This window comes from Staurois parvus, unplaced genomic scaffold (genome assembly GCF_062004578.1).
Source record: "Staurois parvus isolate SC_StPar_1 unplaced genomic scaffold, SC_StPar_1.0 ptg000578l, whole genome shotgun sequence".
Classification (NCBI taxonomy): Eukaryota; Metazoa; Chordata; class Amphibia; order Anura; family Ranidae; genus Staurois; species Staurois parvus.
In genome coordinates this window covers 2,799,922-2,944,100 of record NW_028318374.1, presented here as the reverse complement: position 1 = coordinate 2,944,100, position 144,179 = coordinate 2,799,922, and positions in this window count along the sequence as shown.

The window sequence follows — 144,179 nt, the reverse complement described above, 5'->3', positions numbered from 1 at the left end:
CCATCTTGAGTAAGGGCAGATGATTCACGTAGCATTTATTTCCTGAAATCCATTGGCTCTTAGCTCAGGCATGCAGGCAGGAGGATGTGCTTAGCTAAGAAAACCCCTTCAACTGCTCCCCCATTCAACCGTATCTCCATGCTTTATTTTGATGAGAAATCACTTTGAAAATCAGCCGCTTAGCATTGGCTGTGGCCATCTTGAGTAAGGGCAGATGATTCACGTAACATTTACTTCCTGAAATCCATTGGCACTTAGCTCAGGCATGCAGGCAGGAGGGTGTGCTTAGCTAAGAAAACCCCTCTTCCCCTCCTGAAGACTCCTGGGATGTATGACATCATTTGCCTAGGCTAGAAACTAGGAAGTAACTGAAGAAATGTAAAAAAAAATTGTCAAAACAAATAAATATAATATAAATTCCTATCTATTTACTAATGCTTGCAGCATAAGGATTAAAAATAGTCAACGTTGAGGAAGTGAAGTTCCACTTTTAAGACAAACTGTGGGTGTAGGGCATCATGGACTCATGCCCTGAATGGTACCACCACGGTGCTCTACAGTTATATCAGGAGAAGATCTGTAGGATCTCCAGGGTAACAGGACCCAGCACACAACGTGACTGGATTGAGATTTCCTGAAAAGGTAAGTATAAAACAAAGCATAAATACAGTCAAAGTTCTCAGGAGATGGAGGGGGGAACCCAGGGTTGGACTTCAGATGTTTATTTGTAAAAGTTTGGTTTGCAAAATAACTTGTTTAATGTTATTAGTATACAGTACACATTGGTGTTGGAATGTAATTTGAAAAAGTGCAGTTTGTTTTAAAGTGAACTTGTCCAAACGATGGCGGACAATACTGCTAAAGCACAGACACCGTGTGGTACCTGCAAGTACCTGTCATAGGCTTCAAAAAAGCCCTGTGGTGGCCCCGGATATTGGACTTAATGCTTCAACTTTTGTCCAACTCAACCTTCTTCATTCTTTAAACCTGCTCATTCAACAGCCTGGTGGCGGAACATGGTGTTTAGTAGAGGCTTTGGCTTTGGACTGTTGAGTGGCAGCAGTGGGACTTAGCAACAGGAGGTAGTGGGGCTTAGAGTTGACTTTGTGTGTCCTTCAAGTCCTGTGTACAACTTTGATCTTGTATCTATAGCCTCCAAAGGACATAAGGCCTAGCTCTGAACCTTCTTTTTTTTTTTTTATAGTATAAAGTATAAATCACAATCATTTTCTCCTTTATCAAAAGGATAAAAATAAACCTTCTAAGATGGGACAGTGGGACACCTATTTGTAGAGAACCCTAAAGTGACCCTCTCACCAACTTACAAATGGCAGATATAAGCAAAGGAAAATCAGGATAAAAATGGGACTCAGCAAGCGCTTAGACACAGCAGCTAATGCACTAAAAGGAAGCCACAAACCTTCTAAGTAAACGATAAAATGAATAGTGCAGCGCTAAAAGCAATAAAATATATTGCCAATATATAAATATTACCAATGAAGGTTATAAAATGCACACCTGCACCTGGGAAAAACGCAGTATGAGAAAAATAATAAAGACGTATACAATGATACTACCAATAAATAATGATGTAGTGGTAAAAGGTGACAACCTAGAGCTACATAAAATGATTCAAGCAATTATAATGGTTTTATAACTAAAGAGTCTGCGTAAGAGAAAATGTCCAAATATAGTGCAAAGATGTAGTAAATCCCAAAATAAGGACCGAGCATAATAGATGATTATGATAATAATAGTTCAAAATAGATGTAGATAAGTAATCCAGATAAGTGACTCTACAATCCCAGTGTGAGATAATACTCCGGTGACATGCAGTAAATAGTAAGATTGCACACTCACCAGAAGCGCAATCTTAATGCGCATTTGTTATATAAATCAGCCAGAGGTCCCCTCTGTGGTAGGACAGGATACAGCCTGGTATGGAAAAACCTTCTCTGTGGGTCTGGGAGATTAGATGTCAATCGGAGGTCCCCTTTAAGGGTTAGCTGAGGTGGGGTCTGGTAATGGATCTCACTTCTCTGGTCTGGGATGATCACCTGGGGTCAGAAGAACTCGGACACGATCTCCACGCTGCCTTTCAGAGTTATTCCTTCACATGTCAGCTGCCCCACCATCTCTCTCCTGGCCTGGTGGCCGTCACCCGATCTACTGTGGACCAAACCACGTTTACTGCATGTCACCGGAGTATTATTTCACACTGGGATTGTAGAGTCACTTATCTGGATTACTTATCTACATCTATTTTAAACTATTATTATCATTATCATCTATTATGCACGGTACTTATTTTGGGATTTACTACATCTTTGCACTTTATTTGGACATTTTCTCTTACGCAGACTCTTTATTGGTAAAACCATTATAATTGCTTGAATCATTTTATGTAGCTCTAGGATGTCACCTTTTACCACTACATCATTATTTATTGGTAGTATCATTGTATACATATTTATTATTTTTCTCATACTGCGTTTTACTCAGGTGCAGGTGTGCATTTTATAACCTTCATTTGTAATATTTATATATTGGACTTTTATTGCTTTTAGCGCTGCACTATTTATTTTATCGTAAAGGAAAATCAGGTATTGCCAATTCTTACATCGTTTTTCCTTTTTATAAACTATTTGTATTCACTTGCAATGTACCTTTCAGCTTGCTAGGGAATTTGACCACTCCATAGTCGACTCCCTAGCACAGCCACAAATCGTTCCTCTTCCCATGTCATAACCCTCTTCTCTACTGTTTGTGCTAACCCTGCTCCTCTCCCCCTCCCTCCACTTCCCTACATAAACTTTTAGTCAAAGTCTATCGTGTGGACGTGGTGACTTGGATGTGATGTCATGCTCAGGGGCGGACTGACCATCTGGAAACTCGGGCACTGCCCGAGGGCCCGGGGTCAGTAGGGGGCCCCATGAGATGCCCCTGGTACCTTTTTCATAGGCTTTTTTGAGTTTGGGCAAGGACACAGGGGCCCCATGATCCCCTATTGCCCGGGGGCCCCATGAGTTGTCAGTCCGCCCCTGGTCATGCTGACATCATTTTTAAGCTGGTGGCACCCAGCAGCAGTCTCAGGCTTATTGAATGCCTACAACAGTATTTCTCCACCAGGGCTCATGGCCGTCTGAGTTTTCCCTGAATCAGCATCCTGAGTTCCAGAAAACAAAGAGCACTGTGAGTATTACCTCCACATTCCATTTAGATGGAAAGACTCTGCACTGGTGGTTGATATACCCAGCCTCCATGTAAGCCATGTACCGGGTGGGCTCCACAGGATACAGTGAAGTCACAGACGAGGAAAGCAACCCCAACACCAGCTTTTGCAACAACAGATCTTTACTTAGATGTGGCAAATAAACACAACCACAAATGCTGGAATATACAATAAATGTACATACACCCAGCCCAAAGGCTGAGACCCTTGTGCTGCACAGCATGGCGCCTTTTGATGGATGAAGGTAGAAAGTGTAGTAATTTACCTCCTGGGGGGCACAACTAAGCTGCCACACCTTACCTGTTATTACCCTAAAAGAGCAGGAATCAGTGTATGGGTGTACGGTATGGGCTAGCCTGCGGTGCAGCACAACAGCTTACAATCTTATACAAATTCAGTATTCCCCCTCCCATAACTGCTCCTGTAGCACGTGCCTGAGTATTCCTTCTGAGCAAAACACCAGTCTGGCTTGAGTTTGTGGGATTTTATCAGCTTTCCAATGTGAAATGTCACTTTAACCACTTCCAGACCGGACACTTTTACCCCCTTCCTGACCAGGGCAATTTTCAGCTTTCAGCACTATCACACTTTGAATGACAATTGCGCGGTCATGCAACACTGTACCCAAATGAATTTTTCCCCTTTTTTTTAGACAGATAAAGCTTTATTTTTGTGGTATTTATTCACCGCTGGGATTTTTTATTTTTTTTGCTATGTAAATGAAAAAGTCCAAAAACTTAGAAAAAAAGTGCTTTTTTAATAAAATTTGCAAATAAATAATATTTCATCATAAATTTTGGCCAAAATGTATTCTGTTATCTTTTTAGTAAAAAAAAAATCCAAATTAGTTTATAACCAAAAATTATATTTTTTAAACATTTTTTTTTACATTTTTATTTAATTTTTTTATATTATTATGTTTTATTTATTTATTTTTTTACATACTGTCACCCTAGCAGTACAGTGTCACCATGGTGACACTGTACTACTTGTGGGGGGTGATGAAGATTTTTTTTTTTTTACACTGATTGCTTTTACACCCATATAGGATGTAAAAGCAATCATTTCTCTTTCTCTCTGTGTGCATTCTTGCACTCATTGAGAAGTACTGAGTGAGCTGTGATTGGTCACAGCTTGTCACATGGTACAAGGCTGTTGTGAATAGCCTTGTACCATGTGACCTCTGTGATCATTCACAGATTTCACACGTAGTAAGCAATGATGTCACAAGTGACATCTTGCCTACTACTTTGCATGTGATCACTGATTGGCCAATCAGTGATCACATGATTGGGACCTCGTACAGAGGTCCCGTCCGACGATCGGTGTTTCACTGTGTCCGGAGGACACAGCGGGCACCGGATCGCGGTGCAGCGTGCTCCCAGGGAGCGCGCACAAGCAGGGTGCGGGGAGGCCGTTTATAAATGGCCACCTGACCCTGTAGTGCCACCATCCGGCCGTTTATATGCAACGGCCGGTCGGGAACTGGTTAAGTTGTGGAGTCCTTCCAATGATCAGTAACAACACTTGTGGCCTGACAAAAACAGAGACACTAACTATAGGCCTGTCTCAGTCTCAAGGTGCCAACACTGAAATGAGGTGCGTGCATGATCTTACCGACCCAGGTCTGCTTTGCATCCGCTGGTGACTCTGAACAGAACAAATGTCTTTCCAACAAGCAGCAATCTCATCAACATTCCTGGCATCTTCCTTTCTCTGAACAGGAACAGCGTCTTGAACACCATCAGCTTCACTTAGCTGCATTTCTGATTACGGAGGGATGTTCTCACACCTGGATGGCATCGAACTCTCAGCTCACACACAGCCCCATTCTCCAAAGCATGGCTGCTGTCTCCTCTTCCTGTTCACTCAACTCCTGTGTGAAAACCCCACCTCTTCATGAATATAGAAGTATCTATGCAGTCTGAGGCTGTGTTAGAAAAACAGTGACATCTTGTGGCTAAACTTCAGAATGTTAGTCAAAACATTTGATTTACTCCAAACAGTGTTCAAACAATGAGAGCTGTTTCCCCATCTTACATCCATGTGTTGTTTGTATTAGAAATTACATGAAATGTGAACAGCAATTCACTGACTTTAGAGCTTGAAGGTCTATTTTTTGAAACATATACAGGTATAATTTCCAGTGTACACAGAGCTTACACATTTCAGCTGACAGGGGTCTTAGTCATAGCTGACTTTCCCGTTTCAGCGTGGGTTGCCAGCTGACATATGAAATCATTCATTGCTATAGTGATGGCAACCAGCTCACCTGCACTACGGCAAGGCATAACTCTTGTCCAGGGGAGGTGGAATGTAGGGTCGCCCCCAGCATTCAGGAGAACATGGAAATCTGCCTCCTTCAGACCTCCTCCACCTCCCACCCTCTGTCATGGTGCTGGAACCAAAAGGTAGGGTTTTGATTGGAGAGGGGACTGTGTGATTGGGGGGCTCTGTGATGGGGGGGGCTCTGTGATTGGGGAGATTCTGATGTGATGGGTGAACTCTGTGGTGAAGAGGGAACTCTGATGTGATGGGCAACTTGTGTATCAGGGGGCTCTGATGTATAAAGGGACATCTGATTTGATGGACGCCTCTGATGTGAAGAGGGGACTCTAATATGAAGAGGGGACTTCTGATATGATGGGGTAACCTCTGACGTCAAGATGGGCTTCACCAAGGTAGTCATGTGCATCGTCCTAGGTTCAGGTTTCTTTTGTTTCTTATATTTCAGATTGGAGGGCCAAGAAATGTTGCATACCTTTTAAAGGTATGAAAAAAAGATTGAGGAAAGGTTGGGAAATGCTTATCTACACAAGGAAGGCTTTTACAGGGAAATAATATTGAATATATAGAATGCAAATATAATTTAATGGGGAGATTGTTGTTACAATGAATAGTCCACCAACAGGGTCTATTTAAACCCGTATTCATACCCTTGCCCAGGGGCGGACTGACAACTCATGGGGCCCCGGGCAATAGCGGATCATGGGGCCCCTGTGTCCTTGCCCAAACTCAAAAAAGCCAATGAAAAAGGTACCAGGGGCATCTCATGGGGCCCCCTACTGACCCCGGGCCCTCGGGCTGTGCCCGAGTTTCCAAATGGTCAGTCCGCCCCTGCCCTTGCCATATCTCCCAACCATGACAAATGAATCTGCCTCTCTTATTTCTCTATTATTTGCAACTGCGAAATCTGAAACCACTCTATTGTCTTAAATGTATAATAACTGAAAACTTTTTATTTGACATACATACAAGTAAAAGTACTTTAATAACAAGTGACAACTCTAAAACTGTATCATTTAAATTTGTTTTTCAGCTAAAATAATAAAGCAAAATTGTCTATGACCCACGGAAGAGATCTCATAGTTCTACACATCTCATTATGTGAAGACCCAATTATTTTTCCTAGTAATTGTAATTATTGTTATTCATTGTTGTTGAAAGACTGTGTTTTAACCCAATGTGCTTTTTTCCTACGTAACTCATTGTATTAATATTTCCATTCTGCGATATGTCAGATCTACTTTGTTTGTACCATTAAAAAGGTAGGTAATACAACAACATATTCCGAAATGAATAGCAAGCAATTAAAAAAAAAAAAAAGCTGTACTCTGAACCTTGAATAAAGAACAAAGCTTGTAAAAGTAGACACAATAATAATTTATCTTGTCTGCAAAAGGAGACCTCAATTTCCAACAAAAGGCAGAGGATTGGAGGATGGGGGCTGGTTAAAAGGTAAGTCTGAGCAAAAAAAAAAAAAAACACCTACATGTTCAGTACATCTCTGTGATACATACACATTTCCCTTGATTATATTCATAATGCATGTCTCACAAATCAGTGCATCATTTGTTAGACATGCATTTCTTTGGAATTTTTTGTTGCTATTCTGTCTCTCAGTGTTACAATACACCGAACATTCGATTTTTAGACCGATCATTTCTTTGTGAGTGGGCAAACATTCAAAATCAGCAGGGGGTCAAATATGTAGTTCCTTCACTATATATATATATATATATATATATATATATATATATATATATATAAATTTGAATTTAGAGTCACTTTAAGGAGTAACATGATCACAATGTACAAGATGAATGTATTCACATTAGTAAACTGTTGATTCTAAGATCTTGGTAAAAGAAACATGATCACAAAGTGGATGACAAGAATTTTAATCTTAAACTACATAAGGGGGTCTTTTCTGTAAGAGCGAAAATATGGAACTCCCTTCCCCAGGTGGTGGTGTCAGCTGACAGTATGGATAAGTTAGCTATTCTCAGGCTCAAGCATAGATTCATAGGGATTCATAGATCTTTTCCTCTTCTTCTATACAAAACAGCTGCAACATAAATTTTTTTTTGCAACCCAGCAGCTATAAATGATTTTAGGAAGCTATGGTTGAAGACAGGGCTCATTCACTACTAGCACAAACAAAAAAAAGAGAGCTATTACATAGGGGTAGTGATAGCATGAAAACCTAAATCCTGCCATAATTGGCACTTTTCAGCATTGATTATTGTGAAGTTCTATACACGGTTTAATAAACCTGAAACAAATCTTCTTTCCTTATTTTAATACTTTGACAATCATCTCCATATTGTATAGAGAAGCTTCAAAATACAAAAGCAGAGCCGTATAATGATGGCGCGTATCAAAGGTACGGTATCGGTGAGGATGTCAGTGAGGATGGATGCAATGAGAGAGATTAGATTAATTAAATAGATAAATCCTCAGCCTTGGATTAAAAAAATATCGAACACTTTGAGAGTCATTAAACGGAGAGTATAAATGGCCGCCAGATGTTTTAATGCCATCAACACTGTCGTCTAATTGGCAGATTTACAGCTTTATACAGTTATTAATGAAGAGGCCACAGTTAATGGGAAACCATTTCCAGCCACTTACATAGTGGTTATAGCAGAATGGCTTCTTCCAACATATGTACTCTCTTTTAAAGTAATTGGTTGCATTTTCAGACAAATAATATGTTACTGCAGGGGATAGCGGGGAATCCATACTTAGGAGATAACTGCACTTTTAGTTGTATCAGTGGAGCTTCATCAGAAAATCTCCCACCTCCCATCTAAAAGGCCTTCTGTGCAGAGGCTGGAGTAAAGATCTCCAAAGAACATGGACAGGTAAAACCTAGTTTACAATTGGGGGTTGTAAAAACAGGTGGTTGAGCTACAATTTTACGGAGAGAAGAAGAAGCGCCTCTAAGTGCAGCAGACCACTTTAATATATAATAAAAAGTAGGAACACTCACATGGTAGTAGAGTAATAAAAGCATGTAGGGTATTGTGGTGTAGAAACACCATGTGGAACGGCTGTCGCTGGTACCTGTATCGTCCGCGTCTCAATGGTAGGGAGCGTGGTTCAGGAGGGAGACAGATGTGGATCCGACCGGAATGCACATACTCCTAAAGATGGCGGCTGGAACGCACTCTGAACCACAACGTCGGCGTAGGCATGATGTCGTCAGTGACCAAGATGCAATACGACGCGTTATGGAGCATGTGCTGGCTTCTAATGGCGGAAGCGTGCTCCTTTCTCAAGCAGGGGCTACAATTTTACAGCTCTCCAGCCTCTTCCCCTAAGCTGCAAAGGCGGCTGTACACGGGTATACAGATGTCACACATCTTCACCAATTAGGGTGAGTAACCACTTGTGATAGGTAGTAGGGTGTATGATATGTAGGTAGTATGATAGGTAGTAGGGTGTATGATATGTAGGTAGTATGATAGGTAGTAGGGTGTGAGATATGTAGGTAGTAGGGTGTATGATATGTAGGTAGTATGATAGGTAGTAGGGTGTATGATATGTAGGTAGTAGGGTGTATGATACGTAGGTAGTATGATAGGTAGTATGGTGTATGATATGTAGGTAGTATGGTGTATAATATGTAGGTAGTATGATAGGTAGTAGGGTGTATGATATGTAGGTAGTATGAAAGATAGTAGGGTGTATGATATGTAGGTAGTATGACAGGTAGTAGGGTGTATGATATGTAGGTAGTATGATAGGTATTAGGGTGTATGATATTTAGGCAGTATGACAGGTAGTAGGGTGTATGATATGTAGGTAGTATGACAGGTAGTAGGGTGTATGATATGTAGGTAGTATGACAGGTAGTAGGCTGTATGATATGTAGGTAGTAGGGTGTATGATATGTAGGTAGTATGACAGGTAGTAGGGTGTATGATATGTAGGTAGTATGATAGGTAGTAGGCTGTATGATATGTAGGTAGTATGACAGGTTGTAGGGTGTATGATATGTAGGTAGTCTGATAGGTAGTAGGGTGTATGATATGTAGGTAGTATGACAGGTAGTAGGGTGTATGATATGTAGGTAGTATGACAGGTTGTAGGGTGTATGATATGTAGGTAGTCTGATAGGTAGTAGGGTGTATGATATGTAGGTAGTATGACAGGTAGTAGGGTGTATGATATGTAGGTAGTATGATAGGTAGTAGGGTGTATGATATGTAGGTAGTATGACAGGTAGTAGGCTGTATGATATGTAGGTAGTATGACAGGTAGTAGGGTGTATGATAGGTAGTAGGGTGTATGATATATAGGTAGTATGATAGGTAGTAGGGTGTATGATATGTAGGTAGTATGATAGGTAGTAGGGTGTATGATATGTACAGTTGCAAGAAAAAGTATGTGAACCCCTTGGGATTACGTGGAGTTTTGCATGAATTGGGCATAAAATGTGCTCTGAACGTCATCTAAGTCACAACAATAGAAGAACACAGTCTGCTGAACATAATACTACACAAACATTAGATGTTGCCATGGTTTAATTGCACATAACATGTAAACATTCACAGTGCAGGGAGGAAAAAGTATGTGAACCTTTGGACTTAATAACTGGTTGACCCTCCTTTGGCAGCAATAACCTCAACCAAACGTTTCCTGTAGTTGCAGATCAGACCTGCACAACGATCTGGAGTAATTTTGGACCACTCCTCTTCACAAAACTGTTTCAGTGTAGCAATATTCTTGGGATGTCTGGTGTGAATCGCTCTCTTAAGGTCATGCCACAGCATTTCAATCGGGTTGAGGTCAGGACTCTGACTGGGCCACTCCAGAAGGTGTATTCTGTGCTGTTGCAGCCATTGTTTTGTTGAATTACCTGTATGCTTTGGGTCATTGTCCTGTTGCATCACCCATCCTCTGCGGAGCTTCAGTTGGCGGACAGATGGTCATACGTTTTCCTGCAAAATGTCTTGATAAACTCTGGAATTCATTTTCCCATCAATGACAACAATCCGTCCAGGCCCTGAGGCAGCAAAGCAGCCCCAAACCATGATGCTCCCTCCACCATGTTTTACAGTGGGGATGAGGTTTTGATGTTGGTGTGCTGTGCCTTTTTTCCTCCACACATAGTGTTGTGTGTTCACCCAAACAACTCAATCTTGGTTTCATCTGTCCACAGTATATTTTGCCAGTAGTGCTGTGGAACATCCAGGTGCTCTTTTGCAAACTTCAAACGTGCTGCAATATTCTTTTTGGACAGCAATGGCTTCCTCCGTGGTGTCCTCCCATGTACTCCATTCTTGTTTAATGTTTTCCTTATTGTAGATGTGTCAAAAAAAATGTTAGCATGTGCCAGAGATTTCTGTAGGTCTTTAGCTGACACTCTGGGATTCTTCTTTACCTCATGCAGCATTCTGCGCTGTGCTCTTGCAGTCATTTTTATAGGACGACCACGCCTAGGGAGAGTAGCAACAGTGCTAAACTTTCTCCATTTGTAGACAGTCTGTCTTACCGTGGACACATGAACATCAAGGCTTTTGGAGATACCTTTGTAACCCTTTCCAGCTTCATGCAAGTCAACAATTCTTGATGGTAGGTCTTCTGAGAGCTCTTTTCTGCGAGGCATGGTTCACATCAGACAGTGCTTCTTGAAACCAGTAAACCCAAAACAGGTGTGTGTTTTTTAAGGGCAGGACAGCTGTCAGCAATACATCCAATATCATCACACTGATTGGAGTCAAGGTTGGCTCACTCCTGGCTCCAATTAGCTCTGGGAGAAGTCATTAAGCTAGGGCCTCACATACTTTTTCCTCCCTGCACTGTGAATGTTTACATGTTATGTGCAATTAAACCATGGCAACATCTAATGTTTGTGTAGTATTATGTTCAGCAGACTGTGTTCTTCTATTGTTGTGACTTAGATGACGTTCAGAGCACATTTTATGCCCAATTCATGCAAAACTCCACGTAATCCCAAGGGGTTCACATACTTTTTCTTGCAACTGTATATTGCAATCTGTTTCCATTTCGAACCCCAATTAATTTTCGTATTTGAAAGCATTTTCAAATTCAAATTAATTTTCTAATTCAGATAATTCATGTTGTTAAAATTTATTTCAGATTCATTGTTATTGTGATTTGAACATTGGATACATTTGAATCTCCAAATAAAGGAAATGTAGTCCTGAATTCAATTTGTAACCAAATGAATCGTACACGACTGCTTTTGTTTGCTCACTTTTTTTTAATGCACCTGGTGTTAATTTCAATTGTGCTCACTGCACCACACTGCAGAGTTTAAGATTAACCTCTTCATGCTGGTCGCACACAAATGTGCGGCCTCCCCGTGTCTGGGCCTAGATGCTGAGCGGCTTCACATTTGCGTTCAATTAAAAAAAAACATATGTGCTGAGAACGTGCACCCTGAGCGCTCCCACCACACATGTCCGGTACTCACGGAAAAGTCCTGGTCTCCTCTTTCGATTGGGACCTTTCCTGATCATGTGACCGCCGTGACGACTCGTCACGGCGGTCACATGATCCCTATACCCCGTCCCAACTCCCGGCTTCTGAAACTGTTAAAGGGCCGGGAGGCCCCGGCGTGAAGGGGTTAAAAAAAAAAATTAATGGCTCATTTACACTTCTGGTATGGGTGGTAAAATCACCTGTGTTACATTTGTTAGGGAATACCTCCACCAAACCTGACCTATTCAACTGACTGAGGCAGAGCCACAACTGCCTTGCAATCACATGCAATGCATGGTGGTGCAGGTTTTTAAGGCTTGAAACAGGCAGCGAGAAACCAACATAATACCTTCTCAGCGCCTGTCAGGCACCCTTTGAAAAGTGATTCGCCATGGATCGTTCTTCAGTGGGTCTTGTTGAAGCCTAGGTGACAACCATGGGTTTCTCAATGGAAGGAGTAGTTGTCAACCTTAGGCAGGAACTGTGTTATTTGCGGCACCACCAGGTGAAAATAAAGAAAAAAGCCTAAAAATCTAAACAAAAGCAGCCATCACATCTAACGACTGATAATAAGTGCAGCGCTAAAACATAAAATAATGACACTTAAAAAGGTAAATAAATAATGTGATAGTTCGTGGTAAAGTGCTTGGTAAAGGGGCTGATAGTGACTTCAAACTTCAGTGGCGTGTCAGAAGTGTGGTAAAAATACGCACTCACCAGATGCGTATTTTAAATACGCATGTAAATAATATAGCCAGAGGTCCCCCTCTCAGGATGGGATGGATGGGATATGCCTTTTACGGATTCTCCTCCCTCTGGGTGGTATATAGCCTTAAAGGTGTCTTCCTTGATGGGTGCAGATTGGGTCCAGCCAGAGGCCTCTTTAATGGATGGATGGATGCTTTTCAACCAATACAGTATTAATGAAACAGCTCCCTCCTCTGGATAAATGGAATACTGCCACTCGAACCTCTGCCACTGTATCATCTGGAATGAGCTCTATAAATGAATATTAGCTCGCATGATCACACTCCAGTCCGGACCTTTATTCCGGTCCACATAGCATAGGACTAGTAAGCTGCAATACAGTGAGGAACAGAAGTATTTGAACACCCTGCGATTTTGCAAGTTCTCCCACTTAGAAATCATGGAGGGGTCTGAAATTCACATTGTAGGTGCATTCCCACTCTGAGAGACAGAATTAAAAAAAAATTATTCAGGAGATCACATTGTATGATTTGTAAAGAATGTATTTGTCTTGCACTGCTGAACAGAAGTATTTGAACACCTGAGAAGATCCGTGTTAATATTTGGTACAGAAGCCTTTGTCTGCAATTACAGAGGTCAGACGTTTCCTGTAGTTCTTGACCAGGTTTGCACTGCAACAGGGATTTTGACCCACTCCTCCACACAGATCTCCTCTAGATCTGTCATGTTTCGGGGCTGTTGCTGAGCAACACGGAGTTTCAGCTCCCTCCAAAGATGTTCTATTGGATTTAGGTCTGGAGACTGGCTAGGCCACTCCAGAACCTTGATATGCTTCTTACGGAGCCACTCCTTGGTTCTCCTGGCTGTGTGCTTCGGGTCATTGTCATGTTGGAAGACCCAGCCATGACCCATCTTCAATGCTCTGACTGAGGGAAGGAGGTTGTAGCTGAAAATCTCACAATAAATGGCCCCATTCATCCTCTCCTTAATACAGTGCAGTCGTCCTGTCCCCTTCGCAGAAAAGCACTCCCAAAGCATGATGTTACCACCCCCATGCTTCACAGTAGGGATGGTGTTCTTGGGAAGTAATGCCCGTAGCGTAAATGGCAGGAGAAACGTAGCGCAGGGCAGGCATGACTAGGCCTAGAGTGGGTAAGGAAGGCTTGAAAGGGTTAAGTCAGTGCAGGGGGTTTGAAAATGTATAGGTGGGAGCTGGTTGGTAGAGGGAGAACGTGGGTGGTCTCCTTGGCACCTTTGGGTGGGGTGGTCTGGGTGGGGGGCGGTCATTCGGAAGCTGGACGTTGGTGAGTGAGCTTCAGTGAGCTTCCCTCACACCCTACCCACGCCAGCATCATTAGGGCCTTTTCCCTGGGACAGTGGGCTGTCATGGATGGTCTGGTGGCCCAGCTGCATGAGGCGGCAGCCTCTCGAGGAATAGACTGGTTGCAGAGCCTGGTCTCTGCCTTTTTGCAGGACCCAGGCTTGTCCCTTGACCCGGGCTTATCGCAGGGCCCGGGCTTACTGCCGGAGGAAGAGGGGTGGGAGCGCCCACGTGCTCGGAGGTCTCGGCCTCCGGAGCAATTCAGCCCGGACTCCCCACCCCCCAGAGCTCAGCGCCGCATCAGGAGCCCCACACGGGACCCTCCGGCCCCGCAGGCAAGGCACTCTCTGGCCTCTGCTCGCGGGGGAGCCGGGAGGAATCCTCAGCTTCGGCGGAGCTCGGTGGGCGGGGTTTCGCACGGAGGAAGCCCCTCCCCCCCGCCCGCACGGCAACGGAGACGGGAAGTTAACGGCTCCTCCACTGGCAAGGTGCATGCCAGGGAGGGAGCCCAACGTGGGAGACGGAGTGCTGCGGCTGCCGGGCTGTCCCCTGCTGCAGTCGGCGGGCCTCCTGTACTGCATGGAGCGGCGGCTCTGAAGAGGATCCAGCAGAAGGGCAGCTCTGGGCAGAGCGCTGAGGAGATCGTGACAGGACGGAGACCAGGGACATCGAGGGGCGTGGCTGGTGCCAGGAGGCGGAGTCGGCTGCGGCCCGGAGGGACCCGTGGCTCCTGGGACGGGGAGGCCATGCAGCCGTCAAGAGGAGGTCGACAGATCGGAGGGCGAGCTGTCTGAACCCGATGCGGGGGTGACAGCGGCCGCTCTGCAGCGATGGAGTCGGGAAGCGCGGCTGATGGGACATCTCCTGGGCAGCCTGGTGAGTTCCCTATTTTATTCTCTTCTGCGCTTCGGGACCTGTTGGGGGGAGGCGGGGGCGCGGCCTCGGCGGAGAGGGATGTGGGCGTTCCCGTGTCAGGTTTAGGGGGGGGGGTCTCGGCGATTTGATGTTCGGCCTGAGAGATTTGTTGCGGCGTTTTGAGCAGGGTGAGGGTAGGGCCCTGGGCCTGCTTCGGCGTGGCTTCCGCCGCCGGGTGTCGGGGTCCTAGAGCAGGAGGGAGGGGACAGGCGGAGCTTGGGGGTTTCTCCCCCTCCTGGTTCTGCGCCAGGGGTGGTTACAGCGGAAACAGGTGCTCTGGTTTCCGGGGTTGTAGATGGGGGTGCTGGGGTCTCCGGGACGGTAGGTGTGGCGGACTCGGCCAAGGGTGAGGTATACGTCTGTTTTGAGGGCCCTTTGGGTGCGCACTTGCCGTCGGAGGTTCGGGAGCGGATTTGGAGAGGGGAGTATGTGGACATTTTCACGCTCTTGCCTTTGGAGCGTTTTCCGTTAGATGGGTCGCGGGTTGACGAGGGTAGGCGTGAGGACGCTGAGAAGTGGCGTTTTTGTTTTATCCCACGGACATTTGCGAATTGGATGCAGGCATTTGCGATCATGGCCAGTGTCAATGTTACCTGGATGCCATTAGCGAGGCTAACAGGGTTTACGGTGGGACCGCATGGCTTCGATACGACGAGCAGTTTCGGCAGAGGCGGGCTGTTCGCCCTTCATTGCGTTGGGACCATAAGGACATTGGCCTTTGGATGCGCCTCATGACTCCCGTGCGGGCTCCCGATTCGTTTTTTCAGGGTGGGGTCGGTGGTTCATTCTCCCCAGGACAATCGGCCTCAAAGCGTAGGGGTGTATGTTGGCAGTTCCAAGAGGGCGCGTGTCGTTTCGGGGGGTCCTGCCATTTAAACATGAGTGTTCAGGTTGCGGCGGCTCCCATCCTTTGTCGCTCTGTTTCAAGTGGGGTAGAGGCCTGCCCGGAGAGCATGCGAGTAAGAGGGACAACTCCGGTGAAAGTGGAAAGGATGCGGCCTTTCCTAAATAGATATCCGGATCGAGCAGCCGCCGGGTTGCTGTTGGCGGGGTTTTCGGATGGTTCTCGTATTCCGTGTAGTTTGACTTCGATCCCCCCTTTAGCTCGTAACTTACGGTCGGCGGTGCAGCATGCTGAGGTGGTTTCGGCGAAGTTGAGTAGGGAAGTGGGGCTGGGACGTATGGGCGGGCCGTTTTCTTGCGCTCCGTTTTCAGATCTGGTGGTTTCACCCTTGGGGGTGGTGCCCAAGAAGGAGCCGAATTCGTTCAGGTTGATTCATCACCTGTCTTTCCCCAAAGGGGGGTCGGTTAATGACGCCATCGATCCGCAGTCCTGTTCGGTGTCTTACACATCGTTTGATGCGGCAGTTTTCTGGGTTCGTCGTTATGGGCGCGGTTCGCTTATGGCGAAGTCAGATATTGAGTCCGCATTTCGCTTGTTGCCGGTACATCCGGATAGTTTTCGTTTTCTGGGGTGCCATTGGCAGGGCTCGTTTTACGTTGACAAGTGCCTTCCCATGGGGTGTTCGATTTCTTGCGCTTTGTTTAAGCGGTTTAGTTCGTTCTTGGAGTGGGTGGTGCGGGATGTCTCCGGGATAAATTCGGTCATCCATTATTTGGATGATTTTCTTTGCGTGGGTCCGCCCGCTTCCAGGGTTTGCGCGGTTTTGTTGGCTACGTTGCAACACGTTGCTGACCGTTTCGGGATTCCATTGGCTTTGGACAAGACTGAGGGTCCGGCTTCAGTGATGACTTTTCTGGGCATAGTTTTGGATTCGGATGCCATGGAGTGCCGGCTGCCAGGGGACAAATTGTTAGCCCTACAAGGGGAAATTCGTGGGGTGCTGGGCAAGCGGAAAATTCAGCTACGGGCCTTGCAGTCGTTGCTGGGTAAGCTGAACTTCGCTTGTCATATCCTGCCGATGGGGCGAGTATTTTGCCGACGGCTGGCGGCGGCGACGGCCGGTATTATTTCCCCTTTGCATTTCATTCGTTTAACTAGGGAACATCGGGAGGACTTGAGGATTTGGCATACCTTTTTGGATGACTTTAATGGACGGGCGCTGTGGATGTCGGGACCAGTCAGTAATTTTGACTTAGAATTGTTCACGGATGCGGCGGCTTCCGGGGGATATGGGGCCTTTTTTAAGGGGCGGTGGAGTGCGGCTCCGCGGCCTTCTTCTTGGGCTGCGGCGGGTTTCCTTAGTAACCTGGTGCTGTTGGAACTTTTTCCGGTGGTATTGGCGGTTGAGGTTTGGGGTGAACATTTTAGGAATCAGAAGGTTCGTTTTCATTGCGACAACTTGGGGGTGGTCCAGGTCATCAACCGGGTCTCGGCTTCCTCGCAACCAGTGGTTGGCTTGCTTCGCCATTTAGTGTTGCGTTGCCTGCAGCTGAACGTTTTTCTCCATGTTGTGCATCTCCCTGGGGTGGATAACATCTTGGCTTTGTCTCGTTTTCAGTGGAACAAATTCCGAGAGTTGGCGCCGGCGGCGGAGCAACACGGGGTTCCTTGTCCCGACTGGCTGTGGGAGATTGCCTTGGGGTCGTTGCAGGTTGGATCCGGAGGTCGGTGAGTGAGGCGACATGGTCGGCATACTCGAAGGTCTGGCGAGAGTGGCGGGCTTTGTTACAACAGATCGAGATAGATCCGTGGGACCCGGAGGTAGGGGTGGCGGTTTTGTATTATTTGGCAAGGAACTTGGAACGGGGGGTGTCGGCTGCTGCGGTGGATAGGCGGTTGGCTGGCTTGGCCTTCCTCTTTAAGCTTCAAGGGTGACTTCACGAAGGAATTTTGGGTGCGACAGGCTCTTCGGGGTTACCGTGGGGCTTGTCGCAGTAAGGATTCTCGTCGTCCGGTGTCCTTCGAGTTGTTAGGATCGTTGTTTGAGCATCTGCGCTGTGTTTGCTTTTCAGACTTTGAGGTGTGTTTATTTCGGGCGGCCTTTGCAGTGGCTTTCTTTGGGGCATTGCGTATTGGGGAGCTTGTCAGTCCGTCCAAATCCGTTCTTGGGGGTTTGTTGGGGGATGATGTCAGGGTCTCTAGTGATTGGGTGGAGGTGTTCGTCCGTCGGTCCAAGACGGACCAATTGGGTCGTGGTGCGCGGGTAAAGTTTTTTGCCCTTCCTACATCCTTAGTGTGCCCGGTGCGGGCGGTTCGTGACTTTTTGTCCCGTCGTTCGGTGGGGAGTGGCTCTTTTTTCATGCATGAGGATGGGTCCCCGTTGACTCGTTTTCAATTTGTGTCGGTTTTTCGACGCTGTTTGAAGGTTGTGGGTTTGGATGCATCTGTGTATGCTTCTCAATCATTTCGGATTGGGGCGGCTACTGAAGCTGCCCGGTGGGGTTTGTCAGATGCGGCGGTAAAACGTATTGGTAGATGGGATTCCCAGAGGTTTCGCTTGTACATTCGTCCGCATCTGTTGGGTTGATTAAGGTTGGATCCCGGGTTGGTGTCTCTGGGTTGGGGGGAGTTTGTTCTGTCTCTGGGCCGTTTTTTGTTCTGGTGGTAGTTCTTGCTCTTTTTCTTCAGATGGAGCGGTGCGCCTGGTGTGGATCCTGGGGCACTCCTACGTTTTTTGGGGGGCCAGGCGGGCGGATGTGAGGCCTAATGGGCGACAGTTGGGATTGCCTAGACAGGAGGCTTGCGCGCGATGGATTGGTGTGCCGGGGATGTTGTGGGGTCGTGTGGTGCCTGAAGTTCGGCGTTTTTCTAGTCTGGATAGGCCACCGGATGTTCTGGTGTTGCATGCGGGGGGTAATGATCTGGGAGTTCGGTCCATGCGGGAGTTGGTGAGGGACGTAAAGATGGACTTTCTGCTATTGCGGAGGGATTATCCGGACATGGTGTTGGTATGGTCGGATATGGTGGCCCGCGCCTCTTGGCGTTTGGCGCGGTCGGTGGAGCGGCTTAATAAAGCGCGGATAAAGGTCAACAAGGAGGTGGGGCGCTTTTTTATTCGGAATGGGGGGTTGGTGGTCCGGCATTTGGAGGTGGAGGTGGATACCTGGCGGTATTTGCGGAATGATGGGGTACATCTTAACGCAATTGGGACGTATTTGTTGTCTCTGGGTTTACAGGATGGTGTGCAGAGAGCAGTCCGTTTGTGGTGGGGCACGCATGGGTAAGGGCTTACCCAGCGTGTTGTGGCGGTTTGTTGGTCTTTGGAGGCGGGTATTATCTGGAAGGTACAGAGAATGGTGTGTGACCCAACGGTGGTATGGTGTGCCCGGGGAACATTCCAGTTAACCAAGGTTTAACTGGAATGTGGTGGTGCTGCACTGCGGACGGTAAGGTTGTCTCCGAGCTGGGTGGTTGCGGCTGGAGGCCTGTTGGTATATGGGGTCCGCAGGTGCATTTCGGATAATTTTGTGGATGGGGCCTTCGAAGACCAACAACAAATTGGTATGTTTTCTGTATAAGGAATTGGTTTGCTGTTTAAAATTGTGTGGTTAATAATAAAAGACCACGTTGGCCATTTACTCCAAATCGGTGTCATGTTTTTATTTAAATAAGAGTTATAGGTAAGGGGATCTGGATGAACCGATCTCTGGTGCACTAGTCATGCAACTCATCCTTCTTTTTCCTCCAAACACGACGAGTGAAGTTTAGACCAAAAAGTTCTACTTTGGTCTCATCTGACCACATGACTTTCTCCCATGCCTCCTCTGGATCATCCAGATGGTCATTGGCAAATTTCAGATGGGCCTGGACATGTGATGACTTGAGCAGGGGAACCTTCCGTGCAATGCATGATTTGAAACCATGACGGCGTAGTGTTCTACCGACAGTGACCTTTGAAATTGTGGTCCCAGCTCTCTTCATGTCATTGACCAGCTCCTCCCTTGTAGTTCTGGGCTGATTCCTCACCTTTTTTTTCATCAGTGATACCCCACGAGGTGAGATCTTGCATGGAGCCCCAGTCCGAGGGAGACTGACAGTCGTCTTTAACCTCTTCCATTTTCTAACAATTGCTCCAACAGTTGATCTATTTTCACCAAGCTGCTTGGCAATTGCTCCGTAGCCCTTTCCAGCCTTATGGAGGTCCACAATTTTGTCTCTGGTGTCTTTTGACAGCTCTTTGGTTTTGCCCATGGTAGTAGTTGCTGTCTGACTGATTGTGGGGTGGACAGGTATCTTTAAAGAGCTCAGACAAGTGCTATAAGTTAGATTAATGAGTGGAGTAGAGGTGGACTTTTTAAAGGCACAGTAACAGGTCTTTGAGAGCCAGAATTCTTGCTGTTTCTTAGGTGTTCAAATACTTATGTTCAGCAGTGCGAGACAAATACATTCTTTAGAAATCATACAATGTGATTTCCTGAATTTTTTTTTTAAATTCTGTCTCAGAGTGGGAATGCACCTACAAAGTGAATTTCAGACCCCTCCATGATTTTTAAGTGGGAGAACTTGCAAAATCGCGGGGTGTTCAAATACTTCTGTTCCTCACTGTATATTTCATTTCTATTTTAGCGCTGATTCACGCCATGAGTGGTGGGACTGTGTTGGGTGGTTATTCCAGCACATTCCCACCAGCAAAATGCCTTGTCTCCTATAGGCCCGGTTCACACCACCGTGTTGCTGTACTTTTTCTTTTTCCCCATGCCTGATGAAGGGGTCCTGCGAGACTCTGAAACAGGGGCGGACTGACCATTTGGAAACTCAGGCACTGCCCGAGGGCCCAGGGTCAGTAGGGAGCCCCATGAGATGCCCCTGGTACCTTTTTCATAGGCTTTTTTGTGTTTGGGCAAGGACACAGGGACCCCATGATCCCCTATTGCCAGGTGGCCCCATGAGCTGTCAGTCCGCCCCTGCTCTGAAATGTTGCCTTGCTGTAACTATGTGATCGTTTATTAAAACATTTGGACCCATATTGGTGATTCTCAGTGTGCTGGTGACATTCTCCCTTGCTTTTTCTTTTGAAACGTCAGAAAAAAAAGAACAGTCCAATGTGTCAGGTCTGGTGCATTGGCACTGCAGTTGTCTGCACCACAACGCACACCAGCGACTACTTTCCTCTGAAGAGTGATCAGCAGTGGATCCCTGTTGAGAGGGCATTTGAGAGCTGGTGAGGAGGTGATATGTCACCTCCTTACCGCCTATCTTAGCCCCTCAAAGTCCAAAGCACCATGCCACAACCATGTGCACTGAGATGCAGCCCTATTCATTTGAATGGGTAATTCAATGGGCAGTACTGCCCAAAAGTGAAGTGTATACCCCTATATGGCTGTCTCTTCAGGGTGATTGAGGGGGCAGTAAAAACACATCTCAGCTTCCTGTTTTACCACACCCCCTTCCTCAACTGCAAACTAAGCCTGAGTGTGTCTGATGATTTGATCTAATTTTTAAAAAGATGTCCTCTTAATCTCAAATTCAAATTCAAGAAATTTTAAAAATGAGCACTTCACTAAATACAGGGATTTCATCATTACCGCAGCCAGCTCCACAAGACGAAAGCCGGGATAAGTACATGCCTCCTGAGTCAGTTTAAATGCAAAACGTTCACGTTCCTCTTGATTGTACCTATATTAACCCAGAAAATCCTCAACAAATTAGACTTTTTTGTTTAATCACCGCAGTTACCGAGCGAACGGAATGATGGAATTTCTGCCCCGCGCAGTAATTAACAAAACACAAAGTAAATAAAGTTTTGCCATTTCTACGCCGGGCGCAGTTATGGAGGTTGCACGTTTTCATCTTGGAATTCTTGAGTAAATAATTAATGCCGAATATTTTAAAATATTCATTTGGACATCCGAAATGTTTACTTTCCCAGCATTGCCTGATGGCTCACCATTACTTTTTTAAATTACAGAATACGTAATAGACATACATCCTGGCCGTGGCGCTTCCAGTGGTTACTGAGGTTGCCTGGCAACTGAGCATTAAAAAAAAAAATGACATATCCCCGAAATCATCCTATGAAGGAGTATCGTCAGTGACATCTCGTGTCAGTTATTTTGATCTTATGGTGTTTTAATAGCGAGGACGGCTCAGCAGGACACGGCGCTCGGAGTCGCCGTTGATGAAATGTTAAGGGTTACTATAGGAAATTAGCTATATATACATTATTGAGGCAGACGAGGATTATAATTACTTTTATCTAGCCGCGAAAGCTTGAAGGGTAAAGATTTGTGTGCAGTAAACAACACTTAGAGCCTGATTCATCAAGCCGTAGTATCATGTACGGTATAATAACAGAGGCATATCAACTGTTATTATCACCAGTAATAATAACACTTTAAAGAGCGAAATGTTTCACAAAGCTTTTTCAGAAAAAAAAAAGGCTTGTTGTGTCGCTGCCTAAACACGTGCTGGAGAGCATGTCCTCCACGTCTACAGCCATGTGGTGGGAAGCAGCTGTACTCTTTTACTCATTCCCAGTAAACCAGTAAGCATAGACTGGCTATCGTAGACACATTGAGGTACTATGGGCATGGTATCCTCACCTGTGCGCCCAAAAAGGGGCACCACCAGGAGGCCTCTGGCCCGGATTAACAAGCACTACCCAGTAGCCTGTTTCATGCTTTCCCCAGGCCTTACAACAATGGACCCTATTAGTAGCCTTGCCTAGATGTGTGCTGGAGAGCATAAGCTTTTTTTTAAAAAAAAGGGTTTTTCTTGTGTCGCGGCCTGAACACGTGCTGGAGAGTATGTCCTCCACGTCTACTGCCATGTGGTGGGAAGCACCTGTACTCTTTAACTCATTCCCAGTAAAACAGTAAGCATAGATTGGAAATCTTAGACACATTGAGGTACTATAGGCATGGTATCCTCACCTGAGCGCCCAAAAAGGGGCACCACCAGGAGGCCTCTGGCCTGGATTAACAAGTATCATCCAGTAGCCTGTTCCATGCCTTCCCCAGGCCTTACAGCAATGGACCCTGTTAGTAGCCTTGCCTAGATACGTGCTGAAGAGCATAAGCTTTTTCAGCAAAAAAAAAAGGCTTGTTGTGTCGCGGCCTGAACACGTGCTGGAGAGCATGTCCTCCACGTCTACAGTCATGTGGTGGGAAGCACCTGTACTCTTTAACTCATTCCCAGTAAACCAGTAAGCAGAGATTGGCTATCTTAGACTCATTGAGGTACTATGGGCATGGTATCCTCACCTGAGCGCCCAAAAAGGGGCACCACCAGGAGGCCTCTGGCCTGGATTAACAAGTACCATCCAGTAGCCTGTTCCATGCCTTCCCCGCACTCATCCAAAGTCGCGTCAAAGCCACATCAAGTCACACTAAAAATCGCACGATTGTGAAGCCACACAAGTGTGAATGGAGCTTTAGCTGAAGGCACGTGCTGCACTAAGCTATTGCGTAGGCTGCTGGTATTGGACCAAACAAGGATAAGGAGTGACTGTCCATTTTTACGACCATCACGACTATGGAGAACGTATTCTTCAAAAAGAATCCGTGATGGGAACATGCTTCACAGTAATTGCAAGATACCTTTCGATGACAATAGCCTTAGTTACACCAACAACAGCAGCCCTGGAAATGGTGTCAAATTATCGGCCACTATAAACAGGCTCTGCCAATGAAGTGTCCTTTTCCTCTTCTTGAGTCACATTTCCAGTGTGTGCCTGAATGATGGCGAACTCTGAGACATGACACTTCGGTTAAGGAGATCTATTTACCTAGAGCTTGCCGATGGCGTTTTGCACAAATAACAACTCCGATTAGGAGCAGCTGCCTCGTTAGTTGACATCGCATCCTTACAACTTTTTTTTTTTCAGTTTGAAGACTATAGCTAGCCGTCCTGTCTCTGCAGACGAAGAATACTGTGAGCTATCATGTTTATTGTGCAAGTTCACCTTTAATTGAAAAAAAATTAAAATGTTTTATTATTTTCTTTGTTGTATTTAACCACTTGCCCTCCTGAGGATTTACCCCCCTTCCTGACCAGGCTATTTTTTTGCGATTTTACTTTAACTGACAATTGCGCGGTTATGTAACACTGCACCCAAATGAAATTTACGTCCTTTTCCTCCCACAAATATTTATTATTATTATTATTATTATAATACAGGATTTATATAGCAATGACAGTTTGCGCAGCACTGTACAAAATGAAGGTAGACATTACAGTTACAATACAATTTGGTACAAAAGGAAACAGAGGGCCCGGCTCGTTAGAGCTTACAATCTAGAAGGAAGGGTTGAGTGATACAAAAGGTAATAGCTGTGAGGGGATGAGCTGATGGAAGAAATAAATGGAAGTTTACTAGGTAGAAGAGAAAGGTTTTCAGGGATCGTCTAAAGGTGGATAGATTAGGAGACAGACGGACATATTGGGGTAGGGAGTGCCATAGGATGGGAGAAGCTCGGGAGAAGTCCTGGAGGTGAGCATGGGAGGAGGTGACACAGGAACTTGAGAGCAGAAGGTCTTCTTGGGAGGATCGATGAGAGCAGTTTGTATGATATGTAGAGACCAGGTTGGTGATGTAGCTGGGGGCAGAGTTGTGGATGGCTTTGTAAGTTGTTGTTAGTATTTTCAATTTTATTTGTTGGGCGAGTGGAAGCCAGTGGATAGATTGGCAGAGAGGGGTAGCAGACACTGAACGGTCGGTAAGGTGGATGAGCCTGGCAGCATCATTCATGATGGACTGGAGGGGGAATAGCCTATGTAAAGGTAAGCCAATGAGGAGAGAGTTGCAGTAATCAAGGAGAGAGATAACCAGGGAGTGAATTAGGAGCTTTGTGGTATCAGTGGTTAAAAAAGGGCGTATTCTGGAGATGTTGCGGAGGTTGAGGCGGCGTGATTTGGACAGGGATTGGATGTGGTCCTGAAAGAATAGTTCAGAATCCAGGGTTACCCCAGCACCCTGGCATGCAGGGATGGGTTGATAGTGGTGCTGTTGATCCTGACCGAGAAATCAGGGGAAGAGGCATGTGGGGGAGGAAATATTTGGATAGATTGAGTTTTAGGAAGTGATGTGACATCCAGTCTATGTCTGTTAGTAAATCGGTGATACGTGAGGAAACTGATGGGGTGAGCTGAGGAGTAGAGAGATAGATTTGTGTGTCATCAGCATAGAAATGGTATTGGAAACCATGGGAAGCTATCAGCTGACCCAAGGAAGAAGTGTAGATCGAGAATAGGAGAGGTCCAAGGACAGAACCTTGGGTGACCCCGACAGTAAGAGGAGTAGGAGAGGAGGAAGTAGAGTTGTAAGTGACACTGAAGGTGCGGTGAGATAGGTATGATTCAAACCAATGGAGAGTACAGTCACGGAAACCCAGGGATCAACTGTGTGGAGGGGGTGGTCAACTGTGTCAAAGCAGCGGAGAGGTCCAAGAGCAAGAGTACGAAATAGTGACCATTGGTTTTAGCGGTTAGTAAGTTGTTTGTGAGTTTTAGGAGAGCAATTTCTGTGGAGTGTTATGGACGAAATCCAGACTGGAGGGGATCGAGAAGGTTATTTTCAATAAGGTGGCAGCTCAGCCGGTTGTAGACTAGACGTTCAAGGAGTTTGGAAGCAAAAGGGAATACGGAGATGGGTCTTAGATTGATAAGATTGGCGGGGTCCAGTGTGGCTAGTATAGGGGTGAATAGCGCATGTTTTAGAGAGTTGGGGAAGATGCCAGTAGAAAAGGAGAAATTGAAGATATGAGTTAAAGAATGAAGGATAGAGCCAGAGGTTGACCGTAGTACATGCGAGGAAACAGGGTCCAGGGGACAGGTGGTTAGGTGGGCTTTAGAAAACAGTTTTCCAGCCTCCTCTAGAATAGCTGGGTTAAACAAGGGAAGTATAGATTGTGCAGGTGGACAAGGAGTGTAGGGTGAGGGAGATATCTATACAGTGGAGATCTTGTCACAAATTGTATCAATCTTATTTTTTAAGTGATTAGCGATTTCCTGGGCAGTGAGTGAGTTAGTGGGTGGAGGTAGAGAAGGACAAAGTAGAGTTAAAGGTAGAAAAGAGTTGATGGGGATTACATGAGAGGGTGTTAATGAGAGTAACAAAATAGGTCTGTTTGGCAGTGTGGGGACAAGAATTGCATTTTTGAAGGACAGATTTATATTGGTCGAAGTCTTGCTGGGTCCTAATCCTATGCCATAAACGCTCCAGAGAGCATGGCTACAGTTTTTGAGGTATCTGGTATTGTCTGTTTGCAAGGGCTGTAGCGGTCAGGGCCTAATTCTGTGTGTAGTGAGGGGGGCCAATGTGTCCAGGGTGGATGACAGTGAACTATTGTAGACAGAAGTGTCCAGGTTGGGGCAGGACAGGGATGAGATTTTGTTATAGAGACAATCTGTTGCTGAAAAAAGAAGAGAAGGGTTAAGATAACGAAGGTTTCTACGGGTAACTGTTTGGTAGTTGAAAGACAAGGAGGAGGAAGTCAAGGAGAGAGTGAAGCTAATAAGGGAGTGATCAGAGAGAGGAAGAGGAAAGTTGGTGAGGTTGCAAGGAGTGCATAGGTAGGAGAATACAGGGTCGAAGTAGTTACCATTGGAGTGAGTAGAAGCATGTGTCCATTGTTTTAGGTCAAAAGAAGTGGTTAGGCTCAGAAGTTTAGAGGTAGCAGGAGTGTTAAGATTAACAGGGTTGTTGAAGTCACCAAAAATGATAGTGGGAATTTCAGAAGAGAGAAAGTAAGGCAGCCAGGCAGAGAAGTCATCAATGAAGCTTAATACCGGTCCAGGAGGCCGATAGATAAAAGCAAGTGTTAAAGAAACTGGAGAGAACAGACGAATACAGTGAACTTCAAAAGAGGAGAGGGACAGGGAGGATCTCAAAAGTGCTTTAACCTCCCTAGCGGTATGATTATTTCAGATTTTTGGTGCTGAAAGCGGTACCATTATTTTGCATGGAAATATGTAGTTTTTTATTGTAGGCTGTAATATTTAGGAATAACTCACTGAAATCTGTCCGAACAAGAGTCTAGTAAACATCCCGGGTAGGATAAAATTTGAAACACAAAATCATAAATTATAATTTAATAAATAATCATAAAAAATAATAATATAATAATATTACATTGAATTCAATAATATAATCAAACCAAAAAAACTGAAATTTGAAATATAGCGCCAAGTTCGCGCATTGCTGAGCAAAGTCGCAAAATTGTTTTCAGTGTCTGATGACGAATTTCTCCACGAATCATTATCACTCAATTCTGCAAGTGGTTCTGATTTACTATCGCTGTTCTCTAGCCGGTCTAAAACCGCTTTTGACCTAAAGGGACGCTTTTTGGACGCCATGGACTTTTCTAAGTTTCCAGGCAGAAAGAACATTCAAAATGAAGACAGGGGACAGGACAAAGCACTAGGGACAAAATGTATGTGAAATGGGTTGAAACAGCAATGTTTTACTATGTAAAATCGTTTTGAAAAAAATGACATTTTTTTAAAATTTTCACATTTCCCGCCGCCGGCGGCGGCGGCGCCCGTACGTCCCGACGTCATAGGACCGGAACACAGGAGCTGGATGCCGGCATCAGCCAGAGGAGATGGCCGGGGGCGCTGCAGAGGGACACATCGTGGGAGCGAAGGACAAGGTAAGTGCTGCAGGGACTCCCTATGCAGCGTCGCATGGTAAGCCCAAGTGTAGCTCGGGGTTACCGCTTTTGGTACTGACATTTTACCCCGAGCTACACTCGGGAATACCATTAGGGAGGTTAAGGGGATAGGAGGATTCCTACTCCACCTCCTTTCTGTCCACTAGGCCTCGGAGAGTCCAGAGGAGACCACCATGGGAGAGGGCAGCAGGAGAGGGAAAGTCAGATTAATAAAGCCAGGTTTCCATAATTGCAAACAAGTTAAAGGAGTTTGTGATAAAAAGGTCATGGACAGAGGTGAGTTTGTTACAGACAGAGCGGGCATTCCAGAGGGCACAGGAAAAGGGGAGGTTGGTTCTAGGAAGAAGAGGAATAGTAACCAGATTGTGCGGATTGCGGCTGCTGTTGGAGGATAAGGGGTGCCGGGTGTGTTGATCAAAGGAAAAAGATGGGATTTGGGGAAATGTCTCCATATGTTAGGAGAAGCAGAAGGGTGAGGGAAGTAATATGGGAGTATGACTTATACGGAGGGACAGGTTCCAGTGTCCTGGTGGTTTTATTAGTGTGTGGGTTCAGAATTAGCAGCAGTTGATGAGTACAGTAATACAGTGAAGAAAGGAGTGAGGGTGATATATATAAGTTGTGGGGTGGAGAAGAGGGGTGAAGGAGAGAGAGTTTGAAGAGAGAGGATACAACTGTGAGTAGGAGGATTATGGAGAGCATGTTAGAGTGGAGATGAAGCAGACTGTATAAGAACTGTAAGAGCTGGATGGGGAAAAGGTCACGTGTAGTCTGATTAGTATTTGAACTTGTCAGTTGTGGTTTCTCGCTTTGTTTTAGTAGGAACATTGGTGGACTTCCAATGTCAGGCCATTTTTTGCGATACGGCGCTGAGTTACTTTAACTGACAATTGCATGGTCATGCAACGCTGCACCCAAATGAAATTTACGTCCTTTTATTCGCACAAATAGAACTTTCTTTCAATAGGAACATCGGTGGACTTCCAATGTCAGGGGAACTGAACTGCCACATTTCTGGACATTTTAGCAGTGGTGTGGTGCTTCAATTTATATTTTTGTTATATTACACTGCAAGCCAAGGAAACCGTGGGGATCCTCTGGAGCAAGCATTCTTAACCAGGGTTGCTCCAAAAGTTGCTGGGGGTTCCTTGAGCAATGAACATTTTCTGCCTTTAAGGTAAGCCACCCTTAAAATCAATGATCTTTTTAACTATCTTTAAGAGGAGACAGTTTTTCTACTAAAAATGTAAAGAGCATTGTTCCCACTGACCATCACGAGCTATAAATATAATAAATGTCCCTAGACCAGAAAGTAACCTCTGCCCTCCAAAGGATCCCCCCCCCCCTCCTGACCAGGCCATTTTTTTGCAATACAGAGCTGCGTTACTTTAACTGACAATAGCGCGATAAAGCAACGCTACACCCAAATGACATTTACCGTATTTTTCGCCGTATAAGACGCACTTTTTCTTCCCCAAAACTGGGGGGGAAATGTCAGTGCGTCTTATAGAGCGAATATGGAGCGGCCGGTCCGGTAATTCCACCGCGGCCATGTCAGAATACCGAGCCGGCCGCTCAGCTCTGCAGCGGGACCTTACCTGTTCCTCTATCCAGCGGCGTGCTGTCTTCCCGGCTCCTGTAGTGTTGGCACTGGGCATGACAGCCGGGTGCCAAGTGCGCATGCGCAAGAAGCGGTGCTTTTTGTGAATGGTAAGGCGGTACCTGGGACACATGACAGATCCCAGAAGCCGCCGGACCAATCACAAAGCGCAGCGCTTCTCGCTCATGCGCACTGGGCACCCGGCTGTCATGCCGAGCGCCATTACAGAAGCGGCTGAATCGAGGAAAAGGTAAGCTCAAACAAAAACTCTGCAGAAGTAAGAGCGGGTACCTGTCAAATTCAGGTACCCGCTCCCCACCTCCCCAAAGGTCAGCAGTCATCTGTACTGTCCGCAGTCTCTGGTCATCCCTGTGCTGTCCGCAGTCTCTGGTCATCCCTGTGCTGTCCGCAGTCTCTGGTCATCCCTGTGCTGTCCGCAGTCTCTGGTCATCCCTGTGCTGTCCGCAGTCTCTGGTCATCTCCTGTACTGTCTGCAGTACATTAGTTCAGAATTTTTTTTTTTTCCTGTTTTCTGCCTCTAAAACCTAGGTGCGTCTTATGGTCAGGTGCGTCTTATACGGCGAAAAATACGGTACGTCCTTTTTTCCCACAAATTGAGCCTTCTTTCTGTGGTATTTGATCACCTGTGCATTTTTTATTTTTTACACTATAAAAAAAAGTCCAACAATTTTGAGAAAAAAACAATATTTTTGAATTTTTGCTATTAAACATGTCAATTAAAACAAATTTAAAAAATCAAATTTCGTCAGAAATTTAGGCCAAAATGTATCCTGCTACATGTCTTTGTGAAAAAAAAATCCCAATACGTGTAAATTAATTGGTTTACGTGAATGTTATAGCGTCTGCAAATGGCGGTATATAGACTGGAACAGGGGCGGACTGACAACTAATGGGGCCCCCGGGCAATAGGGGATCATGGGGCCCCTGTGTCCTTGCCCAAACTCAAAAAAGCCTATGAAAAAGGTACTAGGAGCATCAAATGGGGCCCCCTACTGACCCCGGGCCCTCGAGCAGTGCCCGAGTTTCCAAATGGTCAGTCCGCCCCTGTACTGGAATTGTTTGGTTTTTTTTTTTACTAGGCGATCAGCAACTTATAGCAGGACTGCAGCAGGCATTCTGGCACTGAGGGGAACTGACTTGGTGTCACTGACATCCTTAGTGACACCAATACAGTGATCACTGCTAATAAAAAGCACTGACACTGTACTAATGGCACTGGGCAGGAAGGGGTTAACATATTGGGCGATCAAAGGGTTAATTGTGGGCTGTGTGTGTTTTACTATGTGGACTGTGTGTGTGCAGCAACTGGCAGGGGAGAGATCTGTGTTGTTTATACACATCTCTCTCCCGTCGAAGATACTCGGCGATCACCGGGTGCCGGCGAGTAATGGGACTCTGTGATTGACAGCCGAGGCCGCGAATGGCGGCGCACACCCCCTACCCAGAACTGAAAAATCACGTGTATATACGTGATTTTGCGCACCTGTGCCACCCTGTTGCAGTATTTCTGCTATAGGGTGGCGCGGAAGCAGTTAAAGTGATTGTAAATGCTGAAGGTTTTGTGTGCTGCAGCCCCCTCAATACTTACCTGAGCCCCATCGAGAACCAACGATGTGCACAACAGTCCCAGCTGTGTTCTGGTGAATTTTGATGTGTTTTATCACGTTTCAGTACAGTTCTGTACAGGAAAAATGCAGCCTGTTCTACTTTTTTTATGCAGCCAGAACGCACATGAACTGCAAGCGCTGATGTGAACTATGACATTGACAGCCATTTAAGCTACTTTCTGTGCCTTTTGGATGCAGAAAAAAAAGCAACTGAAGTGCACGAAGTGAACTGGCCTTAAGGGCCGGTTCCCGCCGCAGTCCAGATGTGTTCCGAATGCATTTCTGCATGCACGTTTTTGGCACGTTCCGGTACGGTTTTGATGCATTTTCAGCGAGTTCCGGTGCACTTTTTCCCATCTTTTTTTCTTCAATATAGATAGGGATATGTGCATTCGAGTGCATTTTTTGTGCGTTCCGGTGCGTTTTGATGCATTTTACCGCTTATCAGTACAGTTCTGTGCGTAGAAAATGCAGTTCTACTTTTTTTGCAACTGGAACGCACTGGAACTGCAAGCACTGGTGTGAACTATGACATTGACAACCATATAACCTATTTTCTTTACAGTTTGGATGGAGAAAAAAAGCAACTGAAACACATGTAGTGTAAACTGGCCCTGAAGCTCAAACCCAGACAGAAAGCTAGGTACACAGCTGAAATACAAGAATGAACTGTTTTACCTGCCAAAGGATTTGCAAGTCAGCCAGCTCTACAATCCAGCCATTACTGCCAAAGAAAACAGCTCGATTTTTGAACCTCCACTTTAACTATAGAGCCATCTCCTAGAATCCAAACCAGCTTGCTGATTGGATACCAAAGGAGCAGAAGCATACTTATAATTCATTCCTCTGCTCACTCCCTCTCAGTGTGTTTTCCTTTCACGTATGGAGATATCAGGGCCCTCTAATAACTAATGAAAGCACAATTAAAGACTGTAGGGCCATATGCTTTCAGAGACATATGCACACTCTACTGAACACATACCACCCTGATTCCAAAATGTTACCAACCTTTTACATGGGTCCAAGAGTGCCTCCTTCATCAGGGCTTGATTGACAACAATGTGAACAAACCAGAAATGAACTGGACGTAACGTGGTATTTTTTTCAGTGTGAGCACAGGTCTTATCAGCAGTTGTTTGGCAGCTAATGAAGGGGGCACTCTTGGACCCCTGAACCACGTTGGCTGCTTCTTGGATTGTCTCCCTGACTTCTACTGGAATAAAGTTGTATCTGGACCTCTTAGCAGTTTAGCAGTGGTGTGGCAGTTCAATTTCCATTTTTTATTACACTACACTACAATCCATGGAGACTGCAGAGATCCTCTGGGGTGTAGAAGCTGCCTGCCCCGAAAATAGATGATTTACATCTACATCAATACTTTAAGACAATGGTCTTCAAACTGTGGCTCGTGAACCAAATGCAGCCCTCTGCTCCCCTTTATCTGGCCCTTGGGATGCTATTCCTACCACTGATGCACTGCACTGTTCCTTCCACTGCCAACATTGCTGGGGCATAATTTCTTCCTCTGACACCAATGATTGGTCACTATAACTCCCACTGACACCAATGTTGAAGCACAATTCCTCCCAATGACACCAATGATCGGGCACTATTCATTCCACTGACACCACTGATGGGGCACTATTCCTCAAACTGACACCAATGATGGGGCACTATTACTTCCACTGGCACCAATGATGGGGCACTATTCCTCAAACTGACACCAATGATGGGGCACTATTACTTCCACTGACACCACTGACGGGGCACTATTCCTCAAACTGACACCAATGATGGGGTACTATTACTTCCACTGGCACCAATGATGGGGCACTATTCCTCCGCAAGACATCAATGATGTGGCATTATTCTTCCCACTGACATCAATGATAGGGCACTATTCCTCCCACTGACACCTACAAGGGGGCACTATTCCTCACACTGACACCTACAAGGGGGCACTATTTCTCACACTGACATCAATGATGGGGCACTATTCCTCCCACTGACACCAATGATGGGGCACTATTCCTCCCACTGACATCAATGATGGGGCACTATTCTTCTCACTGACACCACTGATGGGGCACTATTCCTCCAACTGACACCTACAAGGGGGCACTATTCTGTCCACTGACACCAACAAGGGGGCACTATATTTTACACTGACACCAACAATGGGGCACTATTCCCTCCAATGACACCAGCAAGGAGGCACTATTCCTTACACTGACACCAATGATGGGGCACTATTCCCTCCTCTGACACCAACGATGGGGCACTATTCCCTTCACTGACACCAGCAAGGAGGCACTATTCCTTACACTGACACCAACGATGGGGCACTACTCCCTCCACTGACATCAACGCACTGTTCCGTACACTGACACCCCCCATTACTAACACCAGTAATGGGGGTTACTGTTCCCACTGGCCTCAATATGGCCTCCTAAAGTCTGGAGGACAGTAAACTGTTCCTTAGTTTAGAATGTTTGGAGAACCCTGATTTAAGATAACCATACCTGCAAGACTACCTTCTAGGTCCAACGCGATATTTCCACTTTCCTCAAATGCGCAAGCATAGACATGCAGCATTTTTCCAATGCAGTGCACCAATTCTCTGCAATACATGTGCATCAAAGCTGCATTGCTTTAATATGTTGGGGTGCTATTTAAAATATATGGCACCGCAATGCGCAAGTGCACCTAATGCGCATTAACGTGCATTTCGCCAAAGAATGATTTGGCCCTAAAAAGCCTTTCTGCCAGTTCTCGTATCCATTTACATCTACTATTACTGTGCCAGCAGCAGATGTAATCATGGGTTAAACTTGTACATTCACCCCTTCAAGTAAAAAATTCTTACCATACAAAAAAAAAGACAAAAAAAAGATATTCATTACCATTAGCCACATGCTGGCTTAATCAACATATAGATTTGTTAATTACAAGCTTTGCCATCATGTCCATCTGTTTTAAAACTTCCAATAAACCTACAGCAGATGTTCATGTAAAGTGAATAGAATCCTTGTCATGTACGTGTATTGTGTTCACGTGAACTATCACTCCGTTCTTTACATCTCAGCCTGACTCATACCGTTCCAAAATAATTATCCACTTATTGGGTCGCTAAACCTAAAATAAAAAAATAGAAGATGACTTGAACAAATTATAAAAAAAAAAAATTGCTTGAAAGTTGGGCCCCTTTCACAAGGGGCGAACCCGTCAGCGGATCCACTTTCATAACAAAGGATCTCTCTGCTAATCCCCACTGAGTAAGTGGACGACAGGTCCGTGTCTGCTCCGCTGCTGCAGAGCGGACATAGACACAGCCCGCTGTCCTCTATGGGGCAGTTGGATGGATACGGATTGCCTGTCTGTTTCCATCCAACTGCCATCCCATCCGATCCGATGGATGGAAGGAAGGAGAATGGATCCCCATCAATCTCTTTTTGGCAGATCGGATCAGATTGGATGTCGGTGGGTATCAGGGGCGGACTGACCATTTGGAAACTCGGGGTCAGTAGGGGGCCCCAGGAGATGCCCCTGGTACCTTTTTCATAGGCTTTTTTGAGTTTTTTTTAGATTGGGCAAGGACACAGGGGCCCCATGATTCCCTATTGCCCGGGGGCCCCATGAGTTTTCAGTCCGCCCCTGGTGGGTATAAATGCTGACATATCTGTTTACACACGCCGCTCCATAGAGTAGAATAGAGTTTCCGATTGGGTCTACCTAAAAAACAGACAGGCGGACCGGATCGGAATGTCCGTGTGAAAGGGCCTTAATTAGACTGGACTCTTCCCTCTTGATCAATTTGGGGCACTTCCACTCAAATTTGTTGAAAAATTCTTCAATCAACCTCATTTAAACGTAATCGCATTGCAAAAATATATTTCCTGCTGAACGGTTATTTATGATCTGTTATATTTTTTATTAGTATATGTAAACCCAACCACTAAAATCTTATATAAGCTTTGTAATGTTATTGTCATTATAGACTGTACGCCCCTTGAGGGTTAGGGACTGATGTGAATGTACAATATATATGTAAAGCGCGGCGTAAATTGACGGCGCTATATAAGTACCTGAAATAAATAATACATAAATAATTCTAAAAGTCTTTTTGAATATTTGTAACCACTTGAAGATCAGGCTTTTTTCTGACAAATTTTATTTAATATTTTTTGCTAGAGAATAAAATGGTGGGTATTGCAATTTGTTATGTCATACGGTACTTGCGCAGCGATTTTTCAAACAATTTCTTTTTTAATACACTTTAATGAATTTTAATGCACAGAAACACAATATAATACCCAAGTGTTTGGTAAAATGTAAAAGATGACATTATGCTGAGTAAATAGATACCAAACACGTCACACTTTATTACTTTATTTATTGCATACGCCCTTGGAACAGCAACAAACTACATACATGATGTTATCCATAGTCTTTACAAGTTAGATTTACACAGAAGGTCTGGTGCTAGAATTATGGCTCTCGATCTGATGTTCATGGTGATACTTCACATGTGGGGGCAATCGCTGTTTACATACCGATACATGCGTTCACCTTTGCGCATGTTCACAGGGGTAACAAGGGCACTTTAAACATTTTTTAAAATTGTTATTTTTTAATTTTTTTTACAGTGTACCTTTTTTAGCACCTTTCTTGTAAGCTCCAAAGAGCAGGGCCCTCCTTTCCCTCTTGTATTGAACTGTATTGTTGCTGTATTGTCTCCCGTTATATTGTAAAGCGCAGAGCAAACTGTTGGAGCGATATAAATCCTGTATAAATCCTGTATAATAATAATCACAAGGAATCTAAAGATTGGCAGTTACAGGTCCTCTTTACTGAGACAACTTGGGTCTATTAGTACGGGTATGTTGCATGACGTTAAATGGTTAAATATAGAGTTTTCATTAAAATTTTTCCTAGTGATCCTGTCAAGAAAAGCCTTATTTAAGCACTTATTATTACACAGTGACAACACTCTATACAGACTCTTGATTGTTTTTCTGTGTTGTCACCCTGACATGGGGGTGGCCAATGGAGACTACAACTTGTAGGCTCCATCAGCAGCCCCTGTGATAGGGTGACAACATAGAAGAACAATTTACAATCTGTTATATGTGTTTTTACGTATATGTAAACACAACCACTATAACCTCATACAAGCTTTCTAATTTAATTGTCATTCTAAAAGTAATTTTCAATATTTTTAAATCTGCATTTTTAAATAATATATTACCTGCTGATCTTGCTAATGCCTGGTGGCAACATTCTGTCCCTGTATCCCAAATTATTATTATTATTATACAGGATTTATATGGCACCAACAGTTTGCTCAGCGCTTTACAATATAAAGGGAGAATACAGCAACAGTACAGTTCAATACAAGAGGGTTAGGTGGGGCCTGCTCCTTGGAGCTTACAATCTAAGAATGTTCTCCTGCGTTGTCACCCTGTTACAGGGGCTTCCGATGGAGACTACAGGTTGTATCTTTTCAATATTTTAGATCTGCAGCTTTTATTAAAAATAGCATCTGGTGGTTCTGCCATCAAGGTACTTGTGCAGGTACTTCCTATTATAGAGTGACAACGTTTTGTCCATGTGTCCAAAATTTTTTGTTCTTTTGTTCTGTCATAGGGACTTACGATGGACACTACGAGTGGCCATTTCAACACACATTATGCAGGCATGGTCCACTGTTGTCACATTCAGGAAACCCACCCTAAGAAATGTCCCGCAACCATTGCTGGATTGTGGGTAGATAGAAAATAGGTTGCAGGGGATCAGCAGTGATGAAAAAAATGAAAAAATGTATTTAAAAATGCTTAAGGCCCAACAGTGGGCTTACCATTCCATCACCCTTTCTTCCCCCTGGTGGAACCCTCAGATGTGTTTATGCTTTTTTTAAAATACATGCCTTTTCCAGGTATCTTCAGGATAGTCACATGATCAGCGGGATGCTTTTTTCCTCTTCTTCACCCCCGGGCCATCCTCAGTGATTTAGAGAATATGATGATGCCAGTACCACCTCTCTGAATCATTACGCTGTGAGTGCAGAGCACTGGGAGATGTCCCCCCCTAAGGAGCCTGATCTATGACGTCCTGCACTCACAGTATGTCCTCATACATCTAAGAAGACTGAGGACATCTAATGATGGGAAGGAATAACTGTGGGACATCACTGACTCTGGGCTAACCCCCTATCACTCTTTCTTTCCCCCTGATGGTACCAACAAAATGTATTTGTTTTTTTTTTATGCTTGCCTTTTCCAGATGTCTTCAGGCTGGTCACATGGTTAGCGGGGCCCTTTTCGCCTCTTCACCCCTGGGCCATCCTCAGTGATACAGAGAATATGATGATGTCAGTGCCAGCTTTCTGAATCATTACACTGTGAGTGCAGAGCGCTGGGGAGATGTCCCCCCTAAGGAGGCTGGTCTATGACGTCCTATAACTAACAGTTAGTGATGGGCCAAAAACCCTGTTTGGTTCGCGGTCAAACATTCGAACGTAACAAATGTTCGACCACAAACTTCGAACAGAGGGGACAATTCACTAAGGGGACACACAGCTACTAAATTACTGCATGAGTTACATTATTAAGTCATGCGGTATTTTAGTAGTGCAAACAATCTTTCAAGTTTCAGCTATCAGCTGGATTCCCCGCTGGCAGCTGAATGTCAAAAGAATTGCCTGCATTGCCCGGCAATTGGACATTTTTTTAAAACCAAACCACATCAGGTCCCCCCCATCCATATCAAGCCCTTCAGGTCTGTTATGGGTTTTGAGGGGAACCCCCACGCCAAAATCTTTCCGTTTCCATAACAGACCCTTATCCGAGCATGCAGCCTGGCAGGTCAGGAAAGAAGGGGAACAAGCAACTGCCCCCCCCCCGCCCTCCTGAGCCATACCAGGCCACATGCCCTCAACATGGGGAGGTGCTTTGGAGCAGGGTGGTCTCCCCCCCCCCCAAAGCATATTGTCGATGGGGACAAGGGCCTCTTCCCCACAACTGTGGCTGATGGTTTGTGGGGGTCTGTGGGTGGGGGGTTTATCAGAATCTGGAAGCCCCCTTTAACAATGGGACCCCCAGATCCCACCCACCCCCATGTGAATAAGTATGGGGTACATGGTACTGCTACTCTTTCACCAAAAAAAAGTGTAGTGTAAAAAATTACAGTAGACAGTCTTTGACAAGTCCTTTATTAAAAACAAAAATTAAAAAATTGTCCTCCCAAAGTAGTTCCAACATCAATCATGATGCCCGCCATCACCGCCGATCCAAAAAAAGAAAACAAAACGTTCCGCTCTCGACGCTGGCTCCTGTCATCTGACAGATGCATCAGGATGACAGTTCTTAAATACTGTGATGATGTCACATGGGGCCATGATCACCCCCACCCCCTTGTGACATCATTATGTGCTGTGATCGGCCAAAACATTGCATCTGACCTGTGGTTAGGTGCATTGCTTTGACCAAACACAATGCACTGTCAGGGCGCAGTGGGTGAACAGCCAATGTTCGAGTCACACTTATGTTTGGCTCGAACACCAAGCCCAACACTACTCACAGTATGTCCTCAAACATCTAAGAAAACTGGAGACATCTAGTGATGGAAAGGAATAACTGCGGGGGACGTCACCAGAGATGAATATTGTCGCCTGAGCTGCATTTTTAAAATCTTACAAATACTGCAGCAACTTTAAAAAAAAATGACCCAGAGTTGGAGTTTAGTAAGAAGGGAGATTCATTACAGTTGGCCATTTGTCAGAGGTCAACGGAAGCCTGATAGTTGCTTTTTCAAAAAAAATTCCAAGGATCAGGGCACCATTATAATAATGGCATGCATAATTATTTCTAACACAAGCTTATTGGCACCAATTTCCTTCCCATTTGCCCATTTTTGTTCTCTATGTATTTCAGAAATATGCTAGCTTTCTTTTCAAATGTAAAAAAAAAAAAAAAAAAATCACGTAACCATTTTTCTTGCCTGCAGATCGCCTTATACAGTAATTGCACAGAAAAAAGATCTGCAAATTCTGCCAAAAAACTTCTCCTTGAATAGCCCCCCAATTGGTAGTTTGTGGTTTGGCTTGCGGTTCTCTTACTGCAAACACTTGTAATCGTTAGATGAAAATTACAGCAATTTTAGTCTTTTTGTGCCATTAGTGTGAATTCAATTTTTTTTGGGGGGGGGGGGGGAGGAAACAGACTCTATTTTTTAATGCCCTTAGAAGAGAAAAATAAAGAACATTAGGAGCCTTATCATTTGAACTTCCAGGACAAAAGCCTTGTGAGCGTCAGCAAATATGATCCATTCATCTGAAATGACAGGTGGGTAAGAGGTGCATCCAGCCAACAATCATCTCTTGAGAACGACGCTACCCTCTACAATCCGTGTACCCAGTGAGAAAGCTAATTTAGCCACTTGGAGGATAGTTGTGTTACTACAGGACCATTATTTCAAACATTAGGTCTATCTGGCTCAGACTGTAAGCCGATCAAATTGAAAAATGGATTTCCTGGCTCAGTGTACCATTATTTAAAACACGCTGCCCTGACATGGCCATTTCTGAGGCTCGTGCTGACCAGTTTAAGCTGCGTTGACTGCTGCTGGAATGGGTTACTCTTTCACCACACACCGACTCTGGAAATAAATGGAAGAAATAAATATAAAATGATAGCAGAAAGGTGCTTATAATGTAAAAGTATAAAAGTGCCCTGTGTCAAAGTGTTAGTAGCTATGGTTTCCTTGCACTGCACTGATGATGGCTAATAGGACCAGAACAGCAGTTTTGCATGATTGGTCCCATATATACGGTTGTATTTTTGGTTGAGGATGTACACTTGGGCCAGGGGCAAAAAAGGAATAATTTATATGATAAAAGGTAACAGGGTGCTGCGCTACTAAGTGACTGATAAGTGGAAAAATAAATGACATAAACTAGATACAAATATATCACTCAACCAGGTGTAAACATAACATAAATTTGTAAGGTGGTGCAAAAAATGCCAAGTGACAGGGCCAGCCGCAGGAGATCAGCTATGAAGTACTAGTAACACAGGAGAATAAAACAATAACTAATATATACAAAGAGTGACTCAATTGCAAAATAGACGATCAAAAATACTTCATAAGTGATAATGCCGGCCGCAAACAAACCGGCTATGAAGTGCTAGTGACACAAGTGAATAGATCAACTGCTGATATATACAAAAAGTGACTCAGTCCCAGAATAATCAATCAAAAAAAAATTAGATAAGTGACTCACTCCAAAAACATCAAAAAGTGACTCAGTCCCAAAAAAAACAAAGCAAAACATTATATATATATAGATATATATATCTATATATATAGATATATATATGGAAAATGACAGTCCCAAAAAATCAGAAAAGAACGCAGAAAAAACGCAGTAAATCTTCAGTGCATGCCGTGACAGATCCAGTGCTGCAAACATATATGGACAAATCCTGCGCTCTCACCTTCAAAATTCGACCCACAAGGAGTCACAAAGCATAGAAAGCCTCAAACAATGATTTCCTCGGTACAATCAGAGAGCCAAAGATATATGTTTGCAGCGTTGGATCTGTCATGGCATGCACTGAAGATTCACTGTGTTTTTTTCTTTACTGATATTTTTGGGACTGTCATTTTCCTTTTATATATATATATATATATATATATATATATATTTTTTTTTTTTTTTTTTTTTTTTTTTTTCGTTTTTTTTTATTTTTGGGACTGAGCCACTTTTGATGTTTTTGGAGTGAGTCACTTATCCAATTTTTTTTTGACTGATTATTCTTGGACTGAGTCACTTTTTGTATACTCGTATATCAGCCATTGATTTATTCACTTGTGTTACTAGCACTTCATAGCTGGTTTGTTTGTGGCCGGCATTATCACTTATGAAGTATTTTTGATCGTCTATTTTGGGATTGAGTCACTCTTTGTATTTATTAGTTATTGTTTTATTCTCCTGTGTTACTAGTACTTCATAGCCGATCTCCTGCGGCTGGCCCTGTCACTTGGCGTTTTTTGCACCACCTTACAAATTTATGTTATGTTTACACCTGGTTGAGTGATATATTTGTATCTAGTTTATGTCATTCATCTTTCCACTTATCAGTCACTCAGTAGTGCAGTGCCCTGTTACTTTTTATTATTTGTCATTATTTGGAATATAGTTAGGTGTCTTCGGCCACATTGTTTAGTCCTTTTAGGGGTCACTTGGGGTAGGAAGGTAGCACAGGAGGATCATCTCTATAGACACTCCAAAGACATGCTGGTAAGTTAATTGGCTCCTGTCTAAATTGGCCCTTAGTATATGAATGTGAGTTAGGGACCTTAGATTGTACACCCCTTGAGGGTTAGGGACTGATGTGAATGTACAATATATATGTAAAGCGCTGCGCTATGTAAGTACCTAAAATAAATAAATAGAATAATTTATATGGCTTGTCTAATAAATAATACGTATCTTGGAAGGTTCTTATTGATCAAGGTCATAATAAACCATGAGTGGCGAAAAAACTTAGTAAAAGGTAAAAATTCTTTATTCTTTCAAAAAGTTTGTTATGTCTAAGCACGTAATTGTGTGAAATGCGTTAACAGCTTGTCTGTCCTCTGTGCTGTTTGTCCCACTTTATGTAAGAATAAAGGATTTTTACTTTTACTAAATTTCTTTTTTCTGCATACATGGTGGCGAGCCAGGGTCTACACCCACATGAGGTGTAAGTGAACCTACTCACCTGAATGGTATTTGCTCATTGATAAACCATGGGTGTCAAACTCAATTTCATTACAGGCTGCATCAGCATTATGGTTGCCTTTAAAGGGCCAATTATATCTGTAAGACTAAATGTCCAGAGCAGCCCACACCCCTCACATCAGAATCATGAGGCCCCCTCCCACCATCAGAAGTCAAGAGTACCTCACCCTCCCTTACATCAAAGCGCACCCCCTTACCTTGTGCTGCTGCCGGGAAGAATTTGGGGGCATGGCTAGGAAGCAGAGAATGCAGGGTCTGGAGGAGGACCAGAGGAGGGCTGGAGCTCTCCTCTGGTCTGACTGGGATAAGCTACACTCAGGTCCATCTAGTCAAAAGGCCTCACGGACCCTTCTCCTCGTTATCAGCAGAAGCTGATTAATGATTACTAGGTGAGGGGCTCTCCTGAAAAGAGACCCCCCCAAGGCAGGGGAGGAAGGAATCCAAGGGTTACACATCAACCCCCTAGACTTTAGGGCAGGCTCGAAGACCCACACTCTACAACCATGTGAGGGAAAATAACACATATTAAAAGGCATAGTAACAAACACTTGGAGAGGAAAATAAAAACGAGAAAGGTGTCAGTAAATGGATAAGCCTTGTGGACTCATAAATTGTCTTGGTGTTGGCCAAAAGGCCTAGCCCATGAGGTGAGGTGCAGGAAAATACAGTGTTAGTGTGGTCAAGGGTCTATGCTCACCATGGGGTCCCAAACATATAGTGATACTATATGTGAAACAGCACCCCTGGGTCACCACTCCTAGGGGTAGCAAAATACTTCAGCTTCTCTGCCTTCCTGTCCCATAGTTAGATAAGGCAGTACCACTCAAATCAGGGGGCACTGGGCTCCTCTGAACTGTCCACACCAGGGAAATACTTACAGCTGCAGCATCACACCAATGCTGTAACAATATAGGTGAGTATGTGTGTTTTTTATTCTTTATTATTATTATACAGGATTTATATAGCGCCAACAGTTTGCTCAGCGCTTTACATTATAGTGGGAGACAATACAGTAACAATACAGTTCAATACAAGAGGGATTTGAGGGCCCTGCTCCTTGGAGCTTACAATCTAGGAGGGAGGGGTGAATGGTACAGTAGGTAGTAACTGTGGGGGATGGAGTGGTTGGAAGAGTAGAGGATTCCAGAATTAGCAGTGGGTGGGATAGGCTTCCCTGAAGAGATAGGTTTTCAGTGATCGCCTAAAGGCAAGTAGAGTAGGTGTGAGTCTGATAGATTGGTGTAGGGAGTTCCAGAGGATGGGTGATGCCCTGGAGAAGTCTTGGAGACGAGCATGGGAGGAGGAGATAAGGGAGCTAGAGAGTAAGAGGTCTTGCGAGGAGCAGAGTGTATTGTTTGGGTGATATTTAGAGATAAGATTGGTTATTGGGGGAGTGTTGTGGATGGCTTTATATGTCATTGTTAGTGTTTTGAATTTTATACGTTGGGCAACTGGGAGCAAGTGGAGGGATTGGCAGAGAGGGGTGGCGGATACAGAATGATTGGTGAGGTGGATGAGTTTGGCAGCAGCGTTCATGATAGACTGGAGGGGGGATAGCCTAAGATGAGGTAGACCAATGAGGAGGGAGTTACAATAGTCAAGGCGAGATATAATAAGGGAGTGAATAAGTTGCTTAGTGGTTTCCGGGGTTAGGAACGGTCGTATCTTGGAGATGTTGTGGAGGTGAAGTCTACATGATTTTGTCAGCGATTGGATCTGGGGTTGGAAGAACAGATGGGAGTCTAGGATTACACCTAGTACCCTGGCGTTAGGGGATGGACTGAGGATGGTGTTAGTGATATTTATGGTGAAGTCAGTGGGGGTAGCGCGGGCAGGGGGGAATACTAGGAGCTCAGTTTTGGAAAGGTTGAGTTTGAGGAAGTGGAGTGCCATCCAGGCCGATAAGTCGCTTAGTAGGCTAGCGATGCGGGTGGAAACTGAAGAGGTGAGGGTTAGGCAGATAGATTTGCGTGTCATCAGCATAGAGCCGTGGGAGTTTATCAAGTGACCAAAGGGAGGAGGTGTAGATGGAGAAGAGAAGGGGTCCAAGGACAGAACCTTGAGGGACCCCTACAGAGAGAGGGAGTGAGGAGGAGGTAGCAGCATTATAGGTAACACTGAAGGAGCGCTGCGATAGATAAGAGGAGAACCAGGAGAGAGTGGAGTCACTGAGGCCAAAAGAGTTAACTTTTTGAGGAGGAGGGGATGGTTAATTGTGTCAAAAGCTGTGGAGAGGTTGAGTAGTAGGAGTATTGAATAGTGGCCGTTGGTTTTAATAGGTCATTAGAAAGTTTTAGTAGGGCAGTTTCGGTGGAGTGTAGAGGGCGAAAGCCAGACTATAAAGGGTCGAGAAGGTTGTTGTCAGTGAGCTGGGAGCTCAGATGATTGTAGACTAAGCGTTCTAGGACTTTAGAGGTAAATGGCAGCAGGGAGATGGGTCTAAGGTTGTTCAGGTTGGTGGGGTCCAGGGAGGGTTTTTTAAGTATGGGAGTGATGTGCGCGTGCTTTAGTGGGGAGGGGAAGGCACCTGTAGAGAGGGAAAGATTGAAGATGTGAGTGAGGGAGCATAGGATGGAAGAGGAGGGTGACCGAAGGAGTTGTGAGGGGACAGGGTCAAGGGGGCAGGTGGTGAGGCGGGCTTCTGAGAAGACCTTAAGGACCTCTTCGGTGGTAGCAAGCTCAAAGAAGGAAAGTGTTGAGGGAGGTATGCTATGAGGAATGCACTTTTCCTTTAACCTTATACACAGAGTAGCTAGAACTATTGTGTTTTAATGCAAACATACACCATTCATAGAATGCACTGTTATGATTCTGAAATCTAACACATGACTGTATCACTTGAAAAGAAAAGAAAAAACAGTGCAAGAAATATATACAGAATACAATGTCACAAAACAGACATATGCAACAGTAAAATTTAAAGGGTTTAGAAGTAAAAAATACTTAAAGTGGTTGTAAAGGTTCAAGGTTTTTTTACCTTCATGCATTTTATGCACAAAGGTAAAAAACCTTCTGAGTGCAGCAGTGCCCCCTCAAAATTTACCTGAGCCCCATCGAGATCCAGCAATGTGCATGACAGTCTCAGCTGTCCCAGGTCTCTGCCTCCTCATTGGTTGAGATAGCATTGGCTCCCGCTGCTGTCAATCACAGCCAGTCAGCCAATGAGGAGAGAGAGGGGGCAAGGCCAAGCTGTGAATGGACACAAGGAGTACTATGTGCCCTGCCCTCATAGCAAGCTTGCTATGGGGGCACCAGGCAGAAAAGAGGAGCCAGGAGATCCTGCAGGGTACCCAAGAAGAGGAGGATCCGGGCTGCTCTGTGCAAAACCACTACACAGAACAGGTAAGTAGACATGTTTGTTTTCACCAAAAAAAAAAAAAAATGAACCTTTGGTAACGCTTTAAGTAAAGCCCATTTAGTTTTCAGGATAGTGCAGAGTTTGGATCACTTGAAGATTAAGTCTAGTTTGTGTTTTCTTTATTATTAGTCTATTTTGATTAAATTTTTTAACAAAGTGTAGGGTATAGAAAGGAAAAAGAAGGGGGCAGCAACACAATGCCACATGCACAGTTGTTGATAAACATCATTTATTAGTGCAGAAATACATTAATAACCAGCTGTTAACATCTCCTGTGTCCTAGCTCATCACCATTGTATGCAGCATTTCTGTGCAGAGTTTAGGACGTTTCATAATTTGTGAGAAAATGAGGGTTGTATTTTGTAATATATGTCAATATGAATCCACAATCTTAATTTCAGAGTATTCCAGGATGCCAGCTGAGGCAATTTAGAAAGTCAGAGAATGAGAAAAGAGTGGAAACGAGTTAAAAAGAGTGGATTGAGAGGCAATCAGGGAAGGGGAGAAGAACTGTAGTTTGGAAGGGTAATGAGTGGCAAAGTCATAGTAAGGGAGTAATAGCCCAGGATCGCACCCTTTCTGTACTTCAGTATATACGCTCTTGATAGGACCCTGAAATCACCAGTGTACAAATAAGTCCAAGAGTCACTGGCTTTCATCAATGACTCTAACAGTTTTGATGGTAAAATAAGAACTGCCTTTTCTTGGATGAGCTGCCCCACTGAATCAAAAGGTCTGATAGGTGTGTTATAGGTGTTCTGAAGAGGTTTGTAATGCCCAGCTGTGGTGCATGTAGGTTTTGTGCTGCCCCTAGGCAACACAAAAATTTGGCGCCCCTCCACAGAGAGAGCCTGACATTGACCATGACCAACAACACACCTGTCCACCCCCCACCTGAAAGAGCCTTCCACTATCACCCCCCCCCCCCGATGTGAGAGAAAAAGACACTCACCTTCACAGCTCCAGACATTCCTGGGAACAAGGATCAGGCTCTCCATGCACCCTCAAGCAGCCCGCAACCTCTCTCGGATCCCCCCTGATCCTAATGCCGCATGTGTCCCTTTTTCCGGGGGGTGGTGCTGTCCCCTTTAAAAATGCCTTGTTTGCCTTGTGGTAAATACACCCCTGATGCCCAGTGGAAACATCCTAAATGACCAGTTTATATTAGGTACATCTAAACTTCCATATGTTAAGGTTTCACAATCTGTAAACCAGCATATCACTTAGCAGAAAGAAATTATGATTTGTTAGACACCAAATACATGTATATGATTTGTATTTCTTCTAGGTGGTCTAATGTGTCTTACTAGCCTTTCAGACCTTCTGATGTCATGCTCGGTGTCTGAGTTGTATCTTCTTCCTTCAGTAATATACCCACCTTTTAGCAAGACTACTCCATTACAGTAGGAATCATATAATTTATATAAACATTGACTCTGGGAATTTGGTTATAGGTCAATAACCCCAACCTCACATATTTGTATTCCTAAACTGTACACTAGACTATTTACTGCAGGACATTTTTCATGATAGGGCCTCATCAGACACCCCTTGAAGACCATTGGCTAGTGAAGGTTTATGATGATCTGCATTCTTTTTTCTTTTTTAACAGATGTGCTCTCCTACTTGGCTGCTTAAGTTGAGACATGAGATTTTCATCTGACCGTGCTGTTACCAGCTTTTGATTTTTGGGGTAACTGAGGGTTGCATTGTCTTCAGTAACATTTCACTATGCTCTCCATACAGTTTGGGGTTCAACAAACCTCACAATCCTCACTGTGGTAAACCAACTTTGTTTGATTCAAATGCATTCTGGGCCCATTTGCATTGTGGTAAAGAAGGTTACAGGAGCGTGTCAAGGTATGTCTCCATGTGTTATGGCATTCCTTGTTCAGCCATACATACATTGCTGTGCCTGAAGAAAAAGTTAATGTATGTTTATTGGTCCTTTGATAATGAATCAATCCCCCTCCACACTTACAGCATCCCCGGGTTCTTCTTCCTGTCTGCTCCTGTTATCTTTCAACTTGGCCTGGCTGTGCATACCTCTGCCCACAGAGAGTTCTGAATACAAAACTATAAGTCCAATTGGCCATTGTTGCAGATGGACTATAGTTCACAATGCAGCACAAGTGCAGTTCCATCATTATACTTGTAGATCATTGCTACTTTCCCAGCTCTATAACTGAAGGTCTGTACTCTGATCTACCTGGGCAATGGAAGAGTCTGCAGGAGCCAGAGCATTGCACCTGAGTGGCACTGAGGGCTGCTGAAAAACTTTAGGGACCTTTCACATAGGGTGGACTTGGTTTTGATCAGTGGGAGATCTGTCCGATGATCTCCTGCTGCTCAGGGCAAACTGGGCGGATGACAGGTCCATGTACATTCAGTATCTGAAGAGTATGCACTGTCCATTTATACCTGACTGCCCTCTGATCCCCCTTGATGGGGGAGGACGTATCCCCTTCCTTTTTTTTTTGGCGAAGCGGTTCAGATTGGAGATAGGCAGGTGTAAAGTCCATTTACATCTGATAGACCATAGGGGTAAATAGACCATCCAATAACAAAAAAAAACAAAAAACTTACAGGCGGACCTGATCAAACCCTTTGTGTGCAAGAGGCCTTAAAGGCTCAAATGCAAAAGAATAATAAATGCAAAATTTATTTTTTTACAATATGAGTGCATTTATTTATTTGTTTAGCAAAAAAAAAATTGATTTCTGCAATAAAATGAAAGATCAATTGAGCTTAAGCTCCCTTAAATAGACCCTGGTATTAAGATTTTTGTTCTTTGAGTCCCTAAGTCTACTCTGCATACCATGGGCTCCCAGCATTCTTGTAGCTTTTTCCCACCATCCTTGTAGCTTATTCTACATCAATGAGATTGCAACAGAACCTGACATTTACAGAGCAATACCAGCAACATGTGAACCCAATCACAGAACAACCAATGCTATCCAGTAAACATAGCAAGACAGGTGAGGTCAAAAAGTTCACTACATTATACCTTTAATCTGACTTTTATACACTACAAATCATCTGATTTTTAGATCGATTCGCTCATCTCTACCTGTCAGTTATCTATTAAACTTTTATTGAGGTTTTCAACTGACAGATTTCATTCCAGTATGTACCGAGGAATGCATCCAATCCAATGCTCAGTGAGTCACACAGCAAAACTGAGTGTAATTAGCCTGTTATAGCAAAGAGAATTAGATAGTTCTTGTATATTCCAAGGAGCCCACTGCACGCTGCCATGCATCTGTAACACCCTCCTAGTTAGGATGCTAGTAAAATTAGGTACATTTATTTTCCCTGGCTCCTCTGTACCCGGTGGAGCAGGATTTGATTGCTTTTGGCTGTTATGGGTCCTGCTGGTTGCAGGCTCAACTGCTCCCTCCTGTTTCTAGTAGAAAGTTGTAGTTACAGTTGCAAGAAAAAGTATGTGAACCCCTTTGGATTACGTGGAGTTTTGCATGAATTGGGCATAAAATGTGCTCTGAACGTCATCTAAGTCACAACAATAGAAGAACACAGTCTGCTGAACATAATACTACACAAACATTAGATGTTGCCATGGTTTAATTGCACATAACACGTAAACATTCACAGCGCAGGGAGGAAAAAGTATGTGAGGCCCTAGCTTAATGACTTCTCCCAGAGCTAATTGGAGCCAGGAGTGAGCCAACCTTGACTCCAATCAGTGTGATGAAATTGGATGTGTTGCTGACAGCTGTCCTGCCCTTAAAAAACACACACCTGTTTTGGGTTTACTGGTTTCAAGAAGCACTGTCTGATGTGAACCATGCCTCGCAGAAAAGAGCTCCCAGAAGACCTATGATCAAGAATTGTTGACTTGCATGAAGCTAGAAAGGGTTACAAAAGTATCTCCAAAAGCCTTGATGTTCATGTGAGGACGGTAAGACAGACTGTCTACAAATGGAGAAAGTTTAGCACTGTTGCTACTCTCCCTCGGCGTGGTCGTCCTGTAAAAATGACTGCAAGAGCACAGCGCAGAATGCTGCATGAGGTAATGAAGAATCTCAGAGTGTCAGCTAAAGACCTACAGAAATCTTTGGCACATGCTAACATTTTTGTTGACACATCTACAATAAGGAAAACATTACACAAGAATGGAGTACATGGGAGGACACCACGGAGGAAGCCATTGCTGTCCAAAAAGAATATTGTAGCACGTTTGAAGTTTGCAAAAGAGCACCTGGATGTTCCACAGCACTACTGGCAAAATATACTGTGGACAGATGAAACCAAGATTGAGTTTAGAGATGAGCGAATTATTCAAAAATTCGATTCGGCTGATTCGCCGAATTTGCGGGAGAAATTCGATTCGATGCAAATTTATTTGCCGCAAATTTAACTTATTAAAAGGGTTTCTAGGCTTCAGAGAGCCTTTATATTAGTGCAGAACACTGTACCTTTAATTTAAATGCCCTTGGAGTCTGCTGGGGAAGAGAAATAATACTGTCAGTCAGTATGACATGCAGATGAGTGCCGTCGATCTTAGAATCACCGCACACTTCACTGATTTGGGCAGTCACGGGGCACGACGAAGAAGAAGAATGAAAAGAAGAAGAAGAATGAAAAGAAGAAGAAGAATGAAAAGAAGAAGAAGAAGCAGAATGAAAAGAAGAATGAAAAGAAGAAGAAGAAGAATGAAAAGAAGAAGAAGAAGCAGAATGAAAAGAAGAATGAAAAGAAGAAGAAGAAGAATGAAAAGAAGAATGAAAAGAAGAAGAAGAAGAATGAAAAGAAGAAGAAGAAGCAGAATGAAAAGAAGAATGAAAAGAAGAAGAATGAAAAGAAGAAGAAGAAGAATGAAAAGAAGAAGAAGAATGAAAAGAAGAATGAAAAGAAGAAGGAGAAGAATGAAAAGAAGAAGAAGAAGAAGAATGAAAAGAAGAAGAAGGAGAATGAAAAGAAGAAGGAGAATGAAAAGAAGAATGAAAAGAAGAAGAAGAAGAATGAAAAGAAGAATGAAAAGAAGAATGAAAAGAAGAAGGAGAAGAAGAATGAAAAGAAGAAGAAGAGGAATGAAAAGAAGAAGAAGAAGGAGAATGAAAAGAAGAAGGAGAATGAAAAGAAGAAGGAGAATGAAAAGAAGAAGGAGAAGAATGAAAAGAAGAATGAAAAGAAGAAGAAGAATGAAGAGAAGAAGAATGAAAAGAAGAATGAAAAGAAGAAGAAGAATGAAAAGAAGAAGAAGAAGAATTAAAAGAAGAATGAAAAGAAGAAGAATGAAAAGAAGAAGAAGAAGAATTAAAAGAAGAATGAAAAGAAGAAGAATGAAAAGAAGAATGAAAAGAAGAAGAAGAAGAATGAAAAGAAGAAGAAGAAGAATGAAAAGAAGAAGAAGAATGAAAAGAAGAAGAAGAAGAATGAAAAGAAGAATGAAAAGAAGAAGAAGAAGAAGAATGAAAAGAAGAAGAAGAATGAAAAGAAGAAGAATTCCAGTACAGCAAAAAGTGTATCTGCAGAGAGCTCCGCTATTTCTGACAGTTCTCTGACAGTTCCTTCACATTTACAGCGGTTGAAACATTGTATCTATTTATTTCCGAATAAAAACATCTGTATCCTAAATGGAAACAAATAGATACAATGTTTCAACCACTGTAAATGAACTGTCAGAACTGTCAGAAATAGCGGAGCTCTCTGCAGTGACACTTTTGCCGGCTGATCGGGAAAAATTCGATTCGTGCACCCGAAGTTTGCTAAAATTCAGATTCGATGCGAATCGAATTTTTCCTGATATTTGAAACGAATTCCACTTCGCCAAGTTCGATTCGCTCATCTCTAATTGAGTTGTTTGGGAAGAACACACAACACTATGTGTGGAGAAAAAAAAGGCACAGCACACCAACATCAAAACCTCATCCCTACTGTAAAACATGGCGGAGGGAGCATCATGGTTTGGGGCTGCTTTGCTGCCTTAGGGCCTGGACGGATTGTTGTCATTGATGGGAAAATGAATTCCAGAGTTTATCAAGACATTTTGCAGGAAAACGTACGACCATCTGTCCGCCAACTGAAGCTCCGCAGAGGATGGGTGATGCAACAGGACAATGACCCAAAGCATACAAGTAATTCAACAAAACAATGGCTGCAACAGCACAGAATACGCCTTCTGGAGTGGCCCAGTCAGAGTCCTGACCTCAACCCGATTGAAATGCTGTGGCATGACCATAAGAGAGCGATTCACACCAGACATCCCAAGAATATTGCTACACTGAAACAGTTTTGTGAAGAGGAGTGGTCCAAAATTACTCCAGATCGTTGTGCAGGTCTAATCTGCAACTACAGGAAACGTTTGGTTGAGGTTATTGCTGCCAAAGGAGGGTCAACCAGTTATTAAGTCCAAAGGTTCACATACTGTTTCCTCCCTGCACTGTGAATGTTTACATGTTATGTGCAATTAAACCATGGCAACATCTAATGTTTGTGTAGTATTATGTTCAGCAGACTGTGTTCTTCTATTGTTGTGACTTAGATGACGTTCAGAGCACATTTTATGCCCAATTCATGCAAAACTCCACGTAATCCCAAGGGGTTCACATACTTTTTCTTGCAACTGTATAGAACATAATGGGTTGGGAGAGGCAGACCCTAGGCAGAATATGCATACATCCAATCACTGGTCATGGAGGTAATCAGAAAGGGGCTGAGGTGAGTATAAATAGTCTAGGGCCTGGAATAGCAGAGTCCTTAGACCTAGTGGATAAAGACTTGGCTTGGAGGGGCTGTCTGCCCTTCTGGGCAATTTAGTTGAAGACTGCAAGAGTTTAAACGAGGTCCCAGCTCAGGGAGAACTAGTGGACCTACTTCTAAAGCTGCTGAGAACAGTTGGGAGAGAGTCTGTGTTAGGAAACTAATACAGCTAATTCTTGTGCAGCTAATGCTCATTTTCGTGCAGCTAATACTTGCGCTCATGCACCAGAACACAGATGGGCTCAGGCCAATATCCAGTGTGCACTGTCACATAGGTGCATCTGTGTGCACCAGCGTGCATTGGCGTGCACGTCCTCCTGCATTGGTGCCAAACTGCCTATTTAAAGGAAATCCTGTTGTGTGCCAATAGCTGGATTTTCTTCAGCTCCCCGAGATCTTAGTTCCTGCTTTTGCTAACTGATTTTCCGTTGCTGGCTTGGCTTGTTCCAGACGCTCTGTGGATTCTGGATTCTGACCTCGACTTGCCTCTGACTTGACTTGCCTCTGACTTATTCTCTGCCTGCTTCCCTGGTGCTGACCTTGGCCTGCTATTAGACCTTGCTCTGCCTGATCTCCTGGTACTGACCTCAGCTTGCTACTGGACCTTGCTCTTCACACTTCACTGCTACCAACCCTGGCCTGCTTCCTGACCATGCTGCTGTCTCACCTTGACTACGTCCCTTACCATGCCAGTCACCTACAAAATACCGGCAGCTGTGCTTCTTTGAGCTTTGTCACCATATTTAGGGTGCTCAGACGAGAGCCGCAAGGGAAGCCCTCTCATCAACTCCAACCAAGGTACATGACAGTCTGCTGATCTGGCCTAGAGGCTCACGGTACAGAGTCTGGCGGGAACTGGAAGGAAGCAACCATATATTCAGAGACACAGTGAGTAGAGGCCAGAGAGAGAGATTCTAGAGAGATTCTAGAGAGACTTCTGCTGTCTGACTTTAGAGAGAATATTCTTGAGTTAGTGGCTTAGGGCTGCTTTCAAAGAGGGAATCCCCTAAGCTGAATGGTCACTACTTTCTGATACAAGAAACTCATCTTAAAGAGTTTAGCTACTACAAGGGAGTGTCCTCTGTTAAGGTTTGCACTGGATTTGGAGTATCCCAAGGCTCACCCTACACTCTATCCAAGTTCTCCAAGCAAAAAATACTAAAAATACATTTTCTGTCTGATTATTGCGTGGAGAAACATTGCTGTGTGCATGGCTGATGTGCACCCAAAAGGGAATAGAATCTAGGACAAACCTTTAGAAACTTTTGCATAAAAGCATGGACTTTTGATTCCCAAATACACCAATACACATTCAAGCTGGCCAACTGTAGCAAATTTTCTTTTCTTTTCGAGACCATGCTTCCTTTGGTAATACGACACAATGATTGTAGCTGTGGTTTCTCTAAACTTACTGTAAGTCTGTGGACAGAGCTGTAAAAAGTAATTTTGCAGTCCTTCAGCAAGGAAGCTATCTACATTGTCTAATTTAAGGGTAGCCAATAGAGGGAGCACTGTCAAGAAATAAAGTGAAAACTGACCATTACTCTGAATGTTTTGTGTAAGTAAACTTTCTAAAGGACTGTTTGTGTTGTAGTTACAATATTACAGTTCATCTTTAAAACAAACCTGTGCTTTGCCCATTCAGGGCAAAGTAAAAGGTTTGCTTCATTCTCCCCTCAGAAGCACATAGTCTTCAGTGTCTAGACAAAAGTATTTAAATGTTCTTATAAAGCTGTACAGGGGCTTCAAAACAATTCACCATCCATCTCTATAGTTATAGATATTGTGAAGAAATTAGTCCTCAAAGTTCACAACAGAGGCACTAAAACTAACATCTCCTCCCCACATATTTTCTCTGGCAGAAGACATTTGTTTACATTAGAAGCCTGGTACAAACAGCAGGTGCATCTACCAACCTTCAGAGTCTCTATTATAATATTTGAGTATGAATTACTGCACAGTACATGCAGCTAAAGAGGTCAGTGAGGGCTTGTTTTAAAAGTCCTTTACTGCCTGTTAAGAGTTTGTAAATACTTTAGGGCCCATTTACACTTCTGTGGTCCATTCTGGTACAATAAGACACGAATGTGTCTTTCAAAACAAACTAACATGTGATAAGGCAGCTCATCCATTATGAATGGGCTGCCAATGCACCTTAGACAATTTAATGGACATGCACCTATTCGCTGATGCACTACAGCTTACCACATTGCATGGTATGTGCGTTGTGGTGTGCTGCTGTACGTTGCCAGCTACTGTATAGAGCCTTGCCACAATTAATTAATGGTACAAAGGACATGACACTCTTGGAAGTGTTGAATGCTGGACACACTGATGGAGGATCCAGCATTGGAAAAGGGGAGGTAAGAGACTCACGATACCTGCCAGGTGAGTAAAGAGTTCTTTTATTGCAGGCAAATATCAGCTAGATTTTTTTTTTTGCATTTAAAAGGGTCACTTTCAATTTAGGGGGCTTACAAAAACCATGGCTCCACCATTACAGCTGTCAGACCCAGCTCAGTATGCATGAGTATGAATGAATCAACATGCAAATTAAATGATTCTAGTAAATCAATTGAATCTCCTCTTCCTAATACTATACGTGCATGCAGATTTTTCCAGTCTGAGTTTTGTGAATCCAGGTGATCAGCTTTGGTGAATGATTCTCAGTGGACTTGGTGAATCAGCATGCACATATTCAAGAGACTGCAACGATAAAGAAAAATCATGATTTGTTGAAAGAGGATCAGATATGCCAGATTCCCCTGATCCTCATATTGATTCACTTATCTCTATCTGCCAGCTGACTATGAATTTTGGATTGTGAGGATAGAACGTGACTTGGAAGAAAAACCTTTTTAGTGTGGGATTGTTTGTTAGAAATATGTTGAATGCAACATCTGAAATAGCCAAAGGAAAAGAAGAATTAAATCCAAAAGTTTTTTTTTGTTTTGGATAAAGGACGGGAGGATTCTAACCCTGTCATTTTTATTTTTTGCCAAAAGTTTACAATTTGAGAGATTTTTCTTCAATTCCTGACCCATAGACTTAACGGTAAGTATGAAGAAATCCCTGCAAAGTGAGGAAAATCCCTGATTGTCACCACGTCATTAGAACTAGTGTCCACAATGGACGATTTCCCTTTTATATCTTGTAGGGATCTGCTACCCTCTACTGTCAGAATTTGTAAATATAATTAGTTTGTTAATTACCATGGAGTTAATTGGTAAAAGACAGGTACTTCCTGTCCCTGATAGTTCGGTTAGTTGGAGGACTGTGATATTTTATATCAAGGGGAGTTTCAAGGAAGTAGACACAGAACTGAGCCACATGACCTTTCACACAGGAGTTGCTGTTGCTGCTGTATTTCACCCAGACCAGAAGCAGAGACTATTAATTCTTTCACACCAAGACAGACGCTGCTTCATGATCATCTTTAGGGGCCCTTGCAACTGGACTTTGCTGCAACATTCATCTGGAGATATCTTTATTAATAACTATATACTGTATTCCTGGGATTAGGTGCACAATTCCACAAGGACCCTTGGCTAATATTATCTGTTTGTACATTGGGTGTATGTACGATTATTAATCTTCTTTTATATAAGTTGTATTATTTCCATACTGGTGTGCTTATATTTATGGTTAATGTTATATGCTGGCTGCAGTAGTCCATCTAATTACTTTGATTTGATTACTGGTTAATCTCCCAGGAATGGAATCCTCTCTGTTCACAGAGGCCCTGTCCTGGGTGGAGGCATGGCCAACTTTATTATCAAACCCTCTCTTCCACTTAGCGAAGGTTCTGGTTCTCCTATTTACCTTCAGGTTTAGCCCAATATCCTGTTTGGTGGGAGAGATATTTCTCATAACCCCCCCCCCCCAAAAAAAAAAGAGGGTTACAGTCTGTTGTGGTGCTAAATCAAAATTTGGAATAAAATTTTACTCTCAGTCAGGGGTGGACTGACAACTCATGGGGCCCCCGGGCAATAGGGGATCATGGGGCCCGTGTCCTTGCCCAAACTCAAAATAGCCTATGAAAAAGGTACCAGGGGCATCTCATGGGGCCCCCTACTGACCCCGGGCCTTCGGGCAGTGCCCGAGTTTCCAAATGGTCAGTCTGCCCCTGGTCTCAGTGATAATGGCCACCAGGAAAAATAGAGTATGATTTTCCCTAACAGGGACACAGACAACAATTAAAGGCTGAAAGGTGTTCTAGTCCCTCTCGGCTTCATCCAAAAGTTGAGATTCACCCTCACTGCTGGTCCTGATGACCGTTGCCACAGGGGCAGAAAATGAAAGGAAATCCAGACTTTTACGGATGTCAATTAAACAAGGATAGAGGGGGGGTCATCTAATAGGGACACCAGTGGGACCTGTCTTAGAACCTGTGTCAACAGGCTTTTTTATGGCTCATATGGGTCTTGTAACCACATACAAGTCTATGCAAAACCTGCTTAAAGCAGGTCAAATCACCTGTTGATCACCTGCATTCATAAGGAGCTTAACCCTACTCTATCCAAAAGTTTTGACTGTAGATATACTCTAAACATTCAGAATAGCATTAATATACAGCCTACAAAAGTGGGATATCAACTGTGACTGTATAGACAAAGTAAATATACAGCAGGAAATGTGGAAAAAAAAATCATAAGCCCCCTTTCAGTCTACGAGTTAACATTGCATCATTTAAAAAGAGACGGCACCACACCCAATCACACTTTTTTTTTTTTTTTTTAAGTGATCCACAACATAAATCACGTGTATTGTGGTTGTCTGCAATGTCAGTGCATTGCCTGCTACTAATAGTGCTCTGGGGGGTATTCACAAAGAACAGCACCACATCACACCATGGTTTATGCATTTTAGGGCAGAGTGGTAACGTGTGGCACAGGGGTGGACTGAGAACTCATTGGGCCCCCGGGCAATAGGGGATCATGGGGCCCCTGTGTCCTTGCCCAAACTCAAAAAAGCCTATGAAAAAGGTACCAGGAGCATCTCATGGGGCCCCCTACTGACCCCGGGCCCTCGGGCAGTGCCTGAGTTTCCAAATGGTCAGTCCGCCCCTGGTGTGGCAAGACTTGCGTTCTACCACTTGTTACTACAACATGCAAATGTAAATGGGCCCTAACTGGTTACAGGCATTAATGCTTGGTTTTCTTATGTAACTCATTAGTCAGGTACCTAAGGAGATATAGTTGTCAGGAAATGTCAAGGTCTGCACACAATGGTGAAGAATGTTTTTCTTGGAAAGAGGGGAGCAAACATTGATTATTATGACATTTGTTTAACTCTTAAGGTAATCCTGGCCTAGTCAGACTTTTCAGTGGTTTTCCTCCAATATATTTTCTCTTAGAACAGACTAACAAATGCATCCAGGGCTTATTGATTTAGTTAATTGATTTTACCCATTGATCTTGCACTAGGATTGAGTGTAATTAAGTTGACATAGCAAAGATTGCTGGAGAACAGCAGAGATGCAAACAACGGTTGGCAATGCATAGGAGGAAGAAGCCCATGGGCCTCCTAGAGCCAGTGTTGCTGCACACCATTTCAATCCACTCTGGCCATTGCTTCAATTAACATACAGCACATAGTCCCAAGACCCTTTGCAATTCAGCTAAAGCAGAACCACACTAAAAAAAAATATAAATTCAAATTAGCAGTGCAGAAAAAGTTAAAATAAAATAAAGCAGTTTTTGCTGCAATGCTGACCTTCATTCTGAAGTTGTCCTCCACAGTAGTTCCTTATTGCTACTAGATACAACTGGTCTTCCAGGATACTGATGGCAAGCATCATTCAGTCCAATTCCTCTGACTCCCGCTATGGACCTGCTCCCTAGAGATGCATCACTATGTTAGCCTGGGCTGATTGAATTTATTGATCGTCGTTCATAGCGGCACAAAGGAACATTGCCAATGCCACTGATGGAAGAAAAGAAGACTTTTGATGACACCAGACTGGTCAGAAGACCATTGGGAAAGAAAAAAAAAGTAATAGTGTTTTAGTTGTATGCTTGGAGTTCAGTATTAAGGCTTCCTTGCGTATATTTACACTCTTTGGCCACTTTATTAGGTACACCTTGCTAGTACCAAATTGGATCCCCTTTTGCCTTTAGAACTGCCTTAATTCTTCATGTCATAGATTCAACAAGATTTGGGCAACATTCCTCCGAGATTTTTGTCCATATTGACATGTTACTATTGCCTTTCTATCATCTCGAACCAGTCTGCCCATTCTCCTCTGACCTCTGACATCCACAAGGCATTTTCATCCACACAACTGCCACTCACTGGATATTTTCTCTTTTCCTGACCATGCTCTATAAACCCTAGAGATGGTTGTGCACGAAAATCCCAGTAGATCAGTTTTTTAAATACTCAGACCAGCCCATCTGGCACCAACAACCATGCCACGTTCAAAGTCACTTAAATCGCCTTTCTTCCCCATTCTGATGCTCAGTTTGAACTTCAGCAAGTTGTCTTCACCACGTCTAGATGCCTAAGTGCTTTGAGCTGCTGCCAAGAGATTGGCTGATTAGCAATTTGTGTTACCAAGCAACTGAAAAGATGTACCTAATAAAGTGGCCGGTAAGTGCATATTAACCACTTGCATGCAAACATTTAACTCATATGTGCGGCAGCGGGGTAAGTTGGTCTTAACGCACACAATCCGCTCATCTGCTTCCATGAAGACTTGGACAACCAATCACAGTGATCACATGATTGGGAAGTCTATCCTAACTCCCGGCATTAGGACCCACTTAAAGGGCTGCTTTAAGGTATTGAACCGAGGTTATATTGCAATAGATTGCCAAGCTGGTTCGAACTAACCACTATTTCCATTGCTTAATGATGCAGTCACTGTGTGTGCTCTACTATACTGTAGTAACATCAGCTACATACAGTAACTGTGCTGTGTTTCGGCAGCAGTATGGACAACTTCCCCCCCGGTTGCCAGAATTAAAAAAAGTCAGACTGAGTTCTTCTCCACCACTTATCAGTGAATACAAGACTTTCTCTGACTGGCCAAGGTGGTGAGACAGGCGGATGACATCACGAGTTCTACTTCGGCCAATTAGAGTAAGCCTTGTACTCATTGATAAAATGGTGGAGATGCACTCAGCCCAAATCTCTTTAATTCCACCAGCAGAGGGTAAGTAGCCGGAACTGCTGCCAAAACACAACACCACTTACTGTATATACAGTAGCTAATACTACTACAGTACATTACATCATAGCCAACGGCAGCATCATTCTTTAACCTTTTGCCTCCCATGTAACACACATATGTAAGGCAGCAAAGAGGGTGGGCTTTAACCCTTTCTCTGCCAGAGCCATTTTTGCCTTTTTTTGCACACGTTAAAAAATTATTTTAGGCCTGAAGAAGATTACACAATCCCCCCCAAACATTATATATTTTCTGAAATCAGACACCATAGATAATAAAATAGCGGTAGTTCTGACTTTCTAAGTCACTGGATATTACCTCAAAGGTCTAGGAAATGCAAAATTTCAGTAAAAAAAACACACTAAAGTGAATTTTAGGGCAAACAAATGCAATAAATTACCCAATGTTTTCATAAAATATAAAATATGGAGGTTGTGCTGAATAAATAGATTCCCAACATGCCAACCCTAAAATTTGTGTGTGCCTATGAAATAGTGACAAACATCTGTACCCTATATTTGCTATAGGCGATGCTTCAAAAGCCCCAATACTTCATCAGTTTAGTGTAACGGAGGAGATCTTGTACTAGAATTATTGCTCTCACTCCAGTGTGTGCGGTGATATGTCACATGTGTATCGCAAATGTCGTTTTCACAAGTAGGCAACCCAAGGTGTGTTTTTATGTTCATACGTACATATATGTGGGGGTCTCTAAAAAATATTTTGGGGGGATGTTATGTGCTTGGGTGTAACTATTTTTTTACAATAAAAAATGTTTTTACATAACTTTTTAATAACGAAGTCCCCTATGTGATGATTTGTAGGCGACAGATTCCCTTTATTGAGACATGCAGGGTCTAAAAGTCTCTCCTCTGATCTCCACTAGATGTATTGCAATGCAGATCGCATTGCAACACATGTATCCCCAGCTATTCTAGCTGGGGAAAGTGACAGACGTGGCCCGGAAGTGACATCATACATGTTGCCTTCCGGGCCACAGAAAGAAGGGGAGGAGAGAAAACATTCATCTGCTCTCCTCTCCCCCCTCCATCCACCGCCACCTGCTATGGCGCTCCCTGGGCAGGCAGATGGGCAAGCGGGGCCTGGATACGTGGTGGGAGCGTGCACACAGAGGGGCACCAGGGGGCTGTGGAAGCAATCGGGCAGCAGCGCAGCCACCCGACTGCACACCCACTCCCAGCACATTGACCAAGCTTTCATAGAAAGCACTTGGTCTCTAGTGTGGCCACCGTGACAGCCAATCACAGTAATCACGTGATTGGAAAGTCTGACCCATCCCTGGGCATAAAGACCTATGTATAGGGATGCCAGGGCTGGCTTTAATGGAAATATCTTGAGCTAACTTGACCAAATTATCTATTTCACATTATATTAAAGCTGAAATTTTAATTTAACATTAAAATGTATGTGACGCCAGGTCCACTTTAACGTTATCCTTAGAGATGAGCGAATCGAACTTGGCGAAGTGGAATTCGTTTCGAATATTAGGAAAAATTTGATTCGCACCGAATCCGAAAATTAGCAAACTTCGGATGCACGAATCGAATTTTTCCCGATCGGCCGATTTTCATCCCTTCTACAGCCGGCAAAAAGTGTCCCTGCAGAGAGCTCCGCTATTTCTGACAGTTCTCTGACAGTTCCTTCACATTTACAGCGGTTGAAACATTGTATCTATTTGTTTCCATTTAGGATACAGATGTTTTTATTCGGAAACAAATAGATACAATGTTTCAACCGCTGTAAATGTGAAGGAACTGTCAGAGAACTGTCAGAAATAGCGGAGCTCTCTGCAGATACACTTTTTGCTGTACTGGAATTCTTCTTCTTCTTCTTCTTCTTCTCCTTCTCCTTCTCCTTCTCCTTCTCCTTCTCCTTCTCCTTCTCCTTCTCCTTCTCCTTCTCCTTCTCCTTCTCCTTCTCCTCCTCCTCCTCCTCCTCCTCCTCCTCCTCCTCCTCCTCCTCCTCCTCCTCCTCCTCCTCCTCCTCCTCCTCCTCCTCCTCCTCCTCCTCCTCCTCCTCCTCCTCCTCCTCCTCCTTCTTCTTCTTCTTCTTCTTCTTCTTCTTCTTCTTCTTCTTCTTCTCCTTCTTCTTCTTCTTCTTTTCCTTCTTCTTCTTCTTCTTCTTCTTCTTTTCCTTCTTCTTCTTCTTCTTCTTCTTCTTCTTCTTATTTTCCTTCTTCTTCTTCTTCTTCTTATTTTCCTTCTTCTTCTTCTTCTTCTTCTTCTTCTTATTTTCCTTCTTCTTCTTCTTCTTCTTTTCCTTCTTCTTCTTCTTCTTCTTCTTCCTCTTCTTATTATTATTATTATTTTCCTCCTTCTTCTTCTTCTTCTTCATCCTCATCTTCTTCATCTTCTTCTTCTTCATCTTCTTCTTCTTCATCTTCTTCTTCTTCATCTTCTTCTTCTTCATCTTCATCTTCATCTTCATCTTCTTCTTCTTCATCTTCTTCTTCTTCTTCTTCATCTTCTTCATCTTCTTCATCTTCTTCTTCATCTTCTTCATCTTCTTCATCTTCTTCTTCATCTTCTTCTTCTTCGTCGTGCCCCGTGACTGCCCAAATGAGTGAAGTGTGCGGTGATTCTAAGATCGACGGCACTCATCTGCATGTCATACTGACTGACAGTATTATTTCTCTTCCCCAGCAGACTCCAAGGGCATTTAAATTAAAGGTACAGTGTTCTGCACTAATATAAAGGCTCTCTGAAGCCTAGAAACCCTTTTAATAAGTTAAATTCGCAGCGAATAAATTCGCATCGAATCGAATTTATTCCACAAATTCGGCGAATCAGCCGAATCAAATTTTTGAATAATTCGCTCATCTCTAGTTATCCTAATGCAAGACCCTCTTGAACCATTTGACAGTATATTCAGAAGCAACAGAGAACTAACATTGCAACTAACTTTGACCGGTATCAGCATCCTCACAAATTCCTTTTGATCATTAAAGAAAACAGAAGCACCAATAAGTTCAAAAGGACTTTATTTAAAAAAGATCTAAATACATTTTTTTTATGCCCACAGATGTATCTATGTACATCAAGCAAATCATTTAATTCTATTTTCTTTTTATACAGAAATCATTAACAGCCCCGAGCAGTCTAGAGATTTGGAACACAAACTTTGAAGAGATCGGAGGTCTAACCCTGGGCATTGAAGATGGCTGACAGACAAAGTTTAAAAGGAATCGCGCCATGTTGCCTGGCAATGCATCATTAATTGCTTAATTACATGTAAATGAGAAAGGACCGAACACTCTGGGGCACGGCATCGTAGAGACGTCCTGAAGAACATTGATAGATAGAAGTACATTTGTTTCTAGGGCAGTAAACTCACAACCATGTCTTTACAAGTCAATTCTCAGCTACGTTTTCCATTTACAAGAGGATAAATTGTTGCAAAGTTTCACGGACATGCATTGCTGGGCTTGGCATTTACATGCTCTAAGCTGTTATTGAACGGGAAATACTTTGAAGTTTGTTCATTGATAACTTTGGTGGACAGGTTCAAGAAAACAAACTGTTCAAAACTTGTCCTAAAAATCTTGTAGAGATGTTCTAAAATTAAAGTATGTGTTTTTTTGTTTTGGATAGAGGAAGGGTTGGAACACCTATCATGTTTTATTGCTGTCTGTGTCCCCAAGACATTTGCCCTCTTTATTTGTGTAACGCCCTCTAGCTTAGCTAGAAGGTTTTGTTGTTTTATTTTTCTAGGCAGAGACTGAGTAGGAGTGGCAGGAGAAGTGTCGGGTGAAAGATGGAGTGAGAGGCTGGAGTGTGGAGCCTGGGAGGGGGCCCAGGGAAGGGGCCTACCTTCAGTCAGGTGATGAAAAAGGGGATCTCCACTGTACCACCATTTCCAAGGGAGGTTATCCTGAGCAGCAGGGAAGGAGCCAGCCTAGAGAAAGGCATGAAGGCAGTCACCAACCCATTAGGCTATAAGGAAGGACAGTGTGAGTACTCTTACACCCCCTGGGCAGCATGAAGGGAAAGGGCAGTCAGGTGGAAAACCCAACTAGCTTCTCATCTGGGGCTTCTGTGCTAAATTGGCGGTTTCTGGGCTTTCTTGCCCAGGAAATACCCTCAGTACAGCTTGGTGAAGAGGAGGATTAATCTGGGGTCAGAGGAGGTACACTAGAGATCTGGAATGCTCTCAGAGGAGAGACTATTTTGTCTATATCTGTACATATGTTGCTAAGGAGTTTGTCTTCAAGTTTGCAGTTCCCTTGAGCATCCCATACACCCCACAATCCTATCCAAGTTAGCAACCCCTTCATAAAATCACAAAACCAAGCTGAAGGACTGTTTACTCACTCAAGTGTGCAAAGTGTGGAAGAAAATGTGTGTTGCCTGGCTGTGCAGAGCTTTAGGGGGGTCCAGAACTCAGCGACACCTAAGGGGGTAGTGCTACATTTGTCTTTGTGACCATTGCTAGGGATAAGGGATGAGCTTAGGTTCAAATCCATGTCCAGCTGAATCCAGAAGGAAATTGTTAGTGCTGGCCCAAGGCATTCCCATTCTCTTTCCTATTCCCATCATTAGCCTAATATTACCACATGACCATATTAGGTCAATGCCATTGTCAGTGATTGCCCAATCAGCTGCAGTTGAGGATGCTCACGACATTATTGACCTAATGGTCATACTAATTTAATGATATTAATCTATTTGGCCATATTAGGTCCATTATGTCATGAACATCCCTGCCTCCTTCTGTATGTGAAGCTGTGAGGCAGGGAATGCCTTATGGAGCTGTTTGGATTGACAGCTTTCTTCCAGGTTCAACTGAACATGGGTTTCGAGTAAACCCAAGCTGATCTGGCTGTTATCAGAGAACATCTCAGAACCGATTTTTTCACAAATGGTATTGTGGCTGGGACTATGGAATATGAGTTGAGGGAAGTTGGAAATATTAGTAATATTATATTGTAAAGCGCTGTGCAAACTGTTGGCACCATATAAATCCTGTACAATAATAAAAATAATAATAATAATTAGTAATAAAGCACTCCAGGTTTTTTCCAGATACCCTTGGAAGGGAACATTTTTAAGAACAGTAACTGTTGAGCTTTATTATTAGTTTCAGTTGATCATACACTAGTAGAGTAACATTAGTTTGACTTTCAAATGGTTAGTGGGGTCAAATTGACGTTTGATGGCCAGAACTTGTATCCCAGTTATCTGAAAATCTACCTCACCTCCCCCCCTCTGTAGGTCAATGGACTATGTCTGAATGATATAATGAAAATGGAGAAATTTGCTCCATCCCTTAGGAAACAAGAGGCCAGTTTCCATAAGATTTGGTTTTACTGGACCCAATTCACATTCTCTGATAGATTGTAAGCTCCAAGGAGCAGGGCCCTCTAATCCCTCTTGTATTGAACTGTATTGTTGCTGTACTGTCTCCCTCCATAATGTAAAGCGCTGAGCAAACTGTTGGTGCTATATAAGTCCTGTATAATAATAATAATAATAAATGGTGCTGGGACATTGAAGACCAGGTCTCTTTTATCTTCCTTTCATTCTTCATTCTTCCATTTTTTATTTTTATTTTTTATTTGTATTAACTTGCTCTGGTGCCACTCCCTCCCCACTTATCCCCTCCTTTAATTTTCTTTTCTTGTTCAAATGTTATTGAAAGAGCTGTAACATATACACATAGGCATACAAAGTCAAAAGAGGGCCAATCAAAACTCTGAGCAGGGAGTGATAGACTGCATCTCAAATCGCAAACGTTTGTGAATGTACTATTTGATCGGCAGCGATAGCTCAGGGTTTACTCAGGGGTGGTCCAGAGTAAAGAATAAAGAGAATGAAAAAGGGGAAGAAAAGGGAAAAAAGGGGAGGGAATATTAGAGGGGCGGGGGAAAGGGTATCTGAGTCCTGCGCCGATAGACAATATCACTCCCAGAGGTAAAGGGAACCTACTCAAGAGGTCAAAGGTCCAATAGATAAGTCAGAGACAGGGGCGGACTGACAACTCATGGGGCCCCCGGACAATAGGGGATCATGGGGCCCCTGTGTCCTTGCCCAAACTCAAAAAAGCCTATGAAAAAGGTACCAGGGGCATCTCATGGGGGCCCCTACTGACCCCGGGCCCTCGGGCAGTGCCCGAGTTTCCAAATGGTCAGTCTGCCCCTGGTCAGAGTAAAAAATGTATTGACGCAAGGTTGCCAAACCCTCCAGTATGAATATTAAGTTAGATTTTTATTTATTTTTTTTAATTTCCTCCCCCTACACTAGTTTTTTTCTAGTTTATTGAAAAATCAGTGGGGAAATTAATGTTTCCACACTAGCGGCACACAGTTCTTTTTGTGTTCTTGTTCAATTATCTGCAGACTCATAGGCTCCATGTACACTGTGTCTGGTGTTAATGCATTCTATTAGCCAGGATATTAATTTACCCTGGCCATTAGAATTAACGCACGAATGTGGCCTAATGGGCCTAGCATATGTGTGCTTGTGTGTTTTTTCTGCACAAATTCTCCTCTGTTGAACCTACGTGCAAGTAATGTTTTTTTTCTGCCTGTACATGCTCCTGCATTTAAATACCTGTAAATGCCTATGTTTGTAATGTACAGCGCTGAGCGAACTGTTGGCGCTTTATAAATACTGTATAATAATAATAATACAGGGACACACAGGCTAACACAGAGGGGTGGTTAGAGGCAGAAAAAAAACTCAAAACACCAAATGCCTTTAAAACAGGTATTTTTGAGCTGTAGCGTGCATGAGGCCGTACACTTGGGTTCTGTGTTATTGGATTGGTAATTGTAGGCTAATTGTTCAAACTATGATTTACTTTGTCTGTGTTGTTGCTATAAATAAAGAATTTAAAAAAAATATCGATGTTCAGAAATTTGAAGAAGCTGAATGGAAATTTTTTTCTTGAATAAACAAATGTCTAACTGTGAATGTTGTTTTTGCTAGGGAAAAATAGTACATCATGTATTGAAACTTGTTTCACATTTCTGGGATTCTATTCAAAAAGCAGAGCTGGATGAAATTTTAAGGATTTTTAAACTAAATTAGTTGACTTGATGGCAAGAAAGAATTTTGTGATGAACAATCTTTCTATGAACATTCAGATAACATTTCTAAACATACAGCCACACTCAGGCCTGTACTGGCCATAGGGCACACTGGGCATTTGCCCGATAGGCCGGGGCCGCCTGGAGGAGAGGAGGCCGGGCAGCACATAGAGGACCGTGCATTTCTTGGTTACTTTATATTCCGCCCAGCCACCTCTCCTATCCATCTCCTGCAGACTGCATGCCCTGAGCTCCTGTATGCCTCCCTGCGGCTGCCCCCCCCCCCCCCCAGCTGTGGGGGAACTGTCAGCATATGCTGTCCACAGTGCTGACAGTCCCCACCCACCGCAGATGGGAGAGGAGAGAGAAAGCCCTCCTCCCACCCTCTGCTCCTGTGTTTGCCTCGCTCACACTCCCAGCCAGCCTTGTATCTTCTGTCCCCCCTTCTTTCTCTCCTTTTTTTTTTTACTTCTCTCATTCTTTCTCTGTCTCCTGTTTCTCTCCCTGCTTTCTCTTTCATACTTCTCTCTCTCTCTCTCTTTTTATACCTCTTTCTTTCTCTCTCTTTTTCTCCTGTTTCTCTACTTTCTCTCTCTCTCCCGTTTCTTTACTTTCTCTCTTTTCCCTGGTTCTCTCCCTTCCTTCTTTTTTATAAATTCTCTCTCTTTCTTCTCTTATACCTCTCTCTCTCCCTCTGTCTCCTGTTTTCCTTCTTTTTTTCTTTCTCTCTCTCCTTCTGTCTCCTGTTTTCCTCCTTCCTTCTTTCCCTCCCTCCTTCTTTCTTTCCCTCCTTCCTTTCTTTCCCTCCTTCTATATGTCTCTCTTTCTTTCTCTCTGTCTCCTGTGTCCTTCCTTCCTTCTTTATTTTCCTCCTTCCTTCTTTCTTTCCCTTCATCTTTCCCTCATTCCTTCCTTCTTACCCTTCTTTCTTTCCCTCCTTCTTTCTTTCTCTCCATCCTTACTTCTTTCCCTCCTTCCTTTCTTTCTCTCCTTCTATATGTCTCTCTTTCTTTTCTCTCTGTCTCCTGTGTCCTTCCTTCCTTCTTTCTTTTCCTCCTTCTTTCCCTCATTCCTTCCTTCTTACCCTTCTTTCTTTCCCTCCACCCTTCCTTCTTTCCCTCCTTCTATATGTCTCTCTTTCTTTTTTCTCTGTCTCCTGTGTCCTTCCTTCCTTCCTTCCTTTTTTCTTTCCCTCTTTGCTTTCTTTCTTTCCCTCCTTCTATACATCTCTTTCTTTCTTTTTCTTTTCTCTCTCTTTCTCTCTTAAAATACAAATCTACTGATACTAGTGGCGGAGCTACCAGGGTCGCAAAGGTCGTTCTTGCGACCGGGCCCTGGTGTTCCGCCACCGGGCTCCGCAGAAAGGGTCTCCTGGCTTTGGGTTGCTCAGTCTAAAATGCCCGGACCTATTTTTTATCCCAGTCTGGACCTGGCCACACCAGAGTGGATATAATATTGTGCAAACACATAAAAAATTAAACAGAGTTTATTCACAGTCCTCATAGTCCTCATAGATAATAAAATATAATACAGGTTGAGGAAGTCCTCCACCATCGATCAATTCATACAGCCTCTTACCAAAAGGATATGACCACCATAAAGGAACGGTCTATTAGGACAGTCATAAGCCCAAAGACAATGCATGGTTATGCAACACTGCACCCAAATGAAATTTACATCCTTTTCCTCCCACAAATATTATTATTATTATTATACAGGATTTATATAGCACCAACAATTCAATTTTCTCAGCGCTTTACAATATAACGGGAGACAATACAGCAACCAGGGGTGGACTGACCATTTGAGCACTAGGGCACTGCCCGAGGGGCCTGGGTCAGTAGGGGGCCCCATGACATGCCCCTGGTACCTTTTATAGGCTTTTTTGGGTGTGGTTTGGGTGTGGGCAAGGGCACAGGGGCCCCATGATCCCTTATTGCCCGGGGGCCCCATGAGTTGTCAGTCTGCCCCTGACAGTAACAATACAGTTCAATACAAGAGGGTTAGGAGGACCCTGCTCCTTGGAGCTTACAATCTAAGAGTTGCAGGAATATGCCATCCACTGGTTCACCTTGCTTGCACCAATCTCCCAGGCTTCAGGATTGATTCAGCATAAGCAATATCTCTTCCAGAAGATACAAATAAAAGAGTGAACAAAGCCATCTCATAGTGTAGTAAAACCAAAAACATAAATGTATTCAAAGTAATGCACTCACATTCAACAGTATAAAACCAGCATATCATAAGTAATGTTTCAAACCCACAGTATGGCTGCGATCCGTTCCAGTGCGCGATGGCGTCACACGCCGTGACGCTTTGTAATTTGTTGCTTGCAAAATTGTGCTAGCTGCTCTTCTTGTAATTTATTATTTTGTGCCCTAGCGCAGGTATTATTTGTGTTTTCAATCTCTTTATGAACATTTGAACAAAAAATCTAATGGCCAGCATTAGGCAGCACAGCTTGGTCAAGGGCACGCCGCCAAATCGTTATAATAGATAATGAATAAGAACTGGTACATGGAAACGGTCATCCCTCCTGTAAGCATGTATCAACCCAACTGTTTGCAGTGTGGTTAGAGTCACACTTTAGTGATCAAGGATCCAGGAGGACATAAAACAAATCCAGATAAACCAGTAGAACCTTTTAAGAACGTCTCCACTCTGCGACTACTCTGTATATCTGCATCATAATTTGTTACCTTCATTACACTTGTCAATCTTTTCCCCCTTTTTAGTGATCATAAAATGTTGCAACTGCAAAACTCATTTTGGACCCTATTGCACATTGAATAGGAGAACCGATATATTTTGATGTAATTATTGAGTAGAGCACAAGCACACCAGAAACACAGTTAATTAACCAATAAATATGATTTGTTTCAGTAGTTGCCCAACAACGTGGCTTCATTACATTCACATTTCCACAAGAAATAATGTATGATCAGTGAAGCTAAACTTTCCATCAGTCGGCGAGTGCAAATATCTATTGCAGTAATGGAGACCTTGCCCGTCCCCTTTGTCTGTATGGAATGCTAGATCTCACACAGCAGGCTTCACTGCGTACTTCAAGCAAATCTGTCACAAGGGAAAGCAGGATTACAGGAGAGTAGAACAGACTGAATTAATGTAAAAATCGCCTTTACAGGAAAAAAAAAATTGCACTTGAAAAACAATTGGCGGTGGAAATTCAGCAGATTTGATGCTTTTATTTTAAAGGGTAACTCCATTTTGCTGGGGAAAAACAGCAACAAAATAATATAGCATATAAAATTGCCACACAAACCATACTGTAATTGAATAATATTAACCACTTCCTGTCCGGACACTTTTACCCCCTTCCTGTCCAGGGCAATTTTCAGCTTTCAGCGCTATCACACTTTGAATGACAATTGCGCGGTCATGCAATACTGTACCCATATGAATTTTTTACCATTTTTTTGAGACAGATAAAGCTTTATTTTGGTGCTATTTATTCACCGCTGGGATTTTAATTTTTTTTACTATGTAAATGAAAAAGTCCAAAAATTTTGAAAAAAAGTGTTTTTTTAAATAAAATTTTGCAAATAGATAATATTTCATCATAAATCTTGGCCAAAATTTATTCCGTTATTTTTTTAGTAAAAAAAAAAAATCCAAATTAGTTTATAACTAAAAATTATAATTTTTAAACATTTTTTTTACATTTTTATTTTATTTTTTTTATATTATTTTTTATTTTTATTTTTTTTTTTACATACTGTCACCCTAGCAGTACAGTGTCACCATGGTGACACTGTACTACTTGTGGGGGGTGATGAAGATTTTTTTTTTTTTTTTACACTGATTGCTTTTACACCCATATAGGATGTAAAAGCAATCATTTCTCTTTCTCTCTGTCTGCATTCTTGCAGTCATTGAGAAATACTGAGTGAGCTGTGATTGGTCACAGCTTGTCACATGGTTCAAGGCTGTTGTGAATAGCCTTGTACCATGTGACCTCTGTGATCATTCACAGATTTCCCATGTAGTAAGCAATGATGTCACAAGTGACATCTTGCTTACTACTTTGCATGTGATCACTGATTCGCCAATCAGTGATCACATGATCGGGACCTCGTACAGAGGTCCCGTCCGACGATCAGTGTTTCACTGTGTCCGGAGGACACAGCGGACACCGGATCGCGGTGGTGCGCGCTCCCAGGGAGCGCGCACAGCTAGAAAAGGCGGGTGCCGTTTAGGAACAGCAACCCGCTTCTGGACTGCCACCGCCCTGCCGTTTATAAACAGCAGGCGGACGGCAAGAGGTTAAACTATACCTTTTCTTTTCAATCTGCAACTTTTGGCAAAATTCAACGCAATACTTCAACCTGGAGGCCTTCTGTACACCATTGGTGTGCATAACGTCCCCAGAAATATAATTTCCTGCTTGTGTGATTGGCTTCCTGATTTTACCAGAAGTCTGCACTAGGATACTAGTCAGATTTAGGTAACCTCTGCAACAAAAATGTCATTATTTGGTGAGATACTCCAAAACATTAATTACTTCTAAAGGGATACAAACCCTGCAGCTTACCTCATTAGCACACTGCAAGTGCATCAGCTGAATAATAATGAAAAAGTCACTCCCATTCAGATTCAGTTAGCACATTCACCTAAACAAGCAAGCATATATTTCTTCAGTGTAGAAACAGGTGGAGAAACAAAAGTGGAGTTACTTTTTAAAACCTGTGCTCCAAACAGTTAAATTCTGTAGAGTTATGGTGTTTGATCTCTTATGACCTGAAATTAAGAATCTCACCAATGTCAATATTGTAGTACTTGGCATTTAGACTCTTAATTCAATGATCAGGTTTTTAAGACATCTCCAGTTGCCTGGGGCTGTTCATCTTAAAGTGGAGTTCCGGCCCCCACCACCTTCCAAAAAAAAATTACAAGTCAGCAGCTACAAATGCTATGGCTGCTAAGTAGGGCACTAACCTGTCCATGCAACCAGCGGTGCCCTTACCCCGAGCTGATTGTACTGAGCATGCTCAAAGTGCGCTGCACTTTGTGAATGGGCTGCGGTCCTCTGGGACCTTGGAAGTGTCCCAGAGGGCTGCAGGGGGTGCCGAACCTCCGACTCAGTTCTCCATGGCAAAATTGTTAAAACCAAGTACCTGTTCCCCTCCCAAAATGTGGCAGCGGGCGGGGGGGGGGGGGGGCAGAAAAGCAGGATCCATCCACTTTTGGATGGAACTCCACTCTAAATTAATTTGCAATGACCCCAGGACAACTGATATACAGTATATACATATACAGGTTGTCCAAACATCTGGATCCATAGGAAAAAATTGTATTTGAAAGTTTTATTTCAGTATATACTCACATTGACAGCCTTGGTCTTTTGTAAAAAAGACAAAAAAACAAGAACGTTAATCATTTCTTAATGTAGCAGAACTGTTGTTACATGCAGAGATAATTTCCTCCTTTAGCGTAATGATTGTTCTGGGCCAATTCCGATAGATTGCTGACTTCAGATGACCGCAAAGAAAAAAGTGAAGTGGTGTTAGGGCTGAAGGACATAGGAGGGTATTTAACTGGATCTCACATTGTGGTCCACCAGTAAGTAGGTGCTTCCAAGAGGGTTAAACGTTTTCTTCTACTGTGCTCATACTCCGAGGTTAATCAGGTCAACTAGGTTTATGTCTCAAAGCTAATCATTACAATGTAGAAGTGTTGCACTGTGTCCTTAGGTTGACCTGCAGAGATGGTGGTTCCTGAGAAGGAAGGGATAATGCTGCTGGACAGGTTTTCTGGAAGGAAGGTAACAGACCCTTGCAGGGCATACCATATAAATAGGGGCCCATTAGTCTCCTAAGGAGGCTGACCTGGGCAAAGACTGCTAAGATGCAGCCGTTATGCTGTCATTCTGAACCACCGCTTGGGGGGAGCCCAGTTGGGGTTCTTAATGGGGTCTGGAATCTATGGACTCTTTTGGACTTGTGCTACCTTAAGCTTGACCCTATTAATGGATTATCGCTACCTCTTGGGAATTTACTGCCTAATATGGACTATTGCCTTGAAAGGGACACTTTATGGACTTGGCCACCTGTCTAAAGTACGACTACCTCATGGGGCACTACTTTGGGGCATTAGAGAGCTTTGTACAGGAAAGTGTGTGTAAGATGTCTGTTTACTTCTTACTACAACTTCCTAAGGAAAATATCTTTATTGTTCACCTAAGTTATGGAGGAGTGTGTTTCCTGAGTCCAATAGCAACATTTAGACATTGTGACTGGGACCAGGGGTATATATACCACAAGGCAAACAAGGCATTTGCCTACGGTGGCATTTTTCAGGGGGGCAGCGCTTCCCCCCAAAAGAAGGGATGGAAGAAGGGACACACACATCACGGGGACCAGGTGGGATCTGAGAGAGGTTGCAGGCTGCTTGATGGTATGAAGAGCCTGACTCTTGTTCCCGGGGATGTCCGGAGCTGTGAAGGTGAGTGTCTTATTTCTTGCCGGGATGGTGTGTGTGTGTGTGGGGGGGGGGTTGCCAGTGTATGCGGGGCTGATGTGTTGTTGGTCAATGTCAGGCTCTCTTTGTGGGGGGGGAGGTGTTGGTCGGTGTCAGGGTCTCTCCGTGGGGGGGAGACAATTTTTTTGTTGCCTAGGGCAGCACGAAATCTAAATACACCACTGACTAGGACTGCTGAGTTTGTGGAGACCGGTGCATGCTCCATGGTACCGGATCAAAAATGCTGAACACCTGGATGTAGAGGTGATCTCTAACAGAAGTACATTAGTGTTAACAGTGTAAGAAATATTAAAATTACAAACCCTAATATAACTCAAAATCTGTGCTCAGAGAAAAACTAACACCAATAAATAGCCACTGGACACTATACCTTGATACCAGGCACCTCATATAAAGTGTTATAAAAAAAGTGCAGCGCTCAAAACCTAAACACTATTTTCATACAGAAATCATACTCATGATTATAATAAAATGTGTAAAAAGCTAAAAAAATAATGCAGTGTTCATAAAATAAATAATCTTATAGTGAAAATCACATTGGATCAGTCCCAGATGCCGTTATGAGATCAGAAGACTTCCAAAGATGGAGTAGGTGGTAAATCAGTTTAAACATGTCCTTCAGCAATCCAGTTTGGGCTGTTTTTAGGCCGGTAACAAGCATTGTATAGGTTGATGCTACCATTCAGATGAATTCAAGTTTTTTTACTGTAAAACATCATAAATAATCGCTGCTGCAGGAACAACTTACAATACTCTGTACCTCTGACTGTGCCATCACCATGCAGTTCCTGGACCAGCTGCAACTTTATAAGGATGGAAATGAAGATTTCTAATAATTAAATGCCTATGGATTCAGACTTTTGGGACAACCTGTTGTGGGCTGGGGATAGGCAGCCGGGATATATGCTCCCTGGGGTTAGCAGTCTATCAGGCACAGATACCAAATCCAGTGAGATTAGTGGCAAACAGTGAAGGTGTTTATTAGTGCTATTTACAAATCTATATACAAAGTGCTGTACAGTGTTTAAGCAAAATAAACAGGGCAAAAAAATATCAAACAAAAACCTAGCCGTGTCCCGGCTCTCACTACACAGTAATGCGGGTCCTAACTATCAGACTGATCAAGCCTACCACTTATCAGCCACGGCATACACAGCTTGTTAGTTTCCACCAACCTTTCAGCTCTCCGGACAGGACTTCTGATCCCCAGGCTGAGAGCGCTGGCTACAGGTTCCAGGTGGATTTAATTGCCCACAGAGAGAGGTAAACCCTGCACTGGACTTCACATCAGAGATCCCTAAAGGTATAGAAGAGGAACCTGGGAGATCTATAAACCCCAAACAGGACTTTCCCAGGGTTCCTTTGGGACTCTCCGCCATACTGTATATACAATTTTAAAGAGTAAATCCAATTTTGTTGAGAAAAAAACAACGATCCGTACATTATAGGGATTTTATCAAACTTTGTCCTACCTTCTGTTGTTCTGAAGAAATAGCTGTTTGTTTCACTGTATCCTCTATAAATAGGAGGGTCTGGCTCATTATAATCACCTGGTGCACCCGTGTTCTAATGAGGAAGGTTGCAGCGTCTAAATCCCTTTAAGTATCTAACCCTTGGGGAATTCCTCACCAAAATATAATTCCTATTGCAAGGGTTGCCTAAAATTTGACTGGTATTTATGTGTAGACTTCTGGGAAAAACAGTGAGCCAATCACACGATTCTGGGGGCCAATCTGTACCAAGTGTGTACAGAACTCCTCTGCATTGCCATATTGTATTGAATTTTAAAGAAAATTACAGCTTCTGCAGAGTTTGGGAATCAAGAAAAAAAAATAAAACCATTATACTCACCTAAATGGCTGCAGCACCAATCCCAGCTGAAGCTGTCCCCTGTCACCTCTAATAAGACCAAGAACTGAGCGATCATGGCCTTGACAATGGCTGTCAGTCTCCGGCTCTCTACTCTCTCCCTCCAGTGCTCATTTTAGTGGCAGGCTGTGGATGGGGGTGGGAGTGGCTGGCTCAGTCTTCCAGCAGCACACTGAGAAACTTAGCCAGCTGCTGGTCCAGACAGATGGATTCCAACTGTAAAGTCAGGATCTCTCCAGAACCTGGACCAGCTGAGGGACATCAACCAACAGTGGATTTTAGCTTAAGTTATACTTCTCTTTTAACATCAAATTACAACATGGGATGTGTAGAAATTGTATATTCTATATTATTTTTTTGGTATATTTATTTTCTTGAAAGTAGAACTACCTTTTAACTATGTTGTGCTACCCCCATAGAGGCCGCTGGTGTTCACTTGGTTCTTCCCTAAAAGTACAGAGGCTGCCCACCATTGAAAGCACCACTCCATTCACTCCGACTCCATTACCACAGTCCAGGGGACGTCTTTTTTTTATTTATTGCCTAAAGAAACTTTAACAGGAGAGGGGTTTGGGCATGGGATACTCCAAAATGATTAGCTAAAAACAATTAGAGGACAATCATCCCCTTTAGTAAACATAAACATTGAACAGCCTGTTCCTTCACAGATGGGAACCATGAGGCAGGTTTTTGAGCAATCTAAGGCCTTACATCTGAAGAGCATGTCTCTTTGGCATCTGGTTACCTTGCACCAATGCAGAACTGCTGGTACCCAGTAGACTCTCCAGAACACTGCACAGAAACAAAGATCAATTTAGGGTTGCCTTCCAGCTTGAGTGAGACAGTTCTGATCTCTTGTGGTTAGGTCCTGCTTCTAACAAGGTCCATCCAGGCCCTCAGTCCTAGCAACACTAAGTCCTCTAAAACAGCTGCAAAGTCCATGGGCTTCCTAAATGCAGTAACCACTCTGGAGCCCTCTTGGGGAGGGGGAACCCAGCTCTCCGATGCTTCAGACTATTTATCACCCTGCCATCCCCTTCTGGACCCTCCTTACCATGGATTGGCTGGAACATGATAAATATTCAGGCTGATTTTTTGAATCTCCCTCCCTAAGCTCTAGAAGCTTCTTTCAGAGTCCAAAGGAAGCAATCAAACTTCCAGCCTGTGACCATGAACAGGTCAGTATAAACAAATAGTATTCCCTTGCAAAGGAGCCAAAAACTAAATTTACCTTGCATCCTACGCTAGGAAGGTGCTACATCTAAAAGATCTGTAGAGTTTTATCATGGTAAAGCTTCTGTGAGATTTATTGATTGAGTTTATATCTACTTTAATGATGGAGGATTGTCATTTCGCCCAATATTTCTCTACACATAGTAGAGCCGGTGGTTCTATATTTGGGCTTCAGAAGTGTGTATGTGAAGCCTCAGTATCAGTTCACTTACAGGGGGAGGGAGGTTGGTGGAACTGGTTACCTTGGCTGATTGGGCACTATCCGCATATACAGTATTTAGCTGCTAATCTGCCTGAAGCCGGTCAAATCTCAGATGAGACAAATCTCTCTGCTCATCTCTCTTTGGAATTATAGTACAAATAATAATCGCTCTGTTTGACAGAACATTTGACAGCGCAGTCTCGACAGGCCATTAAAAAACTGACACTAATCTGAATTTTTGCAGCAAATTAAAAGTGATTCAAACAGGGTGCAAATAATGTGAACAAAGATATAAACACTCTATAGACGCATCACAATGTCTTCCACCTATTTTAATGAGATGTCAGTGACCATTTTCAGTGAAACAATAATTATGCCTGGCTTAGAATGAGGAACTCGGATGTGCTGGGTCAACATATTAAATTCCTTGATGTAATTCTATTATGTAATCACACATTTTAGTCAAAACATTTACAATAATTGGTGGGAACGGCAGTCCAATTTCGGTGACATGCTGAGCAGAAATAGATTTTGGTTTCAAATTAAAATCGTTTATTGCAGCCCATGCCCTGTTATCTGTAAGTACTTGGTTATTGGAAAGCTTAGATTTTATCATCTTTGCTCTGTTATGAATGTAGGAATTAGGACAGTATATGCATAAAAATTCATTTATTTTACATGTTCTGATTAATAGAGGCCTGGTATGTAGAGCTTTCCCGAGTGGGCTCATGTGACTTAAAGCACTCTCCTAGTGTAAGGGATTTCCGGTGAGACGAATTGTGAATAGAAATGTGCATGCGCATAGAAACGTCTGGAGAAGAGGGGTCAGTTGTGCGCATGCGCGCGGAAATGCGCGATCGCGCACATGCACACGCACGGCGAAGATTGGCGCCAGACGGGCTATTTAAAGAGTGCCTCTGCCCATGTTAGGTCCTGACTAATCTTCAGTTCCCCCGTGCCCTGCTTGTTCCTGTGTGATTCCTTTGTTGCTGAACCGGCTTGTTCCTGACCCGACTCTGATTGCTCTCCTGATTGATACTGGTTCCCGACTTCGGCTCTGCTCTTGATTTTGGCTTGCTTCTGATTCTGTACCGTGCTGTCCGCCTGTTGATGAGCCCGGCCAGGGGTGGACTGACCATTTGGAAATTTGGGCACTGCCCGAGGGCCCGAAATCAGTAGGGGGCCCCATGAGATGCCCCTGGTACCTTTTTCATAGGCCTTTTTGAGCTTGGGCAAGAACACAGGGGCCCCATGATCCCCTATTGAGGGCCTGGGGTCAGTAGGGGGCTCCATGAGATGCCCCTGGTACCTTTTTCATAGGCTTTTTTGAGTTTGGGAAAGGACACAGGGGCCCCATGATCCCCAGGGGCCCCATGAGTTGTCAGTCCGCCCCTGACCCCGGCTATTCCATGAAATTGCTCCTGTCTCTCACCCACATTTCCTGCCTTGCTCTGGTGCACGCCTGGCGATCTACAAGACCTGCTCTGCTTGTTACTACTGTGCCTGGATCAGAAGATCATCAGTCTTCCAAGGTCATCATCTGCAAGAGCGGCAAACAACATCTACTGGCGCTCTTGTTCCCCTGGTCCCTAGACTCCCTCTGTTCCAACTGCAGTGGGGTCAGGGCTAGTGAGGCCGACCTCATCATTTCAGTCTCCCATCAGGTATGTGACACCTAGTTAGGCTGCTAGGTAAATTTCGTTTTTGGCTTCTACTGTAATCAGAGGAGCAGTGATTGTTTGGTTTGGTCTGCTCAAATCTTCACAGGCTGAGAGTTTGATTACTTCACCCTGCCTCTGAAGTTTCTAGAGCTTAGGGAGGGAGAATTCAAATGACCAGCCTGAATATTAACCACTTCAAGTCTGGACACTTTTACCCCCTTCCTGTCCAGACCAATTTTCAGCTTTCAGCGCTGTCAACTTTGAATGACAATTGCGCGGTCATGCAACACTGTAAACATATGAATTTTTTAGCATTTTTTTGTGACAGATAAAACTTTATTTTGGTGGTATTTATTCACCACTGGGATTTTTATTTTTTTTTGCTATATAAATGAAAAAGTCCAAAGATTTTGAAAAAAATTGTTTTTCTTATAAGATTTTGCAAATAAATAATCTTTCTTCATAAATCTTGTCCAAAATTTATCCAATTATCTTTTTAGTAAAAAAAAATAACCCAAATTAGTTTATAACCAAAAATTATAATTTTTTATACATTTTTATTTTATTTTCTTATATTATTATTTATGTGTTTTTTTTTAACATACTGTCACCCTAGTAGTACAGTGTCACCATAGTGACACTGTACTACTTGTGGGGGGTGATGAAGATATTTTTTTGTTGTTGTTTTTTTTACACTGATTGCTTTTACACCCATAAAGGTTGTAAAAGCAATCATTTCTATATCTCTCTCGCTGCATTCTTGCAGCCATTGAGAAATACTGTGAGAGCTGTGATTGGTCACAGCTTGTCACATGGTACAAGGCTGTTGTGAATAGCCTTGTACCATGTGACCTCTGTGATCATTCACAGATTTCACAAGTAGTTAGCAATAATGTCAGGAAGTGACATCTTATCTACTACTGTTCATGTGATCACTGATTGGCCAATGAGAGGAGAGAGCTGCTTGCCCCTGGAACCCATGGGACTAAATGCTGGACTAATTTGCGAGAGGCTGCACCTATGGACTTTCTGTATACCAGGATCCAGTGATTAAAGCCTCTCTTCTGTGCTAAAGCTGCTCATGGTCCCCACTTGTGAACCATGGACTGTTCCAGTCTCCCCTTAATTGTGTTCATACTGCTTCATGGTCTCCAGTCATGAACCATGGACTGTTCTAGTCTGTTTTTGCCTGTGCTCATACTACTTCATGGTCCCCAGCTGTGAACCGTGAACTGTTCCAGTCTACCTATACTAGTGCTACTACTACAAAGACAGAAGTGTCCTCTACTTGCAATACATTTCATTTTGCAGTATCCTGAGTCACTCCGAATCCCCTGCCAAATTCTACTAGCAAAAAAACTTACAAAAAGACAACCCCTAGACTCATTAATGAGCTGCAGTGAATGGGCTGTTGTTGCTGTGTGCCTGGCTGCTTCTGGACTCTTTTGGTGAAGAACCTGTGAATGTACAGTGGCCCCTATGGGGGTAGCACTACACCCAAATAAAACGTATATAAGGGAGCTGTTTTATCTGGATTTGTATTTATATCCATCTAGTCTAAAGATTTACATTGCTTTGCTACACAGCCAAACCCCCCTCTGTAGAGGAGGGGGAACCTGGACTTTTTCTGCTGCAGTTTTACTTTCACTTACAGGTACCCTCTTCACTACTACCCTGTGACAGGATCAGCCTTTCTCAACCTTTTTACCCCCGGGGAACTATTAAAATAAATTTCAGCCCCAAATCCTTCTTTAGCACTTCTACATATTGGAATCGAACAATTTCCACCTAATTCCCGCACCATCATTATCCATACACTTTTTGCAGCCAAAGTTAACATCACTAGATTATGGAACACCACCAATGCTCCCTCTCTCACATCCCTGATACATGATCTCAATTTCCAATGTGACATGGAAAAGAGACTAGCATTAAATAATTCTTCTCAACAAAAATTTAATCTTCAATGGGCTCGTTGGTTTCGCAATCCAAATTGCTCTATACAACTTTGATAAATAGATCACAATTGACACCATTAACCAATCCCAGACTGGTACTTCCTCCCCCACCAAGTTACATTTCCCCCCATCCCTCTTTTCCTCCCTCTACCTTCTCTTCTTTAATACTCCTTCAATACCCCATACACTTCAACACACTACCTAGAATACCTCTGATGACATTGTCTTACAGACCTTTATAACACCCCCCAATTTCGGTGGGGTATAATAATCATTTCTATACTGTATTATAACAATTCCTGTTGAACTGTATACCTTTACCCTGTTATGTCTTTAAAATCTTCAATAAAGTATTGAAATTAAAATAATTTTCAGGTTTTCTGGGAACTCCTGAAAATAAAGACAGTCAAATATTAGTGGACAATGTAGAATGACCCTTTGAATTGGAGGTTAGTATAGGTGGGAGGTTAATCCACCATTGCTCAAGGAACCCCTAACTAACCTCAGAAGGAACCATAGGATCCCATTGGTTCCTGCTTGAGAAACAGTGGACTAGACAGAGAAAAGAAACATGCAGGATTTTGACATCCAATGATAGAAACCAACCTCCTCAAGATGAGTGCCTGGAGGTCCCTAGGCAGTTGAAACCTTGGGGTCCCCCTCGTTTCTGGAGGTTTCTTGTATGTGTGTTCTAAGAACTAAGTGGTGTGCATATTGGCTGCTAGATGGAGATGACCATCACTATTGAACATTACACGTATGTAGGTTGCACCAAAATATTTTACAAACTAATAGCTCAAAGAAGATGAGCTTTTAAGAGACAAACTGTAACGTGAACCTGCTGTCTATGGTTTATGTACTTTAAAGCAGAACTCTGGGCAAAAACTTCTTTACACGAAATTGATGCTGATTTCACTGTTCAACAGGTAAAAAGTTTTGGGCATAAAATTAGCTAATCTTACCTAATTTTGGGGTGCTGAAAACGAAGATGACCCTAAAAAATGTTGATTGGCTCTAGTTTCCATGATATATTCACCCATCTAATGACGTAAGCCATTCAAAATTATGATGCAACTTCAGCTGCATATTGCGCAATTGATACTGGTGACCAATAGAAAATTGCATGTATACTGAGATGATGCAATATTAGCCTTTAATTGCATCACTTCACTGCATAAAAGCTGCAGTATCTGTAGCTGATTGTAGTTCGACAGCATCTTTACATTTCGTTTTATGCTTATATAGGCTACTCAGTAATGCCTCGAACTTGTGTGAATAAAGCAGATAATTTCTGCTATATCTGCGGTAAAATAACTTTTATCTCACAAAAAAGGAGGATAACAGGAATGATTAAGAAAGCCTACAACTTGTATTTTGGCTGCAAGATAGGAGACCAGGACAAGAGCTGGGCACCACATATATGCTGCAATTCTTGTGGGACGGCACTGGAGCAATGGTTGAATGGAAAAAAGGCATCTATGCCTTTCGCTGTGCCAATGATTTGGAGAGAGCCAACAGATCATGTTAGTAATTGTTACTTTTGTATGGTGCCTCCAATTGTAAAAGGGCTAAATAAGAAGAAAAAGTTATCTGTGCACTATCCAAATATTCCATCGCCAATACGTCCAGTTCCTCATGGAGAGGGGCTACCAATTCCTAAAGCACCAGAATCCTTCGTGGTTGAGTCAAGTGAGGAAGAACCTGAAGCGTGTAGTCACGTGCAGTTGTAAGAGATAGCCCTTTCCTCGAATACAAGAGAAAAGCCAAGAGAAGCAAAACCGACACAAACTGAAGACAAAACTAGTAAGAATCCTAAGTATTAAAATGATTCAACTTAGCTTATGGCTATAATTTTTCTTGGTAATCCTATGCAATATATTATGCCATTTAGGCTTTGTTATGTAGTCAATATCACTTGCTTTATATTTGTGGAAAGACATCTATCTATATAATTATTGTGCATTATGTAGTCATTACGCCTCTAGTAGGAAACTTTCCGTTTACAGAAAAACTAGAGCCAATTGACAAATTTCATTGTTATATTTGAACTCAGAATGTGAAATTCATTAAGAAATGGATCCTTTTGTTTCCAAAACTGGCAAAAAATAAAAATTTGTTGAACAGTGTTTCCTATCTTCACTGAACATCTTCTGGTTCATTCAGTAGTTGCTCTTAAATAGCCTATTCATTTTCAAATCAAATCATTAATTCTCTTTGGTTTCCTGTTTGTTAGGTCTCCTATTCCCCCAGCCACTGGCCTTGGCACATCCCTTCTGTAGTTCTTTCTCCAGGAAACAGGGATGTAATTCACCCCCACTTGAACTGGTGCTGGACCGAGACTCTCAGACACATTCAACAGACCTTGTGTACCTGCCCACATTCACTAAAATTTCCTGTGGTTGATGGGAAGTGTAGTTTCTTTTTCCTGCAGAGAGAGAAGAGAGAATTTGATGTAATCCCGGCTGTTACTCCTCCTCCTTGGCAGAGCAGATGCTGTTATCTTTTGAATTACAGAGATGAGATAATGAAAACTCAATTAGACTTTTGTTCTAAATGGTCAGAATTTTCAACATTGTATTAACCATTTAGTGTTTTGTGTACGGGGATGTACTAATGGGTGTTTTTTTTTGCCTATCCCAGAATTCTTCTTTAATTTGTTAATTGGTACTTTATTTTCTGTGTAGACTCTTTGATGTAAAGTTTTCATTTCTTTGGGTTGATTGATTTTTTCTATCTTTTGTAAACAATTCAAGAAAGCTTCATTTTAATTTTCTTTCAAGTTCTAAACAATATTATTTTGATATTATTTTGATCCATTGTTGATGCATCCCTAAATGACATGGGGCCAAAGGCTGGTGCCTTCTCTGCCTATTTGGTAATTCAGCACTGCCCATGGGAGGGGGCAACTGTAGTTTCCTATGAGTTTCTACCAGCCTGAAGAAGCAACACAGTTCCTTCTTCAGGTTCGATGCCATGCTACAGTATTAACTGCCTACACACTAGTAGAAAATGTGTACTCCTACATACAATTATGTTGACAAGAAACATCCTGAAAGGAGGAGAGAGCAAAATGAATAGAGAGTTGACCCTTATCAGTTTGCTGCTGTTCTTTCACTGTCCAGTCAGCACGCTGGTAGTGGAGAGAGGACAGTATTGTATTTCTGAGCTGTAAGGTATAGCAACAATCTGTTAATCATAGGACTGGATTAATAGATAAAGTTTATTAGTTTATTATTTATTTATTAGTTTGTGTTTATAAGTTCACACTTTAGGACTGCTGCAAGTGATTATTGGGAATATATGATACATCCATAAGCGCATTAGCACCCCTTTTTTCACCATTGGACTGCATTGACAGAAACACAAATCCTCTAGCAGGAAAAACAACTCCTATATATGTATCTCATCTGTATATTTATCCATTTGCCTGTTCTTTGATAAGTTAAGATATGAGATCTGTTACTTGATAATCTCTTGGTGGACATCACTTTTTGATGGGCCTTTTGGGATTATTCTCTTTTGCCCCTTTACAAAACAGCCTATAACTGTAACCATTCTGTACGGAAAAGGAAAACGTATAGCAGCCAGGCAATGCCCATTAACCGCTTGAAAATAATTCATTTCTTTGTATTTCTTTTTGAAAATGTCATTTAACTTACTAATACACAAGGGAGCCAGTAAGATTGGCCATAACTGTGATATGATGGTCTTCCTGCCAGATCGATGCTTGCACATGTCATTCACACATTAACACTTTGTGACTTATACCAGGTTATAGCTAACCAAAACTGTGCTAAACTTGTATGAACAAACGTAACCACTTGAGCTCCGGGAGGCTTTACCCCCTTCATGGCCAGGCCAGTTTTTGCTATTTAGCACTGCGCTACTTTAACTGGTAATTGCGAGGTCAACACTGTACCCAAACATAATTCATCATTTTTTTCATACAAATAGAGCTTTCTTTTGGTGGCATTTGATCACTACTGGGTTTTATTATATAAATGAAAAAAAAAATGTAAAAGAAAAAACCCAATATTTTTTACTTTCTGCTATAAAACATAATCAATAAAAAAAATTAATTTTTAAATAATTTAGGCCAAAATGTATTCTGCTACATGTGTGTCTTTGGTAGAAAAAATCCCAATAAGTGTATATTGATTGGTTTGCGTGTAAGTTATAACACCTACAAACCGTGGTATGTATACTGGACTCTTTCTTTCTTTCTTTCTTTCTTTCTTTCTTTCTTTCTTTCTTTTTCTCTCTCTCTCTCTCTTTCTCTCTCTCTCTCTCTTTCTCTTTTTCTTTCTCTCTTTCTCTCTATCTTGATGCAGAACCCCTGACCTTTTGTCTGGACAGTGCTGATTGGCCCTGTGCTGATCACATGCACTCTCCCAAGAAAAAAAAACCTCTCTAGCAATACACACTGAGAATGAGCAGAATGATTACAAGTTCAGTATGTCTTATCAGGAGATAAGACTTGGACATTTGAACAAGAGGAGGATCAGAGAAGTCAGGACCAAATGGCCTTTTTACATAATGTAGAGGATTAACCCCTTAGGTTCCACAGTGAGTATAACAAGCATGCTTTACTGCATATACTGACTGATTGTACTGTTTTTGGTTTAGTAACACTTTAACTATAACTAAAGGCAAAAGTTCTTCTTAGTTTTGGATTGAGCGAAGAGGGTATAGAACAACTGTCTATGTTCCCGATTCACCCTCTGTATTTGTCCTGTTTACCATTTTCATTGAATTTGAAAGCAAAAGAAAATCCCAAATTTTGGGTTGTCACTAGAATAGTGATGGGAGGAAATCTTCCAAAGGGGACACTAGTTCTGGTGACAAAAAGGGATTCTTTCACTTTAAAGGGACTTTCTGTTTTGGGACAGGAAGTGAAGGGAAGTCTTTCTAATGGGACACAGATGGCAAAAAAAACGCTTGATAGGAGCTATAACTCTCCCTTACTTCGTTCAGACTGACTTCAGTTCTACTTCATTTCATTAGAATTTGATTGAATTGGAGAGATAAACCCCATCTTTAATAGTATTTCCATCCCTATTAGGGAGATTTACTTTAAACCAGTTTAGCATTACCATCTTGAGGGCCCCTGGATTAGTTTTGGGTCCCCCTATACTCTGCATGGCCAGGCAACACGCATTTTCCACACATGTACATCCAGAGTCAGTAATACAGTCCTTGAGCTGGTTTTTAGTTGATTTTATTAAGGGGTAAAAAAAAAACTTTGATGGGTTCTAGGGGTATATGGGATGCCCAAGGAAACTGCAAATCTCAAGAACGAACTTCTTAGCAACAAAAATTGTACAAAAATGTGGATCCGAAAAAGAGCAACTGTCTCTTTAAGGAGCACTGAAGTCCCTATGATGTACCTCCTCAGACCCCAGATCAGCCTTTCTCAACCTGTTCAACTCAGAGGAACCCTTGACAACCTATCCGGTCTCAGGAAACCCCTGCTAAAATGGTAAGAATGCTCCATACACTTGTGGTCATTGGGAAGAATTACCCCCTTACAGATTACTAAAAAGATCAATGGTGTCAGTGGGAACTTACATGAGAGGCAAAAATTGAACATTTCTCAAGGAACCCCTGGCAACCTCTGGTGGAACCCTAGTTGAGAAACCCTGCCCCAGATGAATCCTCCTCTTCATCTGGCTGCACTGAGGGTATCCCTGTGCAAGGGGTTCCAAGAGCTAACAATGAAGTTGTCCCAGATGAGAACTAGTTGTGTCTTGCACCTGACCACCCTCTCTCTTTATCTGGCCCAGGGGGTGTAGGAGTACTCACTGTCCTGTCCTGTTAGCATGGTGGGTTGGTGGCTGCTTTCAGGCCTTACGCTGGGCTGGCTCCTTTTCAGTCTGAAGATAGGCTTTAAGCTGCCAGTTCTTCACGCCTAAAAATAATGATGATAATGTTGTTAGCTTGTATTTTTTGGTTTACCCGTCCTTCAGCACCATCTGTTTTCCTTTCACAGTTCCATTCCTAAACACCATCAGGATACATAGCATCGCCTGATTTCTGAAAGTCTGAAGAAAACCCAACTGATAGCCCAATATTAAAAGAAAAAAAAAAAGTGAACAGCTGGTTGATCCACCAGAGAATGCCCTGATTAGTCTCGAACTTCAACAAGTGCGAATGTCGGCTGTCAAATTCTCCAACTCTGGGAATTTTCATGTGTGATTATTTATTTTCCTAATAAAAAAAAAAACAGCTACAGCGCCCATATTCTCGGAAATGTTTATAGAAGAATATAGGAGCACAATGATGAGCGGAGCCATGAAAATAACCTGAAAATGGGATGATAATAACAGACACCATATAGTCGATAGAATAATAAGGTTGTTGTGAATGGCTCATTATCTTTTCACAATGCTTGTGAGATAATGTGGCCTCATCTGCGGCTGATGTACGGTGTTGGGCTGAACAAATCATCATGATGACTTTTCAAGCAGTAATAGGAAGAGGATGATGCGATGAACTTGAGACCATGTTTAGTTCAGCTTAATGGCATACATTGGTAATATTAACTTCTTTACATTCTGTTCAGATTCTGTCTGCCTGGGAAATGTCATTTATTTTTTCATCTAGCCCCAAAATTCTGGATATACCAGAGCTGCAATACCAGTAATGGAAAATCCACTTCACCACCACCATCTACTATCAACCTAATAATACAGGTGAAGACTCTATTATTGAACCATTAAAGTGATTGTAAACCCTTGCATGTGCCCAATGAGGTGACTAGCCTCAGGTGATACACAGAGATGAATAAAATCCTCTGATATAAGTTGTACCTGTTTATTTGCGGCCCTCTCTTCTCCACAGCTGTTCAATGTTCACAATTTACACAGCATTCCTGATCATTAAAAGACAGGGGGCGGGGACCTGGCATCACATACTGCACAGCTCAGAAAAGAGTGCTGAGTGTAATCTGAGAACTGAGTGGAGGGAAGGAACACACCCCCTCTACGCAATCTCATAGAGAAACATACACAGTTGAGGATGTAAATCACAGGTTATGTGTTGGAGCTCGAAAATGTATATTATATAGGGCGCGCTTGTTGGAGCCCAACCTCTGTAGCTGTAAGATAAAGGTGCCATCCTGGACTCTATTTCCTGATCCTATAAGCATAGCTTGCTGCTGGATGGCTAGATGTCCCACCTGGATCCAATCACCACACGATGAGTCTTTTTAACCGTTTATCTTGTAAGTGCAAATTTTCCTTTGTCTACTAATAAATTGTTAATACTGCACTTAGAGGCGCCTTCCTCTCTTTTTCTATGTGTTGGAGCTCCCCTTCCTTGTCCCCCTCGATCCCTTGGAGTCAGCACAGCCTGCTAGAAATGAAGATAACAGGGGACATAGACTGCATACAGAAATTACACACAGTGCTTTGGATTGAGACAAGGACACACTATAGAAGGATATGCTTAGTTCATTTTTCATAGCAGAAGTTTACAACCATTTTAAAGCCCAACTCCGGAACACTCGAAATTCTCCCTTCTGGAAGGGTTACCCTATTGTTTATTCTAAGGGAAAGCAGGGGCGGACTGACAACTCATGGAGCCCCCGGGCAATAGGGGATCATGGGGCCCCTGTGTCCTTGCCCAAATTCAAAAAAGCCTATGTAAAAGGTACCAGGGGCATCTCATGGGGCCCCCTACTGACCCCGGGCCCTCGGGCAGTGCCCGAGTTTCCAAATGGTCAGTCCGACCCTGAGGGAGAGTTAAAATACTTTTATTTACCTGATCCTCTGTTTCTTGACAAATGGGGCTCCCCAATGCTCCAGCGGTGAACTGTCCCTCAGCATCATATTGTCCAATGCAGCACTAGACCTTAGACTGTTGGAGCATTGGGGAGAAAACGCTGAAGGGATTAGTCTAACAGCATGGAGGAGCGGGTAAGTACTGTATGTTAATTTCTGCGCACACTAGACCTTAATGAGTAGTCAACCCTTGTTAATGAGTAGTCCCATCATGTTAAGCTGCTCTTTTTTTTAGTATTTGCTTTAAAGCTGGACTCCAGCCTTTTCTTCAGTCTTGCACAGTTGTACCGGCTCCTCTTGTGTACTGAAAGTGCTTACTCTGATCTCACTGCACACTGTGAACTTTGCAGAGTGTGCATTAGAAGCTGCAGCAAATAAAATAGAGCCTGCCTCATTTTCTGGATATAGGAATTCCACCTGCATCTAACCCTTTCCTCCCCAGCCTGTCTCTGGCCTGCTCCTTTCATTGATTGGATTTCAATCATGGTGGCTCAGTATAACATGCTGGCATTACCTAGGGCACTCTGCATGCAAATAAAGCTTGCCTAGGAATGCCCGCTACTGCAGACTGACATTCACACATCAAGGCATTTTGACGTTTGCAAAACTCCTTCCATAAGCCCGACCACTGAGGTAAGATGCTGCGATGTCATTAATAAATTATTATTATTATACAGGATTTATATAGCGCCAACAGTTTGCTCAGCGCTTTACAATATAACGGGAGACTATACAGCAACAATACAAGACAAGAGGGTTCAGAGATCCCTACTCATCATACAAGCTGTGCTTTCAGGAAACTGTGTACAGCAGCTTACTGTAGCCATCCTTCGGCATTAGCGCGGTTGTGAAGTGGTTAAAGCAGCTTTAAATCCAAAAGCAAACATTTACTATATTGCAGCAACCATTTCTTATATATGATGGTTGTATTAGTTTCTTGTTTTTATGCTTTCTTCTATTTTCATCTGGTGATCCAGCCAGTATGTCTGTTGTTTTTCAAAAGAAAAAGCTCTCTTCTAGATGTATCAGTTACAGAGATGAGAGAAACCATTGCACTGACAGGGGGCCTACAATGAGCAGCTATTATATAAAAGCTTTATCCTAAAAGGAAAAAAATCTCTTTGCTGTAACTGATTATAAAGTGTGTGCTGGAGCTTGGATTCAGTGTGTTAGGGTATCTAATTCTGCTAGTACATCTAATACTCCCCTTCTCCCAGATTAATAATGCTTCTCTCTGAAGATACCCCCTGTGCTCCTTCATCCAGAGTGGGGGCACCCTAATACAGGAGGTGTGTTACTGGGCAGATAACCAGGTGAAAAAAAGGGGAAAAAGGGGAAAAAAAGAAAACTATTACAGCCACCACATCTAATAATTTGTATGCCGCAATATATCTAGATCTTGCAGGCTCCACCTCTGCAACATCTCCAAGATACGTACGTTCCTCACCCCAGACACCACCAAACAACTCGTACACTCCCTCATCATCTCACGCCTGGACTATTGCAATTCCCTTCTCACTGGCCTACCCAAACGAACGCTATCCCCACTCCAGTCGATTCTAAACTCAGTGGCCAGACTCATCCACCTCACCAACCGCTCCACATCCGCCACCCCCCTCTGCCAATCCCTTCATTGGCTCCCGATTGCCCAACGCATCAAATTCAAACTGCTAACTCTGACCTACAAAGCCATCCACAATGCCGCCCCAAACTACATAACTGACCTGATACCCAAATACTACCCTACCCATGCCCTCCGCTCCTCACAAGACCTCCTACTTTCTAGCTCCCTGGTCTCCTCCTCCCATGCCCGATTGCAGGACTTCTCCAGGACTTCCCCCATCCTCTGGAACTCCCTACCCCAATCCATCAGACTGTCACCTACCCTCCTCACCTTCAGGCGCACCCTGAAAACCCTCCTCTTCAGGGAAGCCTACCCAAACCTCACCTTACACCCGACCTCACCTAACAACTAACCTCCTCCGCTCCTCCCACCACTCCATCCCCCACAGCCATCTCCTCCTGTGCCACCTTCCCCTCCCTCCTAGATTGTAAGCTCGAAAGAGCAGGGCCCTCGAACCCCTCATGTATTGTATTGTTACTGTCTTGTCTCATGTTCTGTCCCCCCTGCTACTGTACAGCGCTGAGCAAACCCTTTGGCGCTGTATAAATACTGTGTAATAATAATAATATTAAATTTTTAGTTAGTTTTAGTTTCTTTAGTGCCTGCTGGGCACTTTTACCCCCTTCCTGCCCAGGCCAATTTTTCAGCTTTCAGTGCTGTTGCACTTTGAATGACAATTGTGCGGTCATGCAACACTGTACCTGAATGAAAGTTTTATCATTTTGTAGACAGATAGAGCTTTCTATTGGTGGTATTTAATCAGCACTGGGTGTTTTATTTTTTGCTAAACAAATGAAAAAAACTTTTTCTTAGTTTTTGTTATAAAAAGTTTCAAATAAGTAAACTTTATCTTCACTGAGGTGCACTAATGAGGCTGCACTGATAGGCTGCATTGATGGCTACTGATGATCACTGATGGACCTTGATATGCTGCACTTATGGGCACTGATGAGGCTGTACTGATAAGGCAGCACCGATGGGCACTGATATGATGCACTGATGGACACTGATTGGCACTGATGGGGCTGCACTGATAAACAGGGAATTGATGAGCAGTGCCCTGATTATCAGTGTAAATGTTCCCTGTCACAGGAAAGCCAGTGATCAGCTTTCCTTTCCTGACCCCTGGTTCACATATCCGCATTCCTGCTGTCCGAGTTTTGCGCAGGCAGGAGAGCCCATTCATTTGAATGGACTCCCGTGCCCCAGGACATGCAGGGAAGAAGTCCCTGCATGTCCTCTGAAAACGCAGCCTTCATGGGAACCTCGGTTCAAAGTATGGTTGCGTTTTCCAGTGCGGATAGCGTGCCATTAGAATTAATGCGGGTGGTGCGGCTGCACGGATTTTTGTGCGGATCCGCAGTGGCACCACCCACACAGATGTGAACCTAGGGTAAGGATTGGCACCTTTGGGAAGCAGGGGGGGGGAGCGGGTACCCGAAATTGACAGGTACTCACTCCCACTGCGATTGCCTAGGCCAGGGGTAGGCAACCTGTGGCTCTCTAGCTGTTGTGGAACTACATTTCCCGTGAGGCATTGCAAAGATTACAAAACTGACAGATGTAAACCTAGCCTCAGACAGTGACAGCGCTGAGGAAAGGAATTGCCAATAACCAGCATTTGTTTACATGTGATCAGCTGTGATTGGACACAGCTGATCATATGGTAATGATTTAGAAGAGGACTGAAAATGTCCGTTGATTATCTGCTGCTGTCCTAATTAATCTTTGCTAGCTAGCTTTGGAATGTGCGCACACTGGAAGAGACTCACGCTGACACACAAGTTCAGTCTATGAACACTTCTAGTTTATTATAATGAGAAAGTGAGCTTATATATGCAGAATGATGCAAGAGTCATGTGACAACAGCATAAGCATTATATTAGTCTTTGATTGGTCATTTCCACACGAAAACAATCTCCGTCATGGTATAGGTGTGATCTTCTTCCAAGTCTTATCCTTTAGAAAGAAAAACATTCCTTTGTCTCAAGTTGGCAGGATGGGAGGGAAGGGGGGGTCGGTGCGTGTGAGCAGACACTTCTTAAGCAAGGATTTCTTAAAGTACCACAAAGCCCAGCAGGCAGAAAATATTCACACAACATATGTATTCATACTAAACATTTAGAAATATGAAGAAAGAAATAGTATTAAAGTATAAAAGTAAATATGTATAAAAATATGTAGAAAAACGTATATATATATATATATTCAATAGGAAATGAAATAGGCATTTTACCATATCCATCACAGTAAACAGCCAACATCATTGGCTCTTTACCCTGATCAGTGATGCACTCACCACCAATCACACCTTCGGTGGCACGCACAAGCAGCGTGACCAGGAGAACATCATGTGACGTCAACCTGGAGGGACGAAAGGGTTAACATCACATTCACCATAACAGAAAAACAGTTTCACCCTCCTAGCTGTGCCAATGCAGCCAGAGTGTGTGACTCCTAAACATGGATGAACTGTATTCCAAATATTTTGGCAGTTAATCTAATCCCATATGTACATTTCAATTGCGCATTTAGTCGTTTGGTAGAATTCAATATTAAGCCTTCTTGCGCCAGTAAGAACTGGCAACTTTCGCAGCACTCTCCGAAGCCCTCCCAATGCGGCTCTATCTACAATGAATACAAAATACTTGTAAAAGATATCAATAATTAAAAAAGTTCTATTTAGCTTCTCCCTGAAGTATATTGTAAAGCCTTCTGCCCATAATTTACTTGCTGGAAAATGAGTATGTGTGTATCTGAAATAGAACATAAAATGCAGCTTCTCGATAAATTCAAGAACCTAAAATGCTCAGGTTTACCAGTAAAAAAAAAATTATGCGTTCTCTTTATTATTTCATTTTGAGAAGTTCCAGTATTAATGATGTTGTGGATTTGTGCTAACAACCAGCACAGTTATTATGCTTCAAACAGTGAGCAGAACCCCGTACCGGCTCTCAAAGTATTATAGGAGATGCATTTAAACTTAATTATCATACAACTTTGAATGTTTGCTGGCACAATCCTTTATTTTGTAGCTAAAGCTACATAATTGGGCTGACTATTAAAGAGATTTTTTTTTGTTTTCATTCCTAAAGTTGAAAGCTCATTCTGTTGAGAGGGAACAAGCATGGCTTCCCAAAAAAACATGTAATTAATAACTGCATTATCGGGGAAGAGGTTGCAGGTAATCATAGGCATTAAAAGGCGTCGAATTATGTTAATCAATGTTGAATGCTGAACATGTTTAATACAATTGTAACTTTCATTTTCCAAAAATGGGACTGAACGGGCAAATTGTATCCAAAATTAAACAGGTTTATTTGAAGCAAAATCTGTCCTTTGTGAACCTAGAGCCGTATGCGATAAAATCACCGCCATATCTCCTTATCACCCAAAAAATTAAATGCAAGGATTGTGCTGATTATCTGGATGCAGCCTGATATGAATGTCTATGTTCAGGCAATATTTGATGCAGCTGTACGCTCAATTAAAGGATGGAACTTTTTACCCTATGAAATGTATTTATTTTTTACAGGTTTCTGCATAGTGCCAAAAATGTATACAGCATTTTACATATTGTGCATTCACATCAGTCCCTGACCTCAAGGAGCTTACAATTGTAGAGCTACCCCACAGGAGCTGCTTGGTAATTTGGGTTCTCTGTTCTCAGCCTCGACTCCAGGAACACCCTCAGACCTTTCAGCACATCTGGTTGAAAGTTACTGCAGGCACTTGTAGGACCACAAGTGTAGATACCTTTAATCACTTCAAGTCCGGACACTTTCACCCCCTTCCAGTCCAGGCCAATTTCCAGCTTTCAGCGCTATCACACTTTGAATGACAATTGCGCGGTCATGCAACACTGTACCCATATTAATTTTTCAGCATTTGGTTGGGACAGGTAAAGCTTTATTTCGGTGGTATTTATTCACCACTGGGAATTTTTCTTTTTTTTCTGCTATATAAATGAAAAAGTCCAAAAATTTGGAATTAAGGTGTTTTTCTTATACAATTTTGCAAATAAATAATATTTCATCATAAATCTTGGCCAAAATGTATTCTGTTATCTTTTTAGTACAAAAAAAATAACCCAAATTAGTTTATAACCAAAAATTATAATTTAAACATTTTTTTTACATTTTTATTTTATTTTTTTATCTTATTATTTATGGGGGTTTTTTACATACTGTCACTCTAGCAGTACACTGTCACCACGGTGACACTGTAGTACTTGTGGGGGTGATGAAGATTTTTTTTTTTGCACTGATTGCTTTAAAGGCTGTAAAAACAATCATTGCTCCTTCTCTCTGGCTGCATTCTTGCATTCTGTGTGAGCTGTGATTGGTCACAGCTTGTCACATGGTACAAGGCTGGTGTGAATAGCTTTGTACCATGTGACCTGGGTGATCATTCACAGATTTCACACATACTGTATGTCATAAGTGACATCTTGCTTACTACTCTGCATGTGATCACTGATTGGCCAGTCAGTGATCACATAATCGGAACCTCGCATAGAGGTCCCGTACGACGATTGGTGTTGCACTGTGTCCGGAGGACACAGTGGGCACTGGATCGCAGTGCTGCGCTCCCAGGTAGCGCGCACAAGCAGGGGGCGGGGAGGCCGTTTATAAACGGCCACCCGACCCTGCACTGGCACCGTACAGCCGTTTATATACAACAGCCGAATGGGAGGTAGTTAACTCAGTTGCAAATTAGCACCAGAAAATAGACCATTTAGTGGTAAAGAAACTCAATGGGGTTGATTTACTAAAACTGGAGAGTGCAGAATCTGGAGCAGCTCTGCATGGGAGCCAATCAGCTTCTAACTTCATCTTGTTTAATTAAACTTTGACAATAAAACCTAGAAGCTGATTGGTTTCAATACAGAGCTGCACCAGATTTTGCACTCTCCAGTTTTAGTAAATCAACCCCAATGTATTGGTACAGATTAGGGCTCATGTACACTGCAGCTGATAAACTCACGTTTAGGAGCTTTTCTGCGTTTTTTTCAGCAGCCTCTGAACTCTCCCTAATGTTTTCCTATGTGTCCATGTACACATCTTCATTTACAGGCAGTTGCGTTTACAGTTGTTTTTTTGAATGCACCAAACTTGCATTCAGGAGTAGAGTTTATCAGCGTTTCAAACGCCAAATGCTTGTAAATGTGTATAAACGCGGCTAACCGCGTTTACAAACGTTTGCGTTTAGAAGCATTTTTTTAACTGTTCCATATCCAAATGCTACCCAGAGCCTTTTTTCATCATCAGAAATGCATGCAAAGCATTTTCCATGTATTCAAATGGTCCCGGTACGCCAGTGCAGTCAGTTCCAGGTTTCGTGTGAAGGAAAAAATGGTAGAACGTGCCGCATTATGCTCATGATGGGATCCATAGTGAATACAACCAGAAAAGACAGGTCATCTCAACACATACCGCTCTCTCTGCTTCAGCTCTCTCTATTTCTCTCAAAATGTCTGAAATAGTTAATTTTTTACTATTTCTCGGTGCATTCTGGGCATTTTGGAAGGTCTCCTGATGTGATCTTTAAAAAATGCTTCTAAACGCAAACGCACATAAACGCGGTATGCAAACGCGGCTAAACAGATGTTTTTTTAACCTACGTTTTCCAGCAATCAGTTTCCATCATTCAGAAGTGTTTTCCAAACGTCCAAACGTGTACATGAGCCCTTTGAAGAAATGGTGGTTTGAGCATAAATGAACTCACAGAAGGTAGGTTTAGACACAGGGGGAGAATTACTAAAACTGGAGCACTCAGAATCTGGTGCAGCTCTACATGGTAGCCAATCAGCTGCTAACTTCAGCTTGTTCAATTAAGTTTTGACAATAAAACCTGGAAGCTGATTGGTTTCTATGCAGAGCTGCAGCAGATTTTGCATTCTCCAGCGTTAGTAAATAACCTCCACTGTCTGCTAGACAGTATAATCACTATGCCGAAGTAACGTAGAATAGAATTCTGTACTAATAGACTGGGATTAACTCATGAATCAGCAAAGTCAGTAATAAACAGTGCATATAGCTACCAACTGTACTGTGATTAATAATACTATTTATTTTTTAGCAGAGGCCCTAGAGAATAAAATGACGGTTGTTGCAATTTTTTTATGTCACACGGTATTTGCGCAGCAGTTTTTCAAACTTTGTTTTGGGAAAAAATATACTTAAAAAAACCCCACAATATAAAACCCATTTTTTTTTTGTAAAATGAAAGATGACGTTACACCGAGTAAATAGATACCTAACATATCATGCTTTAAAATTTGTGGAATGGCACCAAACTACGGTACTTAAAAAACTCCATAGGCAACGCTTGAAAATTTTTTACAGGTTACCTATTTAGAATTATAGAGGAGGTCTAGTGCTAAAATTATTGCTCTCGATTATTGCTCTCACTCTGACGTTCGTGGTCATACCTCATATGTGTGAGAGGAACAACACTTACATAACATATGTGGACGTACTCTGTGCATGTGTTCACCACAGCAAGCGAGCACGGTGGGAGAGAGGCACTATGCATATTTTGAAAATTATTATTTATTTTATAAAATTTTAAGACCCCACATCTCTCCTCTACAATGGAAAGCATTAGATCAAAAAAAATCTAATACTTTAAAAAAATGGTCTTGTTTACATCGGCCATGAACTGGAAGTGATGTAATGACGTTGTTCCGGTCCTCCTAGGCCATAGAGATGAGCAGAGGCCATCTTTCTGCCGGATTGGTTCCTGGGCTTCCTGATGAACCACTGGAAAGCCGCCATTTCTAAAAGTGATCAAGGGGCTGCCAGGGGTGGGCTGACAACTCATGGGGCCCCTGGGCAATAGGGGATCATGGGGCCCCTGTGTCCTTGCCCACATTCAAAGCACACCCAAAAAAGCCTATAAAAGGTGCCAGGGGCATTTCATGGGGCCCCCTACTGACCCCGGGCTCTCGGGCAGTGCCCGAGTGCTCAAATGGTCAGTACGCCCCTGGGGGCTGCTAATCAGCTGCTTGGATCACTTTTAGCAGAAAAAGCAGTGCCTGAGGAAAATTTTAATACCAGGGTTATGGCACCAAGCTTCAGCTGTGACCCCAGTCAAACTAATGATGTATTTTCCCAGTTAGATGGTCGCAAATGGCTAGAGTGCTAGCGTTGGGGCCCAGTTGTACAGCTGGTGCACACGTGTATAGTCTCAGTCAAGTCTGCAGGCAGTAATAAAGCTACCCCATGGTTGTTTGGTCAGTTCCTTAAGGGCTCAGTTTCTGTAGCAGCAGATAGTAAATCCCCACCGCAGCAGCTCACCAGTCCCAGCAATATTGCAGCTCACCATCTGGTTACACATAGTGTTGAGTCCATTCTCTGCTCTGCACTTAGATGACTCTGGCTGTTGACCTTCCTGAAGTCAGCACTCTGGATCTTGCTCAGGCTGCAGTTATTCAGCAGTGGTGGTGCACACTGGACAGAGATGTGCACTCTCTGGGTTCCCTCACCGCAAAAGGAAGCTGTGTCTTGTACAGCCTAAGAAAATGCAGCTCTTTCCCCTCCTCCCAGCAATCTCTCTCTGGGAAATGCAGTTCAAAAGCTCTTGATTACAGTAGAGTCTCTCCTCTGGTCTACAGTTCGCGCAGTGCAGTGCAGTGCTGCCTGACTCAGTCTATTGAATTCCTGCTCAGCAGCTTCCTCTTCTTGCTGATATAGCTGTTAACCAGCTGAGCACTGCAGGGCAGCAGCTGCAGCCAATGTTTCTCTCACTCTCCAGTCTTAACCAAGAACCTGGCTACACAATCTAAGGTCCCTATCACATTTGTACACTTACTAGGGCCATTTTGAACAGGAGCCAGTTATAACCTATCAGCATGTCTTTTGAGTGTGGGAGGAAACCTTTGCAAGGAGAACATGCAAACTTCTAGCAGGTAGTGCCCTGGTTGGGGTTAGAAATTAGGATCCTAGTTCTGCAAGGCAGAAGTGCTAATCACTAAACTGTTAGGGATGAGCGAAATGTTCAATGGGTGGCAGGTATTGTGATTAATTGTAATGAATTTACAAGAGACATTTTGGGGGGATTTTTATCTTTTTAATAAAGGAAATGTCAAATGCCTTGGTGTCTATATTTCTAGGTCACAATTCTTTTTTTGTGAAGCAGTAGGAGTACTATGTACGTCTTACTCATTTACATGAGATGGTTGCTATCTGGGGGCACTTTTATTATTAAAGGGTGCTTTCAGATTCCACCCCCAGCCCCCCACAACCACTCGCCAGGGTTATGGGATAGAAGACCTTTTCTTCATCAAACATAAGGTGCTTTGCTGGGGCAAGTTGAGCATTTTGAGGGCATGTTGCCTGGTATGGTGGTTCTAGGCTTCCCAGAACAACGGGAGAGCCTAGGAACCACCGTTGAGGGTGTAGGCACTTTTAGGACCTCAAAGAGTGATTGTCTTGATTTAAACTTTAGTCTACCATGCCGTTTATAAATGGTCCTTGGTGGACAGGTGGTAAAGCTTACCATATACATTACTATCTAACTGTGCAATCTCCTTTAGATCTGCCAACAAGTAAGTGTAATGCACAGGCCTGACTGAATGGATGCTAACTGATTGTATAGTTTAGATAGGTTTTCATATAATATAGTTTTGGTAGATCTAAGGTTGTTTAGAGCTTGCGTCAGTAAATGGCGGACTGTAGTCCAGAGATGACCCCACCACTTAGCAGCCTAAGTGGACTCCTCTCCTCCCTCCTACCTCCTAATTGATCACATAGTTTAGGTAGGTCTTCATATTACATAGTTTAGGTAGATCTAAGGTTGTTTAGAGTTGGCGCCACTTAATGGCGGACTGTGGTCCAGACACGACCCCACCACTTAGCAGTGGTCTACGTGGACTCCTCTCCTTCCTCCTCCTACCTCCTAATTGATTGTATAGTTTAGGTAGGTCTTTATTTTACATAGTTTTGGTAGATCTAAGGTTTTTTAGAGCAGACGTCACTAAATGGTGGACCGTGGTCCAGACACGACCCCACCACTTAGCAGTGGTCTAAGTGGACTCCTGTTCTCCCTTCTCCTACCTCCTAATTGATTGTATAGTTTAGGTAGGTCACTGCTGCAGTTCAAAACCAGAGCATTGTAATGGGCTGGAGGAATGGTAGGATTTACTTTATGTACTGGCCTGCCGCCGCCGAAGTCACAGCAAGGAAGAGGGAAGGAGGAATGGCAGTATGGACGCCTCTTCTGAATTTACTCGTCTGCCACTGCTGAACTCACAGCAGGGAGGAGGGAGATACTGCAGATCTAAAGGGGCAGCGGGAGCTGCCCAACCTTTCATATTAATGAGAGGGTCACTCACTTTTTAACAAGAAGAGCTGGGCAGTTCCCACCCTCAGTGCAGACCTTTCATGCCTCCTGCTGCCTGAAGTGAAGAGGGGGAAGCTGTGAAATGGGGGGCTGTGAGAGGGGGGAACAGTGATATGGGGGTGCTATGAGAGGTGGGAGCTGTAATACTGAAGGGACTGTGATGTGAAGGGGAGAAGCTGGGATATGGGGGCTGTGATGTGATATGGGGGAGTTTTGATATGGGGGGCTGTAATGTGAGAAGGGGGAGCTGTGATATAGGGGGCTGTGATGTGAGAGGGGGACCTGTGATATGGTGGCTTTGATGTAAATGGGGGGGGGTGTGATGTGAGAAGGGGGAGCTGTGATGTGAGAAAGGGGACCTGTGATATGGGGGCTGTGATGTGATATGGGGGGGCTGTGATGTGAGAGGGGGACTTGTGATATGGTGGCGTTGATGTAAATGGGGGGGGGGGGGGTTTGTGATGTGAGAAGGGGGAGCTGTGATGTGAGAAAGGGGACCTGTGATATGGGGACTGTGATCTGATATGGGGGGGCTGTGATGTGAGAAGGGGGATCTGTGATATGGGGGCTGTGATTAGATATAGGGGCTGTGATTTGATATGGGGGGCAGTGATGTGAGAAGGGGGACCTGTGATATGGGGGCAGTGATGTGATATGGGGGTTGTGATTTGATATGGGGGGCTGTGATATCAGGGACTGTGACGTGAAATGGGGGGGCTGTGATGTGAGAAGGGGGAGCTGTGATATAGGGAGGCTGTGATGTGATATGGGGAGCTGCGATGTGAGAAGGAGGAGCTGTGATATGGGGGACTGTGATATGAGATGGGCGGGCTGTGATATGAGAAGGGGGACCTGTGATATGGGACTGTGATGTGATATGGGGGTTGTGATTTGATATGGGGGGCTGTGATATCGGGGACTGTGATGTGAAATGGGGGGGCTGTGATGTGAGAATGGGGAGCTATGATATAGGGAGGCTGTGATGTGAGAGGGGGGACCTGTGATATGTGGGGCTATGATGTGAGAAGGCACTACAATATGGGGGGAGGGCTGTTGTGTGAAAAGGGGGAGCTCTGTGATGGACAGGCTGTGATGTGAGGGAGGAGCTGTGATATGGGGGGCTGTGATGTGAGGAGCTGTGATATGGGGGGTTGTGATGTGGGGGGAGGGGCTGTGATATGGGGGGCTGTCATGTGAGAAGGGGGAGCTGTGAGATGGTGGGCCTGTGATGTTAGAGGGGGGCTGTGATGTGAGAGGAGGCAGCTGTGACTGACAGGGAGCTGTGATATCAGGAGGGGGGTACTGTGATATGGGGGGTTGTAATTGCAAGGGGGATTGTGATGTAAGAAGGGGCTGTGAAGTGAAGAGGGGGTCTGTGGTTGCAAGAGGGGCTGTGATGTAAGTGGGGCTGTATTGTTGGGGGGGAACTGATGTGAAAGAGAGTTTGTGATGGGGGGGGGGCGTTGAGGACACTAATGTTAAGGGGGTTGTGATGTAAAGGGGGCTGTGATGTGAAGGACCTGAGTCATAGAAGGAAAATGGGATTCATACTTCTGCCAAAAGAAAATTTTACCAACTGAATTTGAATTCAGTACCCCTGGTATAGAGATCCCAGTCCGATTGTAACATGTATGGTGATCTTAGCCACCTATCTACCTGTGTAATGTGTACCTTTAGGTTAGGCCTACTCCAGTGCCTCAAATAAGTCAGTAGAGCAGTAAAGGCAAAGTTGTGCTCTGTGCGATGGTGTCATCAGTGACATCTCATTATTGATGACATGAAATCACGCCACACAATAAATACAGTGCTTGTCGGCTTTGTTGTCACATCGGGGCAGAACTGTTATCCATATCACAGCCAAAAATGAAAACCTACACAAACATATTCCTACAATTTGTTATTTCAATGAGTCTAACAATGTGTTGTAAAATATTGGAAGAAGGAGAGCACTGCAGAGTAATAAATACGGGTCTTTTAAATAATATTGTCCCTCAAGGACTGATTACATTTTAGAAAACACATTTTGAAAGATTTCTGCTAGGAAGCTTAAGATTGTCACTGTAATGAATGACAGCGATTTCACAGGCGTGCTGGCGAGCCTCCGTTTAGGATAAAAACTTTGGATGCAATTAATGTCCTGCAATGAATTTTTATTTCTAAATGCTGGCCAGGAGTGTATACATTTTGCATTTTTCTTTAGATTATTTTGGAGTTTTCCATTATTTTTGCTATTATACTCCATGGTAGCTCGTGTTTAGCTGTTTTTATGTTCAGAATTACAATCAAAATGTTATTTTTTCAATAAAATGTTCTGCAGATTTTTTTTCGTGCTTCAAAAAAAATTTTATAAAAAATATATACTGTATACATATTCTATTTTTTTTTAATGTGTTCAATCTGAACTCAAAACTGACTGAAAACAAATGAACACACCAGCTTTGATTTTTCTGCAAAAAAAATGCATTATTATTACTATTAATAATCATTTATTATTATTATTATTATTATTACTATTATTATTATTATTACTATTACTTTTTTATTATTATTATTATTATTATTATTATTATTATAACTATTACTACTATTATTATTATTGCTTTTATTATTATTATTATTATTATTATTATTATATATTTACATTCATATTAGTCATATAATAATTCTAATCTTATTTAATACATATTGAAATCTTTAAATGACTGAAACTTGTGGCCACTTTAAATCCAAACTCCCTCTAAAATGTTTTATTTAGTTTTGGATTTGAAGCATGGAAGAGTTATGGGAAATCTGTCCAATGGGGACACAGACAAACATTTTTTTTTATTGGTGAGGGTTAGAACTTCTGGCAATGCTTTTATTGCAGTGTAGGGGTTACAGGCAAAACAACAGGCTATCCAAAACCGAACTAGAATTAAAAAAAATCTGTAGCTAGGCTTTAAAGCTATTTAATCTGCTTGGATTTTGCCTTTACCCTCCCCCTATCATATGCTAATGACACCTTTAAATAAAACCTTTCTTTTTTTAGACACAATGATGTCATCACTGAGCCTCTTTGCCTATCTATGCAATGCAGGCAGATCATGGCAGGTAGGAGGGGCTGGCAGTTTGCTGCACTTAGCTTCCTGAAAACATCACAGCACCCTGCCTCAGTGCTCTTTTCAAGGACCCTCAGCAATTATTCAAGCAGTGGCCTCGCTCTTGGGAGAAGTTATGCAAATATTAAAATGCCTTGATGGATGGATGTCAGTCTGAAGGAGTGGAAGTTCCTAGGCAGGCTTCTTTTGCATGCAGGCCACCCCAGACAACACCCACATGCAGGGGCGGACTGACCATTTGGAAACTCGGGCACTGCCCGAGGGCCCGGGGTCAGTAGGGGGCTCCATGAGATGCCCCTGGTACCTTTTTCATAGGCTTTTTTGAGTTTGGGCAAGGACACAGGGGCCCCATGAGTTGTCAGTCCGCCCCTGCCCACATGTGATACTGAGTGTCCATGCTGGAAAAAACTGAAATCCAATGAAAGGAGTGATCTAGGGTTGGGGAGCAAAGAGCTACATGATGCCGGTGCACTACCCTCCAGTGTGCTACTAGAATAATGTAGAATAATAGAGGTGTAACCCATTGAAATGTTATTACTTGTAGTACATTAACCCCTTCCCGGCCTCCCGGCCCTTTAACCCCTTCATGCCAACATAACACAAATGTGTGGCCTCACAGAACTGGGCTTCTTTCCTTGGGGCCACATATTTGCGTACCTCTCTTTGTACTGGAGCGTGCCGCACAGCGCACCCCCAGCACAAAGACCAGGGTGTCACTGAGAGCCCCAGGTCCTGTTCTAACGATCAGGACCCGGGAAGCCCAATTCCAGGTCACATGATCACTGTGGTAACCTCTGAATGGCTATCACAGTGATCAGTCAATGTGAAGCCCGCCCCTCTTTGGTTTTTTTTCTCTCTAAATGAAGGAAAGAGATCCATTGTATCTCTCTCTCTCCTTGTATAGAGAAAAACAATTTGTAAAACAAAAACATACATAAACGAATAGTAAAAAATAAAAGAAATAAATAAAGAAAAAATGCCTAGATCAAGGTTTAATCTAGTTCAGTGCCAGGGTTAGTGTTTGGGTCAAGGTCAGGGTCAAAGTCAAAGGTCAGAGACAAAGTCAAAGGTCAGGGACACCCAATTCCAGGTCACATGATCACTGTGGTAGCCTCTGATTGGCTATCACAGTGATCCGTCACTGTGAAGTCAACCCCCCTTTGGTTTTTTTGCTCTCTAAATGGAGGAGAGAGATACATTGTCTCTCTCTCTCTCTCTCTCTCTCTCTTTCTCTCCTTGCATAGAGAAAAAAACTGTAAAAAAAAAAGATAAATAAATGAATATTAAAAAAATAAAAAATAAAGAAAAAATACCTGGATCAAGGTTTGATCTAGTTCAGTGCCAGGGTTAGTGTGTGGGTCAAGGTCAGGGTCAAAGTCAAAAGGTCAGGATTTTATTTTTAAATTGGTATCAGTGTTGGTTAGTGTTGTATTTTAGGTAAAAAAACAAAAAACCAAAACAAAATACGCACTATTGTTTCTGGGCTGTACTACGGGTACAAACAATAAACAACATACACATATATAGTATCGCTGAGATCATCAAAAGCTGAAAAATTTATTTTGGGCAACTAGCATGCCAAACCGCATCCGATGTGACCGGGGGCTTAGGGTCCTTTCACATGGGCGTTCCGTTTTTTTCAGTTCAGTCACGTTTTAAAATTTAAAAAAACGCATCAGTTTTTGATCAGTTTACATTCATTTTTATTAGTTTACATCCGTTTTTCATCTGTTTTTCATCAATTTACATCCATTTTACATCAGTTTACATCCATTTTCATCAGTTTACATCTGTTTTTTCATCTGTTTTTCATTAGTTTACATCCTTTACATCAGTTTTTCATTAGCTTACACTCATTTTTCATCAGTTTACATCCGTTTTTTCATCTGTTTTTCATCAATTTACATCCATTTGTCATCCGTTTACATAATCTTTTTCATCTGTTTTTCACCAGTTTACATCCTTTTTGTCATCCATTTTTCATTAGTTTACATCCTTTACATCTGTTTTTCATCAGTTTACATCCATTTTTCATCAGTTTACATCAGTTTTTTCATCCATCTTTCATCTATATACATCCGTTTTCATCAGTGTACATCTGTTTTTCATCCATTTTTTCATCAGTTTACATCTGTTTTTTTCATCAGTTTACATCCATTTTTTCATCAGTTTACATCAGTTTTTTCACTGTTTTTCATTCGTTTACATCTGTTTTCATCCATTTATATCAGTTTTTTCATCCATTTTTCATCTCTTTACATACATTTTACATACGTTTACATCTGTTTTCATACATTTACATCAGTTTTTTCTTCCACTTTTCATCCATTTACATACGTTTTACATCCGTTTACATCTGTTTTTCATCTGTTTACATCCATTTTCATCTGTTTTTCATCATTTTCATCTGTTTACATCTGGTTTTCATCCTTTCCGGGTTTTTAACAGGACATTAACAGATGTAAACAGATGATCATCCATTTAGATCCGCTAGTCCAGGGAAGGGATAAAGTGGTTGTAAACCTCAGACATGAAATAGGAACAAAGCATATCCCTCTATAGTGTTTACTCAATCCAGAGCACTAAGGCCTCTTTCCCACGGATGTTCTGTATGTCCGTTTTTCATCTGTTCGTTTATGGATGAAAAACGGACACACATGTATTTCTAAAGACTAGCGCAGGGGTGGGCAACCTGCGGCTCTCCAGCTGTTGTGGAACTACATTTCCCATGAGGCATTGCAAAGACCAGAAGCTAAAAGCATGACTCTACAGGTCCCATGAGACCAGGGGCAAACTGACAACTCATGGGGCCCCCGGGCAATAGGGGATCATGGGGCCCCCTACTGACCCCGGGCCCCTGGGCAGTGCCCGAGTTTCCAAATGGTCAGTCCGTCCCTGCATGAGACATTGCAAAACCGGCAGTTACAGCTATGACTTGCAGAGGCATGATGGAACTTGTAGTTCTGCAACAGTTGGAGAGCCGCAGGTTGCCCACCCCTGCGCTAGTCCATAGAAATACATGGGTGTCCGTTTTTCATCCGTAAATGGACAGATGAAAAACGGGCACCCGTGGGAAAGAGGCCTTAGTGCTCTGGATTGAGTACACACTATAGAGGGATATGCTTTGTTCCTATTTCATGTCAGAGGTTTGCAACCCCTTTAACCCTTTCATACTCCGCCCAAAACAAAATGATCCATTTTCATCTATAGATAAACTTTCTAACAAACGCTATGTGTATTTTCGCAATTGAACCCGCCAGATGACACAGAAAAATAACGATTTTCTTTTTTGTGCTTCTTCGATGAGCACAAGTCCGACAGCGGTGAAAAAAGACCGCATTAAAATATTCATTATTTCCTCTGAAGGAGCCCGGGCCGTTTCACGGAGTCTAAAATGCTGTGTAATCGCATTCATTTAATGCACCCAGGCAGCCTTTACTTCACTTCTATTTAACAGATGGTATCAGAGAGGAGATGAATGCCAGTTAATACCACCAAATAACCTCCTAAACCTCCGTGTTTATGCCTCCTCCTTATCCCAATACAATAGAATACGGCATGACACTCCCGGGACCCAGCCGGGGTAACCAAGTACAACGCGGCACATAATAATTGATGTCTAGTCGAGGAGCTGAAAAGTTGTCAAGGACACGTGGCAGGAAATGTTCTGACATTTTGTATCGTTTAACATGAATGAAATTCTTTTTGTTTCGGCCTTGTTTAAAAGGCAAAATGAGGCAAGGGGGCAAAGGGTGCAGTAAAGAACATTACTGAATGTGACAATATAAAGTCCGCGCAGTAAAGCGAGAGGAGGTGACGGCTCTCCTAAAGCAGCGCCTTTATTGATGATAGTCAGAATTGAGGAATCAAAGGAATCTGTGTCTTTCCCTTTAAAGCAAAATAATTACCGTCATGTGTCTAATATGTTTATTTCCTATGATCCTCAGCTCCCTCTAGTGGCCAGAATGTGGCATTTTACTGATTAAGGTATTTTAGGAAAATAACTTTAATGGCCTCTAGATGGAGCTGACAATCATAGGAGATAAACATATTAGATACATCATGGGGATTCTTCTTACTTTTATTTCTCAGATACTTATATAGCGCCATCAATTTATGCTGCACTTTACATATACAGTATATTGTTCATTCACTTCAATCCCTACCCTCAAGGAGCTTACATTGCAAGGTCCCCAACTCACATTCATACATACACATACTAGGGCTATTCTTGATATGAAACAATCTGTGCAGTATAGCTTTTGGAAGTAATGGCTTGTAGATGGAGCTGACAATCATAGGAGATAAACATATTAGACACATTATGGGGATTCTTCTTCTTATTTATTCATTTATTACAGGTACTTATCTAGTGACCAATCAACAATCATAGGAGATACACATATTAGACACATTACAGGGATCATACTTGACAATTTGTTTACAGTGCATTACTGCACATGATGTAATATATTCTGCATAGTAAATACTAAAGGAAGTGATGGCTCTCCTAAAGCAGCACCTGTATTGACGAGATTTAGGGGAAAATAATTGTTGTAATGCATCTAATATGTTTATTTCCTGTAATCATCAGCTCCCTCTAGTGGCCATAATGCGCTATTTTACTGACTAAGGTATTTTAGGAAAATAACTTTAATGGCCTCTAGATGGAGCTGATAATCATAGGAGATAAACATATTAGACAAATTATGGGGATTCTTCTTCTTATTTATTTATTCATTTATTACAGGTACTTATCTAGTGACCAATCCACAATCATAGGAGATACACATATTAGACACATTATGGGGCTTCTTCTTATTATTTATTTATTCATTTTTTTTACAGGTACTTATCTAGTGTCCAATCAACAATCATAGGAGATACACATATTAGACACATTACAGGGATCATACTTGACAATTTGTTTACAGTGCATTACTGCACATGATGTAATATAGTCTGCATAGTAAAGCCAAAGGAAGTGATGGCTCTTCTAAAGCAGCACCTGTATTGATGAGATTTAGAGGAAAATAATTGTTGTAATGCATTTAATATGTTTATTTCCTGTAATCATCAGCTCCCTCTAGTGGCCATAATGCGCTATTTTACAGATGAAGGTATTTTAGGAAAATAACTTTAATGGCCTCTAGATGGAGCTGATAATCATAGGAGATACACATGCTAGACACATTATAGGGATTATTATTATTTATTTATTAAAGGTACTTATCTAGCTACCAATCCACAATCATAGGAGATACACATATTTGACACATTACAGGGATCATAAGTGACAATTTGTTTAGAGCGCATTACTGCACATGATGTAATACAGTCTGCATAGTAAAGCTAGAGGAAGTGATGGCTCTCCTAAAGCAGCTCCTCTATTGACCATAGTCAGAAATGAGGAATCAAAGGAACCTGTGTCTTTCCATTTAAAGCAAAATAATTACCATAATGTATCTAATAAGTTTATTTCCTATGATCCTCAGCTCCCTCTAGTGGCCATATTGTGGCATTTTACTGATTAAGGTATTTTAGGAAAACAACTTTAATGGCCTCTAGATGGAGCTGATAATCATAGGAGATAAACATATTAGACAAATTATGGAGATTCTTCTTCTTATTTATTTATTTATTCATTTATTACAGGTACTTATCTAGTGTCCAATCAACAATCATAGGAGATACACATATTAGACACATTACAGGGATCATACTTGACAATTTGTTTACAGTGCATTACTGCACATGATGTAATATACTGTAAGCTGCATAGTAAAGCTAAAGGAAGTGATGGCTCTCCTATAGCAGCACCTGTATTGATGAGATTTAGAGGAAAATAATTGTTGTAATGCATTCAATATGTTTATTTCCTGTAATCATCAGCTCCCTCTAGTGGCCATAATGCGCTATTTTACAGATGAAGGTATTTTAGGAAAATAATTTTAATGGCCTCTAGATGGAGCTGATAATCATAGGAGATACACATATTAGACACATTACAGGGATCATACGTAACAATTTGTTTAGAGCGCATTACTGCACATGATGTAATACAGTCTGCATAGTAAAGCTAGAGGAGGTGACGGCTCTCCTAAAGCAGCGCCTCTTTTGACGATAGTCAGAAATTAGGAATCAAAGGAACCTGTGTCTTTCCCTTTAAAGCAAAATAATTACCATAATGTATCTAATAAGTTTATTTCCTATGATCCTCAGCTCCCTCTAGTGGCCATATTGTGGCATTTTACTGATTAAGGTATTTTAGGAAAACAACTTTAATGGCCTCTAGATGGAGCTGATAATCATTGGAGATAAACATATTAGACACATTATGGAGATTCTTTTATTTATTTATTTATTTATTCATTCATTCATTTATTACAGGCACTTATCTAGTGACCAATCCACAATCATAGGAGATACACATATTAGACACATTATAGGGATTATTATTATTATTTATTTATTACAGGTACTTGTGTAGCGACCAATCATAGGAGATACACATGTTTGACACATTACAGGGATCATACTTGACAATTTGTTTAGAGCGCATTACTGCACATGATGTAATACAGTCTGCATAGTAAAGCTAGAGGAGGTGACGGCTCTCCTAAAGCAGCGCCTCTATTGACGATAGTCAGAAATTAGGAATTAAAGGAACCTGTGTCTTTCCCTTTAAAGCAAAATAATTACCATAATGTGTCTAATAAGTTTATTTCCTATGATCCTCAGCTCCCTCTAGTGGCCATATTGTGGCATTTTACTGATTAAGGTATTTTAGGAAAACAACTTTAATGGCCTCTAGATGGAGCTGATAATCATAGGAGATAAACATATTAGATACATCATGGGGATTCTTCTTACTTTTATTTCTCAGGTACTTATATAGCGCCATCCATTTATGCTGCACTTTACATATACAGTATATTGTTCATTCACTTCAATCCCTCCCCTCAAGGAGCTTACATTGCAAGGTCCCCAACTCACATTCATACATACACATGCTAGGGCTATTCTTGATATGAAACAATCTGTGCAGTATAGCTTTTGGAAGTTATGGCTTTCTTAAAGTGCAGCAGCAGCACCTCTATTGACTAGATTTAGAGGAAAATATTTGCTGTAATGCATCTAATATGTTTATTTCCTGTAATCATCAGCTCCCTCTAGTGGCCATAATGCGCTATTTTACAGATTAAGGCATTTTAGGAAAATAACTTTAATGGCCTCTAGATGGAGCTGATAATAATAGGAGATAAACATATTATACACATTATAGGGATTATTCTTGAAATGTTTTTTATAAACAGGGGACATTACTCCTGATTACATAATACAGTCAGTGCAGTAAATCTAGAGGAAATGATGGCTCTCTTAAAGGGCAGTAAAATGGCCTGTACCAATGAGAGTTAGAAATGAGCCATCAAAGGGAACCTGTGCTTTTCCCTCTAATGTCGGCCACTTCACAAGCATATTTTTGGGGGTTTATTTATAAATTGCTGTACAAATGTTTCAGAATTTACTCAGCCATCACAAATAATCTCTGAAACGTGTCTAAGATGTTTATTTTCTATGATCAGCATCTCCATCTAGTGGCCATAATGTAGTATTTTACTGAAATAGTTATAAAGTCTGGCTGAAAAAAGACAAAAGTCCATCCAGTTCAACCAAATAAAAAAAAAAAAAAAAAAAGTTATGATCCTACACCCACAGTTGATCCAGAGGAAGGCAAAAACCAAGCAAAGCATGATCTAATTTTCTCCTGCAGGGAAAAAATCCTTCCTGATCCCCCGAGAGGCAATCAGATATTCCCTGGATCAACTTTACCTATAAATGTTATATCCAGTTATATTCTCTGTATCTAAGAAAAATCCACTGAGCTGGCCAGAACCTACTCTTGAGGGAATCTATTCCACATTTTCACAGCTCTTACTATGAAGAAACCTTTCCGTATTTGGAGATTAAATCTCTTTTCCTCCAGACGTAAAGAGTGCCCCCTTGTCCTCTGTGATAACCTCAGGGTGAAAAACTTAATCAGCACTAAGTGTCATTTTTGTCTGCTGCCTAGTCCCCTGCTATCTACATGAGTCACTGCTCACAAGATTTCCTGACACCAAGAACTAAAAAGGTAACAGGGGAGGGAGTTCCAGCACACATTCTGTGATTGACAATCTCAACTCTACTCCTGTGTGCCGTGTGAAGGGAGTGTGTCCCTTCAGTCCAAACAGCTCTTAGAGCTCTTGTACAGTGTGTAACTATAGATCCCCACCTCCTGCTTTGGGAGTCTGTAAAAAATTATTTTCATCTCTGAGTTTTATAAGGTTGTACAAGACATATGGCCGCAAATAAATAGGTACAAGTCCAGGGGTGGACTGACAACTCATGGGGCCCCCGGGCAATAGGGGATCATGGGGCCCCTGTGTCCTTGCCCAAACTTAAAAAAGCCTATGAAAAAGGTACAAGGGGCATCTCATGGGGCCCCCTACTGACCCCGGGCCCTCGGGCAGTGCCCGAGTTTCCAAATGGTCAGTCCGCCCCTGGGTACAACTTACAGTATGTAGGGGGATATGGTATTTTCCTGATTAAGGTATTTCAAGAAATTACCTTTTATGGCCACTAGATGGAGCTCACGATCACAGAAGAAAAACATATTAGACACATTGCAAGGATTATTCTTGACCATTTTTTTAAAATAAATAAAGCAGATTATTCCAGGTTACATAATACAGTCTGTGCTGTAAAGCTATAGGGAGTGCAGCAGTAACGTCTGTATTGGCAATAGTCAGAAATGAGTAATCAAAGGGAATCTGTGCTTTTCAGTCTAATGCCGGCCACTTTGTGAGCTTTTACTTAGGGGTCCGTTTATAAAAAATGTGCTGTACAAATGTCTCAGAATTCTCACAGCTGTCGCAAATAACCACTCTGATGTGTCTAGTGTTTCTTTTCTATGATCAACAGCTACATCTAGTGGCCATAGTGTAGGTTTTTCCTAAATGAGATATTTCAGGAAAATACTAAATAATGGCCACTAGATGGAGATGACAATTATTGAAAACAAATACATACAGGGACTGTTCACAAATGCTGAGACATTCGCAGAGCTATTTTTGTTATAAATGGACCCCAAAAGTGGTTATAAGCTCAAATATTTTTTCAGGTCTGCAAGATAGGGTACACCACCAGCAATTCATTTACTGAGGAAATGCTTTAAAAATAATTAAATAAATTCTTTAATTTTAATTTCTAGGTCACATGACTTCTTTCATATCCTGATGAGGCCGCTGCAGCTTTTTCCAGGGCAGAGCTGAGCTGTCAATCAAGCACCTGATATGCTACACAAGCAGATCCAGCCTGTGGGACAGATCAGATGCTTGATTGACAGCTTCACTCTGCTAAAGGAGGAGTACTAGGTGCTCATTTGAGGAGGAGAGAGTAATGCGCTGCTATAATGTGCCCACCCGGATATAAGAGGAGTGCCAGAGGTTCAAAGGCGCAACTGGTGTTTTGGGGATCATCTGATGGGGGCTGATCTAAGCCAATGTAGTGCTAAGGGTATCTTAAGAAACCAAAAGGACTGTAGTAGTGTCACGTACCTGATGGGAGACTGAAATGACGAGGTCGGCCTCACTTGTGTCACTAGCCCTGACCCCACTGTAGTTGGAACAGAGGGAGTCTAGGACCCAGGGGAACAAGAGCGCCAGTAGTTGTTGTTTGCAGCGCTTGTAGATGATGACCTTGGAAGCCTGATGATCCTCTGATTCAGGCACAGTGGTAACATGCAGAGCTGGTTTTGTAGATCGCCAGGTGTGCACCAGAGCAAGGCAAGAAGCGAAAGGAAGAGACAGGAGCAGCCTGGGTCATCAACAGGAGGACAGCAAGGTACAGAATCAGAAGCAAAGTCGAAGTCAGGAGCAGAGCCGAAGTCAGGAACCAGTATCAATCAGGAGGGTAATCAGAGTCAGGTGAGGAACAAGCCGAGTCAGCAACAAAGGAATTACACAGGAACAAGCAGGACACGGGGGAGCTGAAGACCAGTCAGCACTCAACATGGGCAGGGACACCCTTTAAATAGTCCGTCTGGCGCCAATTTTCGCCATGCGTGTGCACAACCGGTCATCCTTCTCCGGACGTTTCTATGTGCATGCGCATTTCTATTCACAATTCGTTTCACCGGAAATCCCTTACAGGTAGGTGGCGACCATGGATTCCCATCCAAGACCCATATGCTATGTCAATTCTGCACTCTTAAGATTGGGGAATCTTGAAATAGCATAGACAAAACAAAGGGGCACAAAGGCTTAGTGCATTACCAGCAACATTTTAAGACGTTAAAACCAATGGTTTATACTCATAGTAGCCAATGGCTAAACCAGCATTCTTTATAAACAAGATGAACAAGATGGTCCTATAAGAGATGGAACTCCCACAACCCTGGCATAGACCTGACTTGCCAGCTGACACATATCAAGAGACAAGCCCTCTTCTTTAGAGCTTTTGCTCTAAAGAAGAGGTCTTGTCCTACAGTTCATCACGTGTCATGTTGACCTTTTTAGGCTTCCCTAAAGGCCTACAGAGCTCAGTGGAGCTGTCAGTCAAACATTTGATGTGCCCCACAGGCAGCCAAGCCTGCACCCCACAAGAATTCACTACTCATGCTGCCACCTTCATCATGTCAAATGACCAGAGAATCCATCAGAAAGCAGAGGAAGAGGCAAGTGGGAGGAGCCGGGAACCCAAATGCAAAGATGTTACGTAAGAAATGTAAGAATCTGATAGGCAATTACTGTAAACTTGTCAGTATCTGCCGAGAACCAGTATAATTTTGCAAGGAACTATTGTCCATAAACATTTGAAATTATTAAAATTTTGATAGATTTAATAATATCAAATAATACTTTACAAAAATTATAGTAATAATAAAGGCCTCCACTGTATTTGTGCCTTATGTGTTTCTCCTATAAACTGCAGATGTTGTTACTATAACCTATAATAGTAAAAATAAAACATTAGTCTCAAAACCACAAGCCAATTAAAAAAAAAATCCAATCTCTCCCTCGCTGATAAAAACATAAAATATTTAAGCACCAAAAGGAGAGAGAAGACGCCGACGCCGGAGCCTCTTAATGTAGCAATTTTGGTAGACCTGCTAAAATTTAGATTATATTTCTGTCCAGTCAGAGTGAGAATCAATTCTACATTACAGCCAGACAATATTTTACATCTTCCTTTCACATTCTTAACTAATCTCGTTCAGGCAATTCCCAGAAGATGCTCCGCCAACATACAACTTCTGGGAACGAGCCACTCCAAAGGGTCCCTGTAGAGGGAGGAGGCTGCTTCTGGTAACTGGATGGTTTTGTAGCAAAATTGTTTTTGCAGCAATAATTTTCTCCCTAGAAGCATATTTTTCATTAGTTTTTCAACATAGATTACATCAAGTCTTTTTTTTTTAATGGAATGCCATATGTGTACAAGGGAACAAAAGAAAATGGCGGTTTCAATAATGCATCTAAATTATAGAAGCTAATTTTTGGAGGGTCTGTGGTCCTACTGGTTGCTAGCATCAATCTTGCATTTTAGATGATGTCAAATGGCCGAAATCAAACCCAAACTTTTATTTATTTATTTATTTATATATTTTATTTACATTTATTTATGGTGCTTTGGATTTCTAAAGGTGTTTGGTAGAAAGGAAGCAACACTTTCCTCAAAGGATGTTATTGCCTGAGATCTCTAAAACTGGCCATAGATGAATAACATTTTAAACTAAAATTCTTGCGAAAAGTCTTAGGTTAGCTCAAATGCTAATGCAACCAGGCCATACCCTTCTATAAAATTTAGAATAGAAATTCTTAGGAAAAATCTTTGATAAGCTTGAATCTTACGTTAGCTTGAATCCGAACTTTAATTTTATTTTTGGTGGTTTGGATTTCTAAAGGCTTTTGGTAGAAAGGAAGCAAATGCTGCTTTAAAGAATTCCATTACTCGAGAACCCTAAAGCTGGCCATAGATGAATAACATTTTCAACTAAAATTCTTGGGAAATGTCTTAGGTTAGCTCAAATGCTAATGCAACCAGGCCACACCCTTCTATCTAAGTATTCAAGAATAGTCACTCAGGCTGGTTATTGGCCCCATTATCTCTTCTGGCAGGACTACCAGGAGATTCCAAGACCATTCTTCGCAATTTTCCATCATTTGCTGCTCTGTAGCACCCACTTTTTGGAGCCTGGTTCAGATTTCTATTGACTTCAATAGGACTTCCATTTAGGAAATGTACAGTTTCAAAGGTTTGCCTTTTTGGATTTCTGTTGACTTCAATAGGACTTCCTTTTAGGAAATGTTCAATTTCAAAGGTTTGCTGTTTACTAGCATTAATCTTGAATTTTAGACGATGTCAACTGGCCAAATTTGAATCCAAATTTTAATTTTATTTTTGGTGGTTTGGATTTCTAAAGGCTTTCGACAGAAAGGAAACAAAAGCTGCTTCAAAGGATGCTTTTGCATGCGAACCCTAAAACTGGCCATAGATGGATGGAATTTTGAATAATAATTCTTAGGAAAAGTCTTCGATTTGCTCAAATGCTAGTGCAACTATGCCACACCCTCCTATCTAAGTATTCATGGTAGAATTATTAAATATAGCTACTCAGGCTGCTTTTTGGCCTCATCATCTTTTCAGACAGGGCTACCAGAAGTTCCAAAGACTATTCTTCACAATTGTGCATCATTTGCTACTCTATAATACCCACTTTTTGGAGCCTGGTTCAGATCTCTGTTGACTTCAATAGGACTTCCATTTAGGAAATTGTCAATTTCGAAAGTTTGCTGGTTGCTAGCATTGATCTTGCAAGTTAGATGATGTCAACTGACCAAATTCAAAAAGTGGTTTGGACTTCTAAATGCTTTTGGTAGAAAGGAAGCAAAGGCTGCTCCAAAGGATGTTATTGCCTGAGAACACTAAAACTGGCCATAGGTGGATAGAAGTTCAAATGAAAGTTCTTAGGAAAAGTCTTAGGTTAGCTTGAATGCTATTGCCACCAAGTTACAGCCTTCTATCTACGTATCCCTGGTAGAATTTTTAAAGATAGCCACTCAGGCTGTTTTTTTTTTATCCATCATCTCTTCTACCAGGCACTCCCAAGACAATTCTTCACAATTTCTATAATTTTCTGCTCTGTATTACCCACTTTTTGAAGCCTGGTTGGGATTTCTATTGACTTCAATAGAACTTCCAGTCCAGAAATCTTCAATTTCGAAGGTTTGACAATTTCTAAAAAGATTGCCCAAACTAAAACTGATTGACCTTGTCAGAAGTTCCCTCGTCTCTACTGGTTGGCCCATTACAGAAACAGCAATCAATACTTCCATCAACAATGGCTTTGCTCAATGCAACATCCTGGCTTTACCTTGACTAGGTATAAAGAATGTTCCTTACATTTGAGGTCAGTGTGACAAATCCCCCCCTCCATTACAGATAGCTAAAAAGATCATTGGTGTCTTTGGTTACTTATCTGAGAGGTAGAAATTGCTCATTGCTCAAGGAAACCCTAGTAACCTGTGGAGGAACCATAGGATTCCTCGGAACTCTGCTTGTGAATGGCTACTCTATAGTATTGCCCTTCACTCCTCCCCCTGCAATTACATAAAAGGTTATGTGGGGAGGTGAGGGGGAAAGCAGAGGAGCTGGTCCAGCACAGACAGCAATTAGACACTTCAGGAAGAGGAGAGAGCTATGACATACAAGAATGGAGGGGTCTGTGATGGGAATGTACTCTTCTTGGTTGTTGAATTCCCTATCAAGTTCAGAGGCTTAATAAAAATAAATAAAAATGTTTATGGAAAGGAAAAAACACTGCAAGTGAGCATTTAGAGTACTTGATTATCCTGTTTTTTTACCTGCATTTTTTAAAATGATGGCAGGGGCTCTTTAAGGCGTAAAACATACAAACTAATTAAGTTTTAGCAGATAAGTTAATGTGCAAAATGGTGAAAAACAGAGAAAAAAAGAACCAAGCCAATCATTTTGACCGTTTTTACATATACCCCATCATGTACCGTATGCTATAGAAACATCTCTTAACATTTCATGACGGCAGTGTAAGTGTTTTCTAGACAGAGTTGTAAGTTGGGAGTAATTGATGTGGCCCAATTATGTCAGATGATTTTGATTGCTATAATTAGCATAAAATCTAAAAGCTTATTTTGTTGATAAGTGAAATGATGTGCGCTGTGAATCCTAATAGATCCCGGTGACTTGAGGCCTCTATATGTCAGGCGTCTTGTGAATGTACAGTATTTTGTTTTGGCTTTTGGAAATTGGCTAAACTTTGGAATCATCAACAGCTTTCAAGTTAAAGGTTTTAATATGAATATGAATGATTGTAGACAAACCCAATAGTTCTTATTTAATCCCAGGGTCTCTCTGCAGCCCCTTGGATCCTAGGTTGAGGCGCCTTGACCTCTCTAAGTTGAGTGCATACATTGCCCCATACAGTGGTGTGTTTAGGTTTTGTGCTGCCTTAGGCGCTCCCGCCCATGGAAATACCCTGACACTGACCAACATCCCCCTTCCTCACGAAGAGAGCCTGACATTAACCAACAACACCCCCACCCGAGAGAGCCTTCCACTACCACCGCCCCCCATACACTGACAACCCACCCCCACCCCTACCCCAGTGAGAGAGAAGACACTCACTTTCACAGCTCCAGACATCCCCGGGAACAAGAGTCAGGCCCTGCATACAACATCAAGCAGCACACAGCTTCTCTCAGATCCCATCTGATCCCCATGCTGTGTATGTCCCTTCTTTCAGAGGGCTGTGCTGCCCCCCTGAAAAATGCTGCTGCCCCCCTGAAAAATGCCACCCTAGGCAAATGCCTTGTTTGCCTTGTAGTAAATACACCCCTGGCCCCATATGATTCAGCTGTCCAAAGCAAGAGCGTCTCCTGCCCAATGTTGCTATATAAGGGTGTACTTCAATGCCAGAGGTCTAATGATTTACCTACCACCCCATCACAAATATAATAATAGAAAGCTAATACATCCTCAAAACCAAGGAGAAGAACAAGGTTTAGTTGCTCACGTTTTTGTCTAGGGCAGGGGTCTCCAAACTTTCTAAACAAAGGGCCAGCTTACTGTGCTTCAGACTTTCGGGGGGCAAGGCTGTGGCCAGTGGAAGTAGAGAATGACCCATCTATGTTATAAGGGGAAATATAAGTGTTGGTGTCAGTGGGAGGGATATGCCCCATCATTGGTATCAGTGGGAGGAATAGTGTCCCATAATTAGTGTCAGTGGGAGGAATAGTGCCCCATCATTGGTATCAGTGGGAGGAATAGTACCCCATTATTGGTGTCAGTAGGAGGAATAGTGTCCCATAATTAGTGTCAGTGGGAGGAATAGTGCCCCATCGTTGGAATCAGTGGGAGGAATAGTAACCCATCATTGGTGTTAGTGGGAGGAATAGTGCTCAATCATTGGTGTATGTGGGAGGAGTAGTGCCCCATCATTAGTGTCAGTGGGAGGAGTACTGCCCCATAATTAGTGTCAGTGGGAAGAATAGTGCCCCATCATTGGTGTCAGTGGTAGGAATAGTGCCCCATCATTGGTGTCTGTGGGAGGAATAGTGCCCCATCATTGGTGTCTGTGGGAGGAATAGTGCCCCATCATTGGTGTCAGTGGTAGGAATAGTGCCCTAAGGGCCAGATAGAAGAATGCAAAGGGACACATTTAGCCCTAGGGCCACAGTTTGGAGACCACTGGTCTAGGGGAACATTAAAAAGCAGTTTTAGTTACCTTAGCCTTCAATCCAGCAGGCATCCTCTCAGCTGTATGACCTGTCCCCTAAAGTTGCTTCTCTTTGCTGCTCCATTAGTTGCATGCACTCTGACATCAGCACATTCAATGCAGGATCAGCAGTAGTTTTTTTTAAATTTGTAATTAAGATCAGCGAGGGTCCATCCACAACCCAGAGCCCTCGAGAGAAGAGCAGTGCACTGGCTACTGGAGGTGGACCTAGGTAAGTAAAACTGCTTTTTAATGGCAACCCTAAACAAAAAAGGACACTAAAGCCTAAATGTAGTTAAAATAAATAAATACATTAGTTACCTTCAGTAGGATGTGTTCTTGTGCTGCTGTGTCCTCTTTTAGATGAAATCTTTCTTCTTGGATTCCCCCCATCCACCCCACAACCCTAATCTTCCAGTTCAGTCACAGGTTTTCATCAAGAGACCCCAACTGTTCTCTACATCATCACTGTGTTGAGTAGGGAGCCATCTATTGGGTATTCACTGTAACTGCACTTGTTTTTATTATTCCTTTCAACAAGAATAGGGCATGTGTTAATAAATATTTCCCATCTACCACTGCAGCCATTTTAGCTTCCTGAAGAACACCAGTGACGGTTTCCTCCATTCTCCCTTTGATACACATATGCCTGTGTAAAAAAAGACTCATATATGGCCAGCCTTAGAATTTAACCCTGGGGTGCTCAACCTTTTGAAGATCGAGGGCCACTTAAGTTTTTCAGTAAATGCTCGCAGACCACAATGAAGTGAAATAGTTCAGAATTTCACATTTTTTATTTTGAATAGGATAATGAACATTTTCCTCCTGCAGGCACTGAATACTGGCAGGAGGGAGATGAGGGGAAGCCAGCTTTCAGCAATTGCAGGAAGAAAATGAAGAGGATCATTTCCTGTATATGCCGCCCTCTGCTTCCTCCTTATCTAAGTGTAAAACAGAATGCAACATTGAGGCCACATGGTCCCCTGGAGCATGGGGCAGGATCGACGCTGCGATCTCTGATGCTACACCAGTGGTATGGGGGTGTGCTAAAAGCGATGTCTGCTCTCAAAACCACAAACAAAAGCAAGCCTTTACTGTCCTGAGCCACCTATAAAGCTGCTTTCACACTGATGTGCTGCAGTGTACCTGCGGCCTTCCTTTAGGTTGGCTATTCTATTATATCTAGCGGGTGTGGTGCACTTTCTGAAAGCGCACCGAAACTCTTGTGTTCAGTTTGACGTTGAGGACCACATTAGAGGGCTGTGCGGGCCACATGTGAACAAGATGCATGATCTAATCTCAGGGTTCCACTCTACTGTCCATGTTTAACTTGCTTCTTTAAACTAAGTTTGGGTGGAAGATAGCTCCGGACTGCTGACCCTGGTTAATATGTGGAACGTATAGAGGGAATCACGTATAGAGGGTTGTAACCAGGGAACTTGGTGGAACTGAGTTCCACCATCTCCAGCTCAGGCTCTCTGCTCCCTGCTCACCACTATCACTTGCAAACACAAAAGAGAGATCGTAAATTCTGTATGTAGGGCACCCCTGAACTCTGCATTCTGTATGGAGCACAGCCCTGAACTCTGCATTCTGTATGGAGCACAGCCCTGAACACTGCATTCTGTATGGAGCACAGCCCTGAACTCTGCATTCTGTATGGAGCACAGCCCTGAACTCTGCATTCTGTATGGAGCACAGCCCTGAACTCGGCATAGGAGCACAGCCCTGAACACTGCATTCTGTATGGAGCACAGCCCTGAACACTGCATTCTGTATGGAGCACAGCCCTGAACTCTGCATTCTGTATGGAGCACAGCCCTAAACTTTGCATTCTGTATGCAGCGCACCCCTGAACTCTACATTCTGTATACAGCACACCCCTGAACTCTGCATTCTGTATGCAACGCAATCCTGAACTCTGCATTCTGTATGCAGCACACCCCTGAACTCTGCATTCTGTATGCAACGCAATCCTGAACTCTGCATTCTGTATGCAACGCAATCCTGAACTCTGCATTCTGTATGCAGCACACCCCTGAACTCTGCATTCTGTATGCAGCGCACCCCTGAACTCTGCATTCTGTATGCAGCGCACCCCTGAACTCTGCATTCTGTATGCAACGCAATCCTGAACTTTGAATTCCGTATGCAGCACACTCCTGAACTCTGCATTCTGTATGCAACGCAATCCTGAACTCTGCATTCTGTATGCAACGCAATCCTGAACTTTGAATTCCGTATGCAGTGCACTCATGAACTCTGCATTCTGTATGCAGCGCACCCCTGAATTCTGCACTCTGTGTAACACCCCCCTCCCCAACTCTGAACTCTGTACATAATGCACTCCTGGTTTTTAATGCCCCTTTAAGACATTCCCATTGTCAGTAAAATTTGACCACACTCACTATTTGATGCAGCTTTCAGGGTGTGTGTGGCGGGAGGGCTTATGGCATAGTTGAGTTCCTGCATCAATTTTCTGAGAACAAAACTCTGGTCCCAATTGTAGGTGGTGGGCAGGGGCGGACTGAACATTTGGAAACTCGTGCACTGCCCGAGGGCCCGGGGTCAGTAGGGGGCCCCATGAGATGCCCCTGGTACCTTTTTCATAGGCTTTTTTGAGTTTGGGCAAGGACACAGGGGCCCCATGATCCCCTATTGCCCGGGGGCCCCATGAGTTGTCAGTCCACCCCTGGTGGTGGGTGATAGACTCCTTTGGGTCTAAGGCTGCTAGCTTTCTGATAACAACAATTGGGTTATTACCACAGGGAAAACTTGGGTGATTGGAGCGGAAAGCCTCTCCAATCCTCCAAGTGTTCACTTCTTTAAATAGAATGCAATGTTTTTTGCAACCTCCCTCAATCTCCTTTGTGGTTGCATTACAACACATCATTAAAAGCTCCAAGATTAACAGGATACAAGCCCAGTGACCAATGAACATTACTACTGAAAAAAGGGACATTACTGAGTCAAACAAACATCTCCACCCTTAATGATATCATCTGGTGACCCATCATACCCTAACTTACCCTTTTGCTTTCCAAATGTGGTTAACTCTGGTCTCCTCTGTATTTTAAAATGCAGTATTTTGAAGTAAGAAAAGCCAGATGTCAATTTTTAAGGTTGCTACCTGAAAAAAAATGGAACGTCTTTTAATATAATAAAAATGCCAAATGTGAGAAAGGCAGTGACACATAAAACAGTGAAAGCATAAAACTTCTCTCAATCTGTTTGCTGTTATTTATATGGAATTTGAATGAGCTGTTTTTATTATACTTTTTCCCCTCTTCTTACCGTAAGGGGTTCATCACTATAAGGCTGAATGGTATTATGGTGCGGCGAATTCCTCCTCTTGCAGATCTACTTATTTGAAAAACTTATTTCTGTGATTTACATCTGTCGCTGGCCATTGCATTTTTATTGCACATTACAAGGTAACACATCTTTTATGTCAAGTACAATTTGCATCTCACTTGATCTACTGACACTTCAGAAATAAGGAAACTAAATGTGCACTGCCTGTGGCGAGAATTTTCACACGGCACTGTATTAAAGCAACACGTCTGGCTGGATTTTGCCACATTATTAAAGGTAAAAAGAATACAAAGGATGGCAAAGGGATTGTTCTAAGGGAGTTATTTTTGGCGGTCCAATGTGAACCTGTAATTTTCCCATGCGGGCCCCAACAGTAGCTTACACTGACCACCCCTCCCCCCACTTTTCCATTCATCTGCCAGAAGTGAAGACAAGAGGACCTGTGCAAACCATGAAATGGATCTTTCACAGCGCTAAGGACTCCCTGTCCCCATATTTATTATTATTTCAGGTACTTATATAGTGCCGTCAATTTACACAGTGCTTTACATATATATTGTGTGGCCTACCCAAACGAACGCTATCCCCACTCCAGTAGATCCTAAACTCAGCGGCTAGACTCATCCACCTCACCAACCGCTCCACATCTGCCTCCCCCCTCTGCCAATCCCTTCACTGGCTCCCGATTCCCCAACGCATCAAATTCAAACTGCTAACCCTGACCTACAAAGCCATTTACAACACCGCCCCAAATGACATAACTGACCTGATACCCAAATACTACCCTACCCGTGCCCTCCGCTCCTCACAGGACCTCCTGCTCTCTAGCTCCCTGGTCTCCTCCTCCCACGCCCGATTGCAGCACTTCTCTAGGACTTCCCCCATCCTCTGGAACTCCCTACCCCAATCCATCAGACTGTCACCCACCCTCCTCACCTTCAGGCGCAACCTGAAAACGCTCTTCAGGGAAGCCTACCCCAACCTCACCTAACACCTGACCTCACCTAACAACTAACCTCCTCCACTCCACCCACCACTCCATCCCCCACAGCCATCTCCTCCTGTATCACCTTCCCCTCCCTCCTAGATTGTAAGCTCGAAAGAGCAGGGCCCTCAAACCCCTCGTGTATTGTATTGTTACTGTCTTGTCTCATGTTCTGTACCCCTTGCTACTGTACAGCGCTGAGCAAACCCTTTGGCGCTATATAAATACTGTATAATAATATTGTACATTCACATCAGTCCCTAAACCCTCAAGGGGCGTACAATCTAAGGTCCCTAACTCACATTCATACATACATACACGGGCCAATTTAGACAGGATCCAATTCACCTACCAGCATGTCTTTGGAGTGTGGGAGGAAACCGGAGTACCCGGAGGAAACCCATGCAGGCACAGGGAGAACAAGCAAACTCCAGGCAGGTGGTGCCGTGGTTGGGATTCGAACCAACGATCCTAGTACTGCCAGGTGGAAGTGCTAACCATTTAGCCACTGTGCTGCCCCTATGACAGCACTGGGCCAATAACCATGTTCTGGCGCTCAGTGTGCAACGAGGAAAGCACAAAATGCAGAACATATGAAGTCCAGATTTAATTATATTCAGAATCTTGTAGTATAAAAATCCAATGCGTTTCAGGGGTTCAAAGGCCCCCCCCCTTCATTATGGCTTATTATTGTTGTATGAGGTGTTAAAATTTATTAAAATTGGAGGGACTTTAACCCCCCGTTCACATATATGCGGCCGTGCTGGCCGCGTTTTATGCAGGCACGAGAGCCCATTCATTTGAATGGACTTCCGTGCCCCGTGATACGCAGGGAAGAAGTCCCTGCACTTCTTCTGAAAACGCAGCCCGCACAGGAACCTCGGTTCCCAGTACGGTTGTGTCTTTCAGTGCGGGCGGCGTGCCATTAGAACTAATGGCACCCGCCCACGGGTCCGCATTCCTCTGTGCGGGTGGTGCGGCTGTACGGATTTTCGTGCGGATTCGCAGTGGCACCACCCGCACAGATGTGAACCTAGCCTGAAGGGTTATTAGTATAATTGCTTCAGTGCTAATGAAGGTAGCCTGAAATCTGACTTCATGGGGTTGATTTACTAAGACAACTTGGCTGTCTATTTTGCAAGGCAAGGTGCTCTTTACAAGGGAAATTTCCCCATGCCTAGGGCTAGGTTCACATCTGTTGATGCATTTTTCCTTTACATTTTGCATTTTGTCATGCACAGGGCTTAAAATTTAGTTACTAGGCAGGTCTTAAGAGTTACTCGCCATCAACAAACACACACAAACAGACACCTGTACACACACACACAGACATGTAGATACACACACAGAAACATGTACACACACGCACAGAGACACATGTACACAACACACATACATACACATGTACACACACACACATACAGACACATGTATACACAAACAGGCACGTACGGACACACATACACACAGATACATGTACATACACAGAAATACACACACACAGACACATGTACATACACACAGACACATGTACATACATACACATGTACATGCACACACACACACATACATGTACATACACGCAGACACATGTACAGATACACACATGTACATAAACAGACATGCATACACACACACACTGTTAAGTGCTCTTTCCTCTCCCCTGAAGCCACCACTGGCTGACATAGAGGATCATGTGACCAGAGTGAATTGAAATTAGGTACACACACAGCCCTATAAAAAATTGCAGTACTACGTTGTTCACTCACAGAGCCGGGTACTGCACTCTAGGGGGAGGCAGAGAGCACAGTACACGTGAACCAGGCGGGCGCGCCCTACCCACACCGCTGTTTGCAGCCTTGGCTGTCAATCACCGGGTCCTGGCCGATGATTACTGACCGGCACCTGGTGTTTGCCAAGTATTACCATCGGGGGGGAGGGGAGAGAACTGTATGTAAACAATATAGATCTCTCCCCATGTCAGCTCCAACACACTGCATAGCAGAGCCATACAAAGCAGTGTACTTACATTTGAAAACACAGGCACAGCTTACTGGGAAACAGCACATAGCACACAGTTAACCCTTTGATCGCCCACATGTTAACCCCTTCCTGCCCAGTGCGATTAGTACAGTGTCAGTGCTTTTTATTAGCACTGATCACTGTATTGGTGTCACTGATGATGTCAGTGACACCAAGTCAGTGCCCCCTCAGTGTCAGAGTGCCCACCGCAGTCCCACTATAAGTCGCTGATCACCACCATTACACAGGCGATCAAATACCACTGAAAGAAAGCTATATTTGTGGGGAAAAAAAGGACGTAAATTTCATTTGGGTGCAGCGTTGCATGACCGCGCAATTGTCAATTAAAGTAACGCAGGAGGGAAAGTGGTTTATGACCTTTGCATTTTTTTGGGAAGTGTTGATGTTGCTCGGAGGAGGTGTCTGTTGTTATGCTGGAAAACATGCCAAAAATGCATATACACTGAAGTCCATGGAGCTAAAAACACCGCGCTGCGTGTAAAGAAGTTCCTGCAAGGTTTCAAAAAACGCATTGCAGGAAACTGCAATGGATGTGAACAGGGCCCATAGGAAACAAAGTTAAACGGGTTGTAGTGCATTTCTGTGGATTTTCGAATGCACTAAAAACACATAGATGTGAACCTAGCCTTGGTGAGTAGATTCTGCATCCGGATCGCTGTTCCAAGGGCATTTGACAGGTAGTGAGAGGTGTTATATAACCCCCCTACACCTGATTTAACCGTGTAAATGCTACAATACCGCTCCACAATCATACGCAGTTGCTGGGTGATTGCAGTGTAGCCCCCATAGGGTACCTCTTGCCAAATGTGGCACGCTGTTGAATTTTTGCCACACCCATGAACCACAGCATCATGGTCATGGCATGTATACAGCCCAGAGTGGCTGAATGTCATGGTTCAGGCAGGTCGTTAGGGGGTGTTAAAGCCACAGCTCAACCACCTGGTTTTTCATGCACCCTGGCCACTCGTTTGAGCAAGTCCCAACTCTTCAGCCAGCTAAAAATCATCATAGAAAGTAAAGAGAGAGATTTGTAGCTTCTCCAAATTGCCAGTGCATCATTTCTAGCATGACATTACCTACCAGTGCTCAGCAGATCGTCAGCCCATTAGTACCCCTACTCAGCAGATCCCCAGCTCATTAGTACCCCTGCTCAGCAGATCCCCAGCTCATTAGTACCCCTGATCAGCAGATCCCCAGCTTATTAGTACCCCTGCCCAGCAGATCGCCAGCTCACCAGTACCCCTGCTCAGCAGATCGCCAGCGCACCAGTACCCCTGTTCAGCAGATGGCCAGCTCATTAGTTCCCCAGCTCAGCAGATCCCCAGCTCATTAGTACCCCTGCTCAGAAGATCGCCAGCTCATTAGTACCCCTGCTTAGCAGATCCCCAGCTCATTAGTATAGTACCCCTGCTCAGCAGACCACCAGCTCATTAGTATAGTACACCTGCTCAACAGATCCCCAGCTTACTAGTACCCCTGTTCAGCAGAATCCCAGCTCATTAGTACCCCTGCTCAGCAGATCCCCAGCTCATTAGTACCCCTGCTCAGCAGATACCCAGCTCATTAGTACCCTGGCTCAGCAGATCCTCAGCTCATTAGTATAGTACCCCTGCTCAGCAGATCGCCAGCTCATTAGTATAGTACCCCTGCTCAGCAGATCCCCAGCTCACTAGTACCCCTGTTCAGCAGATCACCAGCTCATTAGTACCCCTGCTCAGCAGATCCCCAGCTCATTAGTACCCCTGCTCAGCAGATCCCCAGCTCATTTGTACCCTTGTTCAACAGATCCCCTGCTCATTAGTACCCACAGCTCTACTGATCTGCCACTCAGTAGCAACCCCCAGCTCTCCCGATCCTTTGGTTTGCTGATCCTTCTCTCTCTCCGGTCCCCATTCACCTCACACTATACTGCTCTAATGCTGCACACCATGTGTGACATCAAATAGTCTTTCCTGCTCTGATTCCCCAGCTCTGCTGATCCTCTGCCGCTCAGTCTTCTCTCTCTGGTCCCCTCTCACCTTCCACTATAGCTTTCCTATGTTGCACAACGTGAGTGCTGTCTGCTAGTTGCTCGCTCCAGTCGGGACCCCGCTCACATTCCTGCTGCTCCACGCTGCACACCAAATGTGACATCTGCACCAGACGCTCTCACAATATATACATGAACCAGAAGTAACTGCTGATGACGTCTTTCTGGTTTGCATTTTGGTTTCCAAGTGCACCCTGGGATATCTCATACCTGCAATACCTCCAAAATAAAGCACATTTAACTCTGCATAAATGCCCCTCAAATGTTGCAGGTGCTGTTAGTGAGCAGTGTCATTGACTTCAATGGGGGCTTTGAAGTGCCAAGAAAGTGACACAGGATATCATTTTTGAGTAAAGCAAACTGTGAACAGAACTGTAAGCTTAGCATTTTATTTAGTGACAGGTGCTTGATTGGCATTCAGAGTGCTTTAACCACTTCAATACCGGGCAATTTTACACCTTCCTGCCCAGGCCATTTTTCACGTTTCAGCGCTCTCACACTTTGAATGACAATTGCGCGGTCATACAATATTGTACCCAAACTAAAATTTTATAATTTTCTTCACACAACTAGAGCTTTCTTTTGGTGGTATTTAATAACCCTGGGGTTTTTATTTTTTGCTAAATTAACAAAAAAGTCCGAAAAGTTTGAAAAAAAACCCACGTTTTTCTTTGTTTCTGTTATAAAAGTTTGCAAATAAATAATTGTTCTTCATAAATTTAGGTCGAGATGTATTCTGCTACATGTCTTTGGTGAAAATAACCCAAATTAGGATGTATTTTTTAGTTTGTAGGAAAGTTATAGAGTTCACAAACTATGGTATAGATCTGAATATTGATCAATCCTGAAGTACTGACGGCCAATCTAATTTCTTGAGGTCCAAGAATGTCAGAATAGTACAGATATCCCCCAAATGTCAGAATAGTACAGATATCCCCCAAATGACCCCTTTTTGCAGAGTAGACAGTCCGACGTACTTCATAAGAGGCATGGCAAGTTTTTTGAAGTTGTATTTTTTTGTCATACTTTTTCGGAAAATGAAAAAATAAAAAAAATTGTTTTCACTATTTTTTTTTTACATACTGTCACCAGTGCAGTACAGCGTCATCATATAACTGGCATGGCGGTGATCAGGGACACTGACTGGTGACAGTGTGAAAAAAAAATATATATATTTTTTTATTTTTTTTATTTTAAATTTTTTATTAAATTTTTTTTATTTTTTTAAGATTTGTTTTTCAGTATTTTTTTTTTTACACAATTTGCTTATAGCAAAGAATGACTTTTCTATAAGCAAGCATTTACCTGAATGACATCGATTCATTCAGGGTTTTGTTTTTTGTTTTTTTGTGCTTAGATGTGATTTGGCCACAGCTAATGACATGACATGTGCATGTGATTAGCTGTGACCATTCACAACTAGACACTAGTATACAATGGATGGCATGAATGAAGCCATCCATTGTATACAACTGTCATGTGACCTGCTGTGATTGGTCACAGCAGGTCACATGGTACCGGCAACGGGGCCGGTACTCAGATCTGTCATCGGCCGTGTCCGAGGTGACAGATCGCGCCGCTGCGTGGCTCTGCAAGGGCGTGAACTGCGCATGTGCGGGAGGACGCCATATGGCGTCCTCCCGGAAAGCTAATACATTTTTACAGACGCCATTCGGCCATAGGCCGGGCGTCAAATGGTTAAAAAAGCGTGTCCAATACCACATTTTGAAGCAAATGCAATGCACACGTGAGCTGATAGTCTTTGGTTGATTTTATCAGTTTTTGTTAGTGCTTTCTACAGGCTTTTTAGAGCATTTTTGCTTTAGCATTTCCTATTTTACTTTTTGCAATCGAAAGCTAGTTACTAGGGAAAAAGAACAAGATTTTGCACATTTTTCATACATTCTTTCCAGCATTCCCTTTGAAGTAAAAAAACATTTAAAGCTTGTCAAAAGAAGCTCATGTACTTTTTTATTTTCAAGCGGCACTATGCTGAGGTGTACACAGGCACAACTGAAAACCATGGAATCTTTAATGTTCAGTGTTTTGGAGCTTCAAACCACAAAACGCTCAAATGTGAATGGGACCTAATACTTCAGCTGCAAATTCCAATTTATTGCAGGATACTTTCACACAGATCCGACGCAAAAATACAGACAAAACGCATAGGTGTTTTTACAGCGCTTTTGCCACACTTTCTTAGCGTTTTTAACCCCTTGCCCTCCTGAGGATTTACCCCCCTTCCTGACCAGGCCTCTTTTTGGTACTCGACGCTGCACTAATTCAACTGATAATTGCGCGGTCATGCAATGCTGCACCAAAACAAAATTTATGTCCTTTTTTTCACACAAATAGAGCTTTCTTTTGGTGGTATTTGATCACCTGTGTGCTTTTTATTTTTCACGCTATAAACAAAATAAGACCAAACATTTTGAAGAAAAACTATATTTTTTACTTTCAGCTATAAAAAATATATAGTAAACTCAAAGTTAGTTATAAATTTAGGCCAAAATGTATTCTGCTCCATGTTTTTGGTAAAAAAAATCCCAATAAGTGTATATTGATTGCTTTGTGTGAAAGTTATAGTGTCTACAAACTATGGTATAGATACTGCAATTTACGCCATTTTTTTGCTATACAGCGCTGCGCTAGTTTAACGGACAATTATGCGGTCATGCAACACTGCACCCAAATTAAATATAAATCCTTTTTTTGCCACAAATTGAGCTTTCTTTCGGTGGTATTTGATCGCCTGTGCGTTTTTTATTTTTTGCGCTATAAAAAAAAAAAGGCTGACAATTTTGAGAAAAAAACAATATTTTGGACTTTTTGCTATAAAACATGTCCAGTAAAAAAATGTAAAAATCAAATTTAGTCATAAATGTATTCTGCGACATGTCTTTGCTAAAAAAAAATCCCAATACATGTAAATTAATTGGTTAATGTGAAAGTTATAGCGTCTACAAATGGCGGGAAAGATACTGGGATTTTTTTTTTTCATTATACTAATGGCGGCGATCAGAGACCTACGATTTACGATTCAGCGACTTATGGCGGGACTGCGGCGGACATTTTGACACTGGGGGGGAACTGACTTGGGGTCACTGACATCCCCGGTGACACCAATACAGTGATCAGTGCAAAAAAAAAACACTGACACTGTACTAATGGCACTGGGGAGGAAGGGGTTAACATTTTTATTCACTGAAAGGGTTAACTGTGTGAGGGGAGTGTTTTACTAGGGGGCGGGGGGGTGTACTTCACAGGAACACGCTGATCCCGCAGATAAAGTCTTTATCTCAGGTTTAGCGTGCTCTGAACTGGCAGATGGCAGAGCTGCAATGTAAACATTGCAGCTCTGCTATCTGTCAGTTATTACCGCTAATCGTCGGGAGCCGGCGGGTAATGACCCGCCGGGATCCGGTGATGGACACCCGCTGCCTCGATCGGCGGGACGGGTAGGGCGGACACATGCCTCGCATGTGCCCCCTACCTGTTTTGCACAGCGACATTAAAAGACAGCGCTGTGCGCACAGGTGCCGCCCTGCCGCAGTGAAAACACTGCGGCGGGTCGGCAAACGGTTAAAGGACACGTGACTTAAAAACTGCACCAAAACGCGTTTTTGAGGCTCTTTTCATGTGCTTTCAGGCGTTTTCCATTGATTTCAATAGGAAGGGGTGTTTTTTTTAACTCACCGAACATGCCCCAAAGATGCTGCAAGCAGAAGTTTTTACACCAAACCGCAAGTGCAATGCCTCAGTGTGAAAACATTCATAGATATACATTCACATACACAGGGAAACATTTTTTTTAGCTTTTCAATTGCTTTTTTTAATGCAAAAACACTTCAAAGACTCCTCAGTGTGAAAGTAGCCTAATGGTACATCATTTCAGAGCTACGCAGGACTTCTTCTTCAGGGAATATGTGACAGACAATGCACAGAGTGACAGACACATATTTACACCCAAAAGCGATAGAAAAAAACTTTCCTGAACCCGCATGACATCACAACCCTGAAAATAAAAAAGAAAGATTAAAAAAACTAAGACAGTCAGTGCCGCCTATCAGTGCGCATCAGTGCCACCTATCAGTGCCCGTCAGTGCCACCTATCAGAGTGGCCTAACAGAGCCGGTCAGTGCCACCTAACAGTGCCAGTCATTGCCGCCTATCAGTGCCAGTCAGTGCTGCCTATCAGCGCCACCTATCAGTGCCTCCTATCAGTGCCATATATGAGTGCTGCCTTTCAGTGCCCCACAGTGATGTCTGTCAATGCCCATCAGTGCCACCTACCAGTTCCTCCTCATCAGTGCCCATCAGTGCAGCCTATCAGTGCCCATCACTGGAACCTCATTAGCGCACATCAGTGAAGGAGAAAAATCACTTATTTACAAAAATTTATAACAGAAACTAAGAAAAAACTTTTGTTTTCAAAATTTTCAGTTGTTTTTGGTTTGTTTAGCAAAAAAATAAAAAACCCAGAGGTGATTAAATACCACCAAAATCTATATGTCACAAAAAAATGATAAAAATGTCACATGGGTACAGTGTTGCATGACCGCGCAATTGTCATTCAAAGTGTGACAGCGCTGAAAGCTGAAAATTAGCCTGGGCAGGAAGGGGGTATAAGTGCCCTGTAGGCTAGTGGTTAAAACAATCCAAAATTTGGAGATGCCACCAGAATAGAATTAGAATGGCAATCCTCCAATGGTAACACTTGTTCAAGTGACAACTTGACTTATTTCTAACTCTTGCCAAATGCCCTATAGCGTTTGACAGGCATTAGACAGGCATTTGGCAAGCATTTTTAACGCTCCTGAAATGCTCCCCAAACGCTCTATGCGTGGTTTTGAGGCGTTTGGTAGGCATTTGCCAAGCGTTAAAACCTCCCCACAAACACCTATAATAAATTTAAATGGTATTAATGCTCCGCAAATGTCTCACAACCGCCTCGCAAACACCTACCAGGCGTTTGAGGAGCGGCACTATAGATTTGAATGGGAGGCTTCAACTCCTCCTGACTGGACATGAGGTGTCAGTTTCGCAATGCGATACGACGCTAACGCTTCAGTGTGAACAGCACTGTGTGCTGCCATGTGCAGAATGTTCATAGGCGTTTGACAAGCGTTAAAAACACTTCCCAAACACTTGTCTGATGCCTGTGGACAAAGCTAGTGTGAACGTAACCTAAGTCTCATGCACTCTTGGTGTTTAGCCCTGATGAATGAGGGTTTAAGTGCCGGTGGAAGGCAAAGGCGCACCATCCGGTCCTCCTGCTTGTGTTCTGAGCATTCATCCCTGAGCAGGGGCGGACTGACTATTTGGAAACTCGGGCACTGCCCGAGGGTCCGGGGTCAGTAGGGGGCCCCATGAGATGCCCCTGGTACCTTTTTCATAGGCTTTTTTGAGTTTGGGCAAGGACACAGGGGCCTCATGATCCCCTAATGCCCAGGGGCCCCATGAGTTGTCAGTCCGCCCCTGTTCCTGAGTGCATACTGCCGTAAGCATTGCTACCACTCAGCGCACAGTTCAGCCCCAGCAGCTTTCAGCCTCTCATAGAGTTTTACAGGCTGCCGGCAGCAAGATTGGATGGTGTGCCGTTGCCTTCCATCTGCACCTAAATGCCAAAGTCTTATGCACACTGGATATTCAGCGGAAGTGGTAATCTTTTGTCTACAGAACAAAGAGTGAAGAAAAATATCTCCAGTGGGACACAGATGGCAGAAAAGCTCACATGGGGTTCTACTCTTCCCTGCTCAGGAGTGGACTGGTAACTCATGGGGCCCCCGGGCAAAAGGGGATCATGGGGCCCCTGTGTCCTTTCCTAAACTCAAAAAAGCCTATGAAAAAGGTACCAGGGGCATCTCATGGGGCCCCCTACTGACCCAGGGCCCTCGGGCAGTGCCTGAGTTTCCAAATGGTCAGTCCGCCCCTGGATCCACTCTTCACAGTTATCAAGATTTTTCCTCCTCTTGGATGGTTCTGGTTGTAGTCTTGCCTGTCCTACCCCAGGGGTCGGAGCAGGGGCGGACTGACAACTCATGGGGCCCCCTGGCAATAGGGGATCATGGGGCCCCTGTGTCCTTGCCCAAACTCAAAAAAGCCTATGAAAAAGGTACCAGGGGAATCTCATGGGGCCCCCTACTGACCCAGGGCCCTTGTGCAGTGCCCAAGTTCCCAAATGGTCAGTCCGCCCCTGTCCCTACTCCATTCAAAATGAAAAAAAAAAATGGCTTTAGAAAAACTTTAAGAAGTTCAAGGAACAATAGTCAAAAGGCTGCAACCAATTAACATTCATCTCCTGATGTGCTAAACTGCTTAATTTTGATTGGTTGCTGCCGGTCAATACACATTAGTGCTTTCTGAGTGACACCATCAAATCCAACGCCTTTGTTAATAACTCTATTTGTGTTGCTCCTTGGCCTATAAATATAATTTGTAGCATAATAGAACTTTTCCTTCAATCACCGTAAGAAGGAAAGGCAATAATTAGCGGTGTGACTTTATAGCGAACATTAACACGCCTAATATTCTCATTTGCATATTCCTTCACAGCACCTTTATCTTTGGCTCTTGCAAAAACCTGTTTCCCCTTTTCAGAAGATAAAAATTCCAGCTGAAGACATTTAAATGAGAATATTAGTGTGTTTATACAAACGGGCTAATAGCTTTGCTATCTTTATTACACCTTTTCCAGGATGAGGTATTTTTTTTTTGTTAATTTCTATTCCAGCCTTCCAGTCTCAGGCATTCATCCGCTGCGCGCTCAGTGATGCAGAAGTCGTTGTCAGGTTTGGTGATGATGAGTCAGAGCGACGAGTCTTCTTGTTTTCCAATGGCTGGGCTCTCAAGGCTGTTTTCTCATTGCTGCAGGGAAACAGTGGCGTGCCTGTTCACCTACCTTAGAGTGCCATTACATCGCTTGATAAAGCCCCCCATTGCTGGAAGGTCCTAGCAAACGTTCAGAGTATAAAATCAATTTAAACTTTAGTACGTTTTCAGAAAACAGATGCATTGTGATCAAAACATAATGTTCAGATATTTATATGTATTTATTTAGTATCACAGAGATTCTTACAGTCCTATGTACAAACATTGCTCATTGTCAAAGCAGGTATTGTATGTTATGGCCCTAAGGGCCTTGATTTTACGGTCATACATTAGCTTTCAGCACCATATGACTGGCATTCCCAATACCATTAGGTTCCTCTCACATATATCCTCCCTATAACCCTAACACTAACCCTTCCCATAACCCAAACCATAACTGAACCATTACCATTAAACCTCACACTAACAGTTCCCATGTCCCTAATACTAACCTAGGCTAATCTTTCCTGTAACTCTATATGACACTAACCCTTCACATACCTCTAATACTAATCCTAACACTAACCCTTCACATACCTCTAATCCTAACACTAACCCTTCACATACCTCTAATACTAATCCTAACACTAACCCTTCACATACCTCTAATACTAATCCTAACACTAACCCTTCACATACCTCTAATACTAATCCTAACACTAACCCTTCACATATCTCTAATACTAATCCTAACACTAACCCTTCACATACCTCTAATACTAATCCTAACACTAACCCTTCACATACCTCTAATACTAATCCTAACACTAACCCTTCACATACCTCTAATACTAATCCTAACACTAACCCTTCACATACCTCTAATACTAATCCTAACACTAACCCTTCACATATCTCTAATACTAATCCTAACACTAACCCTTCACATACCTCTAATACTAATCCTAACACTAACCCTTCACATATCTCTAATACTAATCCTAACACTAACCCTTCACATACCTCTAATACTAATCCTAACACTAACCCTTCACATACCTCTAATCCTAACACTAACCCTTCACATACCTCTAATACTAATCCTAACACTAACCCTTCACATACCTCTAATACTAATCCTAACACTAACCCTTCACATACCTCTAATACTAATCCTAACACTAACCCTTCACATACCTCTAATACTAATCCTAACACTAACCCTTCACATACCTCTAATACTAATCCAACACTAACCATTCATATACCTCTAATACTAACCCTAACACTAACCCTTCACATATCTCTAATACTAATCCTAACACTAACCCTTCACATACCTCTAATACTAATCCTAACACTAACCCTTCACATATCTCTAATACTATTCCTAACACTAACCATTCACATACCTCTAATACTAATCCTAACGCTAACCCTTCACATACCTCTAATACTAATCCTAACGCTAACCCTTCACATACCTCTAATACTAATCCTAACACTAACCCTTCACATACCTCTAATACTAATCCTAACACTAACCCTTCACATACCTCTAATCCTAACACTAACCCTTCACATACCTCTAATACTAATCCTAACACTAACCCTTCACATACCTCTAATACTAATCCTAACACTAACCCTTCACATACCTCTAATACTAATCCTAACACTAACCCTTCACATACCTCTAATACTAATCCAACACTAACCATTCATATACCTCTAATACTAATCCTAACACTAACCCTTCACATACCTCTAATACTAATCCTAACACTAACCCTTCACATATCTCTAATACTAATCCTAACACTAACCATTCACATACCTCTAATACTATTCCTAACACTAACCATTCACATACCTCTAATACTAATCCTAACACTAACCCTTCACATACCTCTAATACTAATCCTAACGCTAACCCTTCACATACCTCTAATACTAATCCTAACACTAACCCTTAATATAACCCTAACACTAATCCTCTCACTAGCCCTTCACATATCTCTAATACTAATCCTAACCCTTCACATATCTCTAATACTAATCCTAACCCTTCACATACCTCTAATACTAATCCTAACACTAACCCTTCACATACCTCTAATACTAATCCTAACACTAACCCTTCACATACCTCTAATACTAATCCTAACACTAACCCTTCACATACCTCTAATACTAATCCAACACTAACCATTCATATACCTCTAATACTAACCCTAACACTAACCCTTCACATATCTCTAATACTAATCCTAACACTAACCCTTCACATACCTCTAATACTAATCCTAACACTAACCCTTCACATATCTCTAATACTAATCCTAACACTAACCATTCACATACCTCTAATACTATTCCTAACACTAACCATTCACATACCTCTAATACTAATCCAACACTAACCATTCATATACCTCTAATACTAACCCTAACACTAACCCTTCACATATCTCTAATACTAATCCTAACACTAACCCTTCACATACCTCTAATACTAATCCTAACACTAACCCTTCACATATCTCTAATACTAATCCTAACACTAACCCTTCACATACCTCTAATACTAATCCTAACGCTAACCCTTCACATACCTCTAATACTAATCCTAACACTAACCCTTCACATACCTCTAATACTAATCCTAACACTAACCCTTCACATACCTCTAATCCTAACACTAACCCTTCACATACCTCTAATACTAATCCTAACACTAACCCTTCACATACCTCTAATACTAATCCTAACACTAACCCTTCACATACCTCTAATACTAATCCTAACACTAACCCTTCACATACCTCTAATACTAATCCAACACTAACCATTCATATACCTCTAATACTAACCCTAACACTAACCCTTCACATATCTCTAATACTAATCCTAACACTAACCCTTCACATACCTCTAATACTAATCCTAACACTAACCCTTCACATATCTCTAATACTAATCCTAACACTAACCATTCACATACCTCTAATACTATTCCTAACACTAACCATTCACATACCTCTAATACTAATCCTAACACTAACCCTTCACATACCTCTAATACTAATCCTAACGCTAACCCTTCACATACCTCTAATACTAATCCTAACACTAACCCTTCACATACCTCTAATACTAATCCTAACGCTAACCCTTCACATACCTCTAATACTAATCCTAACACTAACCCTTAATATAACCCTAACACTAATCCTCTCACTAGCCCTTCACATATCTCTAATACTAATCCTAACCCTTCACATATCTCTAATACTAATCCTAACCCTTCACATACCTCTAATACTAATCCTAACACTAACCCTTCACATACCTCTAATACTAATCCTAACACTAACCCTTCACATACCTCTAATACTAATCCTCTCACTAACCCTTCATATAGCCCTAACACTAATCCTCTCACTAACCCTTCATATAACCCTAACACTGATCCTCTCACTAACCCTTCATATAACCCTAAGACTTATCCTCTCACTAACCCTTCATATAACACTAACCCTCATATTAACTTTCTGTGTAACCCTAACACTACCTCTCAGTATCCCCTGATGTGTCCCTCATTGTATCCCTTGCACTACTCTTCCCTGTAAATTAATCCTAAAACTAACACTTCACAAAAACCTGAGAACCACTGAGGAGCTTTTGAGGAGCCCCATGTAACCCTAACTCAAACTTCAAACCAACCCTCTCAGTAACCCTAATAGTAACCTCAACACTAACCCAACCAGGGAGCCTAACGCTAACTCTCCCTCTAACCCCAACATTATCTCTCACACTAACCCTTCCTGTAACCCTATCATCACACCGCAGGGAAGCTTTAAATTTAACCCTCAAACTAATGTAGCACCCTCCTAGTTCAGCATGGTGGAGCTAGACTCCAATGCTTAGACAGGGACTGAGCAGCAGCCCAGGTGTAATAGACAGAGAGTGGTCAAATTGTTGTCATGGCTTAGAGGCGCTGCAAGTCTTCCTGCTCTAGGAGGAAGGCCTTACAGGCAGTGGGTGGATCTGAGGAGTGTCTGACTGCACTCTTGAGGGGTCCTGGCCAATCCACAACAAGAGGTTGGCAAGGTGCTGGACACGCTTAAAAAGTGTTGGAGCCTGCTCAATGTCAGGAGTGTGGGAGAGGAGTCCAGTGGAAGAAGGGGAGAGGAAAATGTGAGGCTGTGAAGAAGGAGGCTGCAAGGAGGCCCAATGCGATGGGGTCCACCTGCAGGCCTGGAGCTGGAAAGGTGTAAAACTTGGAACTCACTGTCCCCCTGAGATAGGACCGCCTGTATGGCAGGGAAAGAGCCGCTGATAGGCCTGTTGGTAGCAGCAGCCAACCCACAAGTGGTACAGGAGAGGTTTTGAGTGAGTACACCTACACCCCCTGGATGGATAGGGGAAGGAGCACTCAGATGGGAAACCAGATTAGCCCCCTACTTGTGACTGTTCACCTTCTTAAAGAGGCAGGAGCTGGATTCCCTGCTCAGGGATACCTGAAGATTGTGAAGAGGAAAAGTTAATCTAGGGTCTGGGATGGTACACTAAGGAGAAGACCTGCAAATAGTTGCAGGCAGTTGTACTCAATTATTGGTACCCTTGGGTATCCTGTACACCCTTAACCCTATCCCAGTACTAATCCAATCAATAAACAACAAAAACAAAGCTCAAGGACTGATTTCTGACTCTGGATGCAATATTTTGTGAAAGTGTCTGATGCCTGGTTGTACAGGACTATAGGGGGACCTAATTCATCAGCAACTCCCTGGGGGTAGTGCTACACTAAGATGTCCTGTAACCTAACTCTAAACCCAACCCTCCACACAACCCTAATACTAATCCTTTCACTAACCTCACATATAACCCAAACTTGAACCTCACACCAACCCTCCCTGTATCCCTAACAGTAACCTCCACACTAATCCTATTAGTGACCCTAGGAGTATCCGTCCCTGTAACCCCTACCCTAACTCTCATACATTTCCTGTAACCCACCCATTGTACTTTGCTCTATCCCTACCTCCAACTCTTACAGTAAACTACCCTCTAACCCAGGGGCGGACTGACAACTCATAGGGCCCCCAGGCAATAGGGGATCATGGGGCCCCTGTGTCCTTGCCCAAGCTCAAAAAAGCTCATGAAAAAGGTACCAGGGGCATCTCATGGGGCCCCCTACTGACCCCGGGCCCTCGGGCAGCGCCCGGGTTTCCAAATGGTCAGTCCACCCCTGCTCTAACCTAACACTAAAATGAACCCTTCACATAACCCTAACACTAAGTCTCCCACTAAGCTTCCATAGAACCATAACTGAAACCCCACATCAACCCTCCCGGTAACTCTAACAGTAACCTCCACACTAACTCTGCCTGTGTCCCTAACACTAACTCTCACACTAACCCTCCCTGTAACCCTAAAACTAACTCTCACACTAAGCTCCATGTAACCCGAACACAAACTTTGCACCAACCCATCCTCTAATTCTAATAGTAATCCTCACATTGACCCTCCATGTAGCTGTACATACTAATGCTCATAGTTCAATTCTCTGTAACCTTAGTACTAATTCTCACCCTCCCTGTAATTCTAACACTAAAATTTCCTTATCTAAACTTAATACCTTTTTTTCATACTCCTGGGCCGGGAATCAGCAGTGGACAGAAATTTTGGAAAGAAGGATTTAGACCAGCCTTTCTCAACCTTTTCAACATGGAGGAACCCTTGAAAAAATTTTCTGGTCTTAAAGAAAGCCCTTGTAAAAAAACCACTCATGATACATTAGTGTGATGGTCAGTGGGAAGAATGCTCCATACACTTGTGGTTATTGGGAAGAATTACCCCCTTACAGAGGACTAAAAAGATCAATGGTGTTAGTGGGAACTTATCTTAGAGGCAGAAATTAACAATTGCTCAAGGAACCCCTACCAACCTCTGAAGGAAACCTACGGTTCCATGGTACCCTGGCATAGAAACCCTGGTTTAGATCCTCAGTAAGATGTAAATGATATCTGTGACTCTGTAGAGATTTATCTTCCTGTTCTGTTTGACAACCATCACCTGGACAAAAAGAAAAGAAGAAACCACCCAAATGAGGTTTTGGAGAGCAATGGAGGCTCTAACCTTTCCCCACCTCATCCACAATTAAAATAAAAAGTTTTGTCTGGAGTGTCGTTAAACCCAAACATTTTTTTTAAGTGTTTATCTTCATGATTGCATTATATACATATTAAGAAATGCATTATTATATCCAGTAAGTATAGACTAATAAAAACTTGGTTGATACTGCTGTTCAGTTTCACTTCCTTGTTCTCTGTGCCACGCTGCAGCATCCGTCCCTATGGCTTTACCACTGCTACCTGTACTGCGCGTGCTCATATGGAACTGGGAAGCTGTTCAGTTCCTATCTCCTCTGATTCTCGCCACACCAAGTGACTATTTATCACCTTTAGGGCAGCTCCATTTCGATGGTTTATATGCTCCTCCCTCTCTCATCCTCCATGCATAGTCACTAGTGGAGTGGCTCTAACAGGGATGACTGATTGGGGTGTCATCTCCCTGCCAGTCCCTCATATACACTATACACAAGCTGGAGGGACATGTCCACTGTTATATATCATCTGGTGCTCCTGCATGCTCCTCCTCCCGCTTGAACCCTGCAACTGAGAGCAAGGATAAGAAGTCACATAACCACTGTACAACTTATCGAAAAAAGGTATTTCAGATAATTATTTTTAATTAATAGCAAGCAGAAATGTTAGCGCTATGAGGATTTAAAGCGGAATATGTAGTGTGGTATGTGTGAGTTTAAAAGTGCTGTGATGTAGGACAAACTATTTAAAAGGTCACAATGTTGCTTTAATCGATACCAGAGAATATTGAAAACAAGTTTAAAAAAGCTTTTTCATAGTAATATTTGCATCTAGCTTGGCCTCCTTACTAGAATGTGGAATGGAGGGATTTCAGCAAAATTGATTTTACAGCAAAATTATTGTGTTTACAGAAAGCAAAATTTTGCTGAAGGAAAAACTCTCAATTTTGCTCATTGAGCTGCTTAGGTGAAATTTGGCTGGAAAAAAATCTACTCTCTACTTTTTATTTATTTTTTTTTGGTGGGGGGGTTGGGTTATGGTAGTTTAGTTTATTTTGCTTACTGTTCTTTGTGTTTTTTCCCCTTTTTTTTGGTTTGTATTTGGTTTCTTTGTTTTCTGCTCTTTTAATTTTTATTTTACTTTTTTCACAGTTTTTTTTCTTTTTTTTTTGTTGGTGCGTATTTGATTTTTTATATTCTGCTCTTTTTAATGTTTTATTTTACTTTATTCACTGTTTGTTAAAAAAGGTAATATAGGCTAATGAGGGGATATTTATTAGCACAATACGTGTTCAGAATAGTTGAAAGGTGCATCTGTAACCCTCACAAGCCAATTAAAAGCTTATTATACCAATGAAAACCACCTTCCCCATTGATTCTTTTTTTTTTTTTTTTTTTGTAATATTTTAATAATATTTTGATTACCATTTCATATATACAAAAGCTAATAAAACAAACAAATACATATAAATATTCTCAATTTTGTATATCTATATATCAAAACATTCCCATTCATCTAGTAGTCTATTTACCCCTCACCTTCCCCCCTCCTACCCTAATCCCCAAACCCCCCTTCCCAGCCCTGATTATGCATTTACCAACTCTTTTCAGTATTTCCTATTCCACTATTGCTATTACTTTAATAATACAGTTATTGTACACAATCTAGGTATCGATTTGATTTTTTTAATTTTTCCCACTTTTCCCACTTTCTACGGAAAACCTCCATTTTGTCTTCATCCATATGATAAAGTTCCTCTATTCTGTACATCTTCTCTACCCTATCCACCCAATCTTTTATTTTCGGTACTTGTTGTTCCCGCCAAAACTTTTCCCCATTGATTCTGATTCAGTTCACCAAATTGGTAAAATTGTGCCAAAATCTACTAATTTTCGCTGAAACTGAAAACCTTCAGTTTTGCTCATAACTACTGTCAGGGACCATCGCGACGCATGGGTCTGCACATGCGTAGGTGTCTGTCAAGACATGCAGGCATCAGGGCACTAGGACCCAGGCGCACCCGTCGCCTATGACAGTGCTGGGCAGGCACTAGGACTTAGGCTGCGCCTGTCAGGTGCAGGGCGGGCTACTTAAACCAGCCCTGCACAGACACAAGTTGCCGTATGGTCTGATCTGGTTCCTGTGTTCCCGTTGTTTGAGATTCGTTGCTGACCTGCCTGGACCTGACCTCTGCTGACTTCTCCTGCTCTGACCCCTGGCTAAGTTTGACCTGTCTTTTGGATATCCCTACCTGATCTGAACTACTGGTACCGACCACGGCGAGTGACCTGACTATTCTTCTGCCTGCTGCCTTGTACTACGCTGACCCCTCTGTTACCGACCTGGCCCGTTTGACCACGCTATTGCGCAGCCATCCATCCGACCCGCACGGATTAGCTGCTACTCTCCAGACCTGTCTGCCTCTTCACGTCAGGCTCTCTACCTGTCATTACCTCTGGTGATTCCTCTACCTCAGGTGGGTGTACTCAGGGGCCGCGACCTGGTCACTGTCCGCTCCAAGCCCATCCCCACCATCAGGGGCTCTGGTGAACAAGCGGACCGGGGCTTAGACTCCGCGCCCTGGGGAATCCTGTCCTGGGGACTGCTAGAGTACACCAGGTGGTCCATATTAACTACATATAACAACTTAACAAACTGATTTCAGAAGGCCAACAACCGGCTCTGCAGCTTCATCAAAAGTGTATCAGACTTTAGCAGTTTTGTATCAAGCCCTGGGAGACTACTGGCCTTATCTCAGCTGATGCTTGCTAAATGCTTGTTGAATTACTACTTAAGCTTGGAAAATACCTTCTGGATGCAATGTTCTTCAGCCTAGCATTTATTTTTTTTTTTTTTTTTAATAATGACTGTGTGTACCTATTATAAATATACATACACATACACTTCAAATAAATTCATAAGACTAAGAATCCTTTACTGACTAATTGCACTCTTAGTTTCTAAATTGATTCCTATTTGTTTATCCAGTCTTCATTACATATACAATAAGATAAAGCTGGCAGGTCTATCATTCTGGTGTCCAGCCATCCATTTTTTCCTGCCCATGGCCACCCATGGAGAAAACATTCACATTTGATGTTTTCAAATTCTTACTTGGTAGGTTTTCAGGCAACTCTGAAATTAGACTTTTATGGATGGCACTTTGATCTTCCGTCTGACTTCTTTAATCTTGAGCACAGGTGCCAATCTGTGTCTGCTGTGAAATCCTAAGTGTAAGACTTGGTTGGTAGTGTGGAAAAAAACACAGATATTCAAAACTTAAATTATTATAACACTGGGAGCTTCCAAAGCCACAAACTCAGAGATTGTGATCAAGTTTTGTCCTATGGATTTCCTGACCAAGGTGTTTGAGAATCAAACCCATCCTTCTTCTGACACAAACTGACCTTCACTCCGGGCTTTCAATACTTAATCCAGGAGGCCTCAAATATCCTCCTCTAGGGGTTACATTTTCCTTGATTAATTCCCAGGGTCTAAAACCTGAAAGATGTCTTTCATTCTTCCTTTGTAGCCAAACTTCTGTACCAAGTCTTCTATCTTCCTCCCAACCACTGCTCATTTCACTTCCCACTCCATAAAATCTTTTGATAGTGCCACTTGAGACAATTGAGGCTCAGAGATCTGAATGCTCAGAGACTTTACCGAGAACTTCTCATATGAAGAACATAAAAAACATCTTCATCAGTAGATCAGGCACACAGCTTTAACAGCAAGAACATAACTCAACACTAGTTGATGTATTTCTCTTACTGATTAACAGTCTTTCACCACAGGAGTCTCTGAAGTTCCTGAACGGGAAGCATCACTGCAATGCCACATGGCAGGCCCTGTTTTCTTCCTCTTTATTCCCACAAGATCTTTTCTCCTCAGTTGCTGTCACAAAATGACCCCTACCCCTTACCATTAAGTGCCCCTTCTACTGAATGGAGGACTGCTTTCCAGCAGGCACAGAAGCTCGATTTGCATACTATGGTGAGAAAATAGAGCCAAATGTTGGAATACAGTGTCCATGTATTTTGTGCAACAGCTACTTCAGTAGTAAGTGTTCAGTAGAGATATATTCTTCGACCAGCATTTATAAGTTTGTAGCTGTATCTACAGGTATGTTAGAACTCTATGTCTTTTCTCTATAATAAAGTACCTGTTTCTTGTTAACAGAGAAGCAGCAGATAAACACGTTTGGACTGTGAACTGTCTGTTCTGTAGGGCTATATAACACTGGACTTGGTCTCTGTTCCCCCTTGTTATTGGGGGTCTTCCTTTTAGATTTGTAAGTCAATCAATATGTATCATTCATCATGTTTGCTCTACGTGTAGTCATATGAGTTTTTTGCTATATATTATGTGCCATAGTTTTGTGTCTTTAGCAGCCATTTGCAACTGCACCCCTTGAACCCTGAGGAAGCTAAAGTGGGAAACACGTCAGGACTTAGCACCCCCTTCCAAAGACTGTTATATTATGTGATTTTTCTTAACATTTCTAATGCCATCATGCAACAAATTATACAAGGAGGAAGAGTGCTTTTTGGGGGACTGTGCTGCTAATTATGAACAGGAAAGTTCGATCTTTTCAGTCCTGTGAGACTCATTGCTTTAGGGGATTGTGTAACCCCAACTAATTTTAAAGTGATTCTAAAGGCTGAAATATAAAAAAAAAAATAACAAACATGTCATACTTACCTACTGTGTGCAGTGGTTTCACACAGAACAGCCCGGATCCTCCTCTTCTTGAGTCCTCTACCAATACTCTAGGCCTCTCCCTCCTGTCGGGTCCCCCCATAGGAAGCAGTTTGCTATGGGGGCACCCACTGCTCCTTGTGTCCATTTACACACAGAGTAGCTGCTCGGCCCCATCCCCTCTCTCTTCTCATTGGCTCACTGGCTGTGATTGAATCTCAGCCAATGAGGAGAGGGAGTCAGCCAAGATTCCAGTTCACATCACTGGATCAAGAGGAGGCTTAGGTGAGTACTAGGGGGGGCTGGGGGTGATACTGCACAGAGAACATTTTTTACCTTCATGCACAGAATGCATGAAGGGAAAAAATCTTCAGCCTTTACAACCACTTTTAATGAATTTTGTAATAAAGTGTATGATTTTATTCTAAAGAGTTGTTCTGAGAGAAGGCAGCAGCACCGTTAAAATACCATTTCCTTTTTCCTTTTTTTGACTGTTTTTTCACATACAGTTCAGAGATGTGGCGACTGAATTTTTCAACTATTATTCCTTATCAATCTCTGACACCAAATTACACCCATTTACATGCTGGTAGAATCAGTGCTGTCCCAATTAATAAAGATTTCCCCTCTTTTCTTCATGTCTTCACAACCTTCCTTGTTGCTACCAACTGACAGGCTACTTAAGGCATGTTTTTTCAGACTTCAAATATCACGATCAGGGTTCAGACTTGGAGACCAGTAGAGAGGCTCCCTTGACCAGAAGGAAAGGTATACAACAGGTCATCCTGGAGGATTACACAGTCTCACCTGAGGTGGGGGATCTAAGCACTAACCAGTATTCACAGAATTCCTAATGGTGTAGATGGGTTTTGCTGCATGTTAGTACCAGGCCGCGGTCCTCAGGATCACCCCACCAAGAGGTGAGCAAGCCGGAGTTCAATAGTAGAAATGGCTGGTAGGGATCAGACAGAAGCATAGTCAGTGAACAAGCCAAAGGTCCAAAACAAATGGCTGCAGGTTGGGATCAAGCAAAAGGATAGTGGAGGAACAAGCCAAAGGTTGGTAACAAATGGCTGCAGGTTGGGATCAAGCAAAAGGGTAGTTGAGGAACAAGCCAAAAGGTCAGTAATGAGTGGTGGCAAAAATACGGACAGCAGCAGTAATGACAAGAGTGAGATATTGGCTGAAAAGAGCACAATAATCTGGCAAACAGAAAGTGCAAAGGCATGGCTTAAATAGGAAGATCATGGGAGCAGCAAAGAGTTCAAGGTTCATGAGAAACAAGATACAGAGCAAGAATGTCCAAGGGATTATTTAGGGAGATAAAATTGACAGAGGAACTGTACAAATCGGATGCTATCTGACAACTGAGTGATGCCACAACT